The 144179-nt window shown below is 38.8% G+C and overlaps 1 protein-coding gene across 1 annotated transcript; it reads right to left on the reverse strand.

The window, feature by feature from the left end:
* Positions 1 to 66463: 66463 nt before the first annotated feature.
* Positions 66464 to 117989, reverse strand: TMEM200A (transmembrane protein 200A). The gene is made up of 2 exons (XM_082302436.1): positions 117948 to 117989; positions 66464 to 68635 (listed from the first exon to the last, which is right to left on the reverse strand). Exon 2 carries the CDS (start codon positions 68617 to 68619, stop codon positions 67144 to 67146), a length of 1476 nt encoding a protein of 491 aa, XP_082158562.1. The 5' UTR covers positions 68620 to 68635; positions 117948 to 117989; the 3' UTR covers positions 66464 to 67143.
* Between the last annotated feature and the right edge of the window lie 26190 nt (positions 117990 to 144179).

Consider the following 144179-nt stretch of genomic DNA (forward strand, 5'->3'; position numbering starts at 1 on the left):
AGCTGAAAAAGGCAGCAAAGGACTGAAGTGAAACAGGTGAGCAGACAGATTAGTCTTGGGGAGGCCGCACAGGCAAAAGCAGTTGGTGTGCTTCTTCTTAATCCAAGGTGATTCCTGAAACACATCAGGATTAGGAGATTTACAAAGTTACTAGCCAGCCTACTGATGCAGCTCTGCTCAGGAGTGAAATCACTCATTAAATCATAACATTTAGAAAAGCTCCTAGAATTTATCTTCTAGCTCTAACATTTGGACACTGATTAAACAGGATCATAAGATGGGATCATCAGTATCTGGTTATACAGAGCAGTATTTTACAAAATTAAATCACTTCTATTCACAACAGATGAACTTGTGATTCTGGCTGCCCAAATAAGCTCTATTGAAGAGCCTAGGACAGACACATGGACTCCAGCAGCTACATCTGAAATACTATATCATCAACCAGAATGGAAATAGCTTTTTAATGTATTCCTAGTCAGTGTCCAAAAGATCATATGCATCTGGAAATATATTTTCTTTTACTATGTATAAAACACTACAGTCATTGCATGACTGTGTGAGAAATGATTGCTAAGATTGTTTTTTAATGACATGTATGTGAGGGGTTTTGGGGGAAGTAGTTTCGTCCTGTCTGTGTTTCAGACCAGAATCCTCAGTGCAGATCCAGCTGTCACAGAATGATTTCTCTTCACCCCTGCCATCTGTTTGATGGTTTGAAATGGTCACTCTGTGTGCATGTGTGTGCACACTCGTGGAACGATCTTCCGGTCACCTTACCTTCCTGGCTTCAGTCAGAGGCTTTCAATGTACATCTGTAAGAGGAAGCTGGAGGTGGAGGAGAGTTCACTTGCTCTGGGAGCCATTTGGAATGTGCTTTGTTTGACAGGCCTCTCATAACACTTTTTTTTAATTGTTGTCTTTTTAATTTTTTTTCTTTTCTCCTTTTAATTCAATTTTTCATGGATGGATGGAAGAAGAGAAGGTCTTATTATGAATAAATAAAGACTGTCTTCAGTTCCTACAAGGTGCAAGTTTTGCACCATTTTTAAGTCCCAGGAACTGCAGCCTACTATCAAACCTGCTCCTTGCATGACTTCTTCACAGTCTTGGATGACATGAGCACAGACTTACCATGCCTCTTATGTGAGTGCCCAACAGTAGTGTGAATAGCCTTGATTTAGTTTCCTTCTGGGAGGGCTTAAGTAGTTTCCTTAGGATTTGACGCCCACAGCTCTGTGACTGGAGTTTGACAGACAACTTGTTGCACATTCAAATGTTCAGTGTAATTAATTCAGGCTGCAGTTTGTACTGTACCGCATTTCTGTACATTCAGGTGCAGAGGACTACAGACACAAGTACCATTCTAGGTGTAGTAAGGTACACTAGATTATGTTAGTATAGAAATGTATCTGAAAGTGTGAAAACCACGGAATTTTTCCTGTATCGAGATACATGATGTCACCTCTTCTACTCCCCTCTGCTTAGGGGTAATATGGCTCAGGTTGAACCAGGACTATTTCTACCACTCATGCTACTAACTGGAACTGATGGGAAAACAAGAGGAGCTTTTGCATTGTATTTTAACTTTGTGTTGAAACAAACAGAAGCTGAAAATTATCCAAAGGCTAACACTACTCACTATGAGTTTTCATGCCAATGTTTTGTTTTCCAGCTAGATTCCAAGGTCTTCTTGCGAAGGACAGATTGGCAAATGCCTTGGCTCATTTTCAGTAAGGTGTGTTTAGCCCCTGCATTCGATATCAGTACACACGAAATAGTTAATGAACTTTGCTACATCCTGTCTTTAAAAGCTGGTTTCAAGGAATTGAGTAAAACAGTGGATTTGAGCGTCTGATACTCTGCATTTGCACATACTTAAGTGGTCTTACCTAACTTTTCATTCACCTGTGTGAATAAAAGGATGGTTAGGACACACCCCAGTGAATGATTAGATTTTTATGGCATATTGATGATTTCAGTTAAATGTAATTAACATTTTAATAAAAAATCTTCAGATCAAATCCAAAGCCTGAACTGAAACCCATCTCTTTTTTTTGTGCTTATCCTGACGGATGTGGAGAAGTCTTTTAAAAAAATTATTTGAACATGCACAATAACTGACAAAACTTTTATACAATGTAAATGTCAGTGAAAGCAATAATTTCTGTGTGCCTGTATATTTCTGGTGCTTCCTAGTATATGTGCCTTATGTACATATATTGTTTTTGTCTTATGCACTTCATAGATGTTGGTCTTTAATAATTAAAGTTCACCCAGTAATTTACACATGCAAGACAGCAAAGGATTCAGTCAGGGTATTTAATGTCCTTGAAACAGAACAGGTGAAGTCTAAAAAATTAGTTTTAATATTGACATTCCTTCATGCAGAAATTATTCCAGTTCTTCTTCTTCCTCCCTCTCTGTTCTTGGCTTATTTCTGTACAGTACTGTGAGTGTTAAGTGACTACTGCAATATAAAGCCCCTTCTCAGCACTGCCAAAGGAATTTTCCAGCTAAATGCTACATAACCAGCATATGCAAAATGTAATGAACCCATCTGTGGGTGTAAGTCTGTTCAGCATAGCCTAATATTGTCACCCAGACTGCACTTGGGCATGTATCACTTGCATGAGAGTTAGCAAGTAGCTCCAAATATTTGCTGAAGAGGCATTAAATGACTTTCTCATAGCAAATTTTAGCAAACTGCTACTGATTTACAGTGTATGCAAGTTTACCTGTCATTAATTCTTTTCAAAAGAGGAAAATAATCCATGTTCTGTTAGAGTGCAATTGGATAAGCCCTAATTTATGACTTAGGAAAAAAAAGATTAGCCCACATTATAATGCACAAGACTAGATTCCACTCAATTATGCTGATATAGATCCACTGTAATTCCATTAGTCAATGAATTTTTTCCAAATTAATGCTGAACTGACTAAAATTCAAATGCTTCCAGTAATTTCTTTTGTCATCTTGAAGCAAAATGCAGAGTCTCTGGGTCTTTTTCTTTCGGCTCAGGCAGCTTTTAAAGAGGGACTGAGGTGATGGCAGGCAAAGATGAATGGTATATTTTTACATTTTATTCTAAGAAGGCAAAATTTTTAGATCCTTACATATCAATGTGGAAATACTGCATTTCTACATTTTTTGACAGGGAACAGCCAAAAGTCATGCACCAATCCTTTTGCTCTGCAAAAGAGACCTGTTCTGAGCACTGCAGACATGCTTGCCAGGCTGAGGGTGTTCCCAGTAGGCACAGAGCATTCTGTCAACTCACTCAGCTGTTTCCCACTTGTAAATACTTATGCTTTGCCTTTTCCAGGTGCCATTATGCAGTCTCATCACTACTGTTTCGTACATGTACCTAAAGCTGCCCTGGTACCAAAGGCTGCTGATTCCACGCCTTTTTCCAGATGCTCATCCATTAATTAGATGTTTGCTGCATTTTTCCAAAGAAGTTATCCTTCAGCTTCCCATTTATTTTTTTTCTGAATCAATTATAAGCAATAAAAAATAGGTGAGATTTTGATTGTCTTTCAATTAGGATGAATAATTCCTTCAGTATGACAAGATATTTAGTCCTGAAAAACTAAAAAGTACTGTTGTACACAGAAATGCTGTATTGCCTTTATTATGAAGAGTTAAATGACATTCTATTGCCTAAGGAGAAGAATTTGAAAAATGGAGAAATATCTCCTAAGAATATTTTAAATTTAATTATCCTTTAAATATGTATTTTATCAAAGTTTATCTGTTTGGAAGGACTTTTTCAATATCAAGTATACTTCTGCAATCCATACCAAAGAGTGTATGTGCACATTTTAGAACACTCAAGAGCCTTCGCTAGGTAGTCAGTATAGCCGGAACAAAATTAATGCCATGCTTGAAGCTACATGTTTCTGTCTTTCTCAGTTATACACTTTTGGGGGAGAAAAGGAGCCTTTAGAGGAGACTTATAAAGCATATCTAAATTACATCAAACGAATGCTCAGATTGGCTGCTTTCTTCATGGCAATCATGCATTACTTTGTCAGGCAGTCATATGAATTTTAACTTCTATTGTTCACTTGTTCACAGTTTTCTAAGGTGAGCTCATTTGGAGTTGAGGTTAGAAGTACAATCACATCAAATTGCTTTGAAAAATCTGATCAAAACTTTCTGAAATTATTATTGCTGTGAAAACTTGAGGGCAATCAGTTCGATTCCTCCTCCATTCTCTGTGTGCTGTGAAGGAGAGAAATCTCCTTGCCTTACAACCAAAACCATTGAATCAGATGCTGTCACTGTGAGATATCAAGCATAGATGTAACACGCTTCAAATGGTGAGACTGTGTGTCAGTTCCTGAAATGGAGGGACTTCCACGTTTTTCGTGGAAATAGAAGAATGATGTCAGCTACCTCCATCTCCTTATGCTGTTTGCATTAATACTCACACAGCCTTCTTCCTTCATGGAAAGAAGGTACATTTAGAAATAAAGCCAATAGGAATAGGTAGGTGCTTCAGGGTGCTCATTTATTCAGGTTTCTCAGACTGATCTTGAAAATACGCTTCATCTTCACCTTGAGAGATCTGACATTTGTTAAGACTTCTTCCCTTCTGCTGTCTTAAATTGAAAATCATTTCAATTTTGAGTGCACTGATACTGATGAAAAGACTCTGAAACATAAAGTTCAAACTAAAACTAGGAATGACATTAGAAATTTACTCTCTATAAAAAAATTATACCACTTCCATTTTATCCATTTTGATCACACACTTATTTCTGCAAGTTTGGGGGATTTTTAGTAAATTCTACTTGTTTTGGTTTTGGAATGGTAAAATGATGTGTTGTTGAGCTTCAAAGATATGCAGCTGTGCCTGTACACAGATCAGATGCTTTGTAGATAAGAAAATGTTGCCTAAGCAGTGATTGGGAAAGTATTTATAACATGCAGAATCAGTTACTGGCATCAGAACTCACTCCCTTTAACTCAGCATGTTCTCTCTGTTATTAAATGCGATTCTTCCTAGAAATCCTGGCTAGATTTATTCCAGAATGTAAACTAACTTGCTAATGGGTCGGTGGTCATTCTGCTCGCTGACATGGAGCACAGAGGTATTTTCCCAAAGAAGCTATTGTCACTGATTCAGAATGGCATTCACCTGACATCTGCACCTTAGGAGTTCATGTTTCTATTCATGCTCTGAAATTAACATTGCAGGGATGCAAATGGACAGTCCCAGGTTCAGACTACTTTCCAAGCAGAAAACCAATAGATAGCTTGGGGAGTTTTAAGACTTTCGACCTTTTCTAGACATGCAATTAGTGTTTAGTTGCTCCATATTTAGAATCTCCTATTTGAGCTTTTTTGGGATTTTGGCTTTTATTTGTGAAACATTCAAGCTGTGATTTCTTTTCATTTTAGTTTTCTATCTGAATCATAGTTTGCAAACAGTAAAGTGATCGATATTATAGTATGTTCTTAAGCATGAAAGCTGCGTATTTAGGAAATAAAATGGTCCTAACTTGTTGCTGACAGCAAATCAAAGTAATTGACAGCTTATCTGTGAGAACATCAGAAATGAAAGCTTCATTGCTTTCAATCATTAGATAGCAGGGTTTTGCATTAATTTCAGCCATTATGACCAAGTGAAATAGAGCAGCACAGCAACATTTTCTGTCTTCATATTGTGAAATCAGGGCAAAGTTACGGCCACATCTGTGTGTGGTAACAGAAGGAAAGCATATGTTTCATACCAAAGTATAATATCTTCACTAAAGACATGTTGCAATCACAGAGAAGTTACTCTGATAATCTAGTTGTGCCAACAACTTCCTACAGCATTAAAGAAGGAATTAGGTGAGAAAAGACAGAAATGTACCCTCTTTCCTTCTCCATCTTTTTTTCTTGGACTCCTATTGAAATTTCATTACAAATCAAAGCAGACTGGAGGATGTAGAAAACCCACCAGGGATTTTATTTTCCATACTAAACTGTACCTCTCCTAATCTCTTCACAGTCTCTGGGACTCTGGTGATTGATAAGCCTTCACTGATATCAGTCAGTGATGTTTAATGGGGCATATAGCTGACCAAGTGATCTGTGAAGCTCTCCCTCTGTGGTTTCCAGCTGGGAAGAAATTCTTGTCAACCTCAAGCTACTATCTCAGTTTGCAGATTAATTTCATTTGGACTGCTGTCACACCACATTAACTCTTTGAACATTTCTGATGATAGAAAAACACAGATTTGTGACATAAAAATGGCATAGGAAGACATGGATTTTCTGTTATTCAGTGACTCAAGTATAATCAATGCATAAAAAAAATAATTTCCCCAAATTGCCTAATTGGTAGCTTTAAACCCCTAACTCAGGCTCTTAAAGCACAGGTCTTTCTGCAAGAGACAGTGGGTGATCTGATTGCCAGCAGCTGCTCTGGTCTGAACCCAGCTGGGGTGGTGGGAAAAGTGGTAGAATCACTTATCCCGAGTTCATTTAGCATTGCTCCTCTATGGGAAATTACTGTCCATCAGACTTGGCTTGTTTTCTTCTTGCTGTGTGAACTTCTTCTTGTGTAAACTGCACCTTTATCTGCTTCAATCAAAATTAATTCACTTAAACAGTTTACAGAGTAAGCTTTACTAACCTGGTTTTTCTTTGTGCAGTTATCACATGAAACTCAGGTCTGAGGAGATCACAACCCTGTAATCAAGATCAGCCAGGTGTGGCAAAAAGGAGTGATAGAAAAACTCCCCCTTGGTTGTGGTAGAGTATTCCACTGTCTGCATCAGCAATTGATTATTGTTGGGAGAGAAAATTTTGTGTTCATCTCACTGGTATACTTTGAAAAAAAGAAACAAACCAAAATTTTTCTAAAATGTCACTGAAATCACCAGAAAATACATGTAAACAATAAGGGTGAGGAAGAAGATGATGTTTTCAGATGAAGATATACCTTTTTTTTTTTTTTTTTTTCACCTTAATAAGACACTATTACTTATGACCAGGGGTTTTGCTCAGCTTTTCCATGGAACAGAGTGTTTAGTTGCATCTCACTCTTTGCAGTATAAGACTGGAATGAAAATATCATCACTTTCCAAACAAAGTGTTTTACCACTTCTTTTTTTCTGTGAAGCTGCCTCCCCCTGTTCTGGCACTTTTCTACTAGTGAAATCATTTTTGTTCTATTCCAAAAGCACTGATGCAATAGGGCAATAGGGAATATATAGGGCAAGTGGCATTTCCCTCACTGAGACCTTTCTTAAAATGTCTGTTGGCTCCTTCTGTCATCCCACAGTGCTAAGGAGGGTCTTTTTTGGGGTAGAGCCTGTCTCGGTGTCCTTTAATATTCTGCAAAAAGTCTTTTTTAACTACAATCTTTAAAAACCAGAGTAATTTTCTCAGTCTCTTGATATACCTTATGATGCCTTGTCCCTTGTGTCAGACTTATAGTCATGGTTTACTATCTTCCTTTTAATCTTACTTCATTCCTTTTCAAGTATCTTCTTCAAGAGTCTTTACATTATAAGTACTAAAATTCAAGATATATTACCAAACAAGATCTTTGCTCTGCAACAAGTACTGCTGTGGAGTTCAAAGCTTCAGTTTATATTAAAGGCAATTTTTCAGACAGCTATTTTTGTCTCCAAAGTCATCAGATGGAATAATTCGTGAGAATTTGCATGAGACTCCCAACTGCTTGTTCCTCTTTCCAGCTTTGCCTGTAGCTCTGCTTATTTCACCATGTTACTCCAGGTTTATACATCAGGCTCAAGGGAATTCAATAGGAGCTATCCTTCAATGTATAAAGCCAAACATGATAAAAAAAGATGGCAGGTATTATAGTGTGGCCAGTCAAGGTTACTAAGAGCTCTTTACTTTAAAATATCTGCCCAGCATCCGAAGGGAAATGTGCAGGAAGATATTCAGAGGTGTAGTAACCAGAGGAGGTACATAGCTAGATCTCCTTTTTGCTATGTTTGTGCAGAGAACCACTTACAACTTGAAAGTTCTGAGCTGCATAAATCCTGCTACACAGGTTAGCCTCAGCTGGGTTCACAAAACAGGCTCAGCTCTGATTCAAAATTTTTAATAAAAAGGGAGAGGTTTTGGGTACTGAGGCCAGCATCAGGGAGACAGGAAAGGTAGGTTGTAGTTCCTGATCTGGTGAAGAGGTAGTTACATAAAATAAGCTTTATAGGGCAAGACTGACAGCCCAAACTAGTTTTGGACAGCATATCAATGCCATAGAAAGAAATGTCTGCTGATAATAAATGTATTCTATTATGCTGTGATACCGAACTGTCACCAATGCCAGTTGGAAGCCCTGTGCTGGGGGCCCAGCCCAGCCCTGTGCTTCCCAAACCCCCTGGATCCTGACCTTAGCCCTCTTGTTTTTCCAGGTAGTGCTGCTGCACAGAGTACAGGGCTCTCCTCCTGCATCCACAGTGTCAGGAATCTAGAAATCATCATTCAGTTTGAAAGTCCCTTGCTTTTGAGGGGGGGGAGGAGGGAAGAGTTTCTAGCAAAAAATCCACAGAATCAGATCCCAGTGCCACAGCAAGAATGTAGCAGTGGGAGAGCAGTGGGGATTGAGAAGTAAAAACATCCTCTATAACATGACTCACATAAGCCTACAAGTACTGCAATACCTGGTGATGTTATGACATAATAGATTTGTTTTCAATTTCAGTACTGTCACATCCAATTAGGTTTGATCCAAATTAAATCTAGTTATGCAGAAGAAGGATTTAAATTTATTTTCCCTAGTGTAGATAAAAGCTATTACCTAAAGACTACAGAACACAGGAAGAATGGCACTGAATCCATCACCTGATGCTCTCTCATTTAATCCTAGAGGTAGGTCCCTGGCAATGAATCTTGAGGAGAATGGAAATGTTCCACTCTTGGAAAAACAGTGCTGAATCTGTTCCCCTCTTGTCAATACTTTTCCTTGGTTAGCTAATGATGTTCTTTGCTTTGTTTGTGATGGACCAGGTGCTAAATGGCAGAGTATTTAAAAAGCAGATGCTACACATTATGTCCTAAGTCCTCCTAGGAAACTAATTCCCATGTCCAGGTTCTCATCTTGGAAGATGAGACAACCACTCCCTCCCACCTTGCACAGATATTAAAGAAATACATTCAGGTCTAAGAAGAACTCAGATACCATAGTGAGGGGAAATGCAGCCTATGGAGGATAATTCCACCTTCAGATGAGGCTATGGAGTGCAATAAATGACGTTTGGTGATCCGTATGCTGAAAAACAAGAGGAAAGCAAATATTAAATAGCTGTTAGCTGCATAAGAATCTTGTGGTGAATGAGAGGAAGGTTTAAAAAAAATGTACATCATAAAAGTGTGTCATAGTTTGTAGGCATACAGTGAAATAATTAAGGCTGCACAGGCTTCCCCTAAATGTCAAATTCTTGCTTTTTTAAATTCTAATTTTTTTTCTCCTATGTAATGTGTTTTTCTTTGAAAAGGAAATCATGTATTTCCTGAGAGAGTTTTTCCTTGCCTTGTCCTAAGAAAACTTTCTTGTATAAAATTAAACCTGAATTAATCCTTTCAAAGGGATGGGCAGATTTATTTCATTCTGTTTTTCTCCTTGTGCGCCACCTTTCTCCAGGGCAATTCTGCATGGACTGCTGGAGTTCTGTGGTTCACACTATGCTCACCTGGATCACCAGGCTACTCCATCCCCTACCGCTGATACCTGCCCACAGTTTGTCTGATGTCTGGGCACACCCACATATTCCTGTGGGGTGGCTTCTCCATCATCCCCCCACAGGGTGTGCAGAGCCCAGCTGTCTTTGGTGGGTGCTTGATGCTTCCTCTGCTCGTCTGCAAGCAGCAGCTGGTTGGCGCAGATCAGAGCAGCTTTTGCTGGGTGGAGGTGCTGTTCACTTACCCACAGACACTGAGCAGGCAGAATAGTGTTAAGCACATGTGTCTGCTCATCTGCATTCTGCCTACCTTTCTGAGAGCTTGGATGGATGTCCAACTGTCTCAAGCATACACAGCAAGTCTCAGTTCACTCTCCATTCCTGCTGAAGGTGCTACATATGTACTTGGGATTTGTACATATATGTATGCATAAACTTATCTCTTCCCAAATTACTGCAGCCTGCTCACTTTCTTTTTCTCTTTTGTGGACATATTATATTGTTTTCTTCAGGATGGCATTTGTCTGAACAGAGATTGGACCTCAGCCTGCATACCTCACAGCAAGCAATAGCTGTTTTCTGATAACTAGCTCTCTTCTTCCTCCCTGAAGGACCCTCACTTCTATTGCTCATCCCTCTGACCCATAACTGGCAGCCTCAGAGCAAAAACCAGCAGGTACAGAGACTCACCAAGTCTCTCCAGTCTGGGCAGACCTTATGACGCAGAGGGAGTACAAGTTTTGGTTTCTTTCCATAGTTACATTACATACACAAATTTTTTTGCATTACAATTTTGCATCAGCATTTTGCATCAACATATCCAGGCTTTGGCCTTTGTCAACTTTAATTTGCATTTTGAAGAGCTTAGTGTGGTTCTCTTTGAGGTTGTCATGCTGAGATAGGAGGACTTAGGAGATGACGCCTGCTGCAGCAGGCAGCCTTAGGAACAGCGCTGGCTAACTGCCCTGGCAAACTGAGTGAAAAGAGAAGCTGTTTGACAAAAGAAGAGACAGATAATTTTATATGTCGTTCCTGTATGTACAATGACCTTCTGCTTCCCACTGAAGAGCAGAAGCTTGGAAAACTTATAATAACCTTATATAATTAACCTGCCTTTCTATGAATTTCATTTTCAAATGTGACAGCAAACAGAAAACAAGCGATAATCTGGCTTCTGTAGCAAATACTTCGAAGCAGCTCTTTTTTTTTTTTTCCTTGAAGCACATTGGAAAAAAATTTCCAGAAGCAACATCAAGATATGAAGTTCATGCACCATAATCAGTGTGCTGACAGAGTGATGCCAGCTCCTCCTGTTCTAGTGGAATTATTAAAAATGTATCATTTTAGATGGACAAAAAAAAAAGGGGGATCAAAGGAGAACTGCAGTTTGTGAAGTGTCCCACACTAGTTCTAAGATTTTTTTCATATTGCTAAGTCCAGACCTGTGTTTTATATCAAGCCTTTCAAACCATTTATATCTGGATTATGTACAATCCTGAAACACTAGCCAGAGCATGATGGCTGTGTGGCTCCTGTATTCGGCAAAAGTTGCTCATCTTCCTTGTGTGGAATAGTCCATAATAAGTAAAAATACATAGTTTAGCAAGCCCACTGTTTCCTATGGCCTCAGGTATAACTGGAAAACATGGGCAGCTCAGTTTAGAAATCTTTGCAGAAGATATGAAGAAATTATGCTTTAAAATTGAAAGAAAAGTAATAATACAAAATGTTCAGCTCCAGCCCCCTTTCACTAAACCAGCCTTACATTTTTTTTTAAGTAGGACAACAGGATGCTATAACATGATTAGCTGGCTTTTTAGCACCTAACATACTGTGTTCAGAACATGGAGATGGAGAACTCTTTTTCATACCTTTCCCAATGTGCCATTTACTCTGTCAGTCCTGAAAGCTGAAAAGGCCAAGAGCAGCAATGACTTTAACAACATCAGTGTATAGAAATCAGTGAGCATGACAAAAATAGACTTGAACATTATCACATCTGAAAGTATCTCACAGCATTAAAATGTTGGATTAACCACAGGACATATGAGTCAATAGATAGTCAGATGCATAACTTTAGTTTTAAATAGTCAGTAACTTTCTGAAATAATGCCTTGTCATTTTGTTACTACTTGATTTTCCAGTTTCAGAAGTTACCTCCTGCTCTCTTTATCCAGGCATATACTCTTTGAAGTCTTCAACCAGAGGAAAATATTTTTGATTGTGAGACAGAGACAAAATTATATCTCTATTCTTCTACCAGGATAATGGCAAGTAGCATCCTTCAAAGCCAACTCAGTTTAAAGGAGGAGATGACTTTGTTTTTGATTTTTAATGTAAATCTTCTTCCAGAAGAACCTATAGGTAGGGGGTAATGATTTTCCTCCCACTTCTGCCATGAGTTAGCAGACAGTTAATAAAGCTTTAAAGAGGCATATCTAACGATCTTTAACAACAGGTGGTAAAACTCACTTACCCAGTTTACCCAATACTAGCTGTAAATGAGGGTCCCTCAGGAGAAGCAGCCACAGAATGTCTCTCTTCTTTTAATAATACCAACCTCTGTTTCTATGGAAACAGCACATCGTGCTTGCTGCTAGCAAGGCATGTGTTTAGCCCCTTCTAAAATAAACTGTGTTCCCTTTGCATTGTTTTAAAGGCTGAACAAAGCACTCAGCTTCCAACACACCAAATTAGTAATGCCTTTTCTTCCCCTCTAATTAAAAGAAAAAAAAGGACATTGGATGTATAGCCTGTAGCTGCTAATTATAGTGACAAGTAGTGGCCTTTCTGTAGGTTATCATTTCTATGAAGAATGGATATCTCACTGCTTTATGGCAGGGCATTGGAAATTTTGGAATTGTGGCTAAAAACAAATGTTAACCTCCTAAAGATGGTAAATGGCTGGCTCCATTAAGTGCATACTCCCCTGCATGCTTTTCCGTATGTTGGAGTTCAGTAATTTACACCAATGCCTTTGGAAGCACTTGCTCTTCATATCACTAGATACTTAAAGATGCTAAAAGGCCATCTGTCAAATACCTGGTGTGCCTCCTACAAGTGCATGTAGTCACCTCTTCTTGTGCTGGGCCAGCGGTTTCCCAGTCTGAGTCACTACAGAAATTAATGGGGTTTTCCTCCCCAGCTGTCGATATGAAAAAGCACTGAGTAATTAGATTGCAAATAAAATAAGATGTTAAAAGCTGCAACTTACCTGCTTAATTAATAGCTGCTTAGGTCCTACTGAAACAATTTTATAAGCTGATGAGTTTACCATGGAAGCTGGTTTTATAGCTTTCCATACCTTGAGCAGTGAAAATAGACTGGTCTGTTTCAAGCTGTGATGGAATGAAGATTTACAGAGCTTGGAGAGTATAAAGGATGGCATTATAGGGTTGTCAGAGTAACAGGCCTTGGGAATCTACATTGTTTATGTTTAAAGGGACAAGTCAGCTGGAGGCAGACATCTGAGACATGTTGGATTAATTTGCAGCTTTAAAGCAGATTGTGTTTGGGGAGAGAAGAATGGAACTCTGGCTTGCATCTGTTTTTCAGATTGTATAATGAAAAGATGTTTTCTTAAAAAATGGCATGAACACAGCCCCACTTCAGCAGTAGCAGCAGTTTCAAACACCTAGTGAAGCACAGCCTCACCTTTGCAGTAGGTCATTAAGAGAGAAAGCTGGTGTCATGAAAGAAATCAAAGCAATCCAGGCTAATCAAGTTAAAAATTTAAAAATAAAAGGGTTTTTGCGGTTTAAAGAAAGATATATTTTTTACACCACGAGGCATATTTTATACACCACTTCACATGGTTTTTGAACACCACTTATTGAAAAATGGAAGAGATTTGATCCTACATTGTTCAGTCAGCAAAACACCTTTCTTGACTGGGGCTTTCTTCAGTGCTCATGAGCCAAGTAAAAAAGGGCAATTTGCATATTAAACTTAAAAACCAGCATTGTGGTGAATACGGTTTGGGATGAGAGAAAAAACTTCAGATGCTGTAGAGCATTGTGAAGATAAAATTAAGAATTGGTAAATCTATAAATTAACTCTCTTGATTCACAATACAAACATGGCTGATAGCAAACTAAATGTCTCTGTCTTTCCTTTGCAAAAAATAGAAGTTTTACAGTGCCAGGAACGTTTTGATACTTCTGTTTTTCCAGTACTTCTCACCTATTCTTTGTAGTTCATTACTTCAATGGAATTCCTTGCCTGTTAGTTAAATAATACAGCTTTTCAGCCAATTTGTGAAGATCTGCAATTTCCTGTCTGCCCCTATTGTGTTAAATTGTACTTTATCTCTTACTACTGTAGCATTTCCAATTCTCTGTTGATCAATATGGTGCACTGTCATTTAAAGGGAATATTTTCACTGGAGTTGAAAAGGTTTTGTACAAGACACAGAGTAATTTTCTTTTGAGGTGAATCACCTTTTCCTCTGCCTTGTTCTACACTATTTCTCTGGGTCTTCAGTTTATAAAGAACTTTCTTAATATCAGCTTTTAAAGATATGTGAGATCTATCTCTATTACAGGTGAAACTGATTAAATGGTTAGAGATATAACAAACTCTTTAAAATAAGTTCCTCATAGGTATTTTAACCCCCAATTCCATATAACCCAAGATACTTCTAGAATAAATTTTTGTCTATAATAACTTTTTAGTCTATAATAAAAGGGTCTTTATGCCTCCCTGTTTTCAGTTTCTGTTTGAATAAAAGTATTTTCTATATTCATTTAGTCATTTGTATGTAATTCTGTACTGGGGAATACAGACCATCAAATACCTCTTTTGATCTTCCCTGCTCTCTTCTTATCATTTTCTTCCCCATCTTTTTTTATCACAGAATGCTGAGAAAGTTGTGTGACTTTTCTAACACAGCTACAGCTGTCTAAATGTTTCTAAATTTTGGTGAACTGACAGTTTCTCTGCTGGTACCCACGGTGTCAAAGAGCACTCTCCTTCTTGCTCTTTCCTCTCAACATGTATTTAAAAAGTCAGAACTGGATGCTGAAGGAGAAAGTACAATTAAAAATACTTTTCTTTAATCATCAACAGTCAGACTAAAATACTTATCTCCAGTTGTTTAAAAATATAAGCCTCTAAATGAACTTTTTTAAACAAAAGAGGAAATATGGTTTTAGAATTGTCATGGAGAATTATTGTAGACTGTACTTGTTAGATGATTTCTTCCAGTTTGTTGATTCTTAACAAATTTGAAAAGCTGGTGTGTGGGTTCTGATATATGTTCAAAACTACTTGAAGTTTCACAAAGTCATTGCTTTTAATGCTAAGAGGTACTATGATTATGTTGATTTTCTATTTAAGGTAAACCAGCAAGATGCATCTTTTAAATACAAATTCATGCTGAAACCTATCAGGTCTGTCAATTTGAGTTCCTCAATTTTTTTTCTGTGATTAAAATCAGTACTACTTATTTACCATCAAGGATGTCTTTTCATACTTAAGATGCTCTTTATTTTCTTAAATATCAACAATTTGTATGATATGATGTGATATGATGGCGTTTGGTTATATTCAGACTTGGTTTTTTATTTATTTAGTTTTGCACTAGTAATTGTAGTAATAGATGTTTGTCCCATCCATAGGCTGTGGCACAGCTGAGAACCCAAAACTTCCAGTTTAGAAACTTGAAATCCTCACTGATCAAATGTGGCTCCAGTACATAGTTCATCAAGAAAAAGGATATTTCTGTATCCATGTTTGCCAAAGAAGATAAGGAAAAAAGGTCTTTTTATTACTTGCAGCATTAAAGTGTGATGAATGATGCACCCCAAAATATAAAGGGCAACTTTATATCGCATGCACACTGGGGCGTATGTGTCTACGTGAGTGTATGTACTGAACCTTCTAATCACAGGCTCTGACACTTTGAGCTTCCATCTTCTGCATCCCAGCTTCCAGGGCAGGCAGAAGGGAAACCAAGAATGATACCAAAATGTAACTGTAGGGATTTGCATAGGGAGATGTAGAATTTCTTTGTATTGAAATTCAACTGCTAACATTTTCCTATGAGTCAAAGCCTGTAATCTAAATTCACAAGCAATAAATTGTAGATGATATGCTTTTGCTATTTATTCAAACAGTCACTCATTATATTTGTCCTCTGATTTGTCTAGCTTACCTCTTTCAAATCACTAGTTTCAACCTGACAAGATTTTAAAATTTATTTTCTTCTTCTACTGACCTGTGCAAATACTCGTAAAAGTACAATAAGTCTAGAATGTCAGTTCTGTCTGAACAGCTTCTTAAGAAGAGACTGAAACAGACCACTCTGGTTTTCTTTTAAGCTGTTTCACTGATGTTAGCAACCAGATCTCTGTTGTGTCCCTAATTATTATTCTCTACCAGTGTTCATCAGCATAATTGCATCAATCTTCCTTTCTCAGCTTATGCAAAAAAGAATATTGGAAAATAAGAAGTTTTAATTGTCACTTACACATCACAGACTTGCCAGAGACTAGAATTTGCAGTAAGGGATTTAGTCTATGTTAGTTAAATGATTGATAGGATAAATTGGCAGGATATCTGTTTTTAAAAATAGGGTGCTCATATACTAGCACCAGAGACTGGTAAAACCCAGGGAAAAGTGAGAACCCAGGTGTGCTCTTCAATGTATAAAATATACTGCTTTGCAGAATTGGCTCTGCTGCTCCTTTTGCCATCCCAAAAGCAGAAAATGCTCCTTTTACAGGGAGGATTTCAACCTTGCAGCTTTCTCTAAATGCATAATTTCAAAACTGTAGATTTATTTTAGCACAGATTTTCTGCAGGAATACAAAGCTGGAACAGATCTCCTGATTCACTCAGGTCATCCTCTGCTTTGTCTGCAGCCTCAGGCAGTCTCATCACACACGCTTTTAACAACTGTTTTAGTGCTATCTCAAAGCTAGATGCACTTAGATATTTTGTTCTTTAAGAGAATCTCCCAAAATGGTTCTTGAGCTAAAACCTCAGAATTTCTTAGTCTAACAAAGTAAAAGCATTTGCAACTGGGTATCTGCTTTCATTACCCAGTAGGCTGCAGACTTTAGGGATTCCCTGAATTAAAATTTTTTAGTCTTGTTTCCACCTCAGGCTGGGTCACTCCTATTCCCCTTATACACCCAGCCTTTGGCCTGGTGTCCCAATTTTCATATTGCTTCTTTCCTCTGTCCTGTAATCTCTTTCTCTGTTCTCGAATGTTATTACTTGAGATGACTTAAATATTTCTTATTTGAGATGGCTTAAGTTTAGATGGCTCTAAATATTTTTCCTTTTTGATCTGACTGAACTTTCAGATAGATAATGGCTAAATCTTTAAATACAAATATTTGCTTTCAAACTCTTCAGCACTCCAGACTCTTTCATACACTTGGATTTACCACCACTGGCTTTGTCTCATTCCACCCTCATGATTGCTTCCAGCAGGACAGGGCAGGAGTGTTCGAGTACATCAGGGCATAAGGTGTGAAAGTGTTAAGTATGAGGTAGAATAAAAATGCCCTAGATAAGTACACAGCAATCTATCAGCAACAATAATAGAGAGTGGACAAGAAGATTCAGCCAGATTTATCTCTGGGTCCTTGTGACTCAATTTCTATGCTGGCTTGTTCCAGGGAAGGGAGTAACGAGGGCTGGCAAGAGGTCACACAAGAGTTGGCTCAGTACAGCCAAGAGTTGCTTACAAAATCAGAAATACTCTGACTGAGGTGATGGCAGCTGGTGAGGAACTAGCTGAAAAAAGGTAAAAGATGTAAAGTGCATCAAACTGCAGTCCAACACAAGTTCTGAAATGCTCCCACTGTCAGACCCATGGTGCCCACACAGCCCAGCACAGTCTGCAGGGCTCCGGCACGGAGTTCCTTCTTCACCACCTTGTCTCATAATAGCTTCTTTCTCTTAACCACTGTAGCAGCAACAGTGTTTGGCATATACTTGGAGCTTGTGTGAGAAAACTGTATAACTAAAGAAATAGAAAATATATTTTTCCTTCAAATAAGCTGTGAAAAGACTGAGCTGTGTAGGAGATGAATGAATACTAGGGAGGCTTTGCCTTTTTATGTACTTAATAGCATAGCAATCTGTGGGGGTCATGTTTTCTATCAGCTGAAGGAAATTGTATACATCCACTGCACACCATCTAGCTGAAGGCATAGTTACAATAGATGATCCTTTAGAAGGCATCTATGTATTCTTTAAATGCTCAGTTATTTTGAGTGTTGATGGTAATTGCATGTCTCAGGCTCAGTTCTGCAAGATGAAGTACACTACAGCACACGCTTCAGTTTCTTAGAGTGCATCACTAGTATTTGAACATGGGGAAATGAGTTGCTAATTACTTTTCAGCCATTTTGTTTGATTTTTTGCTTCTGTATATTTAATCATATCCCATTTATTTAAATACTCAAAATTACCTTGCCATTTAAAACATGCAGCCTTTCATGATGGTTAGTGTTTAATACAGTGCACAAATCACTGCTTTTACATGCTACAGTTTTTGTGATGCTTTATATCATGGCTAATATAAATAACATAATTTTCCCTCACTACTTTTCATTTTGAAGAGCTGTAAAACCTTATCAGAAGTACAATAATAATGTGGGGTTTTGTATCTCCTTCATGTTACAAGAATAAAATAATGTGAAATCTCTTGGCATCATTCCAAGTTATGGTTTTTCCAGTATATGCATACCAATGAATATTTGATTCTTGAAACATTCTCTTTTTCTTCCTTTAACCACTGTAGGAATAGCATTATAAGTAGAAAACATATGCCACCCACATAATAGTTTGTTTATTATCTTGATCCTAATGTCAGTTAAACTTCAGAAATCTTCAGTTTGTGTCCTAAATTCTTCTAAACAAGTGTTCTGATGAGGACTCCCAGTACAGACATAAGTTTGAGGGATTCTTCCAGTACTGAGCATCCCATGCAAATGCAGTTATAATAGTTCAAATTGGGACAGACTGAGTTTGGAATTTTTATTACCTGTTTCACAAAATGAGGAAGAAAGTAATAACTCTGTATGTGCTTTATTATGTTGTGCCCTGCTAATTTTTTTTTTTTTTGTTTTGCAGCTCACCATGGTAAAATCATAGGATCATAAAATCATAGAGTGGTTTGGGTAGGAAGTGACCTTAAAGACCACCTAGTTCCAATCCCTCTGACATGGGCAGGGATGCCATTGCTAAGATCAGGTTGCTCGAGGCTCCACCCAACCTGGCTTTGAACACTTCCAGGGATGGTGCACCCACAACTTCTCTGGGAAACATGTTCCAGTGCCTCACCACCCTCACAGTAAAGAATTTTTTCCTAATATCTGGGAAGAACAGAAGACCTGAAGAGTCCAAGCTGAGAGACAGCACTACTGACACATTCTGCTACCAACTCTCATTGAACAGTTCTGTTCAATAGGCAGCTCTGTTACCCTATAATGCACAGATCTCTGTGCCCACTGGAAAGATCGGGTGACCACAAAAACCTCTGCTTGCTACATAGCATGTATACACATTTTCTCTGTGTTTTGAAGAGGAAGGATGGTGACTTGGTATTGGTGAGTCCCACCCACATGAAGACTCTGGGGAAAGACCATGGTTTTAAGTCACTGGAAATGGAAAAAGTGAGTAGCACCACCAGTTAGCCTGGACTCTTAGGAGGGGGCCACATTTTGCTCAGCGGCAGTACAGATGATATCTACAGGAACAGCAGTAGGGATGTGTCTGCTTGCAGCCCATGGGAATGAGCAGGCTTGCCTGAACTGAGGGAGTGAACAGCAATTTCATGAAATGGTTGTGTTAGCAATGTGCTCGTACTGTATATATTGTCCATTGATTACAAAAATAATTCACTTCACAAAATGACTGGAATTACAGCACTAAACTATTTGACCATTCCATGCTGTAATTACATGACACCAAAGCATTTTGAGCATTGCATGTAATAACTACCATTCTCTTTTGAAGCCTGGTGCCCTGATATCCTACTGGACCAATGTCATACTAAGTGGGCTCTTCTGCAGGAGAGTCCCCAGCAAGTGATCTGTGATTAATTTTTATCCTGAGACAAGCTAACCCCACCAATAAGCAGTCTATGTCTCAAGGTACTTACCAACAAGAAGCACAGCATTGTACCTGCTCCACAGGCAAGCAGTCCAAGTGGCTGTTCAGATGGTAACCTCTTCCACCTCCAGGTACTCCCAGTCCTGGGGTATGGCAATGAAACCAGCACAACATAGTCTCAGCCTAAGAGCTTTTGCTGCTGTGCCCTGCCTGATCCATGAAACCTGGACATCCTTGCAGCCAGGTGATTTTCCCATGGTAATACGAAGGACATACTTGCAGCACTGCTAGCATCTCTCCATTCAAAGGACTGGGTAATCCACTGAAAAGACTATCCATGACATGCAACAACTCAGTCTCACATTAGATGCCAATGAATATAAATGACCACCTACAGGAAAGCTGCACAGTTCTTCACACTCTTTTCTGTCTTTATCACCTTCTGTTTTTCAGAAGACCGCCCTGTCTCTGTGCCAAAAACTGCTCTGGATCCCCATGCTTACACTGATATTACTGTTTCCAACAAAGTTACACCATTTCCTTTTGATGAGTCTCTGAACAGGCTCGCCAGGAAGTTCCCCACCTACAATGACCTGGGAGGCCTGTAGCTCCTCCCTGTAGGGATCCCACCTGTCTGACAAGCCCCTCACAGGGAGCACTCCTCCAGGAGTCATCAATATTTGCCAGGAAAACACCACTGGGGAAATATGAGACCATGTAACACAAATTTCTGATACAGAACACATGGTAAAGTACAACCAACACAGTGAACCTGGAAGAATGTGGTCTTCCCCATCCCAAGAGCTAAGAGAGGTAGCAGAGACCTGTGATGCAAATAGAGGTGAACTTACACTGTTTAGAGGAAATGTAACAGAGGACCATTTGACTTGTCTCACCAGCATCTGCTGAGGATGAGACTATGAAGACAAAGAAGCTTATGTCAAAGTAAGAAGCTGTTTCTAGATATCACGGCAGCAAAAGTTTTGAAAAATGTAGTTGGAAGAGCCTGACAAAATATGAAACAAACAGATGCAAATGTTTCAAAGCAAAACAGAAGTGTAAAAGTTGATACCTCAATTAAAAAATAAAATTCACTTCATGAAGCAGAATTTATTATTGTAAGTTTAGAAGTAAATATATGGGTCCATAATTTTGTGCATAAATATAATAGAAAGGTATCTTTTGGTATCCTTTTGAACCAGAGCTTTTTTGGAAAGATTTTTTTTTAAAATAATGCTGTATTGCTTTTTCTTATCTCTTCTGCAGAGTATCTGAAGTTGTGGATTTATTACTAAGTACATACTGGGGAGCAGGCAGATCCCCATAAGCATGAAATCCATTTCTATGTGCAATCATAAATCTTAAAAGCACAATCTTTATCAGCAAGAAAAATAAGTGAGGACTCACTTTGACTTTGTACATTTGGGCATCATCTCTTTTCCTCTGTGTTGTTTTTTTCTCCCCTACATATATTCTCATCAGAGGGCTGGAACATTGTCTCTACCTATTTTTATTCTCTAAATGCCACCAAATGTTTAGAGGAAGGATGAAAGCTTTGTGCTTAGCACAGACTAAGATAGGTTTGTTAGTTAGTCAGCTAGTGACAGGTATTGTCATGATTCCCAGTAAAAAGTTGAGATGCAGGAACAGAAGATGAGGTGGAGATTCTCTGGGGATTTCATGGAGGAGAGCATAGCTTCACACATGCTGTGTAGCCCGTGCCCCACATACACCCCCAGTGAGATACAGGGAAGGCTGCTGAGGAAAAATGGCAATCGGGAGCAAGATGCTACAGCTGCCAGATGAATTCATGCTGCCTGAAGCTCAGTGTCTAAAGCAGGCAGTTGGAAAGAGGGCCAGTGGGCCAAATGATTCATTTTCTCAAGGGCTGGATTGAGTCACAGACTGTGGGCCGAGTGTTTCTCATCTTGGAGTGCTGGTTTGATTTCACCACAGGCCACTGAAGGCTGGATCAGTTTTAGCTTAAAAGAAAGAGGCCAAAATGGATATATATGAAGTCAAAAGCATTGATGTTTTTGCATGGGTCACCTGCTTGGTGGAGATGGCAAGGGTGAAGTGATTTTAGTAGTGCTTTCTCACTAGTGTAGAGTGGCTTCAAGTCAAGATGGGCACATCCCTGAGGTCTGTTTATGTCTGTATTTTCAGTGCCTTAGCTATACCTGCTCTGAACTCATACTCGCCAAGTCTGTCTCCAAAGTTTTATCTGAAATTGTTTATCATTTAACATATCCGGCCTTCAGGTGTTACTTTAATAGAACACTATTCAATTAACATTTTTTATAGAGAATAAACTTTTCAATTGTTAACTAAGCCAAGTACAAATCACAGCTTATATTAAAGTGACAGATGACAGCAGTGAGCATGCCAGGAGTGAGCACTGCAGCAGGCAATTCTTCCACTCTAGCTGTATATTTGTTTTCTTGCTGTCTTTCTGTTGACCTTATGTTTTTCTAAATTCATTTAGAAATGGGATCTTTGTTAATGTACAAATCATGATATCATAGAATAATTTACATTGGAAATGATCATTGCAGGTATATCATATTGCGTCCTCCTTGAGAAAAAAATATATAGTGACATTCTCAAATGTCATGAGTATAATTAGAGTGTTTGTTTTTCCTTCCTCTATGCACAGAAAAAGTTTTCATCAGAACAAACTGTTTCTTAGTGACTGTAATTGAGGTCTATAAATCACATCACATGCTTACTAGGACCATCCCATTAATTCCTAGCACAACTAGGCCGAACATTAGTATCAGTTGCACTCTATTTACTTGACTTCATTTGGAACAAGAATCTAGCTTTTGTACCACTTCACTTTCTCAAGATTGGCTAAATAAAATGAAGTTCTATACAGTAACACTAAGAAAAAATACCTGGTCTTACTAAAGTAGTTCTTTACCCTTCTACATAATGCTGTGAAATCTACAACAGAAGTTGTGTAAATACTTTAATTCACAGTATTTATACTTCAGAATTTGAAATCGTTGTTTTAGTTCAAGGCTTCACCAAAGCCATGGTGTTCTTCTGAAGATTTTGCCCTCATAACTCTCTAGCCCTCAAAACATCCACATCACAAACAGCTGTAGCAGAGACAGAAGCAGACTTGTTCTCAAAGAAATGCCCCAGTGATCCCTTTGTTGGGGTGTTTGCCAGCTACTTTATCTAGAGAAGTTCCATGTGAATGCTTCACCAAAAGCCTAGGGTAAGCACATGAGCATGGATTTTGAGAACACAGGGACTGTCAGAAAGTTCATGATACGGGGCAGAGAGTTGTGCAGCCACAAAATTACGATGACTATGATGACATGAGCAAGTCATCAAAGGTGCAATGGGCCCTGACACTTAACTTTCTCATTAGCAAGTGAGATGAGGGAAAGACCCTGTCTATTTGACTACTTGCATAAAATCCGTTTAGAGAAACTTTTCCTCTGATTTATCTAAAAGGTCTGTGGGAGAAAGTGGATGTAGCGTGACATTAGAAAATACAGTTTCAGCCCAATACCCAACCCACTCTGCATGTGGCTACTGCTTAAATAAGAAAAAAATGAGTGTCATGAGCCAGCTGGACACATCTTTTGCCCATCTGTTCCATATTTATTTATTTTTTCAACATTAGATTTACTGTTTAATGTTTATATTTCTCTTACTTGGTACTCAGTGGAGAAATACATAAAGTCATCAATGTCTCCTTCTGTTGCAATCATCCTGGAATTCCCACAGTCAAACATGGCTGCAAAACCAAGTGCATTAGTCTGTCACCAAGCAGACTAATATTTTATTTACGTGTTTATAACACCTTCAATAACTCTATATTTGCCAGCTATCTTTAGGCACTCACTACAACAGTAGCAGAATATTAGACTAATTTGACTTGGGAACATTATCTTTTCCTTTCAAAGAATAAATAAGTTTCTAATAGATGAACAAATAGTCATAATTCTAAACCTAGGATAGGAGAAATCCTAAATCCTCAAACCCTTTCTTCGCTTCCTGCTTCGAAAGACAAGAAACACAATGTGTTTATTCTTGGAAAATTAAAAAAAAACCTGAAGGGAAGAACTGGAGGGAAATGAATCCTAATGCTGAATGTGTCTCATAGGATGTTCTTTTCAGTTCTGATTTAAGTCAGTCGTTGCATCTCTGGGAATATTCAAGGCTGCTAACCTGCTTTGGAAAGCAATTTCACTGACATATTCTCAAAAAATTAGTTTAGTTTTGTTCTTAAAAGACTGTTTCTTCCTACTTGTTAATATTTGTATTGTAGCTCTGCTGCTGGAGGGATACAAGAAAAGATAACTGGGAGAGGAAAAGAGTTACCAAGTGACCATAACCTTAATAAGCATTTAATGAATCAAGAGTACCCCTTACAACCACCCCTCCTGGCAGCGCAGAGATTTAGAGCCAGATCAGCTTGTTCTTACTTAGAACAGCTAAATCCCAAGCACTCCCAAACATTTCAGAGCAAGCAGCCCTAGGAAGTCTACATGCAGGAACGAGTTTGAAAGGGCTGCAGGCCATGGTATGTGGTTTGATACCAGTTTTACTGCAGCTCAGCAGCAAGCACTGTCACAAGCTCTACCACTTTTTGTGGGTCAGGAATATGATCTAAAGTTACAAGTTTTACCATCACTGCAGGGAAATACAAATTTTCCTGGAAGTAACAACCACTTGAAGTGTTATGCTGCACATCTAAGTCTGGCCGTGTCTGCCAAGCAGACATTTCAATACTCCACAAGCTCTTGTTTTGAAGGCCATAGCTACTCAGGTCTTACCTACTGCCTCAGTTCCTCAGCCACTATATGGCTAAGAAACTGCACAAAGCAATAGGAAACAACCCACTTCTTATCTGCAATCCTACTGTCGCGCTCATGACACCAGTTCTGGTTTTGCAGTTTCACTTGGGATTGTAAATATTTCTTGGGAAACTGCAACAGTCATCCCAACAGGGCAAAAAAGATGATGGAGTTTACACCAACCATGAGCACAGAGCAGGAGATGGCCAGAACAGCAGGTACTTACCATATACTGCCTGAGTAGCATGAATTCATAACTACCAGTAGTATATAGTTCCTTTAAGTTATTTGGTTATTTGGTTATTTAAAACATAGTTAGTGAAAACATAATATCCAGTTCATTTTTCTATGAAGAACATAGGGCTACAGAACAATCAGATTCATGCTTTTCATATTGTGCAAAACCAAGTGTATTGTACTGTATTCCTGCCATTTGCCTGATTTCCAAAATTTAGATTTATGATTATGTTCAGTACCAGGGCTAAGACACATGTCAGTAAACAATGGTCACAGTACAATGAATTTTGGATTGAGCACCTCTCACTTAAAAACATCTGTTCTCCTGTGTTTCCTAAAAGTTTGCATGGTGTCTATTTCATTAAATCTCTTCTGTTTAGTACTTTCTATTTTTTTGGACTTAATTTACTTTTTTTTCAGCAAAAGAAGACAGAGAGTGGAACTGTCTAGGAAAAAAGTCAAGATAGGCTTTTTAGTAACAACCTCAGTGCTCCTGAGATACATGGGAGCAGCAGTGTATGTACAGCCAGGAGAGAGGGCAGCCTGGAGAGCTCCAGCAGGACTGAGCTGCCCTGTTGGATATGCCAGTATCAGAGGCTGAAAATGCTCATGTCACCAAAGATAACTGGCCAAGAGGAACAGTGCTGAGACAATTCCTAACCACTGGATTGCTGCAGAGCCTGACAATAAAGAGATTACGGCTGGAGGAGCTGGGTAGGACAGAAATGGTGATAGGGCACGTGCATAGTCCTGAAGATCTTGAGAATGCTGTGAAAAGGTTTAGATATTTCTGGCAAATGCTTAGAGCATCATCAGGCCCACTCCCATTTATGTCAGCTGCCTGGCAATTGCACCCAGCAACACGTGGGAGACATAATGATGTGCTCGCTGGGACCCTACTGGTGCAGCCAGAGAGGTGAGTTCCACTGATGCAGCTTTCTGCCTCTTAGCTGATCTCTGTCACAAGAGGAGGGGATAATTTGAAGAAGTTCTAGTTTTTCTCCATCTGATTTCATGACACAAAGTCACAAGAAATAGTCAAGGATCTGTTTGGGAATAGAAAAATTATTTTTGAAGTAAATGTCTTAAACTTTGTTATTGGTAAGGAGCCACCCCTATCTTTATTTGTGTATGTTTACAGCCCAGGAGTTAATAACATTATATTTAATCAGCAGAAAGCACTTTGCAATCACTTCATTTGGAACAGTATCTGGCTTTATAACATTGATTTTACACTTCATTGGGTTGGTTGTTACATTGCTATAAAAAGACCAGAGCATTTTACGTATGATTGTTTTTGTTAAAGACAAAGCAGAGTTAAAAGACTTACCCCCTGTTAGAGCTGCTACAGGTAATTAAGAGACAAATAGCTGCAAATATGAAAATTATAGAATCACAGAATAGTTTGGGTTAGAAGGGACATTTTAAGGTTACCTAGACCAACCCCACTGCAATAAGCAGGGACATCTTCAACTAGATGAGGTGCTCAGGGCCCCTCAAACACTTCCAGGAATGGGGCATCCACAGCTTCTCTGGGCAACCTGTTCCAATGCCTCATTATAAAAAATGTCTTCCTTATATCTAGTCTGAACTCACCCTCTTCTTCTTAAATCACTTCCTCTACACCCACCTCAACTTTCCTGCTGACTTTATGACCCTGGTCATAAATGCAGGCATGATTGGATTTGGTGCAAAGTGATGGTGTTTTCTTGGCTCTATATTAAGATCTAGCACCAGTGCCACAGGATGAAAGAGACAAAACAAAAATCCTGGGAAAACTGGCAAGAATAAATTGTTCTTCCATACAAATCCAATGCCTTTGCTTCCCTCCCTAGATCTCCCTCACAGACCAGCCTAAGCAAGGCTGATGTGTAGTACCACTGAATCAGTGTGTCTCATCCTGAGCACAGTGGCAGAGTTTAATGTTCCTGATGATAGCTAAATCTCCTGCACCCACTTTAGCCAACTCGTGTAGGAGGTATGAATGTAGGTGCAGGGAGAAAAAGCATCAGATTTTATTTCACGCATTGTTCTTTATATTGTTAAGGGGGAAAAGTTCTATTATGAGTTTTGTTGTAACACATTTGTTAAAGTACACAGACACACCCCCGGAAGAATGGAAACAGTGGTTAGAGAGGGTAAAATGACAGAAACACTGTAATTAAAAAATGCCTAATTTATTAATACCTTTAAAATATCCTAACTAAAGCTCTACTTATATGATCAGGCTTTGTTACCAACTTAGTAATTTCTGTCCCAGACTGTTTACTCATGTGTAGCAGCATTTTTGGGATCAGATTCTTTTGGAAGCAGAGCCTTTATCTATGCTATGTGAGTACACAAATAACTAAGAGTCAGGCTGTCTCTGCAGGCAAAAATCAGTGTAATAGGATATGGGGAAAAATAGGGAGCTTGGAGACACTGTTGTTGAAGAGAGACAGGCCCCTGTCTTCCCCAGAAGGTGAAGATGCCACATCCCTAAGATGAGAACAGCAGGTTGTGTGGTGGCTGGGAACTCCAGGACTTAATCTTATGTCTCTCCTGCTTCCTTTTCTGTCTGCCAAGAGCTATTAGCCACACATGCACAAACAAATCAGGAATAGTTACACATGCTTTTAAAAAGCTTGTGCTTGAATTGCTTCTTTAAAAAGTATATTTATACAGTCAACAAAGCCAACAATATCTCCCAGCCAGTCAGTTGCACTCACTATTTCTTGTAAAATACAGCCTAAATACTCCCCTACTCTCCCCAGCCAGCCCTCCTTCCCTGCAGTGGAGGGTTGCTGGTGGCAGCTCCCTGCCCTTGCACTCTGCTTTTGGCTCTATTCAGGCAATATTAGAAATGCTATGCTCCATCTTGTCACTGTGCTGATCTCTCTACAGGAGCAATGGCATTCCTCTTTCATGCAACATGAAGCCATGCTCAGTGCTGGGGGAAGGGGAAAAGAAAGTTTCAGGTACAATAATTTCCTCTATAAATCCACTCGCACATCTGATGCAGTAGAGCTCTCTGTGGCTGTATCAAGTGGAGTCCTTTGTTCTCAACAGCATCCTTGTGGGGTGTCCTGTGCTTCTGAAGTATCTGCTGCACTTTGATGTTTAAAATCCTTTACTGAGAGGTAATTGAAAAGTAAAGAATTCATAGGCAAGAAAACACTGAGCAGTTTTCAGGACACAAGAGAATCACAGCAGGAATTGACTGAAAGTTTGATTAGGCTCTTTAGTCTATAGTTGTTGAAACTCCCTAATTAATACAGAGTGGTGATATAGATTATTTAATTAGCAGTCTCCAATGAACTGCAGCTGCTGAATTTTGTATTGGAGCTATTTCCAACAAAAGAACATTGCCTTTCTTTCTTAGCTCTTACAAACAGAATTAAGAAAAACTAGAGTTTAGTGCAAGGTTACAGAATAGCAATTCCAGGGAAACAAGTCTTCCAATTATCCAAAGTACTACAGCGCAAACTCTCCCAGTTGTCCTGACAATGTGTCTAACACTGCCATGGAGAAGCCCAGCACAAGGTGTTGAGTAGGTGTTCCATACTCCTTGCTTATTAAAACCTGGGTGTCTGCTCAAACTTCCACAAAATCTCCCAATTAGTGCCAATTGTGGTGATAGTTTTGACCATGTGGATGCTTTTCCTCCAGGAAATGAAGTGGGGTCCCACTGTAGCTTTGAAAGAAGGATTCCCTAGAATAGCATCTCCAAATGCAGTTTAAATTATATTTTTGCTTTGTATGAAAATCCTTCCAATATCAAACTTATAAAAAATGTATAATGAGAAAAACAATGATAAACAACAATACCTAAATATATTCCGGTCTTTAAGATAGCAGTAGCAATTACTTTTCAGAAAAGAGAAGGAGAGCAGTGATAGGGAGCAGTTAATATTAGTGACAAGCTGCAAATGTGAGATAATTTTTCTCAAAGCCACTCCTATTGCAAAGTATTACTTAAATTACTTTTCTGTGTTCTAGAACCATTTGGACCAGCCATAACTGACTCTTTGTGCATATCAGTATCTGTTATTATTAAAATAAATCAATCCTCCAAAGATACTGTTGAAAGAACTTTTGCATTTCAAAGAGGCTTTGAGCAGCATTACTTGGGTTACTTCTGAAATTAAGAAATGTAAGCGATGAGCATTTTCACAGAGACAGAATAACTTGGGGTCGATGCAATTTTGTCTCCATCACGGTTCATTATACACACTGGGATGTGTAACAATGAGGGAAGACCGGGAAACTTCAGAGGATGTATAAAGGTTTAGAAGCTTTTGACTTGGCATCATTAGCAAATTCTTACTCATACAAATTGAATAGAAGTAAAACATAGACACAGAGCGGAAGAAAACTCCTGCATACCTGCGTGCTGATGTGAGTTGCAGAAATCAGGAGTGGCAGCACTGGACACAGCTCAGAGAAGTTCTGAGTGGCCCATAAGCAATCCCCAGTGCATGAGTGAGACCAGAGAGAAGTAAGTTGACTCCGACTCTCAAATTTTGGTGGTTTTGATGCTTCTCCCTTGAAATTTCAGACCTCTAAGTGTGGTATTCCAGGCAGACAAGGAGGGATTTTTTTCTTATTAGGGCAAAATCATTTGTGAAATATTATTAATCAACATGTGGCCAGATGTTCTGAGAAAGGCAACAGCAAGGCTCAGCTATGCAAGTACAAATTGCTTGAAAGATGATTCTCAAAATAAAACTTATTCATCCCTGGATCTCCCCTGCCCTCTTAATCCAGGAGCCTCATAGCAAAATTATTCTTGTAAAACAAATTTCATCCTAGTTGTAACTACTCTGATTGAGGATGAGTAGTCATCCCTTGGATTTTTAGGCTAAAGGCCTCCCTAATTCCCACTTCATCTTGAAAACAGGATGTCCTGTTTATTGAACCAGTAGGAATGCCAGTAGTGGCAAGAGGAAGGTGGGACCTCTGTCAACACACAGGGAAAAACACTGAACTTCTCTTGTCTCCTTGTTCTCATCTTGTTCTCTTTTTGAAACAGAAATTGCTCTGAAAATAGCGTAGTTTAATGAAATTTTGCCTTCTCACATTCACATCACATACTCCCTCTGAATTTGAACTAAATTTGGCTCAGATGATAGTTCAGCTTGTCTGTGCAACTAGTCAAAATAGTAACAGCTGAAAGGGAAAGATGAACAAACATTTGTTCTGCAATAGCTGTACTGTGGGAGGATGATTCAAAGCCCCCTATAATACTTTTTATTTAAGTATTGAGGGATACCAGATATTTTCAGCTTTTGAAACATTTTCATTCATCATCCTTCTGTTGGTTTAATCGTTTGTTTGATTTTTTCCTCACAGGTTGCTCTGAAAAAAGTTGTGTGATGTGCTTTGCTTTAGAAAATCTAAAATCTACCAGAGAAAAAGAAAATTGATGTTTCCACATATCGATTAGGTGAACTGGTCAAGTAAGTGGATTTATGCTGTGTTAGCAGAGAAATTGGAAGTTCTGTTTTCATTCATTGCATGCAGACTTCTGCTCTACTAGGATGGCCAGTTCTTCGCACAGAAACAGCTTTACAGTTCAGTCTGTACCTCAGCAAAACATAAATCTGGTCTTTTGGGCAGCAAAATATACATTCAGTCCTTTTCCTATATTATACCAATCTCTTTGGATCAAACTCCCAAGCAGATTTTGGTCTCTTTGTTTTTCTTCCAGGTACAACCATCCCAGTGGGAAAATTCTGTCACATACCAGCACTCCTGGACTTCTGCTTACACTAGATGTTCTCAAAGAGACACTCTCAAGCTACTACTCCTAACCAGAAAGAAATCTCTTCCCATCTCATCTCATAGTGACCTCACCTGGTTATTTATGCTCTTGTCCCCACCATATCCCTTCATTGTACTAAGGCCTTAAGATCTCTGTCTTCAGATAAGCGTGAGAAGCCAGAGATGCTATTTATTCTCTGATATGGATTCTGAAGGGATGGAGTCAAGTTCAGGATGTGAGGAAAAAGCTGGGAACATGCATTCACACTAAGTTTAGGCCTAGTATCCTTCTACTAATCAGTAAACAGAGAAGCTTTCTGAGGTTGCCCTTCTGTACACTGTACTGTTTACTTTGCCCATATGGGTTTGTAGGGAGCTAAACTGGGTTTTGTGTATGACTGAACAAATATATGGGAGTGAAATCATTGACGTCTACTAGACACAAAGACGTCATCCCTGACTGAGCTGCAAAGTATCAAAGGCTGAGAGTGTTCCAAGAGAGTAACTTTTACTCTGGTTTCTTAATCTTCTTGAGGCATTTCCGGTTGGTTACCTCTGTGAGTACTCTACATTTACTTGTATCTGTGGCGTGCAACAGCCTGAACCCACAGAAGCTGAAAATCCTAACATGCTCAAGAATAAAATTACACGCTGCAGTTTGGCTCTACCAATGCACCAGAAATTTCCACAATGGTAAATCTTGCCTACAGAGCTTTTGAAGATCTGGCACACAGATATCTCTCCCTCCTTAATCATTAAGCAATATGACCACCAAACCTATGGCTTGAATTTTGTCTAGATGCTGATGTACCTTAGTGTTCTTGGTGTTGAGACTGAAGATGCAGTTTTACCTTAATCTCAGAAAGGCAGATCCCTGAAAAAGGGAGGCTGTAGGTACCTTGATCAACAAAATCTGAAATAAGAAGCCCGCAAGAAAAGAGACTGGGGAACAGACAAGAACACATGCCATTTTACTATGTTTAGGACAAAGGACGTGCTGAGTATGTGTTTCAGATACTTATTACACAGTAACAAACTATTTTAAGGAAAAATATTGTAGCTATTTTCTATACTTAGAACCTAGTCAGAGTGCATTGAAGATAAAGAAAAAATGTTCATGAACTTTGGAGGCCTTTGGATCATGCTCTTTCAGGATAGCAAACATCAAAACAACAGGTCATGTTGTGTTTTAACTGTGCCCAGTGCCAAGGACAGCTTCCTTTTTAAGTCTTTTTGGTTTTTGTTTCCTTTTTAAAATAGAGGGCATCCTTGGAATTAATTTCCACTTCTCTAAAATTGGACAGTCTACTATATAATGTAAAAGACACTTTCAGAGTCTGTAATAGGTTTCACATGTGCTGAGATGACAGGAAGGTTATAAAGAAGGCTACTGTGTAGGGAAGACTTGAGGTGTGTTGATGTGTAGAGCAAACAAGAGCACAGCTGAAATATTATTCCTTCCTGAATCAAAGCAGTGTTTCATCTTCACATCTTGACCTAACTTATCTTCTCAGCCAAGAGAGGAGGAATGGGATATTAATAATTAAAAACTTCTGCCTTTACTATCACTCAAAATGGAGGGGAAAAGCCATTGAACGTGTCTCTGTATGACATCTGTATTTTTTTCAAGCCCTCTCATATCTGCAAAGCAACAATATTCAGAAAAGTCCTGAGAGAACACCTCAGAAACATTTTGCCTAAAGTTGCAATGGCTAATTGTGCTATAATATAGGTCTGAAAAAATTCCTTCCCAAACCAAGCAACATTTAATGTCAGATTTATGTAATATCTATAGCATCTACACATACAGTTGTCACTCTGAACACTATCAAAAAAAGCTTTATAGGGAATTCTGGTAACCATATTAAATAAAGGAAGTGGAAGGTATGTTTTGTTGTGATAAATTTCATTTTGCTGGTTTAGTCCTGCCATGTGCTCAGTTCAAGGAGATTGCAATTGTTCAAAGAGGAATTTTTTGGGTTATTTGACTTTGAAAACACCACTAAATTCAAATATATTTTTATTCCATCTTGACATAAATGCACACCCATGTATAAGAAGATATATCCCATAGCAAGACACATTTATAGAAAAGCTGACTAGACATATTGGACTTCATCAACAATGATTCCAGTGAAAACAAAATAAAAATCAAGTTCACTTCTGTGTTTTGCCTGTGTCCAAATATTGCCTGAGTTGGACAGAATGACAGTTTGTAGCACTTATTAATCCCAAACTTTGCTTGATGTCAAAGAGAATTGCCTTATGCAACAAGAATGTTTCAGGAAAATCTTGACAGTTTTATTGAGAAACAAAAAAAATTTCTAAACCAGTTGCATCCATCCTCACCCTGAAACACATACCTGTAGCTTATGATGATAGTGCCTAAAATAGAAAATTAAATATTAACTCAGAATAAATTGGGCCTGAAATGAAACAGCTATACTTGCAGCAAGCAGCTTAGATCTCAGTCTTGCTCCATAAGGTTTAAGGTTTTGTTAGGTGAATATATAGGCAGCTTTTAAATTTTACATGCACTGCATCAGTTGTCTGTGGGAGTAAATAAGAAGTGTTTCAAGTCACTTGGTTACCTCTGAGAGGCTTTTGTTGAGAAATTAGTAATGTATTTATGGTCAGTTTATAGTAATGAGGGGAAATGTAGAAATAATTTAGTTGGCAAATCAGGAAAGAAAAAGCCTTGGAAAAAACAGGTTTGTCTACTCAGTGTAAATTAAGAAACACAGTTAATTTAGTATATGGCATAACACAGTATGCAGCACTTCTAGCTCGGTGCTGGTGAAACATTTCTACTAATTACAAAAATCACACTTTCTAATTACAACTAACGTAAATAAAATGTTCACACACCACTTTGCAGAAGCAAAACATACTGGGTAAAATTCTGAAGAATTCTGAACAGAAATTGTTCTCAGTGTGATTCTGTTTATGAAGCCTTGGTTTACCAACTTAACTACATGAAGAACACATTTGACTGCGAATTGCACAGTTTCTTCCCTGAACATGATGTGAAATCTGAAAGGTTTCGCCTGATAAAAAAAAAAAAAAAAATCCAAGTACGACACAATTACATTACAAGACCTTGCTGTTCATCAGGCAGGAAAGGGAACAGGTCACTAATGTCATCCCATGAGAAACAGGACATGGCTTGACACAAGTAATGCAACAGATCATTTCACTTGCAAAGAATTAATGTTTTAATCTCTAAATTACACACATATTGATGGTGATAGGATTACAGCTTCATTCTAAGGATGGTGTTAGCTTTTTTGTTATTAATAGAATTAATAGAGTGTTTTCAGGTTTTTATTCAGGACTAGGGCTTCATTACATCAGATGCTACAAACACACACAGCGATAGTGATCCCTCAGTACAAATTAGACTTCTTCAACCCTCTATTTATAAGTATATTGTTTTTCTTGTAAGTCAGCCTGTTCCTCAAGATAGAAATAATTTGATTTTTAAGAGATCAGAGTTGGACTCTTATCTGAAGATGTGTCAGTAAAATTTTTTCACACATTAATGCTGGTTAATGTATATTTAAGACCAGAGGTACCACACCATAAAGCCCACTAAGTAGAATCATTACTTCAGACTGGATTAATGCCAGAAATTGCTTAAGACTGGCTTATACTTAACATTTTTGCTAACTATACTTCTTAGTTGTTTCATTAGAAAAGTTATTAACCAAACTCCATAATTAGTTTTCATCATTCCTTTCCTGATTTCACTCTGTCCATAAGAATAAACCATTTGAATGTTAGAAAAATACTGCTAGAATTTTGGTTAGCAAGTTTGTTTAAAAGCAAGACCAAAGCATAATCCTTGCTGGGAAGTAAATGTTGTGGCTTATTCCTTGAACAAACAGAGAAACTGAGCTAAGTTTTATATTCTTTTGAACCCAAAAGAAAAACGTATACTTCTTTCCATTTTGTTCCAACAAGCATGAATATTCTCATTCCCCCACAGTGGTAAGCGCAGTTGGGGAGAAGCTGGTACTTGCAGCTAGAATACCTACGTGCCTAAAGGTGTTGCTGCCAGAACAAGAGTTTATTTTCTCAGATAACCATGAGAAGACGGAGCAGATTTGATCCTGACACCCACTGCTGACTAACTCCCAGCATAATTAAAAAGCTCAGATTAAAGCTTTTTACTTTTACAACTAAATGGCTGCAGGACCAATAACTATGAAAATGGGAGGAATCAGGCATGGTGTGTGAAAAACACAAATACTGCAGAAAGTGGCCTGCATGTAGCTGAATTATTTTGGAATGCCTGCTGTAATAACCACTAGAGCTGGGAGGAGGCTGCAAGCACTCAGGTCTGCCAGAACTGTTTTCTGAATTCCATGGATCCAGTAAGGTAAGTAAACAGGAGAAGGAACCGAGAAGAGGTAGAGCTAGAAATGATGAAGGAAGGCTCTATATATCTGCCACTCTCTCAGATGCCCTTCAGACAGCAGTCCACAGGAGGCAGCTGCCTTCAAAGCCTTGCTAACCACTTAGAAACAGCTCTCACTGGAACCCTGCTTCTCTTTCCTTTGTGTACTTTCATTACACTTAGCTGAAAAAGGAAATGGCTTCAAATGATGGCCTGGAGTTGGCTAAAGTTCTATAAAAAATGCTGGTAAAATAATATTGTGATACTCAGTGCTGAGCAAATGTTTAAACACAGAAGCATAAAATCGGGAAATGCTCTGTTTGTAGTCAAGCATTACAAAATCCACTTAATATGGTTGTTGTGGAAAGGCAAACATTGGTGTCTAAAAACACAGTAGTGTAGCTAAAATTTTACATACAAACTAATTAGCCAACATGGGAGTAATAAATTCCAGAGTTTCAGAGACTTTCATAATGAACTAGGGCTTAGACATATTGTTCTATTGCATGATCAATACAAGCACAAGCTTGTTTCAGAAATCACAGCAGTGTTTAGTTACTTTAAATTCTCATTGTCAAAATTTCAAAAGGACCTAATTCTGCAGTAATGAGCAAACAACCTGAAATGTTTCTTGTAAATTAGGTTTGGTTTAATCTGGAGGAGTTCAAAGAAAGCAGCTGTGACTACTGAGGATGTAGTGTAGTTAATGGTGGTTTAAGGATTTCAATGTCAAAAATATTTTCTTATTTTCAGGTCCATATTTTGAGAAATATTGCAGCAGCAACTTCCTATAATCATAAGAGAAAATCTTGAGGCCACATTAAGCAAAAAGCTAACATGTATCAGTTAACTCTGAGCACAGGCTGTGCTTCTGCAGCTCTCAGGAGCCCTCGGGAAGGGCCGAAGATTATCCCATTGGGTCAAATGCTTTGCAAATGCATAAAAATTATCATCCTTGACCTGTGACAACCAGGCTTCAAGTATGGGGGAACATAGAGATCGTATGGGAAAATATTTACCACAGAAGAGAGTGGTTTCAATACACCAACTATCAAACCACTGGTGAAACTGTCAGAGTACTGAATGAGAACTGCAGTGTCCCACTCTGTTCAGGAAAATTTTTATAATGGTTAATGAAAGCAGCAAGATGTGGGAGGCAAATGGAGATGTGTGAGGGCTGGGATGGCAGTGCACAGCACAGTCAAGGAGCTGATACATGAAATGGAGAAGAGCAGAAGAGTCTGAAGGGACAAGCAGACTCACTGGTCAGTTTTAGTTAGGTTTGATTTGTGAGCAAAAGCATCCAAATAAATAACCATGAGTAGTAAAGGGGAACTGAAAATGACTTGTTCAAGTGAATATGAGGAAAGCAAAGGAAAAATCTCCATCCCTGTGTATGCCAGAAAGTGAGAGAAGAGAATTGTAGGAGGGGAAGTCAGCAAAAGGATTAGACAAGGGGAAAGAGAGGTACTCCGCCCACTTTCTCTTTGAGGAAAGCTACAGGATCCCATGAAGCAAGAGACATGGAAACAGAAAAGGGGCATGTAAAAGACGTGACACAAAACCAGCAGAAAAACAGCAGACTAGTACTAAACAAAGATGGTTGAGTCTGAGGCTGCTCCCAGCTGCCCCCATCCTGCCGCTCTCCTTGACTGCGAGGAGCCATGCAGGGCACAGTCAGGGACCAACACACCACTTCCTGCCCCCCTCACCTGGTCACTAGACAACCTTGGGTTTGCCAATCTTGCCAGAGGTGAGAAGGACTTAATGACTTCCTAAATTTTGTTCTCCTTCCAATTTTCTGAAGTCTGCACTCTCCCAGTGAGGAATGCAGTGACTCTGAGTCTCTTGCACACTGCCTGACACAGCAGCTTCACCCCAGTGATCCTTCTGATGCCCATGAGGCCAAAGAGCCCTGAGGTCAAACAATGAAGGAGTTACTAACTCCATGACTTGATTTGGAGTTGGGTCTCTCAATTCCATCAGTTGCTGGCTTTCATGGTCTAAGTAACTTAAAATATAGGCTTAAAGCCCCAGATATCTCCTGCAGTGGTAGCCTGAATTAGTTGTCATACATCAAATAAAATCCCACTCCCTGAAGACATTCTAGCTTAGTCATCAGCCAAAGGTCTTATGCCACCAGTTATGAAAAATACAGCTTATTGACCATTATCAAATAATTTAAATTCACCTTCAAAGCTATATTTGGAGATTTAAAACATGCCCTTTTATCAGAATCAGGATCAGAATATATGTTGATTTAAAAGAATAGGAAAAGAGTATTAAAGTGTGTTTTGGAAGTCTGTTACATACTTTGGAAGCAGAATAAACTAGCTCATGGGGCAGTGTATGGTATTACTACTGCCCAGATTATTATCACAGCAAAAAACACATTCCTCCCAGGAAAGAGTGAGATAAATTCCAGCACCCTTCCTTTAGCCGAAGTTTAGAGGCCTCCATTACTCTTGGAGTAATCATTCCTTAGTCAAAGACCTGCAAATAAAAACAAGTTACAATGGGGTGAGTCGAGATGAATTTTTACTTTACCCATTGCTGTTCTGAGGTGGGAGTGTATGGAGAATGTGAAATTAGACGTAGATTACCCATTTGTTTTACACTACTGGTAAGACCTTGGGTAAAGATGTGTCAGGTAACTTTTGTCTAGAAAATACTTTAAATGCAAAGCCAACCCGATTCTCATCAGGTATTTTTCTTAAGCAGTTTTTAAAGGATACAATTCTTTAAGTTTTTAACTGTGTTCTGTGAAGTACTAAGCACTGTTAGTTTTCATGGTCATCAATTATTTCTTCCAGTAGAGAAATGCAGGACACTTTTGTCTCTAAGGACCATTAAGGTCACTGAGCAACCGGAGATGCATGAAGAGAGAGACAAATACATGCAGAACTGCCACTGCTGATCTAAGGAACCAGGTACAGGGAGTAGAAATCTAACTACTAAAGTAGTCACTGTTAAGAAACCTGCTGTAATACCCTTTTCTTATAACATTAGTGTCACAATGTTGTGAAAATATATGGATTTCACTTGACACTGCTAACCCTATGACTGCTGTGTAAAATATTTAACCATCTATTAGAGCCTCCAAGGCTTCCACAGTCAGCTGAGGACTTCAGTGTTTTCCATTCGCAGTGTATGAATAATGCATATAGCCTTAACATCTCTGATATCTTATTAGGCCTCCTAAAATGAGGCTTTATGTGTGATGAAAGTAACAATGCAGTGTGAAACACATACCTCCCTGCTAAAATTGATAATCACTCAATTTTGTACAAGTGAAGTACATAGAAGGAAAGCTTGTACATATAGAAGGAAAATTATCTTCCTGCCAGCTTAAGAGAATGCTTAACTTAGCAGCTTTGTAATTGCAAAAAAAATGGCCATTTTTTTTCATCTTCTCCCTTCTACATAAGGGGAGAATTTGTTTTCACTCATAAATTCATTTGTTAGTCTGTAGAATGACCATTGCGAATCTAGTGCTGGGAATGCATTGTTGGGTTTTAAGCAGCAGAAGTTACCATTATGTGTCTCCAGAAGAAGGAATAAGTGATCAAAACCCTGGCCTGGAGCTAGATTGTATGTACACAGAAATGGATCAGTAAGATATCAATAAGTGTATTTCTATTTTCTGTCCTAAATCAGAAGTAAAATTAGTCAAATGTGAGCAAATCAGGGAGAGGAGTATTGGGTTCTGCTTTCTGCTGTGGCACTGATTCACAGTCGAATACCACCACATATGCCTGACACCACATGCAGCCATTTCTTCTGCAAAACAGATCTTTAACCCCTCACATATATGTTTATTATTCTACACCTGGGTAGGTATTATAGGCATGATAATATCTTTTTATGGCTTCATGAAGATTTGCTAAAGTTTGATGCTGGCATGGATAAAAGTTACTCTGGGAAATTAAAATAGTGTTTAAATTTCAGCCAGTTGAATGCAAACATTTAGACATTCTCAGCTAATTATTTCTAGTCCTTATCAGCTCTATCAATGAATAAAAAATATTCTGTAAGACAGTATCAGGACACAAAAGAATGGAAAGTACTGCAAGAAAATAACTTTCATCAAGAAAATATGAACAAATTCTTTCTGCACCCAATTGGTCTGTTGATAAAACATCATCGTGTAGATACCATGGTTTGAGCACTGACATCTGCCTCAGTACAGCTTATTTTTCTTAAGGTCATTGAAGTTTCTCATGGGTGGACCACAAAACCTATTTAAACCCCCTTGAAAGTAGCCGAGGACTGCTCTTTGGAGCATTCAAAGCATCTGCTGATGGTATTCTTGGAACAGAGACGATGCATTCAACTTTCAGTTTACAAATCATACTTATATGGAAAAAGGTTATCAGCCTTTAGAAGACATTCTCATATTGACATATGGTTGTATTTCTTTGAGCAGTTCCTCTCCTATTTTTCAAAATAATACACCAAATCCAACAAATTGCTTTGTGTTATGTGTTTCTCATTGATATGAGTTCTAGGATGGCATTAGGAAACACAGAACATTGCACAAAGCTTTGATTTATCTTTAATATGTTATGTATCCATTAGTTATACAATTTGAATTACTATCAATATAGTATTATCCCATTACTCAGCAAGGGAGCTGTCAGGAACATATGAGCCGAGTGCTGAATTTTTCTATGGCATTTCCAGTATTTAGCATAATTATTCACAAAAATAATGCAGAAGACAAGCGAATAGATTCATGTCACTAAAGGCAGAGAGAAAATGCTTCTTTAGTAATATATTAGCATACAGATAAATGAACACAAGCCTTTGAAGCATTGATACTGTATATATGCACCAACTTCCCAAAAATTGATCTCTGTGTGAGAGTGATGGCAGAGGGTCATGATAGGAATTTTGTTGATAAAATGTTTGGAGAACTCCACTTTTGATCTGGTTTAATCTCTGTTGATTAAACTACAAAATTGTTTATTTTTCAATGCTTTGCATGCAAATTATGACCAAAATTTTGTTATTTCTTGCTTTGACAAAGTGAATCCTGTCACCATTAGACTCTTAGACAAGCCATTGTTTGCTGTACAGGCACTTTTGAGAAGAGCATAATTTGTAGCAAACTTAGAAATGTTTATGCATGTACCTAATTTAATTTTCTGCCACATGCAGCCCCACTGAGGCCAGTGAAGCTGTTCTCATCAGCATAGTTAAACATGCACAAAAATGTAAGGGGCAACAGGGATCCAGGATGCACTTAGGTTCAGGCAAGAATTGAAGAGGTCTTGAGATGAGTTTAGGACACAGGTGTCAAAAGGTATCATGCTCCCTAGTTAGAAATAGTTTTGGAATTGCATTTCTGGATTTCAACTCAGAAATGTGTTTTCAACACATTCCTTTGTGTTTTCTCTACATCCTCAAGGAAAACATTTAGCAACACTGTTATGAGGACAAATAACATGATTTTTAAAAACACAGAGGCAAACGTCAAAGGAGGGTTCTTTCCATCATACAAGAGGGAAGAATTTCTAAAGCATTCTTTGTGCTGGAGATAGACTTCCCCTGATTTTGGAGGGGAGGAGAAGATGCTTTGGCCTTCATAAAGCTAGAATATATGTGTCTTGTCCTAGTGGAAGCTGAAATAAGAGCAGGCTCTTGTATAGAAGTCCTCTGACTCTACACCTATAACAAACCACTACAGCACATGCATGCCTCAATAAGGCATCCTATTTATTACATAGCTAAGAAAACGTGAGCACATGAAGAACAAATTTCAAGTCTTAAATTATGCTTAAAGACCTTAAATTAGCAAAATCAAATGAAAATATAGCTCCAGATATGGAACACACAGCTGTCTTATCATTCTAGCTCACATAGGAGCAACTCCGCTGAAATAAATCAGTAAGGCTAGTGCGCACAAAGAGGCAACCAGAAGTGATCTACGACCCCCTTCTTCCATGCCCACCTGCAGAATTAGATCAATGGTTGTACTAGTGGAAAACATCTAGGTAGATGGAATCTATTATGATTATAATATGTAGATATTCACAAAAAAGTTCAGGATAGATTCTTTATTCTCTTGAAAAAATCCAATCTTCATTCTTGCCATAAAATATTTTGGTAGTTGAAAGTCTTGGCAAAAGCAAGAGTACCTGATAAAAACCAAATTTAAGAACTTAGAAAATTTTTTAGTACAGGAAGAAACTAGTCTTATTCTCCTCCAGAGAATTCAGCATTTTTGGATAGAATTAAATTTAAAACTTGATAGGCAGAAGAAAAAGACAAATCAGGGACCTACAGCCCTTCCAAAGATAAGTGTTTACTTATTCATCAGTGAGCTTTCCAATTTAATGAAGAATTATATCTGCCAGTTCATGTTGTTCACATGGAACTACAGAAAAATAGAGGTGGAATGGATTTTTGGTGACAGTGTCATCTGTCCCCCTGCTCTGTAGCAAAAACAGCATTCATGATAAAAATTAGGTACCCTTTTCTTAAAATCACCTTCTGCTGAAAACCTTTGAGCAGTGTCCCTTGGATACAGTGGCAGGGAGGAAAGCAGGGAATTCATGAAAAGGCATCAAGAAGACCACAAAGAAGTGAGCAGCAGAATTTTTCACCTGAAAGTGAGAATGGGTTGTGACCCCTGGTTGTGACCTCTCATGAGAAGAAAGGAGCTGATAACGAACATTATGGTAATTCTTCCTGGGAAAGAATGAATATTTTCAATGTAAAGCATTGCATGAGAGCAAATGATCCAGAAAGAACTCACATTTCCAAAAAACTTGGAGAAGCAGTGGTTTTGGATATCTATTTTCTATGCAGATTTCTAGCCATTCTTTTCCTCTTAATTGTAATACATGTCATACTTGCTTCAGTTTAACCTGTTGCTTTTTATTCCATCCATGCTTTCACTCTTTTCTGATGAGGATTCTCACTGCTGGGTTCATTTTAATTGGACTTCATGTTTCACAACCATAGACACGCAGCATACACTTGCTCCTGCTTTCTTGTAGAGCTGTCTATTAATTCCAGTGAGCATAAATTTTCTTGGATGGGTTGTATGAGCATGTAATGAAACAATTTCAGTACATATAAAACATCTACTATTTTTCTCCTACTCTCAAAACATATTTTCTTCTCCTAGCACTCCAATGTGATTTGTTATTGAAAAATCTTTTTTTTCTTGTTATCTGCTAGGTTTCACACATGCTTTGTTTATTTATTCCATAATTTTCAAGATATGTAGTTGACCAGAGCCAACACTCTGGTGCTTCTTTTCAACTTTTTTAGGGATTGGTATGTCTAGACTTTCCACTCCTTCCACAAACCTACCCAAGAACCACAGTTCTTCGTATCACCATTCTCTGTCCTGAAATAGTCTTCACCTGCTCTCAGGCTCTTATAACTCATCTGAGAACTGCTAAACAATTTGAAAATATTTAACAGAAACTAACCCAAGGACCTGAACTTTTTATCCAAAATCTAGACTGGCTTTGTATTCTTTTAACTACCACACTATTTATAGAAGTTGACTGTTTATGGTTAGTCTTTCAAAAAGAAATCAGCCACTTCAGACTTTTTTCCTTCACCCATTAATATCATTTGTTCATTGTTGAATAGCTAGAAAAAGTATTTTTTCTTTCTGTTAAGACTTCAGACACTTTTAAGTTTATTATTTTTAGGTTTTTTTAGCCTTTCTCGTTGCATATCTTTTTTTATCTTTCTATTTTTCCCTGTATGCTACAACCACTTAGTTTTTAAATTCAGCTTTCAAATCTGATGTTGCTTCTGATTCATCTGCACTTTTTCCCTGTGAGGCCAATGCAGAGCTCTTGGTACACTTAAATTAGTTTCCTATTACTTTTCTGTTGCTACTCTCATTGGGACAGTTAGCATCTGCAGTTAGTTCTGGTGTTACTACTTTCTGGAACAATAAATTTCCCAGAATCTGGTCCATCCAGCAGCTGCACTTATGAAGAATACAAGCTGAAAATCATCATAGTTATTTTGATATTTTAAAACTTCTCCATCCTCTTCTCACTTGACATGTATAAGACCACATCCAGAAGTGGAGGAAAACCAAGGCTATTTTACTTCTGATTCTGGATGGGGAAATGTTCCCTGTATTCATGAACGGGGAGAAATATTTTAATTCTTCTCAATATTCTAAAAACAGATAAGCATGGAAGCATTTTCAACATTAAAAGAAAGAATAAATCACATTGTGAATATTTGCCTAAAACTATTGAAGTTGCAGCACTAAAAGTTTATAGGAATTCAACCAAATTGAGTATTGCTGTCAATAGTTATGCTTTATGTAAATATGAATTAGCGCTCATTTTGGTAAATGTGTCACCTCTCAAAAATTGATGTTATATTTCAAACTTTTCATGATCAGAAATGTGCGTGAAAAATTGATTTTCAAGAACACATAGAAGGAAAATTGATTTTTATGCTAGTTCAATGATAATGGTAGAAATTCTTACAGATCTAGCACTTTAGGAGATTTTTGTCTTCTAGAAAAACATGCTAGCATACAAGATTTGATATTCACTTTTTGTTCATTGAGAGACAGAGATTGAATGACACCACAAGCATTAGATATGGTGACTCAAGCACAGAGTATTTTACCCATAGGATACCTAGATTCTCTGATGACAATGCTAAAAAGATACCTACTTTTCTTTTCTTTTGACAGTTTTTTTTTCACGGTCTCTTGTGAAATTAACGTTTTATTTTTGCCTACACTGCAAAACCTCAGAATAGTATTCTGTTCACAAAGCTCCATTTTGGTAATGGATTGTAAAAATTTTCCTAGCACCAGCTGATGTACTCCACTTAAGTATGAAAACTGTTGATAGTTGTATTGCTCAGAGTACTGCACATATAAGCAATGTATGCTTTTGCAAGACTACAACCAAACAAACAGAAGCCAAAAAAAAAAAAGTTTCTAAATTCAAAGTAGTCCTCAGTATATCTGTTTATGTTCCAGTGTGACATGCACAACTCTGGCATGTGTCCTATATGGTTTTCTGTTCTCTCTTAATAGCAAAGAAACAAAATAAAATAATATCCTTCTTAGACTTCCATCAAGGGGTAGGAGGAAGAATTTGAGAAATAGAGAGTTATTTTTCTTCAGAGATGCTCAGCTATATTACACCAGGTCATAATTAAATCAGCCAAGAGTGATATCTCTGGAACATCCATTTTAAGTCAGACTGGTATTAATCATCTCCAAGGTGATCCCAGTTTCTATGGGAACTATGATATTTGTTTGTGTTCCTAGCTCTGGCTGGTTGCCCAAGTTTGGCAGCCTCCTTATAGTAATCCAGCAGATTAGAATGTTAAATCTCTGTCATGAATTTTTCATTACTGCTGTCAGCATGACACTGTCCTTTATAGAAATAATTACTAATTAATAAATCCCACTCTGTGTTCAGATGGGAAAGGTTGCCTATGATAGACCTGCCTTTTTGTAACCAAGCTGTTTAAACCATTTTCAATTTTGTCAAGTGAGGAAAGCTCATTTTTTCACTTGCTAAGATCTTTCAAAAACGTGTAAACTCCTCACAATTTGTTTTTTTCCCATGACTTTTAGAAATACTTTCCTGCTTCAATTGATATCTTTCCTGTGTGGAGATGGCATGCTTTCTTTCCCTTTTTATTTTGATAAGAGGAAAGCAGACAGAACTTATAAAGTCAGTTCCTCTTGATTCATGCAGAAAATCTGGTCTCCCTTCACTGTGAAGCAATACAAACTCTCAAAGACACCTTCATTGTCATGGCAAAGTATAGAAGTATCACAGTACCTGGTGTCCTTATACTTCTTCCTACAAAGACATGCTTATCATGAAGAAGTTTCCTTTTCTCTTTTTATTGTTATTTCTTTTTTTTTCCTTTAAAGGGCTTGTGTCGGCATTCATATCTAACTCTTGCTAAAGCCTTTCTTTTGATCTAAGCCAAGAACAGAAGCTCAGGCGGCTCACTGTGAAAACTTTTTTCAGGAATAGGCCCACTCAATGGGTGAAGGGTCAAGCCTCAAAGAGTGGGGGTTTCAGCCCAGGATCCACTGTCATTGTTTACCGATCCTCCAAGTACAGAAAACCTCAGAGTTCACTGGCTCTGAGATGCCCCACTCAGAGGGAGGTTGGTGGTCAAAGCCTACTGTGGGCCACGAGAGCTCAAAGGGTCTCAGTTTGGACCAATGTTTAAAGAACCTCAAGAGAGTGAGCTTTAGTCATAACACTCTTTCACCCTGGACACACTTTGGGTTGGAAACTTTCTTTGAAAGTTTGAGAACAAAAATATTATCCCAATTTTGCTGTTATTCAGGCAAAAAAAAAGTTTCCAAGGCTGTTCAAAAAAAAAAAAAAGAAAAGAAAAAACCAAACTAACCAGGAGCTGGTTAGACAGCTCAAGTTCCAGACATCTGGCAAGAATCACTGCAAATGTTTACATCAACTTTGCAGCATCACAGAAAAAAACCCATAATAATTTACAATTTCAGAGACACAAGGAAAATAGCTGACAAAAATATTGGTCACAAAGCTTTTACATCATTTGTAAAACCTAATAAATCAACATGGAGTTCTGAGAATATTTTTCCTTTGCATATCACAGAGAACTGACATAAATTATCACCAAAAATTCAGATTTATTACCAAGAGTAGATAATGTTATGGAGTTTATAACTACATAATTGACATTTCTTCAGTTATGTCTGCCACATATTATGGGGGCTGTTCTTTAGTCCTATCAAGTATTCATCAGAAAGATTATACTGTTAAACATTCACAGTTGTAATCTTCCTATTTTTTCCCTTTTCTATTAAAATATGCTAGATCATAAAAAGTTTCATTTAATTTGCCTTGTTACTTGGAGAAGGAGCTTTCAAAAAATGAAAAACAGCAATAGTCCCATAGGCAGGGACTTAATCCAAGGTTCCTCACCTAGTCCAATAGCTAATCTAATGTTATGGCACACTGCACTTCATTTAGATGCAACAACTTAGAATTTTTGACATTCTTAATTTGGAAAGGCAAGGCATCCTCATAGTCACAATTCACAGAACTTTGTGCCAGCAACAGCTCAGCCCTTAGCTGCATGTACCAAAGAAATGCCAAAGGTTTGTACCAAAGTATTCTCAACATCAGTACTTCAGTGCAGTCATAGCTACTCTAAACTTAAGACACAGTGTGTGGGTCAGACATGTAGAGATGATGAAGCTAGAATTAATTAAGATCTGTTGTGTTTTAATTCCAGACAGCAACTAAGTACCACTCAGCTGCACTCAGTGTGATCCTTAGTAACACAGAGCATGCCATAAATCAAAGCAAGTGTTAAAAAGACAAACAAACTCATTTTCAAGTTTCTCTCAGCGGATGCCACACCATACAAATTAGGAATCTCTGCTCAGCCTACTACATATTATGCATGTGTTCAGTAAAATACTCACAGAGTTTCAAAACTCTTTTAAGAAGGTATCTTTCCTCATGAAAAATGAAAAAGCCTATTACATGAATAATGAGAAGACTGAACTTAACTCTTGCTCCTTAGAGGAGCACCAGCTCTGCCTAGTTTAGAGGGACTTATGGAAGAAAGGCAATCCTGGTGTCACAACTGTTTTGAAATTCATGTTGTCCATAGGGTGTGACCACTCTCTGTACGTGATTCATACGAAGCACCCTTATGAAAAACAACCTTTTCCTGGCACCTCTTCAGGGAAAGAAGCAGCTGTGAAGGGGATGATACCTAAGCTGCTTAATCCTTTCATAATGAATTTACTTTGTGTGAAATGTATCAGATTAAAAAGTCTTCAGAACTGTCTACCAGCCGCACAGGTATGGTCAAACTCCTGCACAAGGCCCTGGCACTGTGCCTCGCTTCTCAGAACAAGCACCTTTAAAAACAACAGGGCAGTTCAGCCTCTCCGTGAAGCCACACTTACTTTCCTCTGCCACCAACAGAGGTTGTCAGCTTGCCTTCGTGCAGCTCACAAAGTGGACACAGCAGTTTCCAGTATCACATCAGTAGCAAAACTAGGACAGTGTGAGAACTATTAACTTTAGTACAGACATTTGAAATCTGTTTTCAAGGTTAATGAAGCAATACAAGGCAAATATTTGCAAAAACTAGGATGTATAAATGTCTGGGAGTCACTCTTCTTCATAAATGCCACTGTCATCACATACAGAAAAACCCGTGTACAAATAAAATTATTCAGTATTTGTTTTTCATTGCTCTCCTGTTTAATAAGTTTCTGTCAATGGGGCAGTCAACAAAGGAAATATTATGAAATGTGGGGTTTCTAAAGGCATCTCAGCAGTTAATGGTTTGACTGACATGGGAATCTGCAAAGTCTCATGAACTCTATTAAGAATGCCGGATCAGACAAGCATTTAAATATCTAAATTATTGCACAACAACCAGCGATGTAAAGGAAAGTCAGGTTTCAAACTATGCTTTGGGGCTAAACACCTAGGTACAAACAGAATTTAATTGGGATTAGCCTACTTTTAGATTAGCAATGGCTAACTGGATGAATATCTGCCTACCATAAGCTTGGGTATTTCTTTTCCAAAACAATATTTTACAGTAAAATCATGCATTATGAAATCTCATTGCAGTAAACAGATTTTAAAGACAAAAGCTGAAAAATTGAGAAAAGAAAGTGGAATATTATTTTAAAACTAGTAGGAAGCCTGTAAGAAATATTTGTTTGAGTATAGGACTTTTGGTGGGAGGAGAAGGAGGAGTTAAGATTCAGTTATGATTTATTTCTGCTCATGACAGAAAACTAACTTAAGATTTGCTTCTTTTATTGTACTTTTATCACCCAGGAACTAAAAAGATAGATGGATATCTCATTTCACTTCTGCAAGTGGAACTGTGCCAAAAAAGTACTAGATGGAAAATTAAACTCACCACAAGCAACTATGCTGGTAATAAAAATCAAAACATTAAATATCCTGCATATGCAGTAAGACAGCTCAGATATCAGGCCTTTGTTCTGATTTCGTTCCTCCATGGGGATCGTTTGCTGTTCTCAGCAAAGCCCAGCATTGCATTACAATGAATGTCAATTTGGTAAAGCAGAAAAATTAAACCAAAGACAACCTGGTGAATTCAACTGCCTGCTTCACCTCAGGTGAGATGCTCACCCTAGGACATGCCTAAAGGGCCCCAGCTCTTCTTGCAACCTCCTAGACAGCCATGTTTGCATTAATTAATTAATATACACATTACATTTCCCATAATGAAATGACGCTGCAAAAGATTTGCAAGCTGTGAAGTACCTCTGCAGGTGAACAAGTCATGTTTTAACATCAGAAAGTTAATAATTTACTTGAACTTAGGTAAAACATGAGGTTGTATCTATGTCCCACATCCTTGCCTTTTGGGGGAAGAGGGCTGGTCAAATTTTCTTGTGGAAAGTCTTGTGCAAGTCTTACCTTCCAAGACTAATTTTTAGAACAGTAATATGCTGTTGGAGGAAAGAACTCCAAGAATTGGCCAAATAAAATTATAAAAATGGATTTCTTTACTGAATTTAGCATATAGGTTTAAGGCAAATATTGGCCTTATGTATACTGGCTTATAGCCTAAGGTTGCACCCTAATAATTAAACATATCTAGCTAATTAATTTTGCACTTTTTTTTCCAGTAAAGATGTAACTAGATGTAGCAATGGAAGATGCAAGTCGCAGCTGAAGAAATGTGCTTCCACTGTCACCACAGCAGTATAGGTCACTCTAAGTTCTACTAAAAATGCAGTACTATGACCTATATACAGTATATCACTGCTCTTACAGATGGATAAAGCCAATGTGTCAGGTGGACAGAACTCTTGCCCCAGTGCTATTCTCCCAGTGATAAACCCAGTGGTTAGATTATCACATCTGCTCTGACTTGTAATTAGTTTTAAATTCCCACACTGCCTAATTATGAAGAGTAATTTCCCAAGGTTCCCTTCCTTATCAGCAGAGAGAAATAAGCCGCCACAGAAGGTTAGAGATGTTTTAGGTATGCTGGTTCACTTACTACAGAGATTCTTATTTTCATTGAATTATTAAATGTAAAGAGGCATTGGGCAACTTAACCTCACTTTCAAGTTTGTTCCAAGCATAGCCAATATACATCTGTGTGTTTATGTGGAAGGGAAAGGAAAAGGTTTCACACTCCATTGCACAACAAAGTCACAGTAGTCTTGTATCACAGTGTGTGTTAACTAACCTCTGCAACCATCAGTAGGAGCTATTGATTCAAGAGGAAATGGCAAAATCGTGAATGTTTGCCCAGAAAAGTAACTCCCAAATCTGTCTTTTCTAAGCTCATTGGATCATTTGCAAAAAGATGGACAGAAATATTGGTCAGTTGGGATCCAAGCCTTACTTTCATCATTATAATGTGACTTATTCCCACATTTCAGCATTCTTACGGCAGAGCTATGTTCAGGGATGATAGAATAAATAAACATCAGGCTGAATGCTGCTAATAAGGGAATGTTGTCAGTGAAAACAATACAGTAATGGCACAGATCATTGAGAGAAATTAATAGCATAATTGTTTGCTTTTTCTTTTAATTGCTTTTCATTCTACTGAAAGATTGAGGCTCTGCTTTCCTTCCAAATCTTTTTACAAGTAATTAGTAGGTGCAAACTTCTGCCAGAAGTTAATATTTTCCTATAGCCCTCATACCAAAGTAGGCAACAGAACATTAGGTCTGGCATTTCTAATTAGAACTCTAATTATATGAAACCTTTTTGCCCAAAACAGCAAGAAACTGTTCCTGCTGCTTAATGGGAGCAGTGCTCCCACCAATCAACATTCTGGTATAGTATTCATTTATGTGAAAAGACAATAGCTGTATACTACCCACTGTCTACTCTTACCCACATGTAACTTGAGTAGCAAAAATCCATCCTGCACTTTATGATCCTTCCAACTTTCTTTAAAACCCTGCCTCAGCATGGTGCTTTTCATTTTTAATAAGTATGTTATCAACAATAAGCTAATATCAGAAGCAATAGGGAGCCTCAGCTGCAAGCCAGCAAATTTCAGTGTTCTTTATACTACCACATAGACTCATAGAATCATTTAGGTTGGAAAAGGCTTCTGAGATCATCCAGTCAAACCATTAAATCAGTACAGCCAATTCCATCCCTAAACCACATTCCCAAGTGCCACATCTGTACATCTTTTAAACTCCTTCAAGACTGGTGACTCCACCAGTTCCCTGGAAGCCTGTTCCAATTCTTGACAAGCCTCTCAGTGAAGAAATTTTTCTTAATATTCAATCTAAACTTCCCCTGGCACAGCTTGAAACCATTTCCTCTTGTCATAGAATCATAGAACCATAGAATATCCTGAGTTGGAAGGGACCCATCAGGATCATTGAGTCCAGCTCTGGGCCCTGCACAGGACACCCCAGGAGTCACACCATGGGCCTGAGAGCATTGTCCAAACGCTTCTTGAACTGTCAGGCTTGGTGCTGTCACCACTTCCCTGGGGAGCCTGTTCCAGTGCCCAACCACCCTCTAGGAGTAAAACCTTTTCCTGATATCCAACCTAAATCTCCCCTCACTCAGCTTCATGCTGTTTTCTTGAGTCCTGTCACTGGTCACCAGAGAGAAGAGATCAGTGCTTCCTCTGTTATATCTTTAGTGTATTAATTTTTCTTGCCTCTGCACTTTTTATTTCCCTAGTAAGTTCAATTAAAAAATTGTTTCACTTCTCTCAGTTCTATATCACTTCTTTACTATTTGTGGATCTTATAGCCTGAGACATCACTGGCAGCTGATACTGCTCACAGTTAAATACTGTATAGTGTTACTCACCAAATTAAAATCTTTCACCCAGAAGAAAGACGAATGGAACAAAATTAAACAAATTCCCAGAACATGAAACCAGGATGCCCTAAAAAGGAATAGCTTGCATGGTATGGGCAGAAGGGAGAGCAGGGGAGGTGTCTCATGATGCTTTCTTCTCCGCATTGAATTTTGCCTCCTCTAATTACCTGAAGAAAAAATATAGCCCTACAGGAAAGAAAAACTTTGGCAAACAGCATCAGAACCAGTGTTTTCGCCACTTTCTATGTTTCTTTAATCAGACATAAAAGAATTTTTTATTCATATGTATAAAAGATGAAAAGAGAATGCAAATTTTCTCAGCAAAAAGCAGTTTTCTGCCTTTGGGAAATTTCATAGACCTGGACAGGAAAGAAACATGTCTTCCCAGCACAAAAGATTCTGTAGCAATCAGCAAAGGTGTATGACAATTTTATGTTCTTCATGCACAATGTTTGAACATATGTGAACTGCACCAAGATCATGCTACCTCTTCTGTGAGCATAAAGACATAAGACCATATTCTTGCCTAGGTGGCTGCACCAGCCTTAATATTGGTCAGGAATGGACCTAACAGATTCTTGTATGAGAGCAGAAGTGTCATTAATTCTGCTTTTACTATTCACTGGTACCCTGGCTAAAGAGTTAATCTTCCCACCTGCTCTTGCAGAGTTTATGTTCAAATTCCAGAGCACAGCTTGAACAGTAAAATTTGACCAAGACCTAATTTTTTTTTAAGGTATTTAGGTGCCTGTCTCTCCTTGCTGCCTTAAACAACTAGAGTGAACCACATAAATTTGGCTTCAACCCATATACAGGCAATTCTGCCTATATGACATCAGATCTGTAAGCACATTTCCAGTGGTATGTCTGTAAATTCCAGCTGTGTTGCCAGAGGCTCCATAATGTAGAAAAGCTTCTGATAAAAAATGCTGATAAAATGGAAAATACGCCATTGCAATTGTGCTGTAGCACTTGCACATCAAACACCCTCCCATGGGCTAGGAGCAGATCTCTGGCTTCTGCTCTGAATAACAAAAGTATAGCCCCAAGTCTTTGTCTTATCAGCATAAATCTTAGTGCCTGAGTGACTTAAAATCTCATGTTCAAAGAGATTGCAGAAGTGGTACAAAATATTCATTTGTTTGAGAAAACATAGAGTAAGAGAGGAATAACACATTTTTTCTTGTTGCTTGAGATCAGCAGTGCTATGGATGCTGCCTAGTCAGAGTTGGGAACCAGGCCAGCAGTTAGATAGCAGATCAGTGTGTGCATCCAATTAAGCTATAAGGTGACTGGTTGAGAAGTACATACAAACACTGAAGAACAGCAGTGAGAGGGAGTCTTTGGGAAAGGAACCCAGTGGCTCCATTCCCAAAAGTCAGAAAGGTAATTTGCCATGGGAGCGGCTGATCAATACACTATCAAATCAGCTATTTGTATTGTTCCTTGCCCAGATCATTAATATGGCCTTTTAAACAGAATTCTGCCTTACTGACAGGCTGAAGCTGGTTTTTCCCCTGAGGATTTTAGGATCTTACCAGAATTGCTCACTTGCCTTAGTCATGAGAACAAGATGTCAAAGGTATGCACATGCTTAACACAAAACAACTGTTCCTTTTAATTGGTGAAAGATTTCTTCCCTCTGATCTTTTAATCTTCCATTTATTTACAAATAAAAATTAGGGTTTTCTCTCTTTCTTGTGACTTTTCTTCTGCAAACTGCGGGACAATCAGCCTCAAGGAGGTGACTGCAGGGTGTTGCCTCTGCGTCCTGCAGGAGCCTGTGAGCCCACACAGGGGTCTGCCACACAGGAAAGTGCCTCCATTCTGTGCCTCACTTTGGGCTGTATTTGCTGTTACACTCCCCAAATGATAACAGTAGACTCCTTCTGTAAATGGTGCTTTCTTGCATTCTGTATTTGCAGGGGAAATCAAAATACAAAAAATGTACTCATCCTGTATCTCTTTACATAAGAGCCATTCTTTCCAGTGATGGTTGCCCCAAGAACAAGAATGTACATTATCCTCTCTGCCCCAGGGTCTCTCAACTATCTATATAATGTGTGATGTCTCTCTGTGGTGTTGTTTTCTCTGTCCACAGGGGGTTTAAAGGCTTTGCTGCAGACTGTAAAGGGCGATGGCAATCTCTGTGGGTAAAAATGTATATTTAGCCATAAAGCAGCAGTTGCTTAGGAGCCTTCCTATCTGTCAAGTGAAAAGGACAGACAGATTTCAGGGCAGTGTAGACAAAAACACCAGCAAATGCATCTATTTAGGAGTTCTTACTCCATTTGCTTCAGCCTCCAGCCACCAGCACCAGCTAATGCAGTCATTTGACTTGTGAGCTAGGAGAGAAGCAGAACAGACCCTCTTGTTTCCTCAGGATGGGGCCCTTTGTAGGCTGGCATGCTTGTATATAGCTGGTGTGTGCATCAAGAATGCATCATGGTAACCTCCAAGGGTCATGCAGCTGGTCCCAGGCAGAATATATCCCATAAAATGTCATAGGCATATGAGTCCTGCAGGTTCCTGCATGCCAGGCAGTGTTAAACCAAATCCTGAGACACCTTTTTGAAAGCCTGGTGAGTGAAGGGTCTGTAGCTACTTAAATGTTTCTGCTGATAATTGGAGTTATGTAAACAAACCTTACACCTGGGAGGAAAATGCTTTTCCCTTTTCCTATTTCACAAGTCTAATGTCCCCTTTTGATGTAGCTTTGCTGCAAAAAGAGGTTCAATAAATAAGAGACCAAGAAGACAGAGAACGAGAATGAGAGAGAAAGAGAGAATGAGAATGAGAATGAAAGAGAGAAAGAGAGAAAGAGAGAAAGAGAGAAAGCCTTACACATCTAGGAAATTTTCTTCTTTCACCCTCCTCTGTTCATCTGCTCCCTGTTTTGACCTGACACCCACTGAATTAAATGGTTCTTAGCACAGGTCTCCATTCCTGCCAAATCCTGTCATCAGTCACTTCTGAGGAAGGAAGCCGACCACTGTGAAATCCAATTCTGAAAAAAACATCACTTTTTTTTCCACCTCTACAGAAAAACACAGAAACTACATTATGAAATTAAATTTCTCTACTTTCCCACTCTGTCTTCCATGTTCTCTTGTAAGAACACTGAAGAAAAAAAGCACCAAAAAAAATTATTATAGTAGGAATCTATCCATGTACACCTACAATCATGTGGTTACTTAAGGTGGTATAAACTAATTCACCCAGTTAGACATTACAAATCCCCCTTGCCAGCTTCATATGCAGCCACAAGACAGATTCAGACTCACTCCTGGGATTCCTATAACCTATAACATCAGATGAACACATATGTTTTCTTTGGGTGCATGTGGCTCTGCAAGGAGTTCCCTGTTTCTGAAAGGAGCTAACCTCCTGGAGCTGAGCTCTTACTGTCTCCAGGTCTTCAAAATGAAGTTCAAAACCATCAAGAGCCTCCCTTTAAAAAATTTCAGACATTTTACAAACAACTTCTTAAAGTTTAAGCTTTTTTCCATCATTTTCTCTCTGGTGAGTATACAGAATATGCTCAAGCAACACTCGCAGGCGTTTTGCTAGGACAGAGGGTAAAGAACAAAGGGATTGTCTAGGATTTGTTTTCCCCTCCAGTGAGAACATATATTCCCCCAATGAGCAAGAAAATTAGTCTCCAAATAGTGCAAGATTTACAATCAAACCAAGACAATTGGCAATATGGTTACAGCAGAGAGTTCTTTGGCACCTACTGCTTTTCAGGACTCTTTCCAGCAGTCCTCAACCCACCACTACCCAAAATACACGATTTCCAATGCTCTACTGGGTCACTGTCTTTGACAGGGCCCCTTTAGTTCTGTTCTGGGACAGCCTGTATCCCTCCTGTGGAGAGTCACTCCTCTGACAGCTTTCTTGCTTGCTCAGCAACCTGTCCAGTTTTTTGTCAGACTCCTACCTGGCTCATCATCTAGGGCAGCCAAGACTTCAGGCACTTCTTCTATCTCTAGACTTGAAATCACCTCCTGATGCTGATCTTTTTTCAGGCTAAGCTTCTGCAGTAGTCTGTGGTGTCTTTGCTGATTCCCCAGGCTTACTTCCTGGGTGAGAGAGATGTAATTCTTCACAGACTAGTTATCCGTGATTTTTGTCACCAAGTTTCTGGGTTACAAGGACCAGGAGGAGGACTATCTTACCTTCTCCTTTGTCTCAGTTGCCTGTTTTCCCTCTCGAGGGATGATGCTTAACTTTAAGGAAGAAAAATGGACATTTTCTGCAATCGGTCAGTCTGTTTATTTTTCCCATATACTTCTGATCCTTTCTGGCAATTTTCCCTCCATTTTCTCAGGCAGTCTCCCCACACAAGCTTCTCACTCCTTGGCTGGCTGCTGCAGAACATCATGTCCACCTCCATTTGTCACCTGCTGTGGCATTTATAGAAAAATGTATATTAAACCTGGCTGAATGAAGAGGATGTGAGAGACCACAGGAGTGCAGCCTGTGCCCCTGCAAAAAAGGAAAGAAAAGCAAAAAAAAAAGCTAAGTATTCCTTTATTTAATAGCTTTGCATGGAACCAAAATCAGAAATTCACCTCCATTTTTTTCTCTTATAAAATAAGCATTTCACAAAAACTTCTACATTTCAGTTACTCCATTTTGATATTTTATCACTTATTTCTCTTACTTTCACTCTTATTCAATATTTTACTATTGTCTTATTTTCATCAAAGGAGTGAAGGAGAATAAACATATTGCATGTTTATTAGGAGGAAGCAAGGATGATTCCACCAAATAGGAAACCCATGACTGAAGGGACAAGCCTCCTTCTCCATCCTGATGTCTATCTAGAGCTATGGTCACACTCAAAACAATTCTGTACCTTTTCTTACTTTTTTCCTTTATCTGTTCAATCTCTATTATATTTATATTCAAGGCTTACAGATGAAATTGAAATCAGATTCCAGACCTTGCCCTGCACTGCTGAGGCTTTCCCTGGTTGAGAGAAGCTGTTCTGTGGCCACCTTCCTCATAACTATTACCGAGTTTTGAGTTGAGTTTTTCTTTCAGGAAATCAGACAGTGTCAGGGAGGTATCTGTAAGGGGCCTAAACACTAAGCAAATCACCTTCCATCCCACATGCAACGTTTAAACCAAGCAAAACAGGAGAAAATTAACAGAAGGGACTTCAGTCTTTTTAGTATGAAATGTGAGAAACGCCCTGTTGCTTACGTATGTTTTTGGGTTTTTTTGTCATTGCTTTAGAAATACTGCCAATAGCATCAGCTCTTAAGTTTATGAGTGCTCATAGTAATATGGTTCAATGAGCCCTACAGAAACAATTAACTTTCTAGAGGTGCTACAAAGCTAAATTTCTTCCTATACTCATTCTCCCAAGAGCAAAATGAACTTTTTATTTCAGATTCTCCAAAGACACCTTTAACAGGAACTAGAATCTTTTCAAGCATGCATTGTATTTGGCAGCACCTTTACAAGGGTATCGGTAGCCTAATGCTTGTGATATTCACTACTGTAAGGTGCAGGCTATGAAGGATAAGCAGAGATTCTGTAACAGAAGTAGAACGACATGGAAAATAAATGAACTCAGCCATTCTTGCAGTGGAAAGGCTTTCCTGAAAGAAGGAGTGTGCCAGACACACTGCTCTGACTGAGTTTAACGCAATGACCCTGATGTTGTTGCATTCCCTTAAGTACCTGTTAAATCCTTCCTTCCCCACGAGCAACTAAGGATGCTGCTGTTCCTACTGAAAACATTAATAGTTTGAAAAGGATGGGCAAAGTCAAAAGGAAAATACAGTTAATTTAAGCATAAAAATTGGAATGGCAGGTGTCTGAAACAGGAAGGATTTAGACAATCTGCTGGCCAAATGTTTCCCTCTCATTTTCTTATCTGTTAAGGCCAACCTTCACTGTGACAGGAAACACAGAAAGGTGACAGGGCTAAGAGAAAAGGAGATATGAACCTTAGCTTCTACCAATATAACATGAAATTTTGTTACCTTAACTAATTAAATTCTGTTATATCCAACCATATATTTGCTGTGGATGTTCATCTACTTTTCAATATGTTACTTATGTTCCTTGGAGAAAGCAAATGTTGTTTTCCTTTGAGATAACATTGCAGCAGTTATATATGTCCTTTGTCAGTATTACTTGAGTAGGAGAAAAAACAGATGGTTCCTTCACATTGAAAAAGGCATGTACTACATTCTGAGATTTAGGATGATGCCCACAGACTTGAGTAACAAAAGAATCCTGAAGGAATTTACTGTAAAACTACTGATAAACTATGCTGATTCAGACAGAGAAGAGATTAAGTGGAAATTTTATGATAATTCCAGGGTCTGCATCCTGTTAGTCCTGTTGGTATTGCCTTTTCTGATACTGTTCAGCTTTTCCTGCGTTATTAGGCAGAAGTCCAAAAACTGACATTTTCTGCAATTCTACTGGAAATTAAATGTCATTTTAAGATAGATGAATCAGTTGTAGTATCAGCTACTGGATTTGCAGGAGATATGGCAGACTACCCGTACACAATACTGACGTAAGCCTTACTATACAAAACACAGATACTGAAGTTTCTTTCACCTTTGTGAAGTTCCCAATATACCTAATGTTCCTAAGATCATAAAATATGACTTACAGCTTAGCAGCATATATGAAATAAATCAACGGTCTCCAATCTGTTTCCAGATTCCACTGGGGCAAGACTGAATAAAGGCAGCCCATTATTTTGGACACACATATCTTCCTCTCCCCACTCCCTTTGCACCCTGCTGTTTATCTCTGCTGAGCAACAGAAGCAGAATATTCTGAAGCAGATCAGCTTTCAGATCTAATAAAAAATGTTGCGTGTACATACATATATGACTATGTCTGTAAATTCATATGCATATATGATCTAGCACATGATTCAACTTAAATAATTTACAAAAATAAACATTTCAATATGTTCTGGTAGTCAGTAAGACACAAAAGGGCTCAGGGATACATTTTTTTCCGTCTGCCTTAGGTCTGGAAAGCTGCTTATAATACAAACTAATTAAGATCTGCAGATCTCTGAGGAGAAAGTAACTGACTATTATAAACATATAGTTATTAAAAAGCACCCAAGCCTACTTTTAGCAACAGAACAGAAGCTGAATGAATGACTTACCAATAATACATATCAAGAAAAATTTCTGCTCTCTTCTCTTTTCAGGAAGAGATTTTGATTTCTGCAAATGGCTTGCTCATTCACAGACAATCACCAAGATACTGGATGCTTGAAAGATGGCAAGAGTAAATACAGACAGAAAATCACAGAGAAGTATTCCATAGATGCACAGGGCTTCATTACCAGAATGGATATTAGGAGCCACAGTCTGTTACGTTTCTCTAAAAACCATTAGTCTATTAGTGCAGTCCAAAAACCACAGTTCATCTGAGTCACCATGATATTACAAAGAGAGGGTGAGTTGAGGCCCATCTGTCCCCTGGCAGTCTGGGATATAGGTGAAACTGTAAATATCAGAGTTGTTAATGAGTTCCACAGATGCCCTAACCTGTCCTACCTGCAGAAGGAAAGCGCAGAGGAAAGTGAGGTATAAGATAAAGCATGAAAACCTTGCAAAACCGTCAGTCTTATATAACAGTGAGATAGGTAACAATGCCATAAGAACAAAAGCATTCATTCAAAAATTCAGTGAAAAAGAAACAGGTGTATTTTCTTCCTTAGTAGAATGGTCAGGGCTGTCTTCTGTGACAATAAGCAAGAGCCCTCCAGTTCAGTGTCAGCTATAAGACATACGGATTTAGAAAGTATAGTTTAATGAGAATCTAACATCCATTTTATCAATTCCTAACCCCTCCTAATCTATTGTATTTTCCTGACTCCTCTATGCAAGAATCAAAGGGTACTGCCATTTAATGAACTTATAAATCTAAGTCTCTTCCTAATCCCCATAAGGAGATAATAAAGAACACTTGTTTGCTGGAGGTAATACAGTATGCTCACATCATATTATCAGAGTGCTTCCCGATGTTAAAATGATAATGAATTCTCTACAGGTGCCAGATGAGTTTAACTGTATTGTACCCTCTGTGTGACAGAAGGTGACTTTATATTTTTCATTCACATATTTTTATTTGAAACAATCAAGAACATTGAAAAACTAGTGATTGCAGTATGACAGTAATGACAACAACAATTGGAGCAACATTCCTGTAGGGTGGAATAAAACATGACTAAATTTATAATTATTTCTGAAAAATGCTAAAAATGCATCCTGGAAGGAGTTAGGTGAAGTGCTTCTGTATGGTGCTCATATCAAAATTACATTTATGAAAGCATCTTGGTGAAAATACGTTTAACAGACTCAAAAATGAACTTTTGTGACTATACTATGGAAACCTCACAGGTTATTATTGAAAATGTTATATTCCATTAAGTCCCCATAATAACGTTATACTCTCACCTTGGATAACAGTTTTGGTTCACTGTTTTCAGAATTAGATTGGACAAATATTTTAAACCTCCAGACAATCAAGACAAGTAGGTAGACGTACAGGAATATTTTTTCCTGTGACGACTGAATTAAAAAGCAGATGATTGCTAACCAAGTTAAATACTGTCTTTACCTTGAAGTTTTACCTTCACTTTGTATAAAACTTAATTTCCCAGAAAAAATGTCTGGGAGCAAATGGTGGGTGTGACAACTGAGCAGAGATAGCCCCAGGTACAAGATCCCTATGACAATCACTGTAGCAAATACCAACTGGCTCTTGTTAAGCATTGCGTGTGCTGTAAACAAGATGCTCCCAGAAACTCAAGTGCTCATAAACTGATCCAAGTAACTTCAATCAAAAAGAGTAACTTACAGTGGAACCTCAACTAAACTGCTGCTCTCTTTTGAACCACTTTTGACAATTTCAGAAGAAAAGTAGTTATTGAGGTCAGCCAGGCTGGTGATTTAGCTCTCAGGTTAGGCAGACCTTTTTTTAAGCCAGCAGCACACAAATGTACACCTCAACTGTACAAAGCTTCTGGAAATAATTCCAGACCCAGCTGGATTAATGACAGTGTCACCAAAATGAAATTAAAAAAACCCCCAACACCTCATGTGAGGAAACGCTGTGGGGAAATGTATGTTACAAACCAGTGAGTGTGGGAACACAGTGCAAAGCCTCAAGCGCCACGTTCAGCCACCATTTAACTCATTTTAAAATTAAACAACCCCTGCCTCAAAACCCCTAAAAGTGACAGGTTTTTTCCAGATTAAACCTATATGCTAAGCGATTACTCTGCCTCATTTTTTCAGCTAGGTTAACTGTATTAGAAATAGCAAAGAAAAGATCACCAGTAGGTAAAAAAATCTGGAAACGGGAGACAGAAAACTGTGAAAATGGAAGCAATGAAAATCCTCACCGATGAGAAAGTTAAATTCAAGCCCTGAATGCTGTCACAGTGTGAGGGCACATAACCTCCAATACAATAGACAGAAGAAATTGGCCCATGAAACACGTTGTAGCAAGGGATTTCAATAAATCAACTGAGCTGACAGAGGTAAGACAATGTATGTTAAAAATAGTAATCCTTTAAATGTATGTATTTATGAAATTGCAGAAAGAAGGAGAAGTTATCTGTCCACTTGCAAACCTGTCAGATACAGGTCATATGGAAGGCTTCAGAAAAATAAAAAATCATGGTACTAAAGAATGAAAACAGGAAGCAGAGTAATATGCAGAGTAGATGTGCCACACTGAACTGATATCTCTTTTTGAAATAGTAATTTCGTGGAAAAAACATGCAGTAGATCTCATCTGCTCTGACTTAAGCAAAGTATTTCATACAATAGCACATGTGAAATCATCACCTAAGATGGAGAAGAGAATTTGGAGGAAAAATATGCTGAGTATCAAATGAGGAGGTGGCAGATTGGGCTAGTAGGGGATGTATAAGGCAGATAATCAGGAAAGTTTTTAAAGGATGACATGAAAATAATCTTACCAGATGGCATTTACTATCAGATCTATGTAAAATGTACATTTGTGCTGATGCAATTCTCAGAAGTCACTGAGGGTGTGGCTGAGCAAAATGTTTTTTCCAGGTTGGTAGTGTTCCTTTGAAACAGATCTCCAAGTTGGCCTCATGTACCACATTTCAGTTCATCCCAAAGAGCAATCTCACATCGCACACTGGACTCCTTGCACAATAAATGAGGAGCTGTCCTCCAGAAGCCCATAACATATTCCAATCACCAAAAGATGTTCAGTCCAACTAGCCTAAGTGTGAGCTAGTCAAATAAACACTCTAAAATGCAACCAGGTGGGACAGTGAGCCCTTGGCAACAAGCACAGATCTACTCCTTTTGGGCTGCACTGAGTAGGTAAGTGTCATCAAATAAAAGAGATCAGAAGGAAAATGGAATTGTCTAACAGGCTAGAAGGAAAAGGAATATAAAAGTGAAAAAACCATGTAATTTAGAGGCCAAAACCAGATACAGTGTTGTCTACAAAGTAGGAACCTATTCTGAGAACAAAAAGATCCAAGTGCTAAACCAGCTGTACAGTGAATCACAGGATAGCTCTGAGAAAATTAAGTGATTAATTTCTTTAAAAATACAAAAAAAAAACCCCCAGAAACTCAATATATTTACACTAGATATCAGGTTATTCCTGGAACAATTTTTTAAATAGGGAAGCAGTTGGCTGCTGCAATGAAATTACAATGCTGATAAGAATTGCCAACTGATAAGGGAAATATATTTACTGGCAAGTCATAATTAATCTGCAGTAGTAGGCAAAAATTATACCAGTGAACCAAAAGGCTTAGTGGGATTCAGAAATGGATTAGATGCTTCTGTGAATGCTATCCTGAATAATTACACTAACTGGAATAAAAACTGATAAAGGGAAACAATGGCTTTATGTTTCTTCCTATGGACAATTCACAGTGATTGTAAATTACTCTCTGCTAAAGCATCATCTACCTGAATTAGAACCAACACAACAGATTAGACATACAGCTTTTTTATTTAATACAGTGGAATGTTTTATTTCAATTTCAATGGATTTTTTTTTTTTTTTTTTTTTTTTTTTTTTTTTTTTTTTTTTTTTTTTTGGGTTGGAGGGGGACCTTGAAGATCATCTAGTGCCAAACCCTCTGCCATGGGCAGGGACACCTTCAACTCACCAGGTTGCTCAGAGCCCCATTCAAGCAGGCCTTAAACACCTCCAGGAAAAAGGCATCCTCAACTTCTCTTAGCAACTCATTCCAGTGCCTCACCACCCTCACAATAAATATTTTTTCCTAATACCTAATTTAAGCCTACTCTCTTTCAATTTGAATGCATGTCCCCTTGTCCTGTCACTACATGCTCATGTAAATAGTCTCACCCCATCTTTCTTGTAGGCTCCCTTCAGGTACTGGAAGGCCACAATCAGGTCACCCTGAAGCCTTCTCTTTTCCAGGCTGAACAGTCCAAATTCAGCCTTTCCTCAGAGGAGAGGTGCTCCTTCCCTCTAATCAACTCTGTGGCCTCCTCTGGACTCACTCCAAGAGGTCCACATCCTTCCTGTGCTGAAGACCCCAGAGCTGGATGCAGCACTCCATGTGGGGTCTCACCAGAGCAGAGCAGAGCGGCAGAATCCCCTCCCTTGACCCGCTGGCCCATGCTATTCTAAAATAAAAGTAGTCTAACTATCCCATTTCCATTCCTATTGAGACCTGGGGTTGTAATTCTGCCAACAGTTATTCAGACAAGTAATACCATTAAGAACTATGCTTTACTGAATGTGTGAAATACTTGAGGTTAATTTCAAATACTGAATCCTAAAATACTAACCAATATGGCCACACATAAAATAAGATGGGAGAATTAATAAATGTCACCTGAAAGATAAACAGAACAGCTGTGATAACTGCGATTAATTTTCTCCTGAGTTTAATTTGAAAAGATTTAGACAAAGGGCATGAACTTGTCCTTGAGTAGCTAAATCATACTAAATGAAGCACTCCTCCATTATATAGGCTATTAATTCCATTTCCTCTCTCATATACACATGCACAGTCTCGGTAAAAGATTTCTACTTGTTCATCCCAATACCACATTTGGTAGGAAAATAAACCAACAAAAAAGAGTGCTGGGAAGATGAAGGCAGAAGTTCCTGGAAAGGGTTGGGAACATGCTCATACAAAGAAATAATGTAACAATATAAGACTAAAGCAATCCAGGAACTCTACAAGCAGCATGAGACTCTTTTCAGGGAGAAGCTGCTGCTGCAGGTTAATCCTATTTCCCAAATTTAACTCAGCAGAAACTAAAGGACCAGCAACGGTGCATTTTAAGAATGAGCAAAGTCAACTTGGGGTCTGAGAAAAGCACTGTGATACGGCTGCAAAAAAAAATTATTTAGGTAATGTAAGAGGCAGGGCAGTTGTACATGTCTGCCTCCAAAACTGGCAGCCTCAAGAATTCCGCTCAGTTAATAACATAAACTCCATTTTCTTTCAAAACCATACTGAGGGTGCCAGCTTACCTTCCTGTCCTTTACACAGCTGCAGCCTTAGGACAGCCATCAGGATGAGTAACATCATGCTAAAATCCTGCTGCTGAGAAAACTCATGCCTTCCCATTCATTAAGCCATGTGCAATTGAGTAGCTGGAAGCATTTGCCAGTCCCTCCTGCTGAACTCAGCACTGCTCTGCAAGGAAGGGTTTGGTTCATTGCCTCCCAAGGAGAGTAAACTGGGATCACCAGGGAGTAAAGTATCAACCTGTCAAGAATCCAATCCCTGTTTCAAGGATTTTATCCAGCAACCATTTCATGTAAAATACAGAAGCAATTCTGGAAGAGAGATTGTAACCCAGCATTTATGCTCTATCACTGCAGAGTCCTGCTCTTTATTTCCTGATTAAACTTGCCCCAAAAATGTGCCTTGCTCAGGAGGGACAGACCTAATCATCAGTCTGATCCATTGGTAGTGGTTAAGAAGCTTGCCAAAGAAGTAGAAAGTACATTTTTAATAGTCTTAGGCAGAGGAAGGAGAAAACTCATTGTTTGCATGATCTAAATTATTTATTTTTGGAGTTATTACATACAAAGTATGCAAACCATAACATTTATTCTGAATAGATGCAAAGTTTAGCTTCCTATTCTAGGAAAAAGCACCACAATTGTTTCTTCTGATGACAAAACTGTCCTGGCTCTGGCTTTTTTCACCTTGCAGTGTACCTGAGAAATTCATTGAGGGGCTGCAAACCAATTGAAATAAAATTTAAAAAAGGTCTGTAAACTGTATCAGAAACAGACTGAATGTGATATTTATAGCTTTAATATACAATTTAAGACATGCTCTTGTCTTTATCAGTTCCTTACTTGCCACAGCTCCCATTTTGGCCACTGTAAGGTTCCAGTCTACTCCTGTAGATTGCAAAGGGTCCAGATATCTTTGTCCTACTGCAGTTTCTGACTTCTGTATATGTTCAGGTCTCTTGAACATCTACGAGTTTTCCCAACCTGAGTTCAAGTTGGAACTACCTAAGGAATATGAAACTACGCAATGTCCTCCATTAACCTCAAGGGAGGTGATCCTTCTCCTCTACACAGCACTTGTGGGGCCACATCTAGAGTGCTGGGTCCAGTTCTGGGCTCCTCAGAACAAGAAAGATATGGACATACTGGAACTGGTTGTGTGAAGGGCCACAAAGATGATGAAGGGACCTATGAGGAATGGCTGAACCAGCTGGGACTGTTTTGCCTAGAGAGGGCTCAAGAGGATCTTATCATTGTGTATAAATACCTAAAGGAGGCACATAAAAGAAGGAGCGAGGCTCTGGAAAGAGTCTGATGTTCAGTGACAGGACAAGGGACAATGGGCACAAAGTAAAGCACAGGAGGGTGCCTCTGACCATTAGATAACCTCTTTTACACTGAGGGTGACCAAGCACTGGCACAGGTCACAAAGGGAGGTTGTGAGATCTCTCTCCTTGCGGTTATGCAAAAACCATCTTGACCTAGTTGTGGGCAACAAGGTCTAGGCTGTGAGACAGCCCTGCTTGAGCAGGAAGCAGGGTGGACAAGATGACCTCCACAGATCCTTTTCAACCTCAACAGTCCTGTGATTATCTGATTGAAATACTTCATTATATGTTCATACGGGAATATTTTTGCAGTAGGTCTGTCAACAATGAAGTTTCTTTATGTGGTGGTATTTTGATAGCTTTACCCTCGGTAAATTTTTCCCAAGTGAGTATATTTTCAGTACCCACTATCTGTGTTAAAATTAAAAGCTCATCCCCTGCTATACTTACAAAGGAACCACCATTCCCACATATGATAGCATGTGAAAAGTCATTTAAGCTGTGATTTAATGTAGCTATTAAGGAAATAAAAAGCTTACATCACTCATGTCTTTAATAGCATTTTCCATTTTTATAATACTTACTGCCAAACTAAAAAGAGCAGGATGTTCTTTTTATATAAAAATTTCTTATATCAAAACCACTTTGAATTCATTTCACATTACATGGGTCAAAAAAGCATTCAGCCTTTCCATGTGTAGACATGTCACTGAAATCAATTAGGCATGAAGAAGTATCTAGTGGCAGGCTAATAATTTTGGCTTGATGTTGTATACAATATTATGATACAATATTATACTTTGAGATGTAAGATTTGAGATCATAGAAGAAAAAAACAGGTCTTACGATGGATATGTGCAGAGAGACATTTTATTGCAAAAAATAGCAAATGTCTTAAGAACACAAACCAGAGAGTTATTAAAAGCTTCATAGCAAAATATTCAGCCAACTCTGTTACAATATATAGGCTTGAGGTTCTAACAGTTGACACTATGCCTCAACTCACTGAGCAAGTAATGCTCCTGATACATAAACATTGCGCAGTTGAAATACGGAGCTGAATATTAAAAAAAAAAAAAAAAAAGAGAGAGGGTATTTTGTCCTTGATCTTTCATAATCAAAGTAATTGAGAAATTACAACATTTTAACAAGCTTGATTCTTTTTGGGAAAAGCCATTAAAAATAATTCCTGAGTATTTAGGGTAAGAGAATATATCAAATCCGACCAATTAAGACCAACATCCTGTTGGGTGAACCTTGCAGCTTGAAGTGACATTCTCTAGCGTGGCTGTCATGGCAGGATCATGGCCTAAGCGGCTTAATGGAATACATGAAAACCTTCTGACATGCACATTCCAATTCTCCTTTTCTTTAGAAATAGCCTACAACTGTCAACTGTGAAGCTTGCTTTGCTGAGGAAAACACTGTTTTAAATGTCAATTCCTTTTGCAAAACCTTGTAATGCAAATTGACACAGCTATGCCTTCAGTGAACCATCACACCAGTAATTATGTGAAATACATAAACCAAAATTTAGGCTTTCATACTATGTTAGTATACATATTGAATTGTATGCTTTGTATCAGTATTTTGAACATAGAGATCTAGCTATTCAGCATCTTGTTATTGTAATGAGAGGCAGTATATTAATTTTCCATTATTGTCTTCAGATGCAAGTTAAAATATCATCTTATTATACACCATGTTTCTAAAATCCTGTTGGCATTCATCAGCTTCCTATGATTTTAATTGAATCCTTCTATTTTGATTTTAAAACTGCTGCCAATCTAAACTGATTTAGAGAATTAATCCCAGAAAAAAATTCAGATTTCTTACTTTATATATGCTTTTCCAGAATTACAAGATTAAATTACAATGGATGTAGAAAGATGATTGTACAAAGCATAGTTAATAATTCACAACACTGGTATTCAGCTTGATCAATTACAATTAACTCACAAAAATGGTTTTAATTATATCCACTCTTTTCTATCCACCCACCCCAGTATGTAAACAAGGTTCTCACAATGACAATGGCAAGACTGCAGTTGCTGAGATGTACTGCATGTGAAAGACAACACCTAGGAATAAAGGCCTGGATTTGACAATTCCAGTACATGCTCCTGCTCACTTCCCATTCTAGACCACAAGACTGCTACTTTCAGTCTCTGGCAGTCTTTAAATCAAGAGAACATACAGGTAAATTGAGCTTTTTTCCTAATGCACTCTCCTGGAGTAGAACTGGTGAAAAGTAACATGCTTATACAGAACAAAAGAGATAATGACTTGGGAATAATTGGAATCAGTCGTAACAAAACTGTCCAAGCAATGGTAATGCACAGTATTGCAGCTGTGTTACTAAGACAAGAAACTCTTGGTATTACAAAGATGAAGATCTCTGTTTGCACAAGCCAATTTTAATGGGCTATTAAGCATTTGGTTAAGAACAGGCTTGTACAGTCTCATTGAAAAGGAAACACTTGTCAAAATGCTTTTTTTAAAAAATACCATATGACATCTTCTAAATTGCAATTTAAATATTAAAATCTTGTTTCAGAAGTTCCTCGCTTCAGGTTGTTACTCAAAAACTCATCATGTTCAAAACTCAAATTATTATGAGATCTTGATATCATGAGAAGCTTTTCCTTATTAGTAAAGTCTTTCTTGACTGCTGCTTGTGGCACAAGTAACCTATCCATCGGGTCCTCCTTGTTTTCTAGTTTCATATAGCCTTTACTGTTGCTCCGATCCAGTCTGGGCCAGCTGGGGTGTTTCCTTTGTTCAGCTTGGACAGTGAGTGTAGACGGACCCCTGTCCAAGTCCAGGGACTTAGAATGTGAAGACAGAAGATGCAAAGATGTGTTGGAACCAAACTGTTTCCTGGCAGCACCAGGAGATAAAAGCTTTCCTGTGCTTGGTCCGACAGTCATAGAAGATTTGAACGGATCCGATGGAGTGTCCACAAAAGAATTGTGTCGTGGCAGCATGGAACCGGCCGGTCTGTAGGATTCATTGGTATCAGTTAGAGGAATGGCCAGAGAATCCATTGACAGATTTCTAGACTGACTCCTGGTGATCTCTGAGTCCTCAGTTATGTTGTCTATACTGGGTTCATCAATAACACAGTTATTCAGTTTAATTACTGGCAGTGTGAAAGCACTAATGGAAGAAGATACAATGGATTTTGTTTCACACTTTATAGAGTTAGTGTTTTTGTCATCTGAAGCTTTGCTGGGGTGAGGGTAAAGTCCAAAGACTGAACCAGACTGCTCAGCCAGCAGAGGTGGCAAGAGGCTACTAGTGGTCCTATCTTCATTTAGGGTAATCTCATCTTCTTCAGCAGAACTATCCATTCTAAGATTACTCTTGAAGCCAGAGAAAGGCGCAACCGTGTTCGCAGCCAGCCGTGACGCACAGGAGCTCCCGCTGTGCCGGAGTTCTCCTTCCCCCAACAAGCCAGTGAAGGCACCACTCAGCTGCTTTTGTTCCCTGATCCTCAGGGTGTGGATGTCTATTACAGTGGAGTATATGTCTCTCATGTGTATTATTTTTGTTTCCTTGTCACGGTTTTCATGCAGAATGGCATTCGCACAAATAAAAATGAAGATTCCAATGCCCATAGTGAAAGGGCCCAGCATTTTCATCTTATCCGAGTGCACATGCTGTTCAAAGAAGCGAAGTAAAATGCTTCCTTGGCTTCGCAGAGTCCGGGTTCCATTTAGAGATGGATTACCTTCAGATCCTAACAGCCGTTCCTTCTGGGGCCAGTATCCAAGGATGGCCATTGCAATTCCAAAGAATGCGATAAGCACTCCTAAAACAAGAAAGAATCCCGATGGAGAATAGAGACGGATTTTGCCCCTGACAATTACTACATCTGTCCTGGGCCGGCGTCTCACTGGTTTCTTCTCCTCAGGAACTGGTGCTCCGGCAAGATTTACATGTTGCTGAGATCTGGCAGAGTCTTGCCTTTTTAAGGCAGCCAGTCCTGTTATGACTCCTCCGGTTGCTATCATAGTTCTATGTTGTGCCCTGGAAAAAAAAAGAAGAAAAAGCAGAAATGTTGAGGCAAGCAAAGGTTGTCTCTACAAATATAAATAGCATTTTCTTAATATGCAGGTATTTCTTGATAACTGAAACGCTCCTATGACTATAAAAAAGCTACTACTATAGTTCCAGTTGTGACAAAGTAGCAGTTTTGAGATTCACATGGTATCCTAAAAAAAATAATTTTCCAGAAGTCCTTTTTCACTGTAAATATAGATAATAAAGCTTCCATCAGTGATACAGAAAGTAAAGCTAGTGCTCTTAGTGGTATATATCAGGACTAAAGATAAAATATTCAGAAGTCTTAACAGATAATTTGTCTGGACTGGTCTGCAGTAAAATCAATAACACCTTGTTGATAATTTTAGCACTTTAGCTACTAGTTCTTTTTAAAACTTCTGACACACAGTGACTGTGAATACAGTTCATTCTACATTTCCCCTTTAAGAGATCTTTCCTGATAGATTTCAGCATATATTCATACATATTTATTACAGTATTTAAATAAGCTTTTACTAAGTCTATTCAGATTTCCTGAGTTTCAGCTAGAGAATAATTTTTGCCTTTCCTAATACAGCTGATCTTCACATATCTATTTTTTCTCCCTTGTTTGCTCCTCTTGGACTACAGGTGAAAAACCTCTGTTAAGTTTTATCAGACAAGAAATTTTAATAAAATTCAAATAGATAATTTCGAAATTTCTTAGCTTTATGAGGAAATTTTATTTCATTTTAGACTTACTTTGGTACCTGGTTGCCTATTACATGAGAAACATTAACCAGCATGGGTTTAAAAGAGAAAGTCATATTTGATAGTTTTTTATGAGCGAAAGTAACAAACGGAACAACACAGTTCAGGATAATTCTATTTTACAAGGCATCTTTGACTCAAAACTAGTTTCTGAGCTTAATTAATTAGTATTAGAATTAATGAGAGATGACATTATAGAGTAAAATTAGGATACTATAAGCTAGTTATGAAAAAATTATGTCCTCTTTAATAGTGTTATTATGCTCAGAGATAAAGGCTGACAGCCTGTTGCAGAGAAAAAGGCTCTGTGTCAAGTCTGGGGGCGGTTTAAGAAGCAAAACTGAAGTGGGACTGGGTGAACAAAGTGAGGTGCTGAAAAGCGGAGGTACAGCAAATTGGTGACTGCTTGCAATTTACAGGCAATGATTTTCATCAGATCTCTCAAACTTGTCATTTTGTTTGAAATTTTAGCAGTGCAGTCATGGGAAAAAAACTATTAGATCTCTTGTGTTAGGAGAAACAGACAGACTGTTATGATACGACACTATCACAGATTTCCAACACTGCAAGCAGGTGTCACATAAGCACATCTACAAACAGCAATCAGCCCATCCCACCCAATAGGAACTTGATTATGCAATTAATATGGAATTTGAGATAGGTGGCCAACTGGAAGGAAATTGGAAACAGCAATTCAGATGACAGACAGAAAGACTAACAACCTGAACTCCCTCCTTGCACCCTCACTGTTAAAGGACAGAGGGCTTCCTCTCTTTCTGAGAAACCTTTCCTTTACAAAGGAAAGACTTGAAAAGGTCTAGGCTGCTAAGTATACTGCATTTTCTGAATTTTTGCAAAAGAAATTCATGACATTATTCCAAAAATTTCAGAAATTTCACTTGTACTCTCAGGTTTCATGCTCATAATCTCTCTGGGAATTCTCAGGCTTTGCAATTCATTTCCCTTTTTGATGCTACCTGGACAATTTCCATACTTCAGTGGAAATTAATGTCTTGAATGCTTCTTAAAAATACTTTTTTTTTTAAGATAACAATTTTAAAATACTCCAAAGAAAGTTATTTGACACTGATAGTCTTTCAAACTTTCTCATGTGCTTACATGTTTACGGGCTTCTGCCAAAACAAAAGTTCATTATTCCGTAAAACAATGTTTTGAATATCTGTGGACAGAAATAAACAGGACTGAGTCATTATAAAAGATGTTGCATTTTTTCATGACTCAATTAAATGTAATTAGTTTTCTCTATGAAATAAATTAAGACAATTATGGCACATCTTTACTGAAATGAAAAATCACTTAGCTATAATCTAGTTTGTTCCATTAATCTTTTACAATTGCCAGACCTTTGTGGCGAACAAAGAGTTTCCACATTCATGTGGTATTTTACAGGCACACATGAACCCACTCTGTTCCTTCTCAAGGCTACCAAGGAAGTGCACAGGTACAGCAGTTTAGTGCTAAATTCACACTGTGCCTGTTGGCAGGATTTGTTATTTTGTGTACTGTTCTGGGCTTATCACAGCTACCTGAGTTACACCAAAGGCTGAACAGAATAAGCTTACACCAACTTGCTAAATATTTTAAACATACCTCTAGCAAGAGCTCCCCTGTAACTGAAAAGTAGAGCAAGTAAAAACATGCTTAGGAATTACATCTTGGGGTATGCTTCTGTAGAAAGTTCTCATTTGCAAATTTTGCAGAAATTGGGGAACCATATCTCAATTTCATTACTTGAAGGACAGAAATTGAGATTTCTAAAAGTGAGAGAGAAAGCAAGATCTCTCAAAGCACACAGCTGGCTTCCAAACCATTCTATGGTACTATGATTTCAGGGGAACATGTTCCTCTGTTCATTTAACCTGCATCAGATATGGGGCTCAGGGGAGAAAAAGTCTGGCTGCCAAGATACAAGCAAATTTTGTACATAGAAATTTTCGTATTTCTTGAGTTCATGTCAAATATTATTATACTTTCTTTCATGGAAAAAATCACAGTCAGGCTTATAAATAATAATTTGTAATAAGCCAATTTTGATTTCTTCTGCATCTAAAAAAATCAACAGTGTTAAAATACATAATGGTATGAGATGGTTTCACTTCATGCTGACAGCTTTACCAAAACCAGTTACAATGAAGTGCATATTAAGATGAAAATCAAATTTTAGAAAATATTGTATTTATAGACATTGTAAAATATGATTTATTCTGCAAATCTGTTTAGTTTTGTGACATACCAGCCATAATATGAGTGCTGCTCATTAAACACTGCTTCTCTTATTTAACTTAGTACAGTGATTATTTTTAGTTTTATCCTGAAGTCTGAATTCAAGGTTCTAAACAAGCAAAGACTTAGAAGACTTTTACTCAGAGGTAAATGAAGATTATGCTAAGAGCTCAGACAGCATCTCTTTGGTGGCACTGTGAATGATACATGTTGGCTCTTCAAGGAAACAAGTATTGGTAAAATGGATGTGGAATACAGAACAAAAAGAAAGGGACATGCCTGTAATTCATTTTATAAAACATAACCATCTCGCTGATACAAAAGCACCAGAGCTGCCAAGCTCCTTTTGAAGAACAAAGTGTTGAGCAGCTCTCTAACTTCGTCACTGCTCAGTTTGTTTTATCTTCAGTGAGAACACAGGGGCCAAAGGCCTGGACACCTTAGGGGTTTAGTCCTGAAAGAAGCAGTGGCCCACATTTACCTCTACATTGATCTTAACTTTGCTTCATGCTGTTGTTACAGAGCAGCTCTGACACTAGCGTTGCCAGCCACTCAAAGATCATCCATGGAAAGCCCATCTCAGCAGAGATCCTGTGAAGCAGCTCCTGATCACTCTCACTCCCTTGGCATTATTTGCACAGAGAATGATTCAGGCTCTTGACAATTCACTTGTAACCTCTTCAATGACCACTAGCAAGATTTACCTTGGCCTTTCATCCGGGACACAGGCTAAACACAGTCCTCTGCATCTGGAGATGCTTTAAAAAAAAATCCAGCAACAGACAGAGCAAGAGGTAGCTACGTGCCCCTTTAGTATCAAGAAAGGATGGACGCTTAAGCAGAAACTACTGGTAACGAGCCATGCAGCAAGGACAGAGAAATGGAGACAAAGGGAAAGAGCTGCATAAATGTGGTGGGGACACCAGGTCCTCCGCAAAGGTGCTCTGTCACTGCCCTCCTGAAGTGGATGGGGGAGAGAAAATATAACAAAAGGCCTGTGGATTGAGATCAGGACAGTTCACTCACCCATGGCCATCATGGGCAAAACAGCTTGAGAAAATTAGTTTATTACCAATCAAATCTGTGCAGGATGATCAAAAATAAAACAAAATCTTAAAAACACCTCCCCTCTCACACTTCTCCGTTCTTGGGCTCAGCTTCCCTCCCTGAATACTCCACCTCCTCCCCACAGCAGTGCAGGGGGACAGGGGATGGGGGTTGCAGTCATGGGTTCGCAGTCACTTCAACATGTGTCATCTCTGCTGCTTCCTCCTCAGGGGGAGGACTCCTTGCACTCTCACTCTGTTCCACCGTATGGTCCTTCCCAAAGGATGCATTCCTTCAGGTACAGACTGCTCCACCATGGGACCACCAAGGGGTCACAAATCTTTGTCAGCAAAACTCCAGCATGGGCTCCTCTCTCCAAAGGACCACAGGTCCTGACAGGAGCCTGCTCCAGCATGGACTTCCCACAGGGTCACAGCCTCCTTTGGGCATCCACCTGCATCAGGTGGATCTCTGCTGCCCTGTGGACCTCCATACGCTGCAGGGGAACATCCTGACTCGCTGTGGTCTTCACAGGATGCAGGGGAATCTCTCCTCTGGTACCTGAAGCACCTCCTCCCCCTCCTCCTTCACTCATCTTTGGGTCTGCAGGGCTTTTCCTCTCACATATTCTCAGTCCTCTGGCTGCAGTTGCCTTTTTTTTTTCCCCCTTCCTAAATCTGTCATCCCAGAGGTGCTACCACCACTGCTGATGGGCTTAGCATTGGCCAGTGGCGTGTCCATCTTGGAGCTGACTGGCATGTCTATTGGACAAAGGGGAAGTTTCCAGAGGCTTCCCGCAGAAACCACCCCTGTAGCCCCCCACTACCAAAATCTGCCACACAAACCCAATACAGTAACATCTGCAAAAGTATGTGTAAGTAAGGAGCCATGAGAGGGGCTGCTGCCCATCTAAGCAGAGAACAGCAGGGCCAGAGAAATAAATTAAAGCAGGAAGTTTGCAGACATGACACAAAATGGGAAATGATATAACAAGTGTCATGCTGGGATGTGGAGTGACATTGGCTTTTTCCTTATATTACATTGGCTACACAGGCCAAGGATGCCAGAGAGGCTGGAATGGATTCTCCTTTATCATCTCTCCATATGGGAAAAGGTTGTTCAGATGCTCAAGGAAAAGCCGTCACAAAGGAAACTTGAAAATGAGGGTAAAACCAGCTTTCACAAAACAGTATGCTGTGAGTAACCATGAGACTTACATTTGCCAAGCAAAATATGAGATATTTTTCTAAAAAAGTCAGAAAGTCAAACAATTCAATCAGCAAATAAATGGTAGATTCACCCTCTGACACAGAGGTAAGGCCTAGGTAAATTATCATAGACAAACTGTAGTTAGCACAGGTGGATGAGAATCCTTCTCTTCTACCAGGACATCAGGCTATCACTGATGATGGGACACAAATAGGGTGTATTTATGCCGTTACCATTATTCATCTAACACTTGACTTGACAGACATATGACTGATATACAGACATTCCTGCCAGCCTAGACAAAGGAAGAGAGAGGCAGGGGGCAGCTGACCTGGGGACTTGCTAGAGTAGCTGCAGAGCACAGAGCAACTGGCTGCAATGGATTTCATGGCATGTTCTAGAAGCTCCAACTAACTTCTCCTCACTCCCCTACTATTTATTTCTCTCTTTGACCTAAGAGACCACCACCTTAATACCCATCTTTCCTGCCTAATGACTAGCTTCACCACAACTGTACTGCTGCCAAGTAACTTTTTTTTCAGAGATTGTCTAACTATTAAAAATCTAATTAATCTCTCAGCAACTATTATCAACTCTCAACTTGCAGTAAGCTTTAAAGCTTGAGGCTTCTACTTTAAATGCCTGAAATCTAATGCCTTATCTAATTTGTTCAACTATTTTGGTACTGTGTAAGTTATTACTTCTACCTACAAATTATTCTTTTGAATACATGCATAATAATTTGAATTATACAGAGATCTTACACTTAATTTTAAATTCTTCCCAGCAAAGATGGGAAGCAAACTAAAGATTACCACTATCTTTTTTCCTAATGTTTTATTCCAGATACATTTCAGTGTCTCTTACTACTTAAAATCTTTGCATGACAACCTCACTTGCATAAATATTTCTTTTTTTCTCATTTATTCTTTGAAAAATGACTGAAAATTATGTGAAATTATCAGAACTGTACATTCCCTGTAGTTTATGTAAAGTTTTCTGAAAAGTTCAGTTCTTGTGTATCAGCAAAAAATTAAACATTACTGCAATAAGAAGTAGTGTGTGACAGAATCTGATTTCTATTACTGTAGCATTTCCTATCCGACTATTTCAGCTTATGAGGAAATTTATTTCCCAACTAATGATAAATAAATTATTTGTTATCATTTAAGGGACTAAATTTCAAATTTTAACAAGAACACAAATTTTAATATAATGGAAAGTTTCTTTCACCTTTGATAAACCTAAAGTCCCAGAAATGAAGGAGGTGACAGACTGTTTACTCATAAAATATTTCTCATAATCAAGAATGCAAATGACAAAATCATAAGAGAAATTATGACATAACTGAGTAAACAAATCAATATTCAGCTGTATTTAACACATCTATACTTTCTCTTGATGAAAAATGTATACATGTCAATATGCTATCTGTGCATAAAGGTTGTCATCTGGTACAATCTATTCTATTCCAAGGGTAAAAATATCCAACTTTATAGGCCCAGAGGGATTAATCATTCTGGTAGAGATAGTACAGCAATAGCCAAACAGAGAGTAGTCCCACAAGAAGCAAAGAAAACCATCTCAAATTACATTTTTATTTAGCAGTAGTTTTTTATTTAGCAGAGTTTAACAAGCAGCCCCCTCCAACTGCCCAGCACACAAGCAGGACCACCTTATGATGCATCTCCCTCCTCTTACCCATTCATCAAAACATGACCTGGCTAAGCAGATTAAAAAACAAAGCAAGCAAGCAAAAGTCATCTTTTGCATTCATGTTTATGGGGTATTTTAAGTGCACTTTAACTGACAATAGGTGAGAAGAAATCATGTCGAAAAAAATCTCCGTGACTTCAGCTGATATTTCAAAGTCATGCCAGCAAAAGACAAGGATGTGACATTTAAAACATTAAAGCTTTGAAATTTCCAGCTGAATTCAACCCATTTGGGTTCAAATTCCCTTTAATGGTGTCTCTTCTAGGCTGTGAAGGGATAAACTTAGGGACTAATCACGCCCTTTTAACTTCCTGGTTGCCCATCAGCTTGTGGTAGGCAGGCCTAATCATGCAAGCAGTTCCACAGCACAAAAAACCAACAGCAAGCTGCCCACAGGTCAGGCAAGGCAAGAGCACCAGGGTGTCCAAGGGGCAGCAGTAGGCAGAAAGTCCACTGCAGACATTAAAAGATGAAGTTCCCTAGATGTTGGTAGACCATGCAGCTGTATCAAACAGACTGTATTGGCTTTACAATAGTACCATATTAAACTAAAATCTTTGCAATCATAACTGAAAAATAAAAGCTTGCTACTAAGGACACATCTGACAGGAAATCTGAAGTCTGACAGTGATCCAGTTATTTTAAAAATCTAGATCTGGCAGTGGTTTTCAAATCTGCACTGCACTGGTTGAAGCAAGACCACGGGGGCCCAGCAGTTACCTCTGCAGAATCTGTGAAAGACAACTAGGCATGGCACATCAGAACCTTCTCATTGTTCTACTCTACAAATTTGGGAACTCAAACAAACTAAGAAAGGAAAATGAATTTTTAAAAAACAAGTCCAGGCTTTAATGAGAGTTATGAGATCTCATTTTTATACATATTTCTATAACTATACTGTGCCATTTTGAAACACATGAAAAGATGTACCTCTCTATCAAAGTGACTTTGATGCAAATTTCAGTTGTGGCAGGTATTTGAAGGAGAGACGTTGAATCCACAGTGGATATATCAAACCTCTATTTGGACTCAAATTCATTCTGTTTCATTAGTAAATCTGGACCATGGCACTCCCAATCATGATCATTATGACAGTCCACTGCCTTGTATTAAAGCACAGCAAGGAAAGTATAAGTATGCCTGTGAGTAACCTAACTTCCTAACCTAGCTTTCCTTAAGCTGTTATGTATGCAGACTAAGTGTCTGCATAACGACTCAGTGGAAAGGTTATAAAATTACACCAAATCACAGCAATTAAAATAAGAAAGACTTGACCCTCCACTATTATTTGGAGGGAAAGAAATAAAATGCCAATCAAAAGAAAAAAATCCCATACCAAACCACCAAACTAGTCTAATAAAGTTATACTTAATTACTATTAAGTAATTTTCTCAACTGTACAAGGACCAGAAGTTATTTACAAAGATACAACTGATCAATACCCAAACCTTTACAGCGATTCAGTTTGTGTTGGTAGTAATACAACCCTCCCTTTCCTTTGGAACTCTTTTTTCTGCCTCAGGGGGAGAAGGTTCCTTCCTTTATCCAGTTTGCACCTCTTGTGTGTTTCATTGTCTCATGTCCTAACACCATCTGCTTGGCTCTGGCTTCTTGATCACCCCTCTGTAGGGTACTGAGGGTTGTTGCTTGGTCCTCCCAGAGCCGCCTCTTCTCCAGGGCTGAATCCGCCCCCTCTCAGATCAGCCTGTTCTCAGGAGAAAGTTTCAGGTCCTGGCCTCCCTGGGGCCCCATGCTGAACTTGCTCCAGTCTGCAAACATCTTTCTTCACACTTTATTAATGTGAAACTCCTTTTTTTTTAAACCACCTGGGCTTTTATTTGGCTCTAAACTAACTTGAAATAATAAACCAATAACTAGGGAATTTGAACTTCAAAAATTGCAAACTTAGAAATACTGATAAATATAATTGTAGGGTAAGTGAGGATGCCTGTTACACAGATTTGGGGAGTGCTGTGACTCCATACTTTAAATCACAGTGAAAAAAATCCCTTTTGAATTACTTCATCACTTACCATATCTGCCACGTACATTAATCATTCCAACTATTATGCCAAGGTCAAATGTAAGGTGAACACCCAGCAATACTGCATAAAGAAGAATGCCTGAGCTGCTTATCCTCTTTGCTATTATTTCTCCTTCAGCCTGATCCTTTCATATACAGTAATTCTGTGCAAAATCAGCAACATTCAATATTGGCAGCATTACACAGAGCTCGTTAGCTACTCACAAAGGCACAGAACACACATCAAAGAGGGAAAGAAGGAACCTGAGTTTCTGTATTTTGTTTTCAAGATGCTGCTGTATGACTTGGCCTAGATTTGGTCTGCCAGCTTTTGCCTGGCCCAGTTGAACTCACTTTTAAATTTGTTCCATCCTCAACTATGTCTGCTGGCACACTGCAGTAGATCACGTGTGAGCATAGAGAAATTTGTGGATTTCACCTATGTAAAACTCACAAAACATAAGGTTGCTGCCAGGTATCCTATGTCTAGAACAGCTTTCCAGTCATTATACAGTGAACCAAACAATTCTCAGGTCACAAAACACCTGTCTCACACAGCGTAAACCCACCTGCCCCACCACTGCCATGTCCGATGTCCTGAATTCCCAGCTGAATTCCCAGCTGTCCATCTCCCTCTAGCTGTACTATCTTAATTAAAGTCCTAGATGATGGACTCAAGAAACCCCCGATCTCAGGCACTGGATGTACTTATTTGTGGAATGCTTACATAACCTCTGTATCCACTGTATTAAATTATCAGCAAATTTAGAGCTGTAACTTGTTTTTGGAAGTGTGAACCTATAAATTCTTTACTTATGCACAAAAATTTCCACTTCCTATGCACAGATACATCACATCTTGTTCTAAAATCTATTACAGAACTACAGCAAAAAGCAACAAGGAGCTAAAAAAAGACAGGGAAACAAAAATGGCAAGTAGCTTTACAAGATTTAAAGAAAAGTTGTTCAAAAGGCAATTGATTAATAGAGTTTTTGAATTTTCTTCCTAGAAGAAAAAATATCCACAGAATATGCACACAGGAAAATAAAAGCTGGATAATGAGGCTTTACTGTTGCTTTTATTTGCTTTCATTATCCAGTTTGTCAGAGTTTTTCTACTGATAAACAACTAGGGTTTTTTTAGCCTAAACTGAGCAAGGTGATAACTGCCCTTAATGACTGAAGTGACAAAATCTGTTCCCAAGCTATTTTAGCACTTTAGTTTGTGTAAACCCATTTTCTAGCAAAAATAGGTACTACAAATGGAAGCAGATATTGGCTATTTAGCCAAATACTTACAATTATTTTAGATACTTTTGTCCATTCAGGTTATTAGTGTTCATGTTCAGTAAACAGAAAACATCCTGCTTTATATATGTCTACAGGTGAGAGAAGTAGACTATTTTAAACCTTTTATGCCACGCAATCTGTCACTTTCAGTATCAACTGAAAGTAAATAATTTCATTGAAAATAATCACTTTATAAGCACAATATAATTTAAAACGTGTAAAAGAAGCATGTGGATATTTATGCATTTATTTTAGTTTGGGGTGTTTTTTCAGTTTTTATTTTTTAGACATTACCAATTATAAAAAGGAGCTTCTTTTAGAAGAAAGTGAAAATTTTGACATAATACTATAGACTTTCAACCCTACAACTGAAATCCAAAATGCACAGAAGTAATCTAAATTCTGAAGCAAGCTCACACAATGCAAATCAGAGTATAGACCAGTTATCAACCACAAGTCATGAAATAAATGTTATAAAGATCTCTATTGTTTCTGAAAGACTGAATTTGTACAACCAGAGTAAAATATATGTTCTCTGTCATCTACTGCAAAGAAAAGGCATGACTAAACACTCCAGGCTCAACATGCCAGATAAACTCAGTTTCCTAATAAAAAACAAACATGAAACAAGATTGGAAATGTTAGGAAATACCTTCATTTTCAAGCACTAGGATTGTTGGTTCTTCAATTCTTACACACAAAACTTTGAATAAGACAGTGACAGACACTTGGTGTGGAGGTAAAAGCACAGCAATGCTGGGGTGCCCTGGCTACCACTTACACTCACATATCATCCAGCTTAAGTAGCAATATGTTACTCTGATTTCATCAGAGGCAAAATCTCCAGCCTGGACACACACCTAATGTAGGATGCAAGCAGCTCTCAAGACCAAAGACCAAACAAATGTCCTTATCTGCACTACATGCTCAGTTAATCAAGTTAATTTGCAGGTTCTAACAACTGTAATTTCCCACTGCATACAAGTTCAGTGACTGTAAGATCAAATAGTACCAGGTACAAAATCAAGTAGGTATTTCACAGAAGGCTTAAGTAATACCCATATTAGATATGAAATAAAATCTATTTGCTCCACAGCTAAGATGTGTGAGCAACACTTTCCCCCTGACCTAGAAAATACTCCTGCTCTATAAAACATGCAAACTCAAAGGAGCAGGAGTTAGCATGCTGTGTTTATTGTCAAAAGACACCTAGGACCAATTTTTTAAACATAAAAGAGTCTAACTCTGAAGAGTACTTAGGTATCTACACTGTGTAGTTTTATCAAAAGATCTCAGTGTGTGATAGAGGTACAGAAGTCATGTTAAGTGCCCAACTTAACAGAACTTAAGGACCAAGGACCTAAGACCAAAAAGTAACTATGAAAGCCACAGACCTAGCCCTGCTACGTGTCCATTAAGCCTGGCAATGTAATTTTAAATTAGTGGCCAAGATACTTGTTTGGGAATTGAGGTGTCCCTAGTGCCAGGTCCCTCCACCAGCAGGAGACTATCTTCCATGTCATTAGTAAAGTCCATGCAAGGGGGTCTTTAGAAGAAGAACTGAAATTTGGGCTCCCTGAGCACCCCAGCCACAAGGTGTGAGTGTTTATATGGCCAAGAGGAGCATTTGCCATGGCACAACTGTGGCCCTAAGCTATCATTACACTTACCTTGTCTGTCATTTCCTTCTGAAATCTCTTCTGAAAACACAGGTCAGCGTTAGGATGTCTTTTACACTGAGCCTTCATGCAAGTTAATCTGCTCTGCCAAGTGGCAACACAAATCAGCCCCTCCTAAGGTTATTGTTGTTATAGCTAGCAAGGTCACAGTACCTGAGCTGTCACATTTAAATCACATTTGGTGATTCAGAGGTACAGGTGGACTCTTAGTTACAGCACCATTATAATCGTTCACAGGGGCAGAAAAATCAGTGTATGAGGTTTAGGTTATTCTATGCTAGCACACCAATTAGGCAATCACTATATCACAGCTATTATTAGGACATTAATAATGGAATAAAAATTTTCTTGGGTCTCAAGAATCCCAAAAAAATAAGCAAACTGGTTAGTATGATGCTATTTCCAGTATGTCAACAATAGTTTCAAATGCTAGATGCAGAAAAGGGATAGTCAAGCACTATTTCATAGAGAATGGCAAGCATAGTTCAAAAATACTTCTAGTATCCCACACAGTCAAACTTTTTTGCCTATTTATGGATGACAGAGGAATAAATTATTATTAAATTAACAGTAAACCTCAATTATGTCTTCAACTGCAGACTAGAATGATCCTGCCAGACATCCACATGGGGGCATCAGTAGAACCTGTAAGCATCCACACTGATACTCAGCCTATTGATGGGTAAATACAAGTTACAAAGTACACATAAGAGCAGCAGTTTCAAGACGTAGATTAGTATTTTACACGTGTAAAAAACCAGAAACGTCAATATGAAGGCATTTCTGTTATGCAGATTATCCATCACAAACAATTTCTTCTGTACTTGTAATCAGCTCCATTATCACTTGCATTACAATAACCAATCTCTTTGTATTACCCAAAACTAAGGGTTCTATGAACAGGAGGAACCCACTGGGAGCAAAGTAACCTATGAGTAGTGAGACACAAGAGAAAGACATGCTGAAATACTGTGGGCCAAATTTATGGAACTGCATCTTAAGCTTTGGTAGCAGAATTCACTTATACAAGATACATGACTTGCACAGTAAATCCCTTTTTTCTTTCACCATCAACAATCTGTGAACATTATTGGGGGTTAGAGTCAAACAATTCCTTGGTAGTACATGAAGAAAGGCCAGCTAAACCGAGCAGAGTAACTGCTACCTCCTTGCTTCTACTTGCTTCCAGAATGTCCAGGTGTTGCACACACAGGGGACTTCACATACAGCAAGTTGTGATCCTTAAAAGGTCTGCCTCCCTCACCTCAGACAGCTACATTCCATACTGCTGCCTACATTTCAAATATACAGTTTGTCCACAGGACCGAGTCCTCTGAAATATGGCAGAGTTGCTCTTACTTCATTTTACATCTAGGAATCAGTATATGTCCATTCTGCTATTTTGCAGAAAACCATCTCCCTCCAGTTGTTCCAGTTAGATTGAGTTCCTAACACAGAGCTTGTGGAACAGCAGGCTGCCAGGCCTCAGGAAAATTAGAATATTTCTAGCATATAGTAGTGCTAGCTAAAGCGCGGTGTCCTAGTTAAAGACCTGTTAATAGATGCATTGCTGATAGCATGCTGGCTTATCTGGTGTGCTGTGCATTTGCAGTGCCCTCCATTTGTGGAGTCTATATATCCATGTTTTAACACATTTGACCTACCCTGTAATTGCCCATGCAATTTAAAACATGATCTCAGTTGGCTCGTGTGATCATGCCAGATGTCAACACTGAGTGATACTAAGTAACAGCTTAATTTAGGAGGAAATGCAAACTATTATTAGCATGTACTGTAAGTTGCAATTTCTTCACAAAGGCTTGCAGTAATTTTTTCGCTCTTCAAGGTCCTCATTTACATTATTTCTATGTCCCCTCATGCCATTAATATTTTACTTACTTTGATTTAGCCGGGATATAGTCATTGTTAATTAAAGAGATAAATATCAGTTTACTTTAATGAATATTCTCCTGACTTACACAAAGCCAGCATAATGTTCAGAATCAAGCACTTACAAGTTAGGCACATTTAAACTAACATGAATGCATAACCACAATTATTTGAGGCACCTTGTTAAAAACTGTTGATCTGTGATACAAATATAGACAGCATAAACAACTAAGAGATGATTCCAACAAGAAGTTAGAAGTCCAGAAGACAGAAAATATAGTCAAGTTTTTCCAGTTAGTGTAAAATTTACATTTCTGGCTTTAGAATCTTCTCAGATAATCACAGAGCATTTGTAGCTATCAGTCAGTCTTGTATGTCTAAACATTTAGCCAAATTTCTGAATGCATTGCTGAGCAGAAAATACAGTAAGGGTCAGTAAACTCAGCAGAGCACTGAATGACAACAGATACAGTATGGGTTACTCTTTTTTCTTTTAAGAAACTACTGCAAAACTACCAGCTCTGTGCAAGAAAAGCAGGATGAAGAAATTGGGAGAGGGAGATTAAGCTGAAAGTGTAGTTACAGGAAGCTGTCAGCAGTTCACCATAAAGTTTTCAGTTCAGAGTGTAGGAGGAAGAGTGAAATACAATGTTACCAGTTAATTACTTTTTCTGTAGAAGGCTAGCAACGTGTGGCAAATTACTTCAAATGGATTCATTTAGACAGTTAAAGCAACAAGTAAAAACAACACTAAAATTATCTGTGCATATTTGAAGGCATTCACTAAAATTCACAGAAAATATACAGAGCACTTTAAAAAAAAATCTTTATTTATGACTCCTCTTTTCTCACAGTTGTGTTCAAAGGTCACAACTCAGTGCATGCTCTTCCTAGAGGAAATACGACAGCAATGCTAATGTAAGTATGGAGTAAGAGGCAGCATTAAAATACAACAGACATTATGGAACAGTTGGGACTGTCCGCATTAGTCCAGCCAGAGCATGCCTGAAGTGTAACCAGTGTCCAGCTTTGTGAGATACTGTCATAACGTGCTGATTCTGAAGACAGGGACTAATCTCTTTCACTTCCTTATGAAAGCCTCAAGGGCTTTGATTCTGCAGAAAAGATGCTTCCTAGAAAACCATGGGTAAAGTAAATGGGTTAGACAGCTGGATTAGTGTGTATATGTATATGTCTATATAAGAGTTCATTATGTGACCAAAATGTGAATCAAGTAATTACTACTTGTTCACGGCAATGAAAGTGCAGTAAGGCTTCAATAAGCCAGACACCTGATAAAGTAAAAGCACAGCTGTTATTTTTTTCTGAAACTGTGCCCAAGAATTAGCAGAGCAAATATCAAAAGGAAAAAGTTCTGTACAACTGAGCTCATGAACTGAGCCTGACATTTGAAATAGTGGCTGATAGAGCTGCAAACATTGAGGACCACACAAAGTGAATAAAGAGGTAGAGAAGCATGCAGAAAGATGAACCAGATCATGCAACTATGCGCGAACAGCCTGGAATGTCAGAGATAGACAGAATGTAATTAAACCAAGGCAAACGCCAAAAAATTAAGATAACAAATGCAAACATACTAGGAAGCAAGGAAAAATCAAACCAACAAAGATACCTATGCAAGCAATGAAAAAACATGACAGATGATAATAAAATCAAAAGGAAAAGTAAAAAAAGCATCTGGTTATGAGAACTGTTTGATTTGTAGGAAATATGTAAGGTCTGTGGGAGTTAACTAGTCAGATACACTTGCAGCTTCTGGCAGATTTGGCAGCTGATCACATCCTCCAGGTTCAACTGGAGGACAAGATTTTACAGAACAAGATTCTCCTTTTCCTTTCAGATCACATCACTGTTCTTCCTCTATAGAAAGCATCAACCATCACCTGCCCAGAGGCCAAAATAATCACTTCACAGGTGCTTCATTTGGACTTCTCATTTAGGCTTCTAATTTACTGTTTAGTTTTCTTTATCCTAGGGCATCACTAAGACACCAGCAAGGAGCAAGAAGGCTTGCTGCAGTCCTCTCTGAAGTCATGGATTGCTCTATGCTCATTCAGTACAGCCAGCTAGCACAGCCACCATCAGACAGTGGATCATAAGCCCCCCAGCCTCAGACACACCACCAGGCACCAGTGCCTGCACTGCCCTGAAACACATGCATGTGGCTTCTCAGGCTGCCTTGACATCCCAGGGTGGGTTCTCAGAGAGGCACATCCCAATTGAGAGCATTCCGGATTCCTGCCAACTCTGATGCTTCTGCCTGTCAAACAACTGTGAATTTAAGAAAGGTTCAACACAAGCCTTTGGCAATTTTTCACAGCTGAGTTGACGAGTGGGTGAAAGAATGGGTCACAACAGAGGGCACTCACAACATCTCTGCTGTAGCCACTGAAAGCTAAATTCAGAAGATGCCAACCACATAATTTGAAATATAATTTCTGTACTGTCGGAAAACAGCACAGATCATTTGGTATTTTTGTTGTTGTTATTAATATCGGCAAATGTCTATTTGTTGCAATGTTTTATTCAGGATCTTTCAAGGATCCTGCTGCAAATTGCAATCATGAACACCCCCAGCACTTCAGATTGACTAAAAGCTGTGTCTAGATTTTTCATGTGGACAGTCCATCTCCATACAGTTCCAAGTCACATTTTCCAAGCTATGGAAACATGCTTATACAGTAGACCTCTATTACATGCTTACTGACATTTAGCAGCCTTGTGCCACTCAGACAGAAGGAGCCTTCCCCATCCTGGGAACAGCCAGTGACAATATTGACCTTGATGGCTTCCCATGCAATGGGAATCCATGCCTCTGCCATAACAGGAGCACAATATACAGCTCATCCCTGCCAGACATGCTGAAAGAAGGGAGGCAATACTAGGAACTGCTTTATTTAAGCTGACTTAAATCTCCAAACACAAACCCAGCTGCGGTGCACTCTTCCTAACTTTTCAGTTCATAATCAACATGTAGATCCAGAAATCTAGCCTGAAAAATCCCCATCTGAGCAGAAAAAAATGTACCCATATTGCAGGAAGTTTGTGTGGGCAAATTATATGGAGCCAGGACCTTAGAAGACAAACCCAGATGTGTCAGCTTGCTCTGGCACTAGTGAGACCGATCCCTAAACCAGCCTGGAAGAAATCACTGCTTCTCCAGCTCTTAGGTCTTCCCAAAGAAGACTCCCTTGCATGAAGAAACTTTCTTGATAGAATATTTTCACTTACATTGAAATCATTATAGAAATGAGTAAAGAGTATTTTTGTTATCATCAAAGATTAACAGAACATTTTGGGTTGAAGGGACCTTAAAGATCTTCTAGTTCCAACCCCCTTGCTGTGTTTAGGGAGACTTTCCAGTAGATCAGGGTGCTTAAAGCCCCATCCAACTTGGCCTTGAACACTTCCAGGGATGGTGAATCTGTAACTTCTCGGAACAACCAGTTCCAGTGCCTCACCATCCTCAAAGTGAATAATTTCTTCCTTACATCTAATCTAAACTTATCCTTTCAGTTTAAAGCAATTTCCCCTTGGCCTATCACTACATGCCCTTATAAAAAGTCCCTTCCCTGCTCTTCTGTAGGCGCTGTTCAGGTACTGGAAGGTGCTATAAGGTCTCCCCAGAGCCTTCTCTTCTCTCAGCCTGCATTCATTGGAGAGGTGCTCCAACCCTCTGACCATCTTTGCAGCCTCCTCTGGACTCACTCCAACAGGTCATTAATCATTAACAGATGTCAATGACATCATCATCATCTCCTGGTGCCATAAATACCCCATGTGATACTACTCACAGAGGATCAGTATCTACAAGATTTTAATTTTCTTTTCATCTGAGGTATGATATAGATCATGCAACTCCTAAAGCAGGACCATGGTGTCACAAAAACTGCTTTCAGAGCTTCTGGGACATCCATGCCACTCTAAAAGCCACAAGTCCTGCAAGCTCTGAGAGTTGGCCAGAAGCTGAGCTGAAAAAATGTGCCATTTTTTCTAGCTTGAAATGTGCAATCCATGCATAATACAACAATTCATGCATTACACAGCACCATACTCCTTCTCTATTCTATTCTATTCTATTCTATTCTATTCTATTCTATTCTATTCTATTCTATTCCACCATTGTTACACTCATAAATAAGTATAGTGACACCTGTCCTCGGTAAGTGTCAAACAGCTTTAACTGCATCACATCATCATGTAGCACTTGTTCTGAAAAAACAGTACTGAAGGACACTGATGAAGTGCAATACAGCCCACAGAATATTTGTATGAAACCTTCAATTTTCCAGCACTTCCTGATTATCTTCTGATTTGAGCTGTGTGTCCCAGCTGAGCATTAACATTGATTTTTTGATTTAATTACAGACACTCTGGCTTTGAGAGCTGTGACATGCTGAAATTCAAATGAATAGGGCATGCTCTGGCCTCCTAATACATGCTGTGCTGATTAATCCAATCCTGTTCTGATTTTCTGCAGTGCAGGATACATTTATCCATTCCCCTTCCTTCACAATGAGTGCTGTTCACAATTTGCATCCCTGATTTACCACTGATTAACCATAAGCCCCACATCAGCTTTGTGTACTTCACTGAAACTGTTATCACAGAAACCTGTTGCTGTAAAAGGAACAGGGGCAGTAAGAACAAGGCAAAGGGAGGGTAGACAGGAACTCCGCCTGTGTTTTGACAAAGAATTTACAGATTTAGATTTGTATAGGCTGCAATAGGCATATATTCTTCACAACATCTTCATTCTTATCCTTTTCTTTTGAGAGCACATGTGGTTGTATTACAGCTCAGTTGTTAAGAACCTTTACTTCATGGATAAAGTAAGTAGTTTACATCCATCCAGCACCAACTCATGGAAGGGGTAAGAAAGAGATGCTATTCTCAGCTAAAGAGTACTGACTCATGTTTCGTACTCTAAAATCACAACCAGACCCCAGCATACCAAAATCTACTCTTAGTCAATATCGCAACAAAGTCATGTTCAGGAACATAGCTATAAAAATGACATCAGGAGATTATCACTGGTAGAATTTAATCACTTCTTAAAGTTGAATATCCATTTCCTCCTTACAGAACAATTAATGCATAAAAAAGCTGAGGACAAAATTTTGAAAAGTGATTCAGAAGCTTTTTCAGAAATTACCTGTGAATCTTCATTCAAAATGGAAATTGAGTTCCCAAATTACTTACGAGTTTTTGAGAGTTTTACCCTTAGGGTGTGAAACTACAATTACAAAAAGGTTCCTCTTTAAGCATCTGAGTATTAGATCTTCTCAGATTCAATCTGTTAACTGGGCCATGGCTCTTCTTCTCTGACCCTACAACACTGTCTTCAAATTCCTATTTACTAATCACCAAGTCATTAAGTCATAACTGTTTCCCTAGGCAGCTGTTCCTTCCTCACTTCTGCTTTATTCTCCCCATATGTCAGCTTTATAAAGAATTGGATTTTAGACTTTCGGACAACCTTTTAACTGATGAATTCCCATCTTTGCTGTCTGTAGATTTATAGGACTTTACTGCCTAACAGCTTTTGTTGATGCAAAAAGAAGAAAACCCATTTCAAACAAGAATACACAGGTCATACTGTTCACTTCCCTAATGTGTTTATAGGGATCACCCTGTCATTATTTTGGGACAAAATCTTTGCATTTTTCACTCTTTATTTCAACAGTCTAGTCTGCTTGGGGTCTTGAATCATACACAAAAAGCAGATTTAAAATATGTTAAATGATGTGTAAATTCAGTAGTTCCTCCTTTAAATTACAGTAGGCTTTATATAGCAAGGAGGTGTGTTAGTGTGTATAAAAAACAAGCCCATCAGCTCAGAAGGTGTTAGCAAAGTTACTATCAAAGATTTACCAGTCTTTTGCTGAAAGGATCTAATTATAAAGTCTTTCAATTTTGCTCTTTGAAAACATGCTTCCTTGTAGTTCACAGCCCACCTGTGAACTTCTGAAGAGCCTTCCTATAGAAAATTACAGTGGAAGGGAAAAAAGAATAATATAAATCTACACAGAAAACATTTATTATAACATATCACTATCATATATAGGCAGCAGCAATAGTTTATTCAAAAGCTCTCTCTTGTCAGCTGCGTATTTAATTTGTGGACTAAGCAGCAAATTATCATCAAATGATTATGCAAGTGCTACATTACTGAATATACCACACATTCAGGACTGATTTGCTTATACAAACAGAAAATAAACATATTAATAGTGTAAACAAATTATGTAAGACTTTTATCCCTAAACAGTCTGCCTTGCTGAAACACTGAAGCTGGCCCCTCGACACAGTCCTCTTCATAGGAATCACTTCACATATTACATTTAATATTCAACTGCTCAGAAAACATTTTGTTCTTTCTCTACACAAAATCAAAAAGAAACCTATGCTTCGTATAGTGTCAACACTCAGAGTAACTTCTACAAATAGAGAATCATAGCACATCCTGAGTTGGAAGAGACCCAATAATCACTGACAAGAATCATTGAGTCCAGCTCCTGGCCCTACACCGGACACTCCAAGAGTCACACCATGGGCCTGAGAGCATTGTCCAAACTCTTTGTGAACTCTGTCAGGCTTGGTGCCGTGACCACTTCCCTGGGGAGCCTGTTCCAGCACCCAACCATCCTCTGGGTGAAGAATCTTTTCTTAATACACAACCTAAACCTCCCCTGGCACAACTTCAGGCCATTCCCCTGGGTCCCACCACTGGTCGTGAGAGGGGAGAGATCAGTGCCTGCCCCTCTGCTTCCCCTCATATGAGGATTTTGAAGCCCACAATGAGGTCTCCCATCAGTCTCCTCTTCTCCAGGCTGAACAAATCAAGTGACCTCAGCCACCCCTCATAAGGCTTCCCTAATTGAGTGAAGATGTTTCTTTGATTATTTTTAAAATATTCTCTCTTCAATGCTGTTCTTAAAGCCAATCTAAAATCTAGGGATTAATCTAGTTCTTATGAAATTCTCTTACTGCCACTCTAAATCCTGTTTCTCAGAGCCTTCTACTCCCAGCTGCTGTCAAGCAGCATGAATGGATGCATGAAGAGCCCAAGTCAGTCTTATGTGGAGTGGTTTAGGGAGCTGAGGATTTTAGCCTGGAGAAAAGGAGGCTCAGGGGTGACCTCATCACTCTCTACAACTACCTGAAAGAAGGCTGTAGCATGGTGGGCATCAGCCTCTTCTCCCTGGTAACTAGTGGCAGAATGAGAGGAAAAGGCCTCAAGTTGCACCTGGGAAGGTTTACATTGGATATTACGAAAAACTTCTGCACCAAGAGGGTTGTCAGACATTGGAACAAGACTACTCAGGGTAGTAGCCTCAGCTGAGTTACCAGCTCTGGAGGTATTTAAAAGATGTGAAGATGTGGCACTTAGGACATGGTTTACTGGTGGACTTGGCAGACTTATGTTAACAGTTGGACTGTTGGTTGGACGATCTTAAAGGTCTTCTCCAACCTAAACAATTCTATGATTCTATGACTGAAGTGTATCTGAAGATGTATATGTTAGACTGTAATCTCTACGGGACAGACATGCTGTGATCCATTGTTCTTTTCCAAGCTGGAGTGCAGGAGTTCACAACTGCTGCACAACAGGTTGTGTACATCTCTACCACTTACCTACTTGGCATTCTCTCAATTCAATAGCAAAACCCTAAATCAACTGAATTCTGAATAATTTTTTGTTAATGGGTGATTTTTAAGTGTTTTCTGTCACTAGATATATTTCAGAAATTAAAGCAAATGCTCGGTGAAGGTTGCTTTGACACTAATTAGTAAAATTCCTTGAAAATATGTAAAGCAAAACTTTTGTTTCAGTTCTAGTCATTAGACAAAAGTGGTCTTACTGGAACCATATTGAGGGACAGTTGCAAAACTGTGAGATCAGATTGTATATCATACTCCTCAGGGGAACATTATTAAAACAAAAGAAAAACCTGCAGCCATGAGATTTAGATGGACTGTTTGTGCTAAGAATAAACACAGATGTCTTCCTGAGTCACTGCCTGGATCCAGGCATGCCAGATTAACAAAAATTAAATTCTCCTATCATTATAGACAAAACACAGATAAAGAACCTACTTCATACTCTTGTAAGCCAAATATCATATACTTAAGAGAATATCTGTTGCATAACAGCAGTAAATTTAATTAGCTTGTTTCAATAGTGAATTTAATTATATTGTTTATCTGTGAACATTTATGCAAAGATATATATCTTCACATTTGCATCTTGACATGACTAATGAAAACACATTGTTTTGTCTGCGACTAATTCATTTTCACTTAATATGGCAATGACTGATTAATTTCATTTTCTGGTGTGGAGGCCATCCTGGAATATAGTCAATGTTCCTTCAGAACCTCTGAACTTAATTATCTCCAAATAGAAGGCAGAGAAATGGATACAATTTTTCTCTCTCTTTTTCTCTTTTCTTTATCTCTGAAATTACCTCCTGTGTATCAGAAGATTTTTCCAAGATTTATGGTAAAGTAAATGCTACTCTTATTGGTGCCCAATTCTCAACAAAAACCTTGCATTAGTAAGGCAAGTAAAATTTGTTCTGGAAATGTCTGTTGGGATTACATTTAGTGTAATTTATTTAAACTAAACTAGAAAAAAAGATCACCTACATTTATAGTTGTGGTCCTACTTTTTTTAACTGCATATAAAATAATGACTGGCTTCTATGGAAGTTTTAAATGTGCAAGGAATACAAAATGATATTAAAGGATATGGGACATTTACTTAAGAGTTTGACTCGATGATCCTTGTGGGTGCCTTCCAATTTAGAATATTCTGTGAATTTGTGAATCTGTGATATTAAGTTGCTCCTCTCACAAGAAATAGTATTATGAATACCAAATAACTACACTGGCGATGAGATCTCTTGAATTTTGAGAACATAAATTTACTTGTGTCCTCTCAGCATGGAGCAAAGGTAGGTCTTTTCATTGAATTTCTAATTGTTTAAGCTTTCCAAGACTTCCCACATCATTACCAAAGTGTTTTACCATTCCACATTTACGGAATGTAATCTCCATTCTGATACATTACTGAAAAACAGTAAGTCATGTATGATGGCTAAGTCACTAAAATCAAGATGGCTGCATGAAGTCCTAATTACTGACATGAATTGCAAAATTTGCACTGACTTATACAAGGACAGAACTTCACCTGTGAATTAAAAGATTATTGTGTGGATATTCTGAAGCACTCCCTTCACACACACTACCATAATTTGGAAGCTACACAAATGTGAGGAACACCACATAGAAAATGAGAAAATGTAGCATGCAAGAAGAAAATTTTTCTAACAGTGCTAGCTTCCAAAATAAAATATTATTTCTAGACAATATCCAGCAACCTATGCACTAACTCAGCCTTCTGAATTTTTAGTTGCCCAGGCTCAGTACCCCAGAAGTGACTGAAAAAATGGAACAATATGGAGAATTGTTTAGATGTGAATATAAATAGCTTTTAGCTTTCTTAACAAAATCTTAAGCAAGCAAAACTAGTTCTAGGTCAAACAACATTTTTTTTCCTGTGTGTCATTACCAGTTTAGAAAGTTACTTTACAGAGCAAATTTTGACTAAATACATCCTTTTGTGAGGGGAAAATATAGTTTCACTTTCCAAACACTCAAAAACTATTTTGGTTGTTTCAACTTTTGTTTTCAATTTTTATTACTTTAGCCAAACCCATCTGCTGAATGGTATGGATGCCCATACAGGGATCGTGAGTTTTTTAATCTGTACTGCATCTTCTGCAAACAGATATAGTTAGCAAAACTGCTGTTCTGATATACCCATAGCATATCCTCAATTTTAGCTCCACCCTATTTAGAATTTTCGACAATGGTTAAATAAAAACACACTGAAAAGAAACTTTACAGCAACTCTTCTTTCATATTATTGTCAATACTGAGTTGGAATGAAATGCTTTACATGTAAAAGTGATTTCTTTAACCAAAATATTTCAGGTACAGAATGAGTCATAAATCACACAACTTCTATCAAAAGAAAGAAACACTTCACATAAAACTGAAATACATCTGATTAAAAAAATACATGTTTTTATAAAATGTGATTCTGATCTCCACAAATTATGCTGCCTGTAAGAAACTTTTAAACAATACTCAGACCATTTTTAGATTCATACATTACCAGCTGTCACAGACTGCCGCCAGCCTTGCCCCCTGAGGTTTTCCAAATTCTTGTCTTTGCTACAGAACATCCTACAAGCTTGCCAAGAGCTAAAAAGCCACTGCCCAAATAGAGTAGATTTATTAGAAAAGCTGAAGATGTTTATTGCAACGACCAGTTATTTTCCCTTAAATATCCCATTGTTCTCTCACTGAAATGTACTCTTGGTTGCCAAAACTTTTACATATTCCTGCTTGCTGGGTTTTATGAAGAACCGACTTTTAAACAGTAGCTGCAACGCTATTTTAAATCAGGAAGCTCCACCAAATGGATATTCTCTAAGGGTGATGGAGTTTCTGAACTTTATCTTCACTACAGTATTTTGTCAGACAACACAGTACTTATTCTGTATAGAAGCTCAGTCAGGAAAACTTCCTTGCAGGATATTAATCGCATTTTTACTATCCTGTTGCATCCTCCTCTCTGCCAGGCAAAAGACCACACATATCCTTCCAACTGCTGCCTGGGGACTTCTGAGCAACATTCATTATACTTTCATTGAAGTGACCCCTTTGTTCCCTTTTTAGGGCTCCCTGCCTGGTACCACACATAGGAAGATAAGCAAAGAAACAGAACAGATGGCAGCAACAGATGCCATTGCTCATCATAGGTGAAGGGTCATGGCTAAATTCACCATCCCACAACTCCCATGTTTCCCTCAGTCCCCCCACCACACATATTGTCACAAATACATCATCAGGAGAGGAAGCTGGTTACACTGCATCCTCAGGCCTACACATGAATCTTCCAACTCACAGCAAGGCCAACACCTCGATGAAGCTTTGAATCCATGTTTAGAATTTAAACACAGCTAATTAAAATAAAACCAAACTTTCAAATATTTTCTACTCCTTGTTTTACTTGTTGCGGGAACAACTGAGAGCAACTAGAAAAACGACACACATATTTTTTTCTAAACTTTGTGTATTTGCCAACATTTTTGTACAGCAGGTTTCTCTTTTTAATGTGGTCATTTAGACTGTTATTTTTAAGAGGTTTATTATAAAGCAATATAGAAAATAGAAATAAATGTGTTAACAAATTCAGGAGCACTCAGAAGCCTAGCATTTGAAACTCACATTAGGCACTGATTTCTACTGTACATTGTCTCCATTACTACTCTTTAATACACAGATAATACATATTTAAGCTAAAAGCACTTTAGAACTATTTGCACTGTCCTAACAGCCAGCCACAAAACTGGAAATGAAAAATAAAATATGTATGTCTTCTGGGAAAAGTCTTCAAGAATACTGCATGATGCCACCAGCCAAAAGGCAAATACCAAATTCCAGTTTCTAGTCAAAATGCCTAGGAAAGACTAAAAGCAAAGAAGAGGGCAAGCCTTAGCAGCTGTAGTTCACCAAGTAAAATATTCATATCCTAAACCAGGGATTTTCAAACATCTGATGTTTGTAGAAACCTAAAAAAATTTCAGTGCAACCTCCTGTAGAATTTATACAAACTTTTTTCCTCATCTTCCGTAAGTATCTTAGAAGTTGCTCACAGACCCACTCCCATTAACTTTCCATGAATTCCAAAGATCACATGTCAAAAGCCACAGTTAGAAATTCAGCAGCTGAATTTTAAAGCTGAAAATAAATAGATTTAGAAGACAAATTTGTGAGAAAAAATTAAAGTGGGGGAAAAAAAGAAACCAAAATTAAAAACACATACACAAAATTTCTTTACTGCATGTCAGAACGTGCAGCAAACTTAATTTCTCAAGGCCAAATCCAATTGTCTTCATCCCACAGTAAGGTCAGATCTCCAAATCTCTTGTAGCCTTAATGGACTGCTACTGAAAGTCAATGGCAAGTCTCATGTCAGCTCCAGAAAGCAAAACTGGGAGTGGTCAAATCTCCATCACCATTATGTCTCCATCAAGTAACTCCTTAAATCTCCATGTCTGTTATTTTAACAGCCAAATGTCTTAAACAGGAACACCTGAGCTATGAAGCAGATCTTCCACAGATGGGTCCAGGTCCTTCATGCTGACTCTGACTGAATACTGCACTCCTTACATTCCCTCCTAGGAAACCTTCTGCAGTTCCCAAGATAGCTGATTTCCTTCAGCCAGAAGCTGTTTCATACACATGTAACTGTGGGAAGTGCTATGACAAATTAGGATCTCTGCAGTGTAAAAGTAAGTATACCTGACCAGAAAAAAATAAAATAAGAAAGTAAAAGAAAACAGAAGCAGCAAAAAGCTCAGTATGAAGCTTTTACTCATAGGAAGAAAGTATCCATACAATAATCTTGGATTAGCCCTAAAACCTAGAAATAAATTAGATGTCTGTCTCTGAAAACATTTGTTTTCCTGGTGCTCACTGAACTTTTGAAATACAGTTACTTTTGCACAAATCTTCATATTGTTCACTTATTCAATTCATCTGTGTTGGTGATAAAGCCATCATAACTTATCATTTTCTAAAGTCTCAGAATTCAACATTCCACTCCATAAATGTCAAATTGGAAAACACTTAGGCAACAAAGTGAAAACTCCCTGAATACTGTTTATCAAAATAGTAGCATCTGAAAATGAATTCAAATACAGAGCATCTGCTGCTGTGCTGCCATGAAAGTTCACAGCTGCATTACCAGATATGTGGTCTACACTGTCTCAGGTATCTGCTGAGATGGGGAAAAAGAACTCCAGCCCAACAACGGAAGACAGGCTAAAAAAATTTCCCCCTGTAATAAAGAAATTAAGACAGACAAAGCATCAACCTCGAGTTGAAATGCAGCCATGTTCTTGAACACAGGACAGAGATTTGCTGCCTGTAGTTGCAGCCATTCTTGCCATAATCAGTACTTTGCTGGCTGGATGAGATGCTGTTGCTGTGACTCATCTGGGATATCACCACGCTGCAGGAGAAATCCTGCTGTGAACTACAGTCTGTTCAATGTAGGAGTATTACAGTAGCTCACAGAAATTGTTCTGGGGCACTTACAGATGCCAAGATGCATTACTTCTTCTATTACAAACAGTTCAAGTGGAACAGACTGGAACTACTCATTTGAGTAAGATTTTATTTACTGTTGGTACACATGAAAGAGTTGGGTTTTAGCATCTCTTAACAAAAATGCAATTCTAACACATAGTACACTGCAGATTATAAAATCCTTGAGGAGGCTTGAGCGTATGCAAACATACACTACTGCAAGCCCCACTAACTCTCTCTGCACTTGGGTCTGTCTGCCTCTAGCTCCTCTGCATCCTATCTCCACTACATGCTTTCCTCATACACTTTCCTCAACCTTTCTCACTTTTTTCCTATTTAGGAAACAATTTGGGATTTCAGTTTTACTGGAAGGATTGTGAGATCTGTGATAGAGATCTGTTATGTCAAAAATTCTAGGAGCTGGCACCAACCAGATTTTCAGACTAGTGCAATGTTTCCCACATTATCTCTGTACAATAGGCAACTGAAAATCCAGGACACAAAACAAAAACATTAAAGAACACACCAAAATCTCTAACAAAGATTAAGAAACACACAGATAAGTTATGTTTACAAAGCTAGGTAAACAGTGACTGGAGCTCTTACCAATTAAGATGTTCCAGCTCCAGCTCAGCAGGGTTGAGTGTTGCTACTAAGTGCTACTAACTGCTGCATCTGACTCCAAAACTTCTCAGTTCAGTCTTGCAGTGCCCTTGTGAAACAGTAGAATCAGATGCGCCAGGGCCAAAGTTAATGCAAGTTGCAATGGAACATGCAAACACCTTGTTAATCTTCATTAGTGATTTGTGCTTATATGCGAAAATATGACCTGTAGCAACCAAGGACGTGTCATGTTCACACTTGCTGTTCAGAAATGGAGGGAAGCCTTTGGCAAGCACAGGGATGGGAAGCTGCAGGACTAACATCTTAGACCACCACTGCAAAACCTGCCATTGAACTGGGATCAGAGACTAGGAACACTGTCTAACTAGCCAGAAAGCTGCCCAGCTTTTGGGTAGGCTGAGTACAGAGTAGGGATCTCAAGCTGTCACCCTTACCAATACCACAGCCTGTTTGTGTAGGAGATGTGGAAAGTATCAGCTTCATTAACTTTATCCTATCAAGGACCTCTTCAATACAAATGGGAATAGTAATCTAAGAGGGGAAGTGATAAACAAAAGCATGGGGATGCAAACTGTTAGACAAGGGATAAACAGAGACAATGCCAAAAATCTCCAGATACTAATTGATGGACCACTAAGAAACTGAGGGGTGTGCATGAGGTGTGCCTGTGTATTCACTCACAATTCTCAAGTTGAACTAGTCAGTGAGTGGCTCTGGGACCTGGCAGGGGTATCAGGAGGTTCATGTGGGTATTTGGGGGGATCCCCAGGTGTGGAGTACCTGTGGAACAAGTGTGTGAGTGCATGTCTATTTGCAACAAGCACCTAGCTGGACCAGCTGGTGAGTAGAGAACCATGGGGTGGGTAAGGGGATTCAGGCAGGAGGGCTGGGCAGAGAGAGGGGCCACAGCAGTGCTTGGGGGATCCACAAAAGTGCATGGACTTTCACTATTGAATGTCAATCCTTACCAGCCGAAGAGGACAGGAACATGGCTGTAACACCACTCCTGAAAGCGTTGTGTGTGGATGCTGTTGGAGACAGTACCTTGTCTCTGGCAGCCTGAGTAGCCAGCCATGCACACGTCCTCTCTGTGTGTGTGTGTGTGTGTGTGTGTGTGTCTGGGGCACCTGTTTAGCTTTGCTACTGGTTGAACCTGTAAATAGGAAAGCAGCTGCCGTGTCCATCGTCTGGGAAGGACACCTCTAGATTTTAAGGCACTTCAGACTGGGCTCCAGCAGCCAGGAAAAACTGTCAGGCTCTGAAGCTGCTGGATGGAACAGCTGCTCGTAACATCCCATAACTGTTTGCTTAAAGCTGATATATAGATGGCCTGCAATACTACAATCATATGAACATTGGCTAAGTAACAGCCCTTCTTTTCATGACCCATACTACCATCTTCCCATTAAGAAAAAAATTTAATTCACATTGATAGTCTTAGCTCACTGCTCCTGGAAGACTGCTGAGGATTTTGGAATAAAATACAAAAGCAATACATCTTATCCCTCCCAGCAGAAAGAGAGTGGTAAGTAAAAGTATGCCATAAAACTGAAGATAAGCACATACTTTGTTTAGTCACCTAGTTATAGGAGGGTTACATGAACTAACCTTTAGTTGAGAAAAAAGTTGGAAAGGAAGAGGTATGGAAGCCATCAAATTCTAGGGTTAACTTTCTTCTCCATGGTTTCTGCCTATGCTTCACCTCCATGTCCCCATGCTCTGCATAATTTTCAAGTCATTTGTCTTATCAATCAGACATCTTAATGCCTGTATGTGCTTCAAAAGCCTATACCAAGACAAAAGGTTAAATCTTAAGCTCAAGCAACAGGAGGTTGCCATCAGCTTAAATGGGATCAGAATGCTATTTGTAATTCAGAATTATTATTTTTATTCTCAGTAATTCTTGATGTGTGCCTTGATGCTTTTTAAAATAAGTGCTGCTATGGTTTATAATTTATATGCTTAGGAGTCTTTGGAGGTGTTCTCAAATCTTAAGAGATCAGATCTTGTTTTTCATTCTTAAACATTCATGCTTCAGCATTAAAGTGGCTTATTAAACAATATGATCATCATTATTGTGGAACTTGAAAAGGTTGATCTTTTTATAACCTTAAAAAGTAAAAGAATCATTTTAATATACCCACAGGAATTATGGGAACTTAAATTGTTATTTCTATAGTGACAAAAGTATGATTTATGTCTATAAATTTAGCATAAACTTCTACAGAGACCCTGATTTGTAAACATCTGCTTATCTGCACTTTCTTCTTAATTTTAGAATCGCAAAAATTTTACAGCAAATTCATCAGAGTTATTGCATCTTGTATGCAAAATAACATTATAATCTTACAAGTTGGATACAGAATTTGTTCAGAAATAAAATGCATTTATTGCACCTAAATCCTGGAATTCCCTCCATTAAAATCAGTGTGATTTTTCATGTGACGATCGGCTGCTAAAACTGGCAAAAATCTGTGGGGCTGAGGCCAGAGTACCATAGCTTTTCATTTTGTTGCTTGGCAGTTAGGGAAAAATTGTCATTCCACAGAAACTGGCAGATCTAATCATATGTGTAATTTCATATGGTTTTGCTTATCAAAGAAACACATAAGCTGTATGATTTTCTAGGCTTGTATTTTAGTTTATTTGTAGGACTGACACTTTGAATAACCATAAGTAATAGGATACACGTGGCCAAAAAGTGGAAAAATTATTTTTATAAGTTTTCCTGCTGTGTAAAATTTCTTCAATTTTTAGTTTATGAAAATAGTTCAGTTCTGAAGTTTTTAGCAGCAGTAACACACACAGTAAAAACATCACCTATGAGCTCCTTTCAGCATCACAGACTATAAAAATAAAGCACAGTAGTCCACATCTCAAAAGAGAATCATAGAATACCCTGAGTTGGAGGGGACCCAAAAGGATCATTGAGTTCAGCCCCTGACCCACCACAGGACCATCCCCAACAGTCACATCATGGGCCAGGAGAGCATTGTCCAAACGCTTCTCGAATTCTGTCAGGCTTGGTGCTGTGACCTGGGGAGCCTGTTCCAGTGCTCAAACACCCGCTGGTGTTTTACCCTTTCCTAATATCCAGCCTAAACCTCCCCTGACACACTTCAGGCCACTCCCTCGGGTCCTGTCACTGGGCACCAAAGAGATCAGTACTTCCCCTATTACACCTTTAGTGTACTAATTTTCCTTGCCTCTTTATACTTCTTATTTTCATAGTAAGTTCAATTAAAAAATTGCCTTTGCCTCACCTAACTGGTGACTGTAGAGAACAAGCCTCTTCTTTCCTGCAGGCACATCTGAGTAGATGCTTCCAGCAAATGTAATATTACCTTCGCTTCCCTGAACTTTCCCTAGATTTTAATTTTCTGTTACGGTGCATCAATTATCCTGAGGAATTCTTCATATTAAAATTAATTGAAAGGTGCATTCAGCAGCTTATTTTCATGCTCAGCAAGCTGACTGCAGTTAAGTATGCTATGACCACAGAGAAAAATATTTTCTCTGAATATCTTTTTAATCTATGCCTCCCATGTGCTTCTGTACTCTAAAAGCCTTATTTTGGCTTGCTCCCAGTGTTCTCTTGAAACAAAGCCTGGTCTGTCTGTGGTAGATCACTTGTCAGTATGTTACCATACGTGTTCACATCTGAGAAATAGGGTTGGTTACTTCCTCACTTCCGTAGAGGAACCAGGAAAACTCATGTTTTATCGAAGTCACTGCAAGATGTTGACTCTCAGAATGGTATTCTGACATTTATAGATAATGCCTACCCTTGCCTCTTCTTCCTTCAAAAACTGTTTCAGAGTGACACTAAAGACTTTATCCAAAGCAACCTTATGACAAAGCAAGGACTGAAGTCCACTACATGTGTTCAGCATAAAGTAGACCACAGAAAAAAAAAATGCAAACAAGTAAAACAAGACTACATTACAGGGAGAATAAGGATTGTATGAAAATACTAACTCGCTTTAGATTCTCACTGATTTCCTTAGCTCTCTATACTTCTCTTCATCTTTTATTTCGTAAGTCACTCATTTGTTCCAAGACCTTGAGAGTTTTACTCAGCCCAGCACTGGACAGATTTTTGGTAAAGATAAATCATAATAATTAGTACCCTTAAATCATCAAGAAGCTGAACTGAGTTAATGTATGGCGTAACTACATGGTGTACAGGTTTTACAGAAGAAGAAAAGAAATAAAATGTATCTTTTGTTCAGTATACATGTACTAATGGATAGTGTACATGTGTATTAGTACAGATGTACTAATATTCAGTGAGTGTTTATTTTCAGCAAATAAAAAGTGACTAAATTATTACTTCCAGATAAAACAAGAGGCTTTACAGATAATACTAACATGTAATATTAAATATTTGCTTTTACAACATCAATAGCACTTTTACAACAATCCTTGGATACTCTTTGTTGTCCAGCCTTTGAAGAGACACCCAGGACCTTTTCTGCAGACCATAAAGAGTCTTTCCCCCTTTTATGATCAGCCAGAATTGCAGCCACTGGGCATACTAACACCATGCAACCAAGTGCAGTAAACTGAACTCTGAGCTACAGAGAACAAAATCCAAACCAAAGCACCATGCAACAGTGCTTCCTTGGGGCTTGAAAGCAGAGCAGCACCTCCTGCTGCCTTGGATGCAACATCATTTTCTTTTCCTTTTTGCAGAGGTGCTGTTTTCCCCAGACGGCTTGGTGCTGCTTAAGCAGGTAACAAAATCTCTGACACTGCAATGTGCAGATACAGTCAACTTTGTGTTGAACAGCTCATTATTAGCTGAAGGGCTCTCATGAAAACGAATAGCCCTGCCCTTCAGGCACTGGTACCAAGGATTGCCGTTTGTCTGAGGAAGCTGCATCCTAGAGAAAGTACAAGAGAAAATTAGTCCTCATGTCTGTCCTCGCATTTTGAGAACCAGTGCTTCTTCTTCTCCACATTCATCCAAACAGAGTTATCTTTTAGCATAACTGTGTATGGTTGACAGAGCCCAATTTCTAATGAACACATATGATTAACTGGAATATGAGATGTACAGTTCTAGGGGAAGATCTTTATGAAAGGTCCACTGCAGACCACTTATTATTTTGTAATGATTTGACATCAATCATTCCCATTAGATTTTGGGGAAGTGTATTAATAGAGTCAAACTATCTCTGGCTGCAAGGACTTGCCATTCACTAACAGATAAATGATGGACTAGAGTATACAACTGTCAAAGTATTTAAATCATGCGCTATGATACAAATTCTTAGATTATCAGGAAACCTACAGAAAAGTAGACCATGAATGTATATTTTTTAATCATTATGAAAAATTTTTATGTCTGCATAGTAAGGCTGGTTGATGTCCTCTTGGTAAAATCCCCCACTTTCTCTGCCATCAGCATCTCAATTTAAAACGTAATCATTGTTAATGATCACTACAGTCAGACATACTCCAGATGAAGAGCTTTCACAGTTAAAGTCAAACTGAGCATAATGAAACCTCCCATAGTTCACTGAAAAAAAAATGCATCCAGAGTATGACTCACCTTTCTTTCCCTAAGAATTATAATGAAGAAACAGTTATGAAAATCTGTCATTCTTTGGTAATTCTTGTATTTTCCCAACTGATATTTTTCAAGATTATCCACCAAAGATACTGAGCTTCCTCCGTATTTTACTTGTACCTCACTCTCCACTGACACCTCTGGTATACAGGAAAGATTAAATTTACAACTAACTAGATAGCTGTAGATGTAAGTTATTTCCAAATATTTTGCTTTAAAAGATAGTCTGAGCCTGCAATTGATACTGCTTAAAACTGAATACAAGAATGAACCATGACAGCTTGACAGAATCTAGTCCAGCAGTTCCAGCCGATTCTGTCACAGACCACAAGAATTTATAAGCTAACTATTGTAAATGGCCCTGCCTCTCTCCTTTCCTGTGATACATTGTATTCTGTATCATTGCAAGGAAATAGTTTCCTTTTCCAAGTCCACTTAAAATGCCAAGTTAACCAGTTACCTGGTAACTTTTTTTGTAAATTCTTCTTTGTAATTTTGCCAGAATTTAATAGCTTAGGCCTTTTATGAAACTGCACCTGATGTTTTTGTGAAAACTTCACCAAAAACTGGTTGCTTGACTGCTAAATGAGATTGGGGAAAAATACATAGCAACAGTGACATTCATATTTTGAACTACTTATTTGAAAATCTGAAACTTCTTACACACACATAAATTCTATGCCGATTGTTGGTATAACTGGGACATGAGTTCTGTTATCTGTTCAGGCTCAACAATAACATGAAAGAACAGGACACAGACACACACACACAGAGAATAATGATCTATTCTGCACAAAATTGTAAAATACCATTCAAAGAAAAATATATCACAAAACCTCTCTTTATGCACAGATTTTGCAGGCTAACACCTCAGTTCTCCGTTATTAACCAAGACACCATATTTAAGAATGGGGATAATTCTGAATATTTCACATACTATTCTGTCAATCTTTCTCATATCAATGATTTTTCTTGTAAAAAAGAGTAAGTCAGAAAGAACTGCACAATCATATTAAGTTGAGCCCAGTTAGAGACTCTGCAAACACAAAGGATTTGTTGAAGTCCAAGAGTTTTGGGTAGCAAATGAGAATTTTAGAATAAGCAAGATATTGATGTTATTTAATTTTGCATATGAAATCCTGGTTCCACTGAAATTACCAGACAAACTCTCAATGATTCTTTGAGACCACCACATCATGGGCTGCTTTGTGACATGAAGTGAGAATTCTTACCCACACTTTGGTCTAACCTTGCAAACATACTAGCAACACAGTAACTGTCTATAGTATTCTCAGTAAGTGCTGCTGCAACCTTTTTGAAAAACTTGTTAATTATCCCATAAACAAGCCAAACCAATCTCTTCACCAACAGTGTGTTGGGTAATTTTTACCTTCTTTGTTAAAATAGCCAAAGCATTATTTTTCTTATGAAAATATGGATTCCTCCTTACACTGTTTATTTGAAATAGCATTTGCATGAGATACTAGAGGGATTAAGTATGCTCAAAAATCATATTTCATTCATAGTTAGCCAGATCACATTGTCAACTATTTTATTTCTGTTCAGGAAAAACTGTCTAACCTTCCTTCTCTCAGGTCTACTGGTGGGGCAGTCCAATACCTCACCAAGAACAAAACACAAAAGTCATAATGCCCTTCTTTCAAAAATATGATCTATCCTCATCAATTCCTTGGACAGACTCTCCAAATCCCACACTTGAGGCTTAACAGTGGACAAGAGTAACTGAGACAGCCAACAGGAGTTGCCTGTAAGGCAATGATGTGTCTGCAGAATTTTCTTTCTACTTAGACACATTTGTTTCATTCACTACACTGAGCATGTGCAATATAAACTTCAGCAAGGAGGCGCATGCTGGAGATCAACATTATCTCCAACATGTATTTATCCATACAGTTGGAGAGAGTTGCTTAAAATAAACAGCCAGGCCATTATGTTTGTCTACATAACAAGCTTACATTATACAGTTCAAAATAATAGCTTTGATGGAATTTAAATCCCTCTAGAGAAAAGCACTATTTAGCCACAAACTTACAACTGACTGTTCAGCCGAAAAAAATATGTATATGCATGGATATTTTAGGCCAGAAAAGACCATTTTCTTGTGCATACATAAGCAAGGAAATTCAGTTCTGATTTCTGTATTAAGTCTATAACTCCTCCATGAATTACTTGTTTCAGATAGATACTCTTGGTTTCAATAGAGACAACTCGGCTCTTAGGAGATACTTTAACTTATTCTTTTCATGGTTAGAAACGTTTCCAATTTCAATTGTTATTTTATTTGCAGTTTCAATATTTTGATTTCAAATACATTTTGGTGCATGACGTCTTCTAGGATTAATGACTCTGCTCAGGTGCCAACATTCACAGAGCTCTTTCCACTCACGGTATATAATACTGATTTGATTTTACATAGCACCTGTCATTCAAATGTCTCAAAAAATTCTCACAAGTGTGTAAGAATGGCAAACTTCCTACAGAAATATCCCCGTTTTGCAGCCAGGCAAACTGAAAGAAAAGACACTAAAGATAATATTCACCAAAGGAATTAAAATAACATGGGAACAAGGTGTCTATGCATTTCTGGGAAGGCAGGGTCAGACAAGCTCTCCAAAGTCACAGGCCAACTCTGGCAAAGCCAAGAACAAACCCCTCATTGTCAAGATTCTTATGCCTGTGCTTCCACAACAAGACAATTGTGACCTGAATATATTATTTCTAGATACTGTTGTATGAAGTTCAGGTGTACAACTCTGCATTTGAAACAGCTCAGAAATACACTACAGATTTAATATTGATGCTTCAATTACAGCAACAGTACAAACTGTCCAGCACAGGAATGCAACAGCTTTTACACCATTTACGCAACTGGCTGCTCTTACCCCTCTTCATACAACAAGACACTTTAAGCCTAATGAATGACAAATACCAATATTCACAGCAAGCCCAAATTTGCCTTGGCAGCTGCTGCAACTCTGACCTGTGGCAGAGAAAATGAAGACCTCAGCCTGGCCGTTCAGTCCCCAGCGACTATGTGTCAATGGAAGCGTGCACACTCAGTCACTTCTTTGCACATCTGAACCTGGGAGGAAGGTTTTTTTCTGGATCAATGAATACTGCTGAGTAGATGAAAGAACGTAATAGGTTCTCTCCAAAATGCAGCCAATAGCTGTCAGAGTGTATTCTGAGAGGAGCTTAATTAGGCATAGACCTCTTACTCTCACAGCCTTATGTCATACAAAGCAGCAGGTCAGATCACGGAAAACTAATGTTTCCAACCACAGGAAATGGGGTTGTAGAACCCTAAGGAAGAAAGTAAATTCTCAATGCATCTATATAACCCTTCCTACAACTCCAATCTTAACTGCTCAAGCACCCTGGGATGTACAGGTTACTGAAATTTTACTGCTATTTTTGAAACAAGGTATATGGGCTTTCACGAATCGTCAGTTTTTTTCGCAGAATGAACATGTGACCTCCTGAAATTTACTGGCCACAGAAAGTATTCAGTACCTGTGTTAGGGTATTTCTAAAAGTTCTCTAAAAAGTGTTTCTCCTGGACTAGAAGAGACATCTTCCCCATTATGTTGCCTTTAAGAGTTTGAATATCACTAATAAGAAAACTAAACATCTTCTTAATATCTTGATTAACTTAATTAACCTATCACATGGTTCATAATATTCTATTATAATAAAAGAAATTAGATGGAAAAAATCTCTCCTTCCAAATCTGAACTTCCAAAGTTCATTCTACTTCAGGGCGTGTTACACATATCATTTAGAAATCTGGAACTCAGACATTTTAAAATCCAGCTTGTGGAGAGACATGCAAACACCAGCTGATAAAAGCGTATATTCAGAGACATTAAGACAACAACAACAAAAAAAACCCACCTTAACATGGCTTAGATAAACTAGAGTGTCATCTTTGCAGAAAGCACATTCCAGAAGGCTTTGGGGGTTTCCCATGATGGCAGCTTATTAGCACAAACTGATTGTCGTGGCTTTTGAACGAAAACACTTCCAGCTGCGGAGAGCTGTTTTGGCTTGTTTGTGTAATAAAGGCATAATTCACAGAAAACATTTTTTACATATTTGGGCCATGTACGAACCAGCACAAGGCCCACAACTACCTAACATACTGAATAAAATCCTACCTTTGTTGAAATACGTAAGAAATCTGCCTGTAACTTCACGTAGACAGGATCTCAAGACACTACCAGACCAACAGTAACCAAACAAGAATAATTCAATCTTTTTACAGTGTTCTTGAGCTCATAGCAGGAAAAGACAGGTATCATCCAATACTCAATCTGTAATATCTAACCCTCCACCAGTTTTGTGACATATATCAAAACTTTCATTAAAATTGAGGATTTATACTGATGTGAAATGTAACAATAGCAGAAATTCAAATTCTTTTGTCTTTGCTGACCTGTTTAATACATACAACTCTAAAAACTGAAGGAGTTATTCCATGGTGCAGTATGCAGCTCCTAGCCATGTGCACCCTAGATATAAGCAAACCTAAATTACCATTTGATTCCTGGAGCATTTGCTGCTCTGATGTAGAAAAAAGCACAACAGGAGAAGTGAAGCAAAAGAGAATAGGATGGATCTCCTACACTACAAAGAGAGAAGAGAACATTGCATGGACACAAAAAACCTGAAGGATTTAAAGGACTATTTCACAGAGGAACAGAGTAAGTCAGCAATTATCACAACTTATATATAACATCATGCCCATGAGATTGTTACATGTTTTACTACAGTCTGGTATCTTCTCTACATCTATACAATACAGGAGTGACTTGGGTCACATCATAAAATAGGGCTACAGCACTAAGGTGCTTCTGCAGCTATTCCTTGAAGCAAACAACAAAAGTAGGGCCTACAAGCCTCCATATGAAGCAAATCCACTACCTGGTTTTATTGTATTTTTTTTAACAAAGAGAGGACCAACAGTTGCACAAACTCCCCACTCTTGTCCCAAGATTTTTATACACACACACACATCCATACACACTCATATATGGAAAAGGCAGGTTTGCTTGAGAAAAATAGAAATTACTGTCATATCAGCCAGAAGAGCCACATTAGATTCAGATGAATGTTCAAATAATGCAATACTAACTTGTCTACATAGCCATGCTTTCTCCACGCTCCTCCTTCAAGAGCTATCCAGACAGAATGTGGAGAGTTGCTGCACTATAAATATGCAGTCTGTCTCTGTAAAAACAAACAAAACCCATACCAAGAATGAGCAATAAAAAAATTTTACAATAAAGTATCCTGAAAACTAAAACACAAGCCAAATATAAAATTATTAACAGCAGCCATTCATCAACTTCCATTTTATCAAAGCTGTAACATGAAGTAGTATAAACTTTTGGGTTTTGATGGAATCCAGGATCATTTCTCTGTCTGTTTTTCAGATCTCTGCTGCAGCTCATATTTTCTGTTTTTACAGTCTGATCATGATGACTGATAATCCTTCTGAAAAATCTGTTTAAAGCAAGTTATGCTCAGCAACAGTCATCCCCTAGCTTTCGCACACAATGAGCTTGTTTAATCACAGCCACATGGTTTTACACGTGACATACGCGAAAGTGATTTTAAATGCTTTTTCAACCATTGCTATTGTTTTGACCAAATCTCAAATTCTATTTTTTTAAGGAAAACCTCACTGCATCTAAAACAGTAAGAAATGTATAAAGTAGGATCTGTAGACATTTTCTGTCTTATCCTCTCCTTGATGTTTCTGTCTGAGAAGGTAATTTCCCATCAAGATGAGATTTTAGGCACAGGAATTGCAGAAACCTGCCCAGCACCTTAATTTCAAGGTCCATGTGATTACATGCTCAAAATCTCAGCTTTTGAAAAAACAAACTGCCTCAAGATCTAGATAAAAAATGTTGAGAACCTGAACCTCATGCTTATCTTAGCAACCTCTGTGAATACCCGTTCCTGCAGACCCTCTGTCTACCTTCCGTACTGTGAACCCGTGTATGTGGGCTGGAGTGTGGCTGCACATCCCCCCAGGACACATCCCACAGCACACCACTCAGTACCTCACAGTCTAAAAGGCAGAAATATGGTGGAAAAGGAGACAAGAAGCAGTACAAACACACATATGACCATGCTAAGGACAATCTTTCAGGGCAATGCAGCTGTTGAACACAGGCTTTTGAATTGAGTGTTTGCAAAGAGTTCTAAAACTACAAACCTCTGGAGAGCAGCTGGCACAACAGATCAGACCCCTTTTCTAGTGCCCTTTAGCTGCTCTATGTCAAAGCCTCTGCTGTCACTGCTCAAGACCTGAGTGCTATTCCTACCATGTTTCTTCTCTTCTAAACTGCTTACCCTTGGCAAATGCCAACAGCTGCCCCCATCATTCCTTGTGGATTTACACTTCAGTTACTCAGACAAGAGCCTCCCTACTACTTGATTAAGATATTATTTGCAAAAATTATAGTCTTGTTGCTATAGAATAATTGACATTTTGTTGCTGTACTATTGACCAATCTATCTACATTTTGCCTTCATAGTATCATTATATTCACAGTCCTGCAATTGTCAAGGAGTGAGAATTTACCTACAGTTGTTTACCCACAATTTTTTATCGAAGTATAACAAACTCTGTCAGTTTGTGTGTTTCCTGCTACAGCACCCAGCTACTGAATGCCTGTAGTGGAATCAAATGTAGGTGATTAAGCACAATATTGAGACTATTAATATAAAGCAATCGAAGAACCCACATAATAAACATTATCCAGACCTCCAAGCTTCAGGTCTAACCTGAGAAGCCACAAGCCTCTGAGTCTTAGCAGAGTTTTTTGGAAATATGGGTATTCCCAAGCACAGTCTCACAGTTGGAAGAGCAACATTCTCAACTAATTTCAGAGCACATGACTCATCGGAAAAATCTTCCAATTCATATTTCCTTAACATCAGCATCCAAGGGCCTTCTCGATTCTAGACTGGTTTAACTAGACTCTCTCACTTTCCCCCTCTGAATTCATAGTCTGCTGTAGCAGACCTTCCACATTTTCCTTTTCCTTTTCCTTCCCATTTCCCCAGCAAATGTTTCTTCAACTGTGAGAATAGTTAGATTAGGAAAGAAAGTTTCGAACTGAATTCCAAAGCCCATCTCTTCAGTCACAAGGTTTAACAAAGCCATACTTAACTTGAGGGTGATGCTGATCTTGGCTTCTTAAGGAGTTTTAAGCAATGGCCCATTTCCAAAGCACTTAATATTCTCAGCTGAAAATTACCTCCTAAGCACAAACCTGAAAACCAAGATTGACAGACCTTACTCAGAATTAAATTTGGTCTAGTAACAACTAGAATATTCTATAAAAGAGATAAAGAGTTTTCCCTGAGTCTAGGTCTAAATCCTGGAAGGAAGGAGTGCAGAAACTAAGGGTCACACAGACCACTTTCTGCTCCACATTCTCCCTTTGGACTTTGCCTTCCCTAACGCAGGGTAGATACTTGGTAACATGCACACTGACAAAAATGTTTGTAAAAGCAAAGATTAAGTACTTTTAGAATTCTTTGGAGAAAGTAGGAAAACCCACGACCATCACATCATGAAGTCATAGACTCATTTAGATTGGAAAAGACCACAGAGATCATGAGTCTAACCAGTACCTTAGCACTCATTTCCAAGTCCACCACTAAACCATGTCTCTACATGCCACATCTACATGCTTTTTAAGTACCTCCAGGGATGGTGACTCAACCACTTCCTTGGCAGACTGTTACAATGCTTGACAACCCTTTCAGTGGAGAATTTCTTCCTAACCTATAATCACACGCATGCTGTAAAAGTTGCGCAACAAAACATTAAAAAAAGCTATACTACTTCACCTGGGCCCAGCCTCTCGTAGTCTGATTCTGTGATAATCTCATCTCTTTTACAGGAATTATATAATGTATGGAATGCCATCTAGTCATAATCTCTGAATTTCACAGGGAAAAAAACAACCAAACACCAATCCAACTGAATTTTAAAGTTCACAAGATTAAGAACTTTAATAAAAAAGAACTACAGTCTCAGCTATTTTCATTATCATTTCAACTGTACAGTCAGTAGGACAACAAAAAAATTACAAACTGTGTTCTTCAAAACACAGCATTGCTTGTCCTTAATCAGTAAATGCTTCTGTGTGTAATTTAATTGGTATGTATATTGGTTGCAAGCTTGGATCAGACTCATGTCTTTCTAATATAATATAGTCTACTGAACTATGTTCCAGCAATGTATGCAGATATTCCACCATGGGCACCAGCTAATGAGGCCATGTCCTGGGAGAATAATATTGAATTAGCAAAAGAATGGCAATAAATTCAGAATAGGCGTCTGCAAAGTAATTTGAGAAGAAATGTCTTCCTGGCAAAGAGCAAAGCAAATACTTTGTAGGGGTCATAGCAAGGGTTTGGGGAAAACACTTTGGCACTGAATTAATGCAAAGGGATTCTACTGCTCTAAAGACTATAAACCATATTAATGGCAAGACAGGACTTCCCAAAAAGAGTCTGTTAGGCCTCTGGATGTTTATTATTAATATCTGCTAGCCATTTTTGTACAGGCTACTATTACTAGGCAAATAATTGTGACAGTAAGGAACTGCCAGCTAGAGGTTTATTTTGTGCACAGGTTTTGTGCTTGTTTGGTAAATCTCTTGTAATCCATTTGGGAGTATGGTCACACTATCAGTCAGGTTGGAAGAGACCACAGTAGGTCATCTGGTCCAGCCTCCTTTCTCAAGTAGGGTTATCCTAGAGAACATGGCATAGGATTGTGTCCAGACAGTTCTTCAATATCCCCAGTGAGGGAGACTCCACACCCTCTCCAGGCAATCTGTTCCACTGCATAGCCACTGCACAGTAAAAAGTTCTTCCTCATATTCAGATGGAACTTCCTGCGCATCAGTTTCTGTCCATTGCCTCTTGCCCTAGTGGTTTGCACCACCAAGCAGAGCCTGGCTCCATCCTCTTGGATGTCTCTCCCTTTTAGACATTTATACACACTGATGAAGTCCCCTCCCAGTCATCTCTTCTCAAGGCTGAACAGGCCCAGATCCCTCAGCCCTTCCTCATAAGAGAGGCGCTCCAGTCCCCCAGTCATCCTCACAGCCCTCCACTGGACCTGCTCCAGGAGCTCCATGTCTCTCTTGTGCTGAGGAGCCCAGAACTGGACACAGCACTCCGGATGTGGCCTCAGCAGGGCTGAGTACAGGGGCAGGATCACATCCCTCATGCTGCTGGCAATGCTTTTCCTAATGCACCACAGGATTCTGTTGGCCTTCTTTGCCACAAGGTGGCCACTCTCTTGGTGTCCCAGTATGTTCTTCCACCAATTCCACAAACTTTGTGCATCCAAAGATAATGTTCCAAATTCCATTTTCCATATTACTGTGATAGCAAACTGACATCAGATTTCTTTTAACATAATTAGAGCAGACAATATCTTCCAAATATAGCTTTTAACATACTACTTCTGTTTAAAATCTGTGTATATTAGGATAATTGTAGTAAGATAGTTTCAGCTGAGGTGGAAAAACATTCTAACAAGTCATGGATTTCATGCTCAGTACTGGCTGGTGTCCCCAGGCACAGGCCCAGGTAGTGGGACCCACCATGGCTCTTTAACACTACCACAAGGATGCTATGGACATTTGCAATCAAGGTCAGCTAGCACCCTCTCAGGCACTTAGCTGGTTCAGTCTAGAAGCTCTTTCCAAACAGTCCGTTTGGATATGACCATCTGAAAGACAGTTTAGCACCCACACAGAGCCAGACCACTCTGGCTGACCTCATGGCCAGAAAACAGGTCTTGGCTTCATCAGTTTCTTAACACAGATATAGCAAAAACATATCAGAAAGAAAAATCTGTGTAAGTATGGTAGCTAAGTATTCATGATAAATACCAGTTAATTATCCAGTGTTTGAAGGATGTCCCCGTTATGCTTATTGTGCTCACTGGTCTTCTGCGAGACAATGACAAATTGAATAGATCAACATGTTGATAACTTTTGGGTTTAGAGTATTAGTCTGCTTGCAAATGAAAACAACAGTTCACCTAACTTTCAAGTACTTCAAAATGCAGTTTCAATCTTTGTAAACAAACAATCCTTCATAGCTCCCTTTCCTTTAATATGTCTGTTTGAACTGATTTACTTACAGTGTATCTTCTGGAAGAAGTGTTTAACATCATTTTTGCAGAACATTTTACTTACTACACAACAAAGACAGTTCATTTAAAATGCATCTCAAGGAGACAAGAATTAATCTCTTCATTTTCCAGTCTGATTTTCCATGAGATGCTTCAAAAAAGAAATACCACCACATCTTTTATTCTTACTATTATCTCCATTATTTGAGTTTCTTTCCATTTATAACACTGGATGTAGCATAATTTATCTTTAGAAATGCAACTTATTATATCTAATTCTCTTTCTGCCTTCACATTTTTTCTATCTTCAATATTTCCATTTTGTGTTTTGCTCTTTTTCCCCTTTCCCTTCTCCCTCTCCTGTTTTCTTCCTTCCTTGTTCTTTTTTTTTTGTCTGTTTTCTGTCATCTAACTTCTCCTTCCTACAAAAATAATAGTCACACCTCAGGTGAAACAAGCCAGCTGTTAAATACACAATAATTTATAGCAAGAAGCAGACCTCTGCCAAGTCTCAGACACTGTATCAGGTTTATTCAGTTGACCCCACCCTGACATCCACGTCTCTAGAAAGCACAGTTGCAGGGCACATCCCTTTTTCCAAGCAGAGGGCTGCCTCACACCTTATGCACCAAGTTTGTCTAGCAGAAGATCATGCAAAAGACAGAAGCTATAGCAGCTGTTATGTACACCCTGTGTGCTCCAAGGAACAGTCCTTGGGAAAGCTTGTTTGCTGCAGCAAAATGCTGCCCCAACACACAAGGTTGCTTTTATTCCTCTTTATGAAAGAATACATCAGTTGTACATCTCACATGTACATTACACATGTGATATGCCTTTATTACTTTGAATTACCCAAAGGAAAGACAAAACACCAGGATTTTGAGCAACAATTTTACACCAGATGGATGGACAAATAATAGCACTTTTTTTTCATCTAATACATAGCAAAATGGAAGGAATAAAATTAACTAGATACAAACTTGTTCTTCAACAATGTGCAACTGATTACAGAAAAGCAGAGCAATTTATTCAGACACATTCAGATGGAGAATGTGAAAAAACCCTTATATTACTGCTACCACTATGATACCGAATTCAACATGTGACATTTATAACAGGCTTCTAATTAATGGGCTTTTAGGGTGATTTAAATTGACAGAAATTAAAATTACTTTCAGAATTTCACCTTTATTAGAAAAAAGTAGTGTAACTACTATTGAAAAGATCTAAAAAACTTGGTTTGATATCACATTCAGTCTCTGAGCTAATGCTACATATTCACAGGTATCAAAGCACAAACCTCTACTACTTAAAGAATTTAGTGAAACTAACCAATTGTCAGAACTCGTAGGCCATTAGCACCCAACTGTATCAATGCTTTGTCGAAAAGGTCCTTTCCATTTCACACCTAGCGTGAATGTTTCAACTGACTCAAATTTTAGCACTTTTTATCAATGGGTTTTAAAATCTCAATACTAGGATGCTCAGTCCAACTCTATCTGTGAAACAGCAACTAGAAAAAACAAAATAATGTAAAAAGGGATTTCTCCTCTTTCCTTCTACTTCTTTGCCTTTAAACTAGATCCTATGAAAAGTAACCTATGCTATATTTTACATCTCTTGAGATTTTAAAAATCTGATTTATTATTGTGTGTATCTAAAGCATTCTTCATTGAAGTGACAAAATCCTGGTTTTTCTGATTAGTAAGAGTTTCATCGTTCAGCTTAGTGGGGAGAAATTAAAAGACAATTTAGAGAAATATCTCCTTTGTTTCTACTTATTTCAATTGGAGGAAAATGGTCACACTTCCAACAAAAGGAACAATTCCAGTGGTATATAAATGATAACAAGATGTTGATATAGACAGACACAAGACAGTAAAGCGAAAACCATTTACATTTCACATTAGACTTTTCAGAATCTTTATGCACAAAAAAAGGTAGTTTATTGCTTTATTTTCCACAAGTCTGTTTTTCCTGAAAAGCTCTGCTGTATCATTACATCTCATTTGCAATGTTCCTCAGATGCCTAGTTTTGGTTAGGTGGACTTGCATCACCCTGTCACACTTTTTTAGGTACTAAAACATGCAGAAAAAAGAACAATAACTTTCCCCAACCAGAAACACAGATGGGCAGAAGAAATTACTGAGGATGAACATCTTTATTTTTGTCAGGTCTTCTGGACATAAACTCGTTTTAAAACAATCAGGTACTCTTTTGCTGACAAATTCAGCAAAAGACTAAAGAAAACTGAGTGATACAAACGTGTTCTGCTACTGCTGCAGATAAAAGACTTCAAGTACCTCTGTACTACAGGTTATCCATCCCACTTGACTAGCTGTGCAAATAAAGAAAAACTTGATTTTTAAAAAAAGGCGTCTCTGAATCATGTAGTTTAAAATCACTGATCCTGTAAGAAAGTTCAGGACAGAAAATGTAATTTCATTTATACTAAGAGACTAATATAATGTCAGTATTTCAGTACTAAGTTCTGCCATCACATCACTTGGGCTGCCTCTGGCAAGATTCACCTATTTGAGGAGCAGTTACACATTTAGATACACCTGGTACTGAATTGTCTGATGTGGAAATGGTTAATGATGGAACAGAGTAACAACATCTTGCTTCAGAGTTAGGCTGAAGCATCAGCATGAAAGTTTAGAACAGTGCTCATTCTCACACGCTCCACAAATGATGGACACTGAGAAACTGGCAAAACTAGTGGGCAGAGCAACAGCTGGGTAAACATCTGCTCAGTAGTTTAATTCACTGATGTTGTCAGCATTCCACCCTTCCATGCAACCAACAGTCCATTTAACCCATACAATCTCTGGGTAAGTAAGTTCTTATGTTTTATCCGGTGAAGGAGAAATGCAGAAACTTTTCCTCACAGTATATTTATTGTATAGTTAAAGTACTAACTGAAACTAGAGCATTAACTCAAGCACCGCCTGCAATTTCCATTTCTCCACTTCTAGTAGGCTTGGAGAGTGGACACAACTTCCCTACAAAGATTTTTAACTCAACTATTTATTAGCACCTTTGAGTTACTCAAAAGCAGTTAGCAGCACAGGAAGCAATACAAAGATTCTGCTGATAAATGGGCATTGAGAATGGACCCCCCTAAATCCTGACAGTAAGGGATTTCTTCCCACATCCATCATAATGGAGCATCAAAATTTTTAACAGGGTTTCAGAGAATAGATTGAAATCTTGTTAAGGCTTCTACACAGAACTGTAGTACAAACTACAGTATTCTACTGGGTTTTCAGCTGCCTTTCCAGAACTGTTCTCCTTAGACTCTGTTTACCAGCCTCATACAGAGGTCTGAAGCACCGTAAAATGTTTGAATTGGCATGACATGGTTGCATTTTCATGTTTCACATCTTCATATGTTTTACTCTCCTATCTTGCACACCAGAAAATGATTTGCACCTGCCCCTTTGTTCCAGTATCATGAGATCAAACATGTAGATTACAAATAACTGAACTATTATAAAGCACAATGGCACCAAATCAAATTGAGGCAACACTAGCTAGGACGCACAGCTCCCCTTCTACTACATTCACTACCACTATTACAGACAAGACTGCCAGGATTCTATTGTTAATTTAAAAAAAAAATAGGAAACTATTCATGACAATAGGTTTCATGTATTTTATATTATAACTTTTTCTGGTTTCAGTAATTTTAATGGATGTTTCCACTGATTTTCAGCATTTCTGATTTCTGCCTCCTAAAATATACCGAACAAAACACAAAAAGTAGCAGTCTCCTCCTGCTGTTCCACTGATGTACTCTACTCCTTAACCAATTTTCACTTTGCATTTTCCCCTTTCGCCCTCAACAGGTGAGAGTCAACAGAGAATATACAACCCATGAGATGTGGCTGAGGTGAGCACCAGCACAAAGCATAGATATTTTGTGTCAGGTATTTTGTGTTGTAGGCCCAGCATTCAAGGAAGTGGAGGCAGAACACACAGAGAGGGCTTGGTCCAGAGAAGGTCTAGTAGTGCAGTTAAGACAGTGAAGAGTTTCACTGAAGTTACCAGGACAAATTGCCATGTGCAATGAACTCAAGACCTTGGGTGATCATTAGGGATGAAGTTGGAACTGCACACCTGCTTGAGAGTGAGCAAACATTCCAGTCCTTTGTCAGAGCAGGGCTTGCTTAGTCCATACTTCACAGGATTAGATTCAAACAGCCCACTTTTTATAATCTGATTACAGAGCTTCCACAAAAATAAATTCCAGTGAGGTTATATTGGGCAAAACTATGTCTGTACATAGAATAAAGTAATTCTAACGTGCTCAATGCTTGCATCAGGTGTCCAACTTCCATTTGGATCATTGTTGCAATCCAACCAAGGAGCAACAAACAAAATGTTTCTATGCCAACAAAATATCAATTATATATGATTTTATTTCCCAAATTACTAGTTAAGTACCTCAATATCTTTATCCATGACAGTGTTTTTCTGTTCTCAGGACAAAATATCTAATTGTAACTCATGATTTGAATTTCTAAAAATTATCTTACAATTATCTTCTAACAAGTATTTAGCTAAACATACATTTCCTGCCAACAAAAGTACACTAAACCATTCCAACTTGAATGACCCTTTAGCTTAATCATTAAGGAACTTCAGTTACATTCAATGGAAATATAATTTTATGGTTTAAATGTTGGGATTTTTTTCACACTTTCTACAAAGCAGCACCAGAACTACTAAAAAAAAAAAATGCAGTTTCTTCCTATCTGGACACTTGGTTTCCATCACATGGATTCTATGCATCATCTACTTAAGAGAAAAATAACAGAATAGTTGCTAGTGTATTGATCTAGCACGAAGGTAAGGCAGAGAAGACAAAACCTTTGCTGACAGAATTTTATTGAACAATACAGTCCTCAGGTCCTAAAAGCATTATGAAGTGCAAGTCCACTACATCGCTACAGGTTATTTTGTAGTTCATGGTACACAGAATGCTACACTAAAGGAATACTTTTGTCTGGATACTTTTGCCTTTGAACAATAAAACCAGTTTTATTTTTCGTAACTACTGCATACAATAGACTATTAAGTGTCAAGTAGATACAGCTACTGCAATTCCAGATCTGCACAAAAGCTGCACACGTATTGAATTCAAGCGCAAACACTAACAATATTTATGTTAGTAGGCTCTCAGGAATATCTGCCATGCATCCGAGCTGTTCGCAGTACTTTTGTTTCAAAGTCTGCCTCACTAGTAAGCTTATATCTACCCGGTGAACGATTTATTTAGCACTGAGTTATGTTCGCACGCAAGGGAATAGAGCAATCCCCATCTGTCTCTCATCCTTCCAGATACCCAGCGCACCACCATTTTCCCCGCAAACAAAGGTTAAGGAAAGCCCAGCTCCTGTGAAAATAAAGGCAAAGGGGCAACTCGCCGGGTCGGGAGCGGCACGGGGGGCGCAGCCTGGGGGCAGCCCCCGGCGGGGCAGTGCCAGCCGGGATCCCGACCGGCGGGGCAGGCGACGGCAGTACTAAAGTATTTCGGACCCAAGCGCAGACAAAAGAGGGTGTGTAGCAGCTGCGCGGAGCGCGGCAGCCGCCGGCACGCCAGCCCGCTCCGCTCGGGAGGCAGAAAGTCCATTTCTGGCAAGGAAAAACCCACCCACCCGTGCCGCTCCCCTCCTGCCCCTCGCCGCCGATGTCAGGGGCGCGTTTCCCGGTGCCCCCAGCCACCGCCGGCAGGAACGGGCAAGGCAAAGCCCCTCCGCTCCCGAGGAGGGGTGACGGCTTCGGGCGGGTTGAAGTTTGGGGACGAAAGGTAGACCTCGACCACACGCACTCTCACTCGCCTCGCCGCTTACCTGTGGGGAGGTGCGCGGTGCCCGCAGCCCTCCCGGCGCGGCGAGCTGAGGAGCTGCGCCGTGCCCGTCAGACACGGGGCTTCTCCGGTGAGGCGGCGGCTGGCTCAGGGAGTGACAGGGCGGCGGCTCCCCTCGCCCTTCCCCGGCACCGTGCTCGGCGAGAGGCGGGCGGGGGCAGGCATGGCGAGCAGGCAGGAGCGGGGCCGGGGCGGTCACTGCCGGCCGGAGGAGGACGCCCGCCGCCCGGGGGCTGCGCGCCCCCCCGCCGCCGCCAGCGCACGGCCAGCCGGAGGCGGCCTCCCCCTGCTCGCCCCGCGGCGACGGGCGGGTGCCATAGCAGCGCTCCGCGGGAGCCGCCGAGGGGGGACGGCCGCCAAGCAGCCGCCCCGGGGGGCGTGGGCGGGCGGCGGCTCCGCGGCGCAAAAGTTTCCCGGCTCCTCAGCAGGGTGTCCCTGGCGCCGCGGGGGTGGTGGAAGGGGACGGACCCCGCTCTCACAGCCGGCCCGACCGCTCCGCTCAGTGCCCCGCCGGCCGCCCGCGGCAAAGTTTCACTCCGAAACCCCGCGGCTGCGGCCCTGTCTCCATGGAAACGACCCCCTGGTTTCCCTCCGCTCCCCACGGGACGAGGCGGAGGCAGGCAGCCCTGTAGCCAGTCGCGGCGATGGGAGGCAGACGGGACGAGCCCGGCGGGCGCTAGGCAGGTCTGGCCGCAGGCACCGCCCGGGACGGGACGGCGGCCGGAGAAAGGGGCAGGCTGAGCCGCGGTACCGGGACACGGTTCCTTCTCTACCTCCCGCCCCCGGGGAACTTTGCCGGCTCCCCCAAGGAGAGCGCGAGCAGCCGCTCCCGCCGGGACCAGCCGGCCGGAGCGCCTCCTCCGCGGGACCTCCCCACGCTGCTCTGCCGGCAGCCCCGCCGGAGCGGCGGATTTGTAGCGCGCCCGGTTCCGCCCCGCCGGGCTCGGGGGCCGCGGCCGCGAGGGAGGAGTCACCGGCGCGGGAGGGGAGCGCGGGGGTGCCGGTCACGGTGTCGCGGGCGCGCCTGGGGTCTCCCGGCGGGAATCGGCCTTTCCTGGCGGGGGTCGGTCTTTCCTGACGGTGCAGAGGGGAGCGGGGGCCCTCCGGGTTCCCGCCCTCCCTGACCCCGTGTGAGAGCGCGACGGGAACCGTGGGAGCGCAGAATGATTCACCGCAATGTGGGGGCTCTTGACCTCGGATGCAATTACCTTTTATGATTCAGCTTTTCCTTTTTACGCATATTTTGGGGAGTTTCTTTTGAGGCCGCCCGCCCACCCCTCGTGTCCAGCCAGAGACGGCAAAGTTTATCTACCTGGTGCTCGCACCTTCCAGTCGGGCGAGGTAATACAGCAGATGGGCTTGGGAGAGGGGATGACTCCAGCCTGCATGGGAGCTCTCCACATCAAACATGTCTTCTGGGGGGAAAGTAAGAACGACCCCGCACTTGCTTTGCATTGCTAGAAGGTTTTATTTCATATTTTAAAGTTGATTTAAGTGTTGCCGTTTTCTTTTATTCAATTTACTGCAATTCTATCTAATGCATCTCCCAAAAAAAGACAAATACTGACCTTGGTATAAGCATATCTAAATTTTTCTTGGGAACTGCTTTCCTCAAGACAGTGACTTAGGACCTACCATCCATCCTGTAATAGTACTTCCAGTCCTAACTGCATGCAATTGCTTTGTGGTTTTACAATGTGTTGTCAGTTCTCAATGTATGCTTTATAAAGAATATAATCCTGGTGGCTGCAGTGGCTTCTGCATTAAATACATCCTCCATTATCACCTTATTGTAGCAAGGAGATACAATGCCAGCAACTCTGGACTAGCAAAGAGGCAGGTACTATTCCTCAGAAGTTTGAAACATTGTATTTCCTGCTGTTCAGCATGCTTTGATTCAAGGAGTAAAGAATCACTTTCAAGTGTCAGATTTCTGTCTGTTCATTCAGCTCTTGCTGGATCTGTAATTTGGTTTGTGTGTGATGTAACATGTATTTCATGTCAACTAGTGAGAGGACTGGTATGCAGGCAGTTGTCAACTTCAGAAATGTCAAATTTTGAAAGACCCAGCTGTGTATCACACAGAGGCAATGGATGAAAGGATGATACATGCCCACCAAATCCCAAGTAGATGCAATATGTCTACAAGTAAAAAATCAGAAATTTTCTTTAGCATTTATGGAAAATGTAGATGTGGAAGAGATAGGGAAATGTCACCCTCCTGTGCTGTCAGTAGATGATGAAATGTTGACCAGGGATGTGACATGAACATGCTGGTTTCACCACTGCTCTTGTACTGACTCTGGAAAGGCTGGGGATTTTAAATCCACAAGGCAAAAAATTTGTTCAGTTCTTGCTAGTGACCTTTCTTTTCCCTCCAACAGTGGATGAGGTAGAGTATCACCGTTCCTTTTTTCTTGTCATTGTTTAACCCCAGCTGGCAACTGAACACCACACAGCCACTTGCTTGCTCTTCCCTGGTGGGATGGCAGAGAGAATCACAAGAGCAAAAGTGAGAAAACTCATGGGCTGAGATAAAGACATTTAATAGGCAAAGCAAAAGCCACGTATGCAAGCAAAGCAAAACAAGGAATTAATTTACCACTTCCTGTGGGCAGGCAGGTGTTCAGCCATCTTCAGGAGAGAGGGGCTTCATCACGTGTAACAGTGACTTGGGCAGACAAATGCCATCACTCTGAACGTGCCCCTCTTCCTCCTTCCTCCAGCTCTATTTGCTGAGCATGATACCATATGCTATATCCATGTGGCTAGTTGGGGTCAGCTATCCCAGCTATCCAGTCTGTGCCCAGTTCCTTGTGCAGCCCCAGCCTCCTCCCTGGTGGATTGGAGTGAGAAGCAGAAAAGGCCTTGGCTCTTACATAAGCACTGCTTGGCAGTAATTAATGCATCCCCATTTTATCAACAGCACAAATCCCAACAGCTAGCCCCATACTAGCTGCTATGAAGAAACCATCCTCATAAACCCTCAGATGATTTATGGCCTCAAACAGTGCCCATCCTGGAAAAAAACCCTAGGCAAGTGACAGAACCAGTGTGGTTTTATGGACAGAGTAAATAGGCTGGAGGATAATTTCAGTATTGTTACTAGGTGAGAAGCATCCCTAGGGTGGACTTCCCCTTCCATTTGCTGTATATTAAAAACCCACTGACAGTGAACCACGACTGTTGGTTTTATACATGATCCATAAGTTATATGTAGAAAAAAGTGATAATTTTAATTATTGTGGGCAACACATTTTGTGGGAGATTGCTGTGGATTATAGTACAAGAGCTGCCCACCCTAGTGACAGACATATGGAAGATGTGTTTTGCAAGCAGATGAAGTTCAGTTTTGCTACTTTCCTGTGTTGCCTGGAGCCTTCTAAAATTCTACCAGTGCATTCTTAAAGATGGGTAGCGTCTGCTCCTTTTCCTAAATACAGCAGTTTTATACTGACCTTAAAATCACTGATTTAAGGAATTTGCTCCTGATCTGCAGTAGAAAGAGGAGAATGACTGAGATCTGAAAGAGGCTCTTCAGATCTCAGTCATCTGCACATCTCTGGAGAGTCGATATCAAGACCAATATTTCAGGCATTAAATGTCAACACTGATATTGCTAACACTTGATAAAACAAATATTTTAGTACATTAATTATAAAGTGGTTACTTCTGAGATTATAGCAAGAATCAGTAATTTTAGCCTCATGAGTGAAAGGCATGGAATACTTTTATTTGAAAGTTGGGATGTCAGCAGTATTATACTAATTTCCCTTCCACCCTACACCTTTCAGTTTATGCTATGAAAAGACATCCATTTACTGTAATAAGCAAGGCAGTGGGTGGATCAAACTGTGTGTCTTCCATAAATTTAATCCAATTAAAGAGAAAGCAGGCATTCTTTTAGTTTTGGACATGATATTTTTCTAAGATCTAGATTCATTTCTACTTCAAATTTCATTAAAAATTCTGACACTTGACTGTCCTGTGTAATAACAAGTTGATATGAAGTATCCTGAATTTGGAACACAAATGAAACTGAAGATTGAAAGGATCCCCACTAGAGCTAAACAGCTGTAGTCAGGTCCAGACCATTACAGTGAGAATAAATGACACCATAAGTTTTTGTTTTTGCTAAGACTTAGTGTGAATTGTACTGTGATACTGTTATCTTACATACCTTATTTTCCATATTATATTAAATTTTTAAAAATTGGTCAAAATCTGTTATCCCTTTAATTCTGATTGAGACTGTGGATGCTAAAAAGCAGGAGCAGAGGAATTTTCCAGCTGCTGAAGCATTTTGTGAAGTTTTCCCTTCTCATGCAAGCTAGCTGAAAACAGTGTAGAGATTTTTGTAAGCCAAGACTTTATCTTGCAGCTGCACGGTTTTGTTATGGTACACTAGAGAAAATATTCTGAATGGGGGTTAGAGAACCTCAGCCAATCCTTCTAAGGGGTGGCTGGTCAAGCTCCCAATCATATCATGGTCTCTTATGTACAAAGGTATATAACCTAGCTTGTGTTTAATAAAATAATTCCATTTTCTCCTTGGACTTGTGTCGTGATTCTGGCTTGTTTCTTGGTACAACAGCGACATAAGACATAAAAGAAGTCTTCAAACCATCATTTGTTCATACTGATTTGTTCATACTCAATTTTTTTGTAGTGTGATTGGTGAGAATATGGTATCTATAAGCAGTGAATGAGTGTCAAGAATTTCTTGGTGATAAAAAATTATTTGTTAGTCAATAAATAATAAACACGTAACTGCAAATAAAACTCTGCCCTAATGACTGATTTCTGCCTCTGAAAGTACAAAATCTAATCTCTTTAATCTGTTCATGAGAAAATGCTTAAGCAATCACAGACCGAAATGGTGTCTAAGTATTAAATAACCAGCCTGTTCCATGTACTCAGGAGGTACAAACTAGTAACCAAAATGCAGACATAAATGATCTGAATAATCCCACTGTCTCTCTTAAAACAAAACCCACCTTTTCTCACCATGAGAGGTTTAGAAGAGGTGTCCTTACTGGTTTTTCTTGTCCTATGCTATACGGGCTTACATGCATGCTGCAAACTGGCTTATACATGCTTTACTGACAGGTTAGCTCCTTGCCCCTTAGACCAGTATCTATTACCAAACAACAAGATGGTTAACAGGTAATTAACTTTTTTTTTCTTCTCTGGTGCCACTAGTCCTACCAGGAGTTCATCATCAATGCCAGCAGAGCTACTTTGCTGGTGTCCTTATAACACCAGCGTGAAGCTCGTTTCAATATTTCCTAGAAAAACCTTGAAAACGACTTGCTGCAATGCTGAAACCACTGATTCTCAAGCTGACCATTTCAATTCCTGGTAGTCATCTGTTACATACCATCTTTACTCAGCTGTAAGCTTTTCACAGCATACAGTATCTCCTCCGTTTGCAGCTGTATGCCGCCGAGGGAAATCAGTGAGATCCTGTTTAGCAGAAGTATGGTGCAGATATTTGACAACAGCAAAGAAAGTCAAGAAACACAGGGCCAAGAAAATGTCAGAATCATACAGAATAATCTTGGCATGTGTCACTATTTATCTTAACGACAGTTACACAGCATGCAATACTATGTAATTTGCCATTTATTGGCTCGAGCTTTACCTCAACCAGTTTCTGAAACTAGTGAGAATACAGACAGAAATGTCTGCTTCCAAATGATTTGTGAGCTGTCAACAGCAGTAAAAATGCTGATTTGACTTAATCCTTTCATACTTTGCTACAGTCTAACTTTTTTTGAAAAGATAGAAACTCATCACTTCAAGTATGATGAAAGCCTATATATATAAAAAATAAAGCTTTGAAAATCATATTGGTAGTTTCTTTAAGTAGAAAGCCAAGGTTTTCTCTCTGCTAGCATTGAAAGTATATATGGCCTTTTCTATATAAAAAAGAATTTGCTGGAGTATCTATTCTCTTATTAACAGCTGAAGTATGAAACAAGTGTTTGAGTTGAGTGGCTTTTAATCTGTGTGAAAGTGGTATAAGAAATCAGGTCTTCTTAAACATGTTCCACTGGCATAATAAAATTTATTTTGGTTTTATTTGAAATCTTCATCTGAAGAATGCATTATTAGATATGAATACCTGGATATGTTAGAATGTACAATGTTGGTGTCTAATAAAAAACACAGAAAAAACCCATTATTTATTATGCACATACAGGTGAAAAGACTGAACAGTACACTGAATAAGGGAAGTAAAATAGCTATGAAGTGGAATTCTCCTTTAATGCATAGAATAGTGAGGAAAAAAGAAAATTCCCAAAAGGTGTTTCTTTCTTTTCAGTTTATTATTAAAGTCACTGCAGTTTAAGAACTTCAGCCTATGTCTGGGAGATTTTCTCTAGCTGGCATCTTTAAATAGCAGCACCATCTTGAAAGAAAGTTGGAAAGTAACATACAGCTTTCATGTCCATCGCAGCAGAAGCACTCAATAAATAAAGTACTAGTGGAATAATTTGGGATTTTTTTAAGAAAAAATATACAGAAAATATAGTCTTTTCTCAGATTACTGAATTCTTTGGAGCAGATACCTTTTCTTCTCTGCATGTAAGATTTCTTGCTACTGAATCAAAAAACGCAGCTCTTCTGTTTGAACTGTTTCAAGTCAAGGCAAGAAGGTGGGATGCTGGGACTGTAGGTAGAGTATTTCTTTGTTTGCATAAGGATTTGTCTCTGCATTTTATACGCCAGAAGTAGTGCCAGCAAAAGAGAAGATGGCTAACAGGATTGCCAGATTTTCATCATTTATTTCTGGGAAGATAACAAAAAGCAACAGAATGTGCAACTTAGCTTACTAGTTTCTTAAGAAACTTCCCATGCAAGTGCTGTCATGAGCATCAGTCATACTATCTCTGGATAAAATTCCACTGGGGACTTAGAGGAAATTAGGAGCAAGTGAAGCAGGACCGTATTTGAGAGAAGTATTGTTGCTCTTCTGAATGAATATGTAAAAAATGGAGAAAGAATAATTGCTTCACAATTTGGAATGGTGTCACTGAAGTATTTTGTATGTCGCATAGTAATTATCGGTGATCATTTCAGTTGTGGCGATAGTGAGTTCAGTCTTCATGCCATTCCATGCCATCTCAAATTTTTCTCATTATTGTTGGGATAGAGAGATCTGTGAAGCACCAGGAGAAGTGAATAGATGACTCTTGTTTGAAAACATATACCCCTACCAAAATGCATCATTAAGAGAAGTATTCCTCTGTCACATACTTCCATAGAAATAAAAGCCATATCCATGTAATAAATTCAGTCTTATTATGTAAAATGTGAAAATAATTACCTACAACTGCTACCAATGAGGTTCCTAAATATTATTTTTTCTAGACAAAATAGAAACTGGAACTGAACAGCTTGCTTTGTTAAGAAAGCATGAGGATGTTAAAAGCTTTCTGTTGTGAGGGCCTTCCAGTATGACACGATTGTGCAAGTCTCCTGAAAAAATAAGTCCCATTGACAGCCTAGACAAAAGTTGGCTTTCATTTTAAAAGTTTGAGAAGGTGCACAGAATCTTGGAAATGTTCTGTAAAATATCAGTCATTGTTTCCAAGCTTTATGAAAAAGAGTTTGTAGTTTGTGGTTCTGTTACTTTTTATGCTTGTTTCTAAAAGACAAATGCCAAATAATTCTGTAACAAAGACTACCAAATATGACAATTAAAGCAGACTACTTAATGGGACCAGGGAATTAACATTTCCTATGAGAATAGTTATGAAAATGGTGTTTATGCCCAATACAACATTTTGATTCCAACAAAACACAAATCTATAGTCTATGTTACCTGGCATTTCAAGGACTTAAGGACTTCATCCTGTGTAAAAGATTAGTCCTTGTAAATTTTTTTCTCACCAGCCCTCTCAGGACCTGGTTTTAGCAACCACTCTTTTTTTTTTTTTTTAAATCTAGTGAGGATTTAAGGAGGGACTGACAGTTTACTGCTTAAGTCCTGAGGTAGACTTTTGGAGAAGAGGGATTGCTTTGGTTTTGGTTTTTACATTTCAGTGGTGTTAGAAGCTAGAGTATGGACTCAGGGCACAATGTTCACTGACTAAAACTGAGGGAATAGAGTAAAACTAAGAGTAAATACGGTAGAATTAAGGGAAGTATCCCATTTTTTTTGACGACTCCCTTTAAATTCAGTACCCAAAATATTTCTCTTAATGAAGTGTGGCTTGAGCCTCTTCAAGATGCAGATACCATAAAATAAACATTTCAAGACATACTTAACTTTAAACATGAATAAACATGTTTAAACAACTGAAAACCCCATGGGTTTAGACAGTGTTCTGAGTGTCCTGCTAAACCGACTCAGTGATGACTTTGGGGTCTTTGTGCTATAAAAATAACAAGATTGGAGTCTTAATTCTTAGTAGAGTTTTTCTAAAATATGAGTATTAGATAAAATTTACTATTTTGTAATTTTCAGAGTGCAGTTTAGCCCAGCAGTAAGGTCTTCAGATACTCTGCTTGTCCTCCTCAGGAGGTGCTCTGAAACAGTGGAGAACTATTTTAAGCGCTGAAGGAAAGAAGACAGAATGACTTTGTGCCTTTTTGATTTGGGTCTGCATACAAATTATTTCTGTAGTCATATGCCCCATCAACATATGCATATAAGATGTTACCATAACTTAAATTTTTTCCTATCACCTTAGAAAATATTTTGGGTTTTTTGTTTTGGCATGGAACTTGTACTTATAAATAATGGATTTTTAATACATACATACAAAATATATTATAATTACTGCTTGAAAGAATACATATTTCCCTCCTTCCTCAGAAATATTGCATTGCATAGGGATTTAAGTTTTCCCACAAGAATCAAGCAAGACATACTGGAAAGTACATTGTTTTTAGAGGATTGTATGCTAAAGCAATCAAACTGAAAGATATGTCCCAGCTACAAAAAACAAAAAACAGCTGGAAAGAAGTCCTTGACATTTTTATCCCAGTTTAAAAGGCCATGCTGCTGTCGAACATTTATGTAGACACAAGTTAGAAACCTGTAAACAACATTTTCATTTATGAACCAGTAACTGAGAATGCAGCAGATTCTCAGCATAGTTTATATCAGGAAATTGTCTTAGAAGAGACTGTGGACGTAGCTACTATGCCGAAATGTAAAAAGGAAAATTGGGGGATAGTGAAAACCTCTGTACAAAGATACCTTTGAAGGCTTTTATTTATGTTTTTAATGTTCTCTGTACTGCTTAAAGGATTCTAAATGACTGTAAGGGATGATTTAGATACGAACATGTAATCTGCTGCCTATTTCCAGTAAATTATTGACATAAAATGCTTAAGAGAGCAAGAAAAATAACAGCAGAGCCATTCATTAATGAGTTAAATTTCCTTTATTAATAATTGTATGACAATCATATCAATCTACCATTCAGTCTGTTTTATCACTATATTGTCTCAAATCTCATTTATGAATAGGTTATAACTGAATAGTTATTTGTAAAAATTAGTTTTGTTTAAAGGGTAATTAACATAGAAGCTTGAAAAAGGGAAGCCTGCTATTCATTATTTCCATACATCTCCCAGGATTTATTATATCAAAATCCTAGGTACAGCAGTATTCTCTTCAGAGAAATAGTGGTACCCTCACTGAAGTGCAAAAGATGGAAAGGGATCATGTCAAAACATTTTAACCTGATAAAAGAAGAGCTTTCTTTTTAAGATATCTTTAAGCAGTTTTCCAAATGTATTTAAATTAAAGGAGGTACTCAGGAACAAAAAGCTCTACTTGACTACCTGAGCATATTGCTAATTGTTTCAGCACATCTGCTGATGAGCACATAGCAGGCTGGCTGGAGCCTCTGTTAATGAAGTTTTCCAAAATATCAATTCATTCTTTGTGTTGAAATGAAGCACATGGAATTTTGTCGGAGTCTAGTTTGTTTATTTTACTGTCTCCTCTGAAAATATCTTTTTTCTTCACAGCTTGACCAACGCTGGATAACGTCTTCCTCAGGAGAGCAGTTCTGTTACAGTTATTTATACATAAGCAGACAGTTTGTTATGTACCCATCTGCTCTCAAATTGTCATTGACTTTAATGTGAAATTAGTGCCCTGGATATGGCAGAGGAAGGTACTGCCTAGTTCTTACTTCCATTTTATCTGTTAATGGAAGCCATCATGTAGATGACAGGGTAATGATGTTAACCTTGGTTTCCCAATTATATTCCAATGTGAATATTTACCATTTTGGTTTGGTTTTTTTTTTTTAATAAAACTCCCTCTAGAGTTTCCAATTGTCACAGCACTCATGTTCCCACCAGAGCTATTACATAGCATGTCTGTACACTACTGACTGAAACATAAGAGCTTCCATTTTTCATTTAGTCATCAGCTGTGCTTCAACTCTACCGTTTGTTTACCATGGGACTTGAAGCATCTTAATATTCCCATAGAGGGAATCTTAAATCCATATCTTTAGGGGGAAAAATACTTCTGATTTGCAATACATTTAAAAGTATATTTTATTCGAACTTTGCTGCTAACCAGTTTAATTCTACTAAAATCCTGTGATTCATCTGTGATGCCTTTAAAAGCACTTGACAAGCTGAGATTGATGCCAGGCATGCTGACCAGGCAGGTCTCGTCTTTTTTCCTACTACAGTGTTTTTCCCTCTGGAGTCAGGGGCTGCCATGGATGGAAGAACATGATAGAGTATGATTTCACGAGCATGCTGTCATGTTTATTGCCAGAGCCCGTGTTTCCCTACCTCAACACATGCAGACGCATGACGGAGGAAGGGTTCAAGAATGCTGGCTCAGAACCATGTGGAGTAATGAACTTTCATTATCAAAGTGTGGGAGTTTTTTAGTCCAAGTGTAAGTTCTTCACACATACTATTAATTAGAGGGGTTTAGGTTGAAAACTAGCATTCTGGAATAAAAATAATGAAAAGTCAATGCTCAAAAATGCAGGTACAAAACATAAAAATGTTACAATTGCAATGGCACCAGGTGCAGCTGAGTGATATTTATTTGCCCTCAGTTGTAGAGAGAACCCATCTGTTGCATGACAGAGAACAACAAAGCTTGTTAGAAGTTGGCCAGCATAGGAAATATCCCAATTTTATGAAGTGTTTTGAAAGTGCATTGGAGTAAAAAATTACTATGTAAATATAGGAACTCATTTATTTAAGGGCAGTGAGCATCCCATGACATTCTCAGTGCAAATTTGAGATAAGTAATGGCTGTGCAGTACAGAAAAGGGATTCATGGGAGCACAAGCTCCACAGAAGAGTAGCTCTGCAGTCTGTACAGCATAATGTCACAGGCAACAGAGGTTTGATGTGCCACGACCCTCAGCCGCATTCTCTAACACCTGTGCCATTCCGATTTGACCCTGCTTTTATAGGTCATGTTTCTGACAAAAAATATAGAGAAAATGACAAAACTATTCTTTGCAGATGTCTTTTTCAGTCATGATGAGTGAAAAGGGGATGTTAGAAATACTGGCAAAGTATCTACCTTTAGTCTTGTGATGATGCCTGTGAAGTCTGCAGATAATGTGAATTCTGGAAATAGGAAAGCCTTGCAGTGAAAAACATTCAGAAAGACTTTTAAAACACTAGACTCCTTTCAAATGGCTCTGGTTTGTTGATCTGTCGAGAAATCTGAAATCTTACCTCCATAACATGAAAGTAAGTTTCCAAGAATCCAGTCTCAGGGCACGTGTGCATAGAAAAGCTGTTGTGAGGCAAGATAGGGCATAAATTTAAACTTCATATGCTGTTTTGCATAGTCCCCGTATAGATAATTCATTTGGATTTAGGTCCTCTGTAGCATTCACCTTAGCCCTCTTCTAAGGGAAGGATATTCTGACTTCACTGGAGTGTGTCAACATGTAGAGCTAATGCAAAGTATATATTGATTGCAGGGTCCCTTACTGATTGTATCACTTGCTGACAGTGTGCTATATATTGATCTCAGTGGTGCTCCGTGACAGGACAGGAGGCAACGGGCACAAAGTGAAGCCGAGGAGAGTCCCTCTGAACATCAGAAAACACTGTCTTACTGTGAGTACTGGCACAGGTTGCCCAGGGAGATTGTGGAATCTCCATCTTTGGAGAAGCCCAAAATCCATTGCCTTTGGCAACTGGCTCTAGGTAGCCCTACTTGAGCAAGGAGTAGATGATCTCTGGAGGTCACTTCAAACCTCAACTATTCTGTGACTCTGTAGCTATAACTTTTAGAAAATTTAAGTTTACTCATTCCAGGAGGATTTATCGGATGTGGGAGGATAGAAATTAGTTCTATCCACATCACATAATAAGTCTGATGATTTCCTTGTCTTAGATATTAGCTAACTCCTTTCATCTCAGGTTAGCAAGCCAGGGTTTATCCTTTGCAATAGCTACAAAAAACACAGTGAAGGTAAATTGAATTTAATCTTGATCTGTTCTCGAACAGCCTGGTCTACACACATTTTTATACCAATTGAAGTTAATTGCAACTACTCAGCATGGATCCACCACGTTCCCTAAGTGAACTTTATCAATATATAATGCAATTACAACAATGCAGCTGCAGACACCTTACTAACACACCCGTTTGCCTTTCCATTGGGTTCTAAACTTAAATATCATACTCCTCTTTTGTTATCTCTGCCCTTATTGTTTTCTCTGGTTCCTTCAAAACCCATGCACCACTTTCACTGTGGTGGTACCACTGTGTGGTAGCCATGCTTACTGAAATACTGTTCAGCACCTTCTATACTGCTGATGATTTTGCAGAAACTTCTAAAGGAAAATTCTACATTTCTTTAAATATACATTTCAAAGATTTAAATACAGCACACAATCCCAATGGCTTTGCATATAGCAATAGAGAACCTAACACATGATCAAGGACCCTTATTTATGCAGATGATTCCCTTGACTTCAGAAATATTACTGGAATTGGGATGTGTTTCCAGGATCACAATGTTGTGCTTGAAGTCAAATATTAACATGTGTTTATACTGCTATGTGGCTCATTGATTTTCTACCCTGTTCATTGTTTTCTAAAGATACACCTGATAGTTTCCTCATCTGAATGTCTGAATTCATAACTCTGTTTTTCCTAATCTTCCGGACTTCTAAATTACAGATTGATTCAAATCAAGCCTGCAGTACTTTACCTGTAACTGAATATCTTCTAAAATCAAATCTCACTTCAAATACTCTTGTTCAGTGATTTTTTTTTCCATTGGTGTCTAAATCGTGTAAGGAATTTAAACAAGGATTTGTCTGTCATTCACATTTTGAGTTTGACTGCTTTCCAATGAAACTCAAACTTTCATGTATTTAACAATAAAACAGAATAACACATTTTCTGGCGTTCAATATTTGGGAGCAGATTGTTCCTGAGTTCCCATTTGTTTTTATTTTAAAGCTCAGTGATTGTATGTAGAATTATTTGAAAAACCTTAATCTTATATGCCAAAAAGAAAAGGCAAAGAAGGAAATAACTTAATGTTATTTATAGCTGTTGTTGAGTGGTAATCAACGATGTATATTTTTCAAATAATATCCAGTGGTAATCAATGACGTATATTTCAAATAATAGGGTGATAAATGGGTAAAGGCAACAGAAAAGTTAAGAGCAGAAAAATAAGTTTATCAGTTCCAAGCAGATGTTTACTGAAAGAAAAAGATCTGCTTTTCTTCAAATAGAAAAATGTCTTTTCTTCGACATTTTTCAGAGCTACAGATTCAGAACATGAAAGCAGGTGTGAATGTGTTTAATGTTGCTTAATCCAAATTGTTTATACAGCTTTTGAGCTGTTCCTGTTGCAAGGTGGTGTTTATCTACTTTCCAACAGCTGATAGAGGAATCATGTTTCCTTGCCTCTCTCTTCTCCAAAGCCAAAAACCTAGCCAATGGCTTGTGAGATGCAGAAGGCAAGGCTGTGACTAAGTCCTGATGACTCAGAAGAGACTCAAAGAAACTGGAGAAACTTCATGCTAGTGCAGCTGCAGCAACACCAGCAAGACTTTCATGCTCTTCAGTTAGATTATCATCAAGGCTTAAAATTTTGACAGCTGGTCCTCTAGCCCATACTCAGGAAAAGAAAGGTTGAAGATAGTATCAATTTTCCTTGAGAAAATGGATTTTAACAAATAAACAGGTATTTATAAAATAGTATAAAATATTTTACACACTGACATGTACAGTTTCTAAAAAGAGATACACATATTTAGGTGGTTTCTTTTATCTTTGGTCTACTGGTCTTCAGAAATAATGATTCTAGTTAGTTGGCTGTGTTATGCTTAAATTTAAATTAAAATTCCCTGAGTTTTGCTAAATGCACTTTTTTTCTGTTATTCCTATTCTTTAAAATATATGCAAGCACTATAAAAATGCAAAATCTGTTCCATTTAATCATGAACAGCAACATCTCCAACATATTATATATAATATCAAAGATATAGGTCTTCTGCCTGCCAGTCTAAAAGCCTGCTTCAATCCAGATTGAACACAACCATAATTTCATCGGGGGATGATGCTGAGATCCTAAACCACAAGTGCACAGCTCAAGCAGTTTGTGAATGGCAGCCAATCCTTGTGATTAAACACCAGAACTGGGATTTAGCTCAGGACTGTGTCATTATCTGTCATCCCCCAGCTTTGTCCCTTTCCTAGGAGAAAGAAAATTGTCAAAGGCACAAGAAACAGCATCAAACTACACTGCAAAGTTACTTTGGAGAAGCTGGTAAGAAAAGATGCTTGACTTAGCAGGGCAGGGATTAGTCCTAAAGGTTGGGATGTAAAGTAACTGATCTCACAGTCATTAATGAGCGGAAATTAGAAAAAGAAGAGGTTTCCTGACTAAATACTGCATGGTTGGCTTGCCCATGAGCTCACGTCAGTGGTGCCGCAGTCGCAAGGCTGTGTCTAAGTCACAGGTTAAGCATAAGTGGCTGAGAGCAGCATTGCAGAACTGAGATTATTGGATAATTATGTTGAACTGCATCAAGAAAGAGTTTCCTTACAGGATATTTTAGAAAATCATCATTATCCATTCTGATTTTATGAATGTTGATTGCAAGGTAGTGAGAAGGGTCAATTGGTTCATCTGAATCTTTGAAGCTGAGAAGATTGAATTATTTCAGTCCAATTAAAAATGTATTTTCATATCCATTTTCCCTGCTGAGAGGGTTTTAAGCCATTTTTTTCCTCAAAAGAAAAGGGGGAAAAGCTGTCATTTACAATATAACCATGAAATCAGAGAGAATCTTGCAAATTTGTAAGATCCATTTTCGGTCTCATATAATACCAGATGACTTTGGCTGAGTCCACAGCATCACTATAGCTTGAAAAACAGTCAGATGCAGAGGTAAGCTTCTTTCTCTGCTCACTTTGTTCTTCCATTTGTCACCACACTCTTTGCCCTATACCTATTGCTTCTGGAGACTACAGGGAGTGCTTATACGGTGATTATACCTCTGCAATTTTTACTAAATTTCTCCCTTGCTTAGGACCAACTCAAGTTACTTCTAATACCTTTTAACAGCTGCATATTACCGTTTTTTTAAGCATTCTGAAGCTGCAATTCATAGTTAATCTGCTATAGACTTGACTAAAAGCTATGTTTGAACCCTTTTTTAGGAATTTTCTTTTTTTCCTGTTTAATTCTAGATTTTTACCACACCATAACACATGTATGCCATTTATCACAGATACAGAGCATAGTGTTAAATTAATACATGTTCTGAAAGAATTACTTATTATAATAAGTTTATTTTGTTAATACTGGCTTCATAATAGGCTACTTTTTGTCTGTTTTTATATCCAGCTTGGCCGAAAAAACACCAAAACCATACATGGACTATGAGGTAGATTTTTCAGAAAATTGCTAGCTATGCTGCCACCTAGTGAAGCTGTACCATCTCTGATAATACTTTTGTTCATAAAGAGTTTTAACTCCTTTTTCTTGAAGGCAGAAAAATATATTTTTTTTAAGAATGATTTCAATAAAATAACAGGCTAGAAATGTATAAAAAGCATTACAATTTTGTTTAAAATTTGGTTTGAAATAGCTAGATACAACTCTTGTACAATGCTAGTGCTTTGAGCTTGGTCACTGTAGTTAATCATTAAATACCTTTTTCCTGTAGGATCGTCCAACAGAAAATAAAATAATAATAATAATAATAAGGCCACTGTACATGTAAGTATCTGTTTCCAATCTTTGTGTTCTCTCTAATGGTTAAAACATCACTGTTTTACCAGCCATCCTGGGTTTGTTCCTTCTCAACTAAAATCAAGGCACTTGTCATTTTCTTTAAGTGAACTAGGTTCTGCTGTAGCTGCAAGACTGAATCCATATGTTTGCCAAACTGTTTTATCTAGAAATCACCTGCCCAACAAGCATATCAGTCCCTGTTTGCAAACACTGTTTTAAGGAAGAAAGACTGCTTGGATTTCATCTAAAAAAATCACAAATTCAGTGGGCTTGAAATTTTTTTTTTTTTTTTTTTTTTTTTTTTTTTTGGTCTGCTGTGCATCTTAGTGCAGGAAAATGCTGAGTAAAATGATGATTACTGGGAAACAACAGCTGATCCACAATGAAATTAATTCTTGCTAAGAGTAGCCAGCATTCCATAAGAACAACCATGACATAACCCTTGTCACCTAACATTTAGAGTCTTTTCCATATATGTGAATGATTATATAACACCTGTGCAATCTTAATGCTCTATTCAAATCCTAGAAATATGTCCTGAAAACCCTCAACCTATACACTTATTATCCCTATAATATATAAAAATAAGCCTAGAAAAATAAAGACAATTGACTGATCATAGCACTTATAATATATATTCCTTTCAGGGTAAATTTTCTTGTTTGCAGCCTGCTGTTAGGGTTGCCTCTTGCTTGTTCTTGTCTCCATAAAATTGTGTTCCACTTTTTCAAAGGGGAGTCTGCTCTGGCTGCTGTAGCTGGAGCTGATGTGTCCTGAAAGTCTCACATCAGGCTGTTCTGCAGTCTGTTACTCCCATCACCCTCAGATTAAAGATGGTCTAAATCCAGGTAATCTCTTTCCTAGATGAGTCATTGTGCACTGTCAGTCTGTGGTTTTCATTCAATAAAGGACAATCAGAATAACTAAGGAACAGGCTGAGCAGATTTATAATGCTGGGAATTTTAACATTTTAGAATGCTAGAAGGTCAATCCAAATTTGGATATTATCAATTCATTTCATAATCCTCTACTGTATAGAGGACATAAATATATGTAATACTTCTGTAGCTCCCCAGACCAAGTTTCATTAAAGTGTACATCAGTAGAGACACGTCTGTGGCTCACAATAAAAGCATTTCATATTGGAGATAATTATGTCATCCGTAAGTATTTTAAGGCTGATTTTAAACATGTCTACAGTAAGTTAGCACTCAGGAACCAGGGAGTGTAAGCCAGCATGAGACTTAACAGCCTGAATCTTGAGTAAGATCGGAGTTCATGTGAAATTTAGATTGAGAGAAGCTGAACCAATACTTTTCAACCCTTGTGTTTTGTTTCCTTAGTAAGTTATCATCATGCTAATGTATGTACTTCTAAATAACCAAAGAAGTTTGTTTAGTCTTAGGGCTGCATTATATACAGGTAGCCCTACTGGACCCAACTCTGAGTGCTTAAAGCTTTCTCTAGGGGCAGATTTTTAGGGAAGCAGACTATTTTGAGTGTTGAAGTTTCTGGAATATATGGCTGGCAGCAGTCATAGCAGGAGTTAAACTAAATGGTCAGCCTTACTTTAGGTTGATCATAGCAGTTGTGCAGCTCAGTGAAAAGTGTTATCAGCTGCAAAAGCACATGTTCATGGTTACCAAATCCAGCAGCCCGACAGCAGCAAGGCTCCATGTCCCCAGGGCTGACCAGTAGCACATGTCCCCAGTAGTCACAGGAATGCATGTGACCCCGTAGGTGAGCATGCACATACACTGCCAGCCACACAGAGCAACACAGAAAGCACAGCGTTCACATCCTGTTCCCCTCTGGCTCACCTCTGTGTAGTTCTGCTAGTGGGAAATGCGTATGTGTATATGCAGTGGGAATCCCTCTGGTTGCTGGACTTAGTTAGGCACAGTCCGCTTGGTATATGGCCTTGGATTCTCAGTCTCCCCAGCCGGTGGCACCTGGAACTCCCCTAAACCAACACCCCTGCAGCCCTCAGCACACACACACCATCACATAACCACGTTGTGGATTCCTCCAGCAACGGAGCTTAGCTGGTGAGTCACGCACCCACATCACTGCTCTCTCTCTTTGTCTCGCAGACATGGACACCCACATCCTCTCCGTGGCTCCCAAGGCACTTGCCATGCTGACATGGAGACACACAGCCCTGTGATCCATGGTCCTCCTCCAGCTGCTGGCACTTGGACCCATTCATCCACCCAGAGAGGGTGAATAGGTCCAAGTGCCAGCAGCTGGAGCAGGGCCCAGACACACACAGAGAGTCAAAAATAATTAGAAATTGAACAGAATGAGAAGCCTGCCCTGATGAGGCACACAGTATGGGCAGACAACATACCTCTGTCTCTCTAAGCCTGAAGAGCATTTGATTTTCCAGATCAAATGTAAAGTGAGGTCTTGAGCACTTGTACTCTTTAAAGTACTTTGCAGTTCAGTTTTTGTAAGAGTTGCTACTAATCGTTTTATCCTAGAATTTATTCTAACAAAAGTATCAACTGGTAGAGTTATTTTTCATCTTATCCTCATTAAAACATGTCTGTGGTATTAAGAAATATTGAAGAAAGCTTTTGTGAGCAAAGGCTGCTCTTTTCTATTCAAGGTAGCTAAAAGTAGAATGAGGAGATTGAGAAATTCTTAAGTAGTTTGTTAAACATTTGGGAACCTTCAACACATAATGCTCTTCTAGTTTTAGCTCTTCTAGACCTGCCACTTTCCAGTAGGCAATTATCTGCTTTTATTTCTGGTAAACCAGTACAGAATGCAGGATATAATCCTAAATGCAAGATTGTGTGACATCCTGTGAACCAAAGACATGGTCTATAGCAATCTCATATAGCATTCATTTCTCACTTTAGAGAGACACTTTATAACTACTTTTATTTTTTACTTTGAAAAGCTACAAATTAGCAGCAGTAGCCAAGCAGGATACACAACATTCACCAGTATCTCAGTCGACTATTATTTACTTCGTAGTGCATCCACAGTAATGTTATTAACAATAGTGTCTTACACAGATATTATCCCCGAGTTGCAGTTCTGCAGGTGCTAAACTCCTAAGGATAGTGTGCACTTGGCCACATTATTTCTGTTTCCTTGAAATACAATGTTATATGTATTGATTTTGTACTAACAGTATCTAGCCACACTGCTGCATAAAGCTGGTGTCATTTTTAGCCTTCCAAAAATATTTTTTCTCTTTTCGCTCTTGGGAGACTGTGTCAAATTTTTTCCAGTGGTCCAACATTGCAGGGCAGACACGACTTTCCAAAGCAAACACTGTACTGAGAGCTTTGTAAAGATCATTGCTATGAAGTTTTTTCAAAAGAACAAATGGCAGGAGCAGGAAATTCTTGTCTCAGTGGGATGTCTCAGTCTTGCCTGGGTGAGATGTTTGGATTAGCAGTAGTAAAGTTTCAGTGAGGATTGGATGGAGACTCTTGTGCAGTACAGTGATATGCTTGTCATTGTGGAGATGCCAGTCCTGTAATTACCAAATGGTTGAATTCAGGTAATATTTCTGCAGATTCCTCTAAAGAAATGGAAAGATAGGATGGCCAATCATGTGAGACCACACGACCAGTGAGACCCCACAGAAGCAGTTCTACACTGAAAACACACAGAGGAGGCTGAAGGGTGGGTAAACTGAGGCAGAAAGAAGGCCACTACTTTGCTAGTGAAAGCATGTAATCTGAATCCAGGCCATATTACTATTACTGCTAGTTCTGCCAGGGTCCCTAAAAGCTGTCTTTGCCAGGACTGTTTGGTAATTTAGTCTGATGCTACTATTCTGAGTGGAAAAGATGGAGAAGGTCATATTCCTCAGGCAGGTATTATTGCAAGTCTTCTCCTGATTACACTTGAGAGATGGAAGGACATGGCAGAAATCAGTGTTGGTGCAGCAGCTCAGAATGTGGCACTATCTAAGTGAAAATTCTGTGTAGGAGGATTTCTGGTTGCCAAAACTTACATGAGTAAGAGATGTTCAGTGCGATATCACATGAAGCTGCATAAGGCAGGGGAACAGTTTCAGAGGAAAAAGATGGGGGAGCATTATATGTTTTTCAGAACGTTCTCAGAGTATTCATACTTTCCACAACATCACATTTCTTCATTCCTTAACTTTGAACTTTTCTGTCCGATCTCCTTGAACATTGCAGACTGCCACCAACATCATCTTGATGCTCTTCTCCCGATCTTGAGAATCTGCAGCCACTTCTGTGCTATGCAGTCTTTTAGTAGCTCACTAAATATTCCTCTTTTTACACTCTGCTCCTGTGATTTGCCAGGTGCTGAATGCCCAATAAGAGCCATGTTATCATCACAAAAGATAGGCAGTAAGGTGGGAGGGAGAAGCATTTGGCAGCCACACTTTTACACCTTTTGTGAGAAGAGACATCCCTGATGAACAAATGCCTCTTTCAAAATTCTAAATGGAGCAGAGCAAGCTACACACTGGCATCATTCACCAAAATGGTCCCACCTGACATTCTTCGTGTTTGAAAGGCCAGAACTACCTATTCTGAAATGAAAAACATAGTGTCTCTGATGATGGAGTTACAACAGAGTGCTTTCATGTGCAAAAGTTACACTTTGAACCCCCTGCAGAAATGCACAGAGTTTACATATACACGAACAGAGTTACAACAGCTTTTGAAATTAGAGGGTATATTGACCTAAGCCTGTCACCTTTTCAGTACCTTGTTATTTGTGCATGCTTAGGCATTCAATAAGCAGAACGCTGGAATGGCTGGGTTTTGTATGAGACACACACACACACACAGAGTGAGGCATCCAGTTGTCCTGATGAAATGCAAGGCTTTTGTGCTATGAAACCCAAAGGGCCCCTCACCATACTATTCCACAGAGCTTTACAAGATACTCTATAAATTTCTATGCACTTTTAAAAGAGCATGGATCAAGTTTTGATATTTTTCTCAATATAAAAATGATAATAATTTAAAGTCTGCACTGTACACAGGGCAGAGAGGAAAAAGAGGCCACTGTTCTGAATCCAGAGCAACCATACATCCAGAACCCCCTATGCAAGACTTAGTGTAGGACAAGAAGGAAATGGATTAAGTATAGTAGCCTGGTTAGGTACAGAAAATCTTTAAATGCAGAGGCATGAATGATCCCTCCAGGACTTAAGAAATATTCTATTTGAGAGTGAAAAAGACTCAATGTCTATCAAGAAAGTTAACAAAATAATTGTAACAAAACCCAAAACTGACCATATTCCCATCCCAAAACAGGAGTCTCATCTGGAAATCTGACAGATGATGGAGTTTTGTCTGTATTCTCAGATATCTTTCTATGACAAGAAGACTCTGGTTTTTAGGTGACTTGTTACCGGGCTCCATTCTGATCCTGGCATCATCTCCATACTGCAGTATCTCAGTACCCTTTTCCAAACCACAGGCAGGAGTGTCACACAAATAAAGCATTTTCCAACCCCACATAATAATAAACAAAGAGCTAGAGTGCTATTTTTTCTCTTTTTGTTCTTGGGAGACTGTGTTAAATTTTTTCCAGTGGTCCAATGTTGCAGGGCAGACATGACTTTCCAAAGCAAACACTGTACTGAGAGCTTTGTAAAGATCATTGCTATGAAGTTTTTTGAAAAGAACGAGTCCTCACCTCTTCCCAAAAGTCAAGGACACAAGTCTGTGTAAAGGACACATTGCTCTGTGTAAAACACATTTGAGGGTGAGCAACCTGGCCTAGTGGATGGTGTCCCTGCAAATGGCAGGGGGTTGAAACTAGATGATCTTAAAGATCTCTTTCAACCCAAATCATTCTATGACTTTATGATTCTATTAAATTCAGAGTGCTTTCAACTGCAGAGAAAACTTTCCATCAGGAGATGGTATCTAGTTGGGCCCAGAAGCGTAGAGGCCGCATGAATGAACTACCCAGCAGTCATGTCAGGGTGCCAGTCTTCCAAAACAGCAGGCAGTGCAAATGGACATGAGTGTGTATGAACTTAATGTGCTGTGGAGTTTGTATTCCTACAGACAAAGCTCACAAAGGTCTGTGCTTTCTCACCAGGTGATCAGAAGTGAGCCATGCACGTGAGCAGAACCAGCACTCAGTATGAGCAAGGAGACTTCCAGATCCATTTAAACTGATCTATTCCCAGACTATCATGACCTCCCTTCCCTGCATCTGTTACCAGCTCCTCTTGTCATATCCAGTGGTAAACTTGATTGTACACAATGAGAACAAAAAGTACACATCACTAACTTCTGCTCTGCCAATTTAACTTCATGGGTTAAAACACATTTAAACCATGAAAACTGGTTTAAAAAAAGAAAAACAAACTAACGAATCCTTAGACTCTAGTGATCTTTCCTCATCTATTTTTCCAAAACAGATATTAAAGCTATAATGATAAATAACAGGGATTTCTTCCATGATGCAAGACTAGAGGATATCTGCTCTGCTTAATATTTTATAATCATTTTTCAGAATTTGAACAAGAGTTTTTTAATAAATGCAGATGGAAAAACATGATCATAAAGCTTAGTGGTAAAGATTAGTGGTAAATTCAGAAACCTCTTTGTAATCAAGTGATGTAAAAGTAACATAGTTATGGTTGCTACCAGCAAAATAAAGTGTTTTACAAAAACAAAGAAGGTAGGTGCTTTTCATTTACCTACCCTTGAAGTAGGTAAATATCAGCTGGGTTTGGATTGAAAGAGTACCCTACATGCAAACTGAAATGTCAGGTCTTAAAACAACTTCTCATCTGATTATTTTTGCTTTAAATTTAGTAATTAATTATAAATTAATTATAAATTTGTTTTTTTTTTTTTTTAAAGCAGTTTAGACAGTTTATAACTTTTAAGGCATTTTATTATTGAGACAGAAAAGGCTGGTCTTAAATACCAAGACTACCACCCTGCCAAATTTCAAATCACTTATTTTAATGTCTTCTTTGCAAGCACTAAAACAAGCCCTCTAGGGAAATTCTTTTGGCCTCAAGCTTTTGGTGTCCAAAAAGTGTTTGTACACCACTGGTTTAACATTTAGGTTGCCTTGTTTGGAGTCAGTATTTGGACTTTATGACCCTCGTGTGTCCCGTCTAACTCAGAATGTTCTGCGACTCTATGATCCAAGTCCATTTTCTGAAATAGACTTCAGAATTTTACAAAGTTGGGTTGTTTTTTCCTTTATAACCTGAAATAAATATAATCCCGCTGCTGATTTTAACATACGGAATATTTGAGGGTCGACATATGTGTACATTTTTTCCAGATATAGAATGACTGGAAAAGTTTTATGAAAAGTTAATTAAATATGATATCCTTAGACTAGAGGTGAATCACGTTTTCTGATAAAACTAGTAATTTGAGGCTGCAAAATTCCAGGAGCATTAGGAAGTCTGTGCTAATAATAAATTATTTTGACTGCAGTTGAAGTCTTAGTATGCATGTAAATAAATTAATCAATAAGAGAGCCCACTGAGATTATAGCAAAGTCAATTAATGCATAATTTTGCATGTAATTAGGAAAACACCAGTCATCGAAAGAATAACTGGCAAGTGTCCTGCATCAGAGCTTTAGCAGTTAACACATGGCTTAGTTAACATTTACTTCTACCAGTCTACTGGGCCAGTTTCCATGACCCCCATATATGTTAAGAAAAAGTGTAAATAAACTGATAAAACTACTGAACTTATCTCCATTCTTTCAAGCAGCAGCTCATGTTCTTTTTATTGGAGAAGCATAACTTAAAAGAAAGATCTGCTCTGGGAATATTTAAAGCATCTCTACTTCAGAAGTTAGATATCTCTTTCTTTACCAGTACTGTAATTATCAGGGCATCAGATACTGTTTATGCCACTGAAGTATTAGATTTGTTCTGATGCAGACTATTTTAGTGTGGGTTGAACTTTTCAATAAAGGCAAGGGAGAAAATCTATCCACACTGAAATGTTGTTATCAACTGTCATGGTTTCTCACCAAGGTAAATCAATTCACCACCTCTAGAAGGTGTTACACACTGAACTGACAGTCACAGGGATTTGATGAACACAGCAATGTGGACAAAGTCCTTATCTGTGCCATGGAGAATACACAGCTTTACTTCAGTGTTGCCACACTAGAGTCCAAAGTCTCAGGTGTAATCCAAACTAGCTTTTGATTACAGTACTTCATTAAGTTCAAATCATCAATAACATGCAGTACAGGGGCTAGCATTATGCTTCCAGGCTTTTGCTCCCTTCCCTAAAACAGCTTTGTCTGAAACTAGCACAGCAGAGCATGGCTTCATCCCTTGCTTCAACAAGAGCTGAATATAAAATATTTTTGCTAATTAACAGTGTCAGTGACATGGGAAATGTCAGCAGAACAATTACACATTGTATTCTGAACAATATTTATAAAATAGGGCCTGGTTTTCTGCAGGAGAGGATCCAGCAGACAAGTACAAGAACACAGCTTTTTTTTTTTTCCTTGGAAGTCCATGAAACCCAACAGTTTATTATTGTTGACTCTTTCAAAAGACATAAGGGCACCCTTCAACCACACAATATCAGAACTGGAGGAAAATAGCTAGGAAGAATTCATTGTCAATAAAAACTGCAGTAAAACCCCTGTTTTGTTACCACTTGCTTATGTCGAATAAGGCTGTTAGCTCCAACAGTGTTCTATGATACTTTTTACTGTGCCAAAATTCTATAAAGTTTAGTCACTCTTTGATTTAATCAAAACCAACAATACAATTCTTTTACTTTATCCTTCCAAATAGGGAACAATAGCCAGTTATTTCCAAAAAACTCCTACTGTAAATAAGATGATATGACAAAATTGCACACACACGCACAAACACAGGCAGCTGGAGGTATATGGGGTCTATTTTCTGAAATTTGCTGTCTGTACAGCAAAGAAGGATGAGATGGTTGTGAAACAGTTCTTAAACTAACCCAGTTTATACCTCAGAATTTTAGAGCAATGCAGAATTAGCTGTGGCTTCTTTCCTAATTCATTTCCTAGCAGGGATATGCATTATTGAGGTATTGGTGAAAAGCTGTTAATCTCTTTGGAGCAGTTTGGTGTCAAGACTTTAATGTCAAGAGATCCTAAGAGTCAAAACTGGAAATATAGCTCATTATTTCCTCTCAGTAAAACTAGATTTGCAGACAGCTTTGTGAAAAAAAATTGACAATATAGTTGATAACATGTATCTCTAAAAACACTTCTTAAAATGATAGACTAAGAGTGACAGAAATATTGTTGTATGGTAGCATTTGAAACTTCATTTGGTAGTCACTATGCTACCCTTTGATTGCCTTGATTGAATTTTTAATTATACAGGTAATAACTGTCCACACTGATTATTTTTAGTCCTTTAAGATACAGCTGAGTTTTAGATGCTTCATAAACTTTAAGACTGTAAAAACACATTCAGCCATCTAATCTTAATATCTGTGTATCCCTGGCAATTAGGATCACAGACAACCCTTAGTTGACACAGGACAAGGCAACATGAAGGACAAAGCAATCCTGAGGTGGTCAGATTTTTCAACAAGAAAAAAACCCAGACTTGTCCTGTGCTGTGCTCTAGACACAGCCTTGCCTCTAGACACAGGCATGAGCTCTGACAGGACATCTGAGCTCCAGCACTGCAGCAGTCCAGACCTCATGCTGTGACAAGATGAAGACTAGAGATTTTGAGGGTGTTATTAGAGATTCTAAACTCCCAAATACACTTAGTCAAGGAGACATGAAAAAAGAAACATCTGGCTGCACTTATAAGGAAGACAAGATTTGCAATTGTAATGTAAGAAATTCCAAATGCCAGAGACTTAAATAATTCAAGTTGCCTAGTAATGCTGATTTCTCCCTTCACCCCTCACCTACTGCTGAAGACTATTTCATCCACATAAAAATGGTAATGAAGCCTGTCTGCTCACTGGAGTCCAACAACTTAAGGTAAATGCTGCAGGAGGATTTCAGCCCTGACTTTA

Source organism: Coloeus monedula (assembly GCF_965178545.1).
Source record: "Coloeus monedula genome assembly, chromosome: 2".
Lineage (NCBI taxonomy): Eukaryota > Metazoa > Chordata > Aves > Passeriformes > Corvidae > Coloeus > Coloeus monedula.

Bases quoted from the DNA above. Each gene is read 5' to 3' on its own strand.
- TMEM200A (XM_082302436.1), bottom strand. From the start codon at position 68,619: ATGATAGCAACCGGAGGAGTCATAACAGGACTGGCTGCCTTAAAAAGG.